We start from the raw sequence: 142,806 nt of genomic DNA on the forward strand, positions 1-142,806 counted from the left end.
TTTCTTCCCCTTCCCTCTCTCATATCCCCAGGCAGGGACTGCATTGCAAGCAAGGAAGTCCTTCAGAAAACACAAGAGGGTTGAAATGCCTGACCAGACACAAGCAAACAGATTTGTGTGAAATACTCCTAAGACTCAGAAACTGATTTTCCATGCAAGCAGAGCAAGCTGATAATATTCCTAGCAGAGATCCAGGATCCACTGCACTGCTCTATTCCCTACTATCTTCCACTGGGCTCTTCACATTATTTTGATTTTTCTATATGCAACAATAAGGTGCAGAGATGGAAGAGCTCTCAGTTACCATTTGTTGAAGAGCTCTTAGCACAAAGGCAGCAAAACAAAGTTATCTGAATTTTAAAAACCTGCAAATCTCTCTGGCCTTTTCAAAGCCCTTTTCAGAGCTTTTGTAACAGCACTTCTGCATCTCTACTTTATGGTATCAAACAAAATTAAATTCTACTATAAAAAATTTCAGAAGCCAAGTTCCTCCCTTCATATACAGATAAGAACCTCACTGAAGGTCAGGACATTCTGAAGTTTTCTGCCATCACCAAATTTGAGACCACACAGGAATATTACATACATGTTGCTTTTGAGTTCTGAAGACGGTACACTTTTTTTGTTTGTTCCTGTTCCACCTGCTTTGTTCATGCATAAATCCAGTTTATGATATTCCTGATAGTACCAAGCACTATGGCAAGATAACTTTTCAAGCAACATCTTGAGTTATTTTATCATCACAAATTAAAGTTTTGCAAAAAATAAATGCCTGTTTGCATTCCTCTTTCAGGATCTAAAAGAATCTGCTCAACAGTCAAGTAGAAATGGTAATATCCTCTTTTGATTCTCAGAAAACAAAACTCACCAGCTGCAAAAATATTTGCATTCTGGCACAAACTTAGCACATACATCCAGGATTTTAACAGATGTTCTTGTGGGAAAGAAGTGCCAATGAAGTTGTAATCAAAGAATTACAGGAAATAAATGCAAAAGCTCTCCATTAACAGCAAGCACTTTTATTGAACATCTTACCATTCAACACTCATTTCATTCAATCTCCTAAATTGCTCAACTACAGTCCAGTTTAGCCTTTAAATGAAAGAAAAAGATATTTCAATCTGACTTATATAAAAAGTGTTATACCTGGGTGGCACAGAATTAAAATACTATTTTAAAAAGCCATAGACATCACTACCTCTGATTTTGAAAATTAAGCCCCATACATTTCAAATTCCAAATTAACACATATCCTCCATATCATGTTATGCTTGTAAAAACACCTACAAAAATCTGTTTGTTCAGAAGGCAGAGTGGCTGGAAAGTATTTTCTATTTCACCATTTAACAAATGAAGTCACTTCACAAAGACTACTAGGCAGCAAATATTTCAAATAAATTTCACACATTAAAAAACCCCCAACACCATACAGCGTCCCAACAATTTCAGTAGGCCAACAGAGTTCAGCACAGCAAGAAATGTTTGGAGTACAGACCAAAATTCAGCTACACATCATTTGTTATGATATTTAAGTCAATGCTCAGGACATTTAAAAATCAAATACACCTAGGAATCTGGTAGTCACATACTGCTTATTGCCATGCATTTATTTTCCTTGCTGTTTTCAGACTATGTCTTCTTGTGTCTATGTTAGGAAGGGTATGCTACTTTCTTGTGTTTAGCGCCTCTTCAAAATTTATCAGTAAACTTCTTGAGAAGAAAGAAAATCTTTTATAAAGAAGACTTAAAATAATTTTTTTTTTGCTATCTTCTTCTGACCTTAGTATTAAAATTCTACTCACTCCAATAAGAATAAAATTAACCAGAGCTGTTTTACTTTAAGGACACCAATTTCTATGCCAACATGAGTATTTAGGCAAAGTCTAACTTATCAAGTTCACACTTCAGTGTAAATTTTTTCTGAAAGCCCTATGCCCTATTCAAGGTAAGTTTTTCAACAGTATCCAGGAAGAAATAAAACTCTATCTCAGCAAATAGGAAAAAAGTTATTGAAGTCCTTCATAACACATGTAAAATGATATTTCCTGAAAAGGCAAAAATAATGCAAATTTTTTTCCTTTAAATTTCCGTTCTGCACAATAGAAAGTTATTCCAATAAGCAAAAAATCACTATTACACACTAGCGTTGTCTCCTCACGTCAGTTAGACTTCAGTTCTTTATCAGCATAAAGCACCTGTATGAAAGCTGAGAAAGGGAATTCAGTTTGTAGCAGAAATTCATGGATATCCATGCAACGTGGGAAATAATCCTTTAAAACAAGCCCATTAAGAAAAAAAAACAAAACAAAAATAACAAATAAAGCAGGAAAGCCTAAGCAAACACAGACATTCATTACTAAGACAGTGAATGGGATTGCTAGAAGAGATGAGAAGTTAGACCTCTGCAAAACTTCCACACAGCTGAGATCCTGGTTTTCTAGACTGTTTGGATCACGAGGTTCTCAAAACAGAAATAGGGATTTGTATTTTTTTATTCCCCTTCCCTGCCTCTGTTTTTAAAGGCATCAGAGATATCCAGCATGCAGTAAACATTTCATAAGACTAACACAACTAAAAAATTGGCCAAAAACTTAAGCTCATATTGTGAAACAATTTAGGCTAAAAAAATGGATGGATGTTTACATCAGAAAGGCAATACATTTCACTCTTAAATCAACCAAAATTGTTGCTTGGATTTGAGCTCTGCACTTCTTGCACACAACACAGCTAGATCCCCCAGCTACATTTTCCCTCCATTAACTGTAAGTTAGTGGAGAAAGTCTCAGCGTGCAGCCTAGTTACCAAAGTCTTACTTGGGAAAAAACGTAGCTGTGAAGTGGTTGCATACAGGTGAAGGCAGATTTCACACTAGAAGTAGTGTTATTAATTACTATGCAATTTTCTAGTATTCTCTCACAGAATTTACAAATCCTTTTCAAGATGCAAATGTTTCTGTTAACCAGCATTGGTATAAGAAAAAAATACAATTCTTTTCACCCTTTTTATTAAAAGGGGAAAGTTAAATAAGAAACTAAACCAGTAAAATCAAAACTTCATTCTTCCTTCACTGAGGTACTCAACATTTTGAAAAACTAATGATGGGTATCATTTACTAAATAAATATATCAACCACCTTGAGACATCAAATCATATAATTCATAAATATTCTAACAGAGTAAGAGAGAATTAACCATGGTATACACCCAAAAAGTTAGATGATACATTGATATTAATAAAGTTTCTCAAGGTTCCATAAATGACAAAGTGAAAAATAAAAAGCAATTAAAGGTACTCAATTGCTATTGAAATTATGTCACTGTGAATTGCATCTTCTTGAGGGACTGAAATCAATGACATCAGTAACCTAAGGGGAAACAGAGGCTCACCTTAAATCTAATTCACAACTCTACCTTGCTAGCAATCCCAGGAATAATATTTTTTCTGTAACATTATGCCCAAGAAGTGTAGCTTTTTTTGGTGATTTGTTTTTCTACAAGTGAACTTTCAAGGAGACACAGTAAAACAAGACAGGCTGAAGTTTTCTTTTATCCGTAACAATCAGGTCCACTTTGTAGCAAGTGAGCTCAAGGTAACAAATCCCTTGCAAAAAAAAAAAAAGGGGAGGGTGTGAATGCGGTGTTCATGAAGGACACAAGCTTGATAGCACGAAACACCAAGGTCTTCCTTTAATTCGTAACATAACGTGGCACCAGCTCAAAAAAGTAACTATCTCTTCTCAGCTACTCCTTGGCGTTCGCGACAGCGAGTGCTGCAATACTAACACAGGTCCCTTGGCCTCTCCAAACCAAAATAACTTACTTGTTTTCAAGACAGACTGCAAGTTCTCACTGTCATGTCTTCAAGCTGGAGCAGAATTGTAATTATTTTGTTCTACAGTGATACTTACAAAAGAATAAAACAAATTGGAAGGCCTAGCTTGTGTCCGGAAGACTCAAAAATGTTTTTGATCTTTTCTTCATTTGCAGTACGTGAACTGTGGCTGAGCTTCTTAAAAACCAGTCACATTGCCTAGGAAAACACAGCATCTGCTCAATCCCTAATCGCATTTGAAATAAATATTAAAGAACGCTCTCCTATGATCTCTTTGTGCAGTATCAGACCAACTCTCCATTTCTAAAATGGAAGCTGTTTTTCAAATAATCACCTAACTAAGCTGAGAAACAGCAGAAAATAAAAAAGCAGATGCTGACAATTCCCATAAAAGAATCTTTAAGAGTACATATGTTTAAATCCTGATTTTCTTACCCAAACTTTTTGGGTCACTGTCAATCAACATTTCTTGCAGATTATAAGACAACCTTAAGAGATCTTTACTGAACATACTGTAAAGGTGATAGCATATAGTGACCCAAACATAAACACCACAGTTTGTGGATCCATTTGGGAAAAGTCATCTTAGGAAAGGGAACATGCACAGGATATTATCATTACTGCATGATACCCTTGATATTTTACAACTTCCACAGAACAGTTCGTTCCTTAAGCCCCAGAAATGCCAGAGAACAGTCACTTAGAATTATTTTTACAGCTGGAAATCAGCATTTTTTCAGAATTTAAAATAGCTGTAGGTAAACAGAATTAGCAACATTTGTTCTGAACAAAGCAGCACACTCTGTTCCTCCTGCCCCCTCCCCAAGACAGAGGCAAAATGCAGTTACTTTTCTCATCACAGCTCCCAGGCCAAGGACACTGAAGCTTTGTAGATTGCAAATTCCTCCACGCACGTGACACCCAGTCATACAATTGAGCAGGGTACCCAGCACAAAAGCATTTACCAAGTGCTGACAGATTTTACTCAACGTGCGCTTTTCCCATGTACATTAAGAAGAAACTTAAGGTATTATGCTGCACTTAAGATTATGCAATTTTAATGACAACAAAATCAATAACATATCAGAAAAAAAGACAAACAGATGTTGTCCAAGATCTTTCAACAGATTGGTTGAGATACGACATCCAAGAAGAATTGACGCTGGGCAAAAAGGTTTGTAAAAATCCTTTAAAGTTGTCGTACTTTTTTATCAGTGCTTTTAATATTGACATCCAGTGTCTCTACTTTTTTTGTTAGCCGATCCAGCATATCATCTTGCTCATCTATTTCTGACTGCAGACCAAGAGCTAGGTTTTTCAGACGACTCAAGCCAGAAGACATCTCATCTGTCAACGAAGAGAAGGACCATAAGGAATCAAAGCAGCACACAGCATACTGTCTAAGTGGACACTATCAGGATTCCCTCTTCTCCAAAACCTTTGGTTAGAAAGTGTTACTTTAAACTGCTCAGGTCTGAGTGTTCTCCAATAGCAGAAGCACGGCTATTTTAACACTTCTACTGCATTACTACCAGAAATAATTACTTCCTTCTTTTTTCCATCACAAGGTAACTACAAATGCTTAACACCAAATTGGATCTTCATAAACTGACATACCCTGTAATGTAGCTTTCACTTTTTTTCTATTTAAAAATGTATTTTATAGACAATTGGGTACATCTTTTCTCAGCTCAGTATACACAATACGCTCACTACCTCAGCTGGTTTTCTTTAAACTTCATGCAAATATATCAATAATACACCAAAGATTTAAGCACTTAGTTATTTAACATAAATGGAAAAAATCACATCTCCAGATTTCTTAATTTGGCTACAAGGAAACTATTTTATTGCATGATTGATTGCTATAAATGCTTCTGAGGCTAGTAAGTTTTGCACAGCTTGCGAGTAGAACAAATGCGCTTCCCCTAACTCTTATGCTTGACTATTTCTCTTTGATGCATTCCTTTCTGATTTCTTTCCCATCTCATCTTTCTAGGTCAGCTAAACAATGACACATGTAAGCAAAGAGGCACTTTGTCTACATGCTACAGAACAAAGGAAAAGTCAGTCAGCTGAATGGTTTTGGGAAGCAATAAAAAACCGCTGCAAATTCACAAATTATAGTGCCTTTCGATTCTTCTCTTTTCTGCAAAACACGCTTATTTCGAAAGCTGTGCACCACTGTCAATTCTTTGGGTCCAAACTGATGTACAATTTAATATCTGAGTTTAACTGTCAGGTAAGTCGAATGCGTCTTTCAATGTAAGTGGTAGACTTTAGAAAAAGAGGTAGTAAGTATCCATACTGGTATCATCGGGATGTCAGTTTGAAGCAGTATTTTCTTATTAATATGACTACTACCTGCTTTGTAGATTTTTCAGAAGGATGGATAAGCCTGCTTGTCCCAGTGATATTCCAGTCAACTAACACAATGATTCAAAGAAACACTTTCACATCCTCAATGCAAGTGTTATTCACTTCAGCACCGTTTCCTAACTCGGATGACAGAGATTTGCTAACATATTCACATTTGGCAAGAGTGTTCCTCTTATTGACAATATATGACAAGAGGACTCCTGCTTTTGGTGTGGGGATTTTTCCCCTGGTCTCTTTGCTCAGGGACAGTTCAAAATCTAACTGTTTATAAAGCACAAGCATGGTGCAGAACAGTTGAAGTACTGATGCCAATAGCATCTCAGTTTCCGCAGTAGATTTATACTACTCCAGGCATCCTAGTCAATTTGTGTCTAGCTGGTTTCAGGTGAAATGCATTTCTAACTCAGATTTGTTACTAATATTTGCAAGTAGCTGACCCACAGACAACCCACAGCATTCTACCATTCAAATAATGTATGTTTCAAACAAACTTCGGATTCTGCCATGTAGACAGTTTTGAAACGCAGAATACAAGAAAATTATTTTTTTATTATCAAATTTGACATGTTAGCCAAACAATAAAAAGTGTTTGTTGGCTATATATTACTTAGTGATCTTTTCTGGCTTAAGAACCAAAAATTGAAAATTGTATTACATCAACAGCTTCCATTTTCTCACTCACCTAAGTTGTTATCAATTTTCTGGTGGTAAGCTCGCAGTTGTTGGTTCTTCGGATAGGAATCCCTTTGCACTGAAGAAACTAAATCTGCTTTGTTGAAATCATTGTCTGTTAAGAGTATAAAATACAGAATATTATATAATAAAAAAGCTAGCAAGAAAAGGCTTTAAAATTTAAGAAGCGCTATTTAGTCTGACCACAGCCACCATGCAATCACAGAACCTGCTAGCAGGAGTATCAAAAGCAGTCCAACACCGCTATTTACAGGGCACCCCTCACGATGAACAGTTATTAAGCTACAATTATTATCTTTTGGGCTGCCTTTTGCAGTTCTACGAGGCAGCTGAGAGAAAAAAGAGCCACAAACCTACCAGCTAACACAGCAGGTAGGTTGGTAACTTCTACCCGAAGTTAGTGCTCCCCCAGGTCGAGCCACCAGAGAGTCACTTCTGCCCTCTATTGGACAGACTTTTAGCATTATGTGGAGCGGAATGGAGAGCAATGTTGCCAAAAAGCATTTCTTTAGCTACAGAGCTACAACTATAAAGTTAACTCTGCTGCTTTGCACTGTTACTAAACTAAATACCTGCACCTCACTTTAAAAAGGAACAGTCACTTTGTACATAAAAGCCATCACAGAAGTTAATGCATTGTGAAAATGAGAAACAAGACCAAACTCCGTACGCTTCCTTGTGTGAACCAAGTAATGACTTGGTATGAAGGGTTGTAGTCCATGTTTGAAACAACAAGGAAAACATTTCTGAAAACAATGGTTAAAAAGGAGGACCTCTGAATGTACAAGTTAACATTTTGTCAAACATAGGACACGACTGCCTACACATTGTGTGAATTCTTGGCTATAGTCTCCTCTGTGCAAATACAAGCACTGGATGCTTTTAAAGTCTTTAGTGGATATAGCATACATCCCCCACAGAAAGGGCTAAAAATCTGTATCCAAGTAAGAATTTCACACCTTTGGTATGGGTATGAAGAGTTTTAGGGGAAACAATTCCCTAGAATTCAAAGCCATGAAGGCTGGGATACAAATCTCCAGACACTAGGCAGCAATGTAAGTCAGCAGCTGGGCAGGCTGAAGGGTCTCTGCCTTCACCACTGTGTAAATTTACCCCACACTGATGACAGACGTTCAGTATAAAATAAAGTTAACAAACCTGAATTATCTAGCTTCCGTAAATTTGGATGACTTTCCTGGTATTTTGACTCTTGTTCTTTACTAGACATCATTGCTTCTTTTAATCTGGTAATGAAGAGAATAAAAAGAAAACATTCCTATGAACCACAGGCTTCATTCGGAATATGTTAAATAAGAACAGGTATCGAATTTATACAAGAAGAGCAAATTCTTTAGACTGGGAACGTTCCTTTAAAATTAACTACCAGCATTTCTCTTCACTGAAAGTAAAACTTCAGTGCTGAAAATAGCATATCGAAACTTTGATATCAAAACCAAAACTGCATCTTCCGTCTCGGAAGCAAGCTATTCCTTTCCTCTATTGGAGGACAGAGGGGGGAGGGAAGGAGGAAATCAATCCATGCAGCATTCCCAGGCTTCACATAAATTTCTCAGCTATAGAGAGACAAGTACTGTAAGACACAGTAATTTCACAGCAATTAGTTTTTATTTCCAGCGTTTAATAAAATCTAGCGAAATACACATAATATTTAACTGGAAGCATGTCAATGCTATAAATTGTGATTTCCTGTTAAGGCTGAAGTAAGCATGATAATTGAATAGACTCTGAAGAATCACTGGTGGAATTTTGTGTAATTGTTTGAATTAATTTCCCACAAACACAAAGTTATTCTTACCACTACATCTATAAATAAAAGTAAAAATATTTTTCTCAGAGTTAAAAGAAAAATGGAGCTAGACACCATCTCAGGAGTCTATTTGACAGAATCAACAGATCTTTCAAGTTCTGATTTTCTGGTGACATTTCAGAGATGCTGTGGGAGATAAGTCCCAAGTAAAACATTTATTTTACTTACCTACTGTTTGCATAATATTCAGGGGTTCCATTCTGCTCTGGCTTGTTCTCTGGAGGTTTGGCTTTGAAGTAGTTTACTAAGCCCCCCCAAACACTCTTAATGCTATTTATGTGCCTTTGACTTGTCTTCAGGTCCTGGTCCATTTTATCGACCATCTGTTCTGCGCGCTTCAGTGCCTCTCCTTGACGTACAAGCTCCTAACAGATATTGACAGATAAAAGAGAAGCTGGCTGAAAATTGAAATATCAAATGTTTTTAACAGACACTCTAAATAAAAAAGCAAAGTTCCTTCATCTGCACAGATTATTTCTAGAGGCATACCGCTTTTTCACTCGCTCCTCTTCCTTCAGGGCATTTCAACCAGGAGTTGCTAGTCAGCCATAGCATTAACCAGCCATAAAATCCTCATCAGTACGCAATGCCAGGTTCCTGATACCTACTACAAACAGCATCCAGGAATTGTCCATTATTGGCCTTTTGTCAGGCTGACATTTATATCTGTTCTTGATGGACCAAGTGTGGCACCAGATGGGTGACGTAGTGAAAATACAAAGGTTTGTGGCAGGGAAACGAGCAAGCAGACCTATTTCTAGTTGTGAATAACACCTTCTTTGAGAAGGGATACTATTTTCACATTAATAGGATGTTCCTGGTAATTTAGAAAGAGAATAACCAAAGGAAATAAACACAATTAGACTTTTCCCCATACTGCAGGAGTAATATTTTAGCTAATATTAACAGTGCAGGATTTAGAAATTCTGACACAGTTATTTTCTAATTCAGCAGCACAAACACTATCCCAAAGTAATCCAAAGATTTATTCCATCAAGAAAGTTGCCTGCAGCTAACACTAGTGCAAAACAAAGGCCTTGTGTTCGTATCCCCTCTAAAGTTGGGGGAACTCTAGTCGAATGTTCTTTTTTTTTCCCCCCTCAATAAAGCAGCAAACACATACAATTCGAGTTTTACCACAAGTCCTGTGCTAAGCCTAAATTCTTAATTCCTCATTTCTGCCTTTCTGGACAAACAAATCACAAGGCCGCGAGTTTCCACATGTGGCACCGAGAACCCTCTTCAGCGTGAGCACCCACCGCAGCGTGCGGATGCTCTTGGGTTCCTTTAGGTGACCACGTTGCTCCGGCTCAGGGAAACATCCCATCAGCAGGTGACACAACGGAGCAATGTCCCTGAGCGCACACTCCCTTCTGAAGCAAGGCCAGAAGAACGAAGGAAGTGATTAAGCGGGATGAAGCGAGCACATCACAACCAACCAACAGGGCAGGCTCCTCACTAATCAAGAGAGCTGCCAAACACTTTTTAGTCAGATAAAAATAGGCACAAATGTCGTTAGCAAGACTTAGTAAGAACTGCCAACAGCAGCTACAGCCACAGCCGAGCCCCAGCCTCAGCATTAAGCCGACGGGGAGGCTGTAACCGGGATGCTTCCCTCCAAGCACCAGCCGCCTCCCCCCGCGGAGCCAGCCCGCGCTGAGGCGGGGGGACCGGCAGTCCCGACGCACCGCGCCACCCTCGGAAGAGGCGCTTCGGGAAGCGGTCAGGGGACAGGGGGGAAACGAGACATCCCTCCCCCGGAGGTCTAAGCCGGAGGGAGGCAGCAGGCGCGGGGCAGCCCCTCGCCGGTTCGGCGCGGCCGCCCCGGGGGCGGACGGCTCCGCTCTCGGTTCGTCCGGCCGGCCAGCGCTGCGCTGCCCGCGGGGCCGGGACCCACCTCGGAGGCGGCCACGCCGACCCGCTCCGACTCGTAGAGCAGCGAGAGGGAGCGGGCGGTGCTGTCGGCTGTGGCGGCGGAGCGGCGCAGCACCTCCCGCTGCAGGGACCGCTGCCGCTCGGCGCCGCCCGCCGCCCCGCCGCCCCACGACGCCGCCGCTTCCTCCTCCTCCTCCTCGGCGAAGGGGTTGTAGCTCCGCGGGAGGGCCGACATGGTGCCGCCGACAACGAGGAAGCGTCCGCGGTGAGCGCCCCAGGGAGGCGGCGCCCTCAGCCCCCGCTCCCCACTGAAATCGGGCCGGGCCGGGCCGGGCCTGCCCCGCCGCTGGCTGCCGAGCACCCGCCTCAGCCCGCGGCCCTTCCACCCACAGGCCGCCGCGCGCCGGGCGGAACCACTGCACGCGCCGGGCGGAACCACTGCACGCGCCGCGCCGCGCCGCGCCACGCCCCTCCCCTCCCCCCCGGGGCGGAGCGAGCGCACCGCGGCGCCGCTGAAAGAGAGGCGGCTAGGGGGAGGGGCCACCGCGGCGCGCCCGTTTGTAGAGCGGGGCCCGTGGGTGGGCGGGGCGGCAGGGAGGGGCACTGGCCAGGGGCGGGCAGTCAGCCCGATGGCAGTGAGGCCGCCGTGGACGCCGCCATTATTGCGGCGCGATTGGCGTTCCGAGATTCCACGGGAGGCGGAGGTCTCACGAGAGGGGGCGGGCTGGCCGCCGGGCAAGCGGCTGGTTGCCTTCCGCGGCAACATGGCGGCCGCGGCGGTGGCGGCGGCCGCGGCGGCTGCTGCGACGGCGGCTGCTGCGGCCGCGGCGACCACCGCCGCCACCACCACCACGGCGGCCGCAGCCCCTTCGGCGGGCGCGGGGCGGGGGAGCGGCGCGGGCACCGCGCGCGGGTTCTACTTCAACACGGTGCTGTCGCTGGCGCGGTCGCTGGCGGGGCAGAGCCCGGCGCCGCTGGAGAAGGTGGGGGCGTCCCGCGCCGCTGCGCCTCTGGGGAGGGGCTGTCCCTCGTGGGAGCCGCGGGTCCCCGTGGGGGTTACGCGTGTGCGCGCGCGTCGCGCGGGCGGAGTCAGCGTAGAGGGGTCGGCGTCACGAGTGCCGTGCTGGGGGGGCGGGGGCCCTCCCTGCGGAGAACGTTTGTGCCGCGTGGGTGGGGAGGGTGGCGGCTCGTAGCCGTGGGGGAGGTGGGGGTGCCCGGGCCGTCTCGCGTGGCCCTGCCACGCGCGGGAGGGTCAGCGCCAGCGCGCGTGCCCGCGGGCGGGGTGGTGCCCTGGCCCCGCGGGAGGCCGGGCCCGGGGGGTGCTGCCCGCCTCGGGGGGGGCTGTCCGTGGCGGTGGGGGTTGTGGGGTGGTGCCCCAGAGCCCCCGCCGCCGCGGAGCAGCCCCCGTGTCCCGCCTCGCAGCACCCGCGCGACCCGTGGGTCTGTGGGACGTGGGCTTGTATGCGTAATTAGTCTCAGCCTCATTAGGGCTGGTTGCTTTACTCCACCTATCTGGTGAGGTCACGGCGATGCAGTCAGCCCAAGGTGACACCTGCCTGGTTGAGCTGAACCTCGACCGAGCGTGAAGCCAGGCGGGGATCTTCGCCCGGGCGGTTGCCCCGTGGGCGAGCGCCGTGCTGCCGCGGCGGCCAGGTGGGCAGCTCGGGGCTGGCTTCTCCGAGCACCACGGGACTGAGCTGCTGAATTGCCTCACGCAGCAGTGAAGGAAAGTTGGCCAAATGGTTGAAAAGCACAGCTCTGCGCTGACGAGAACTCCAGCGCGTGGCTTGTTCGTGGCAGCTGTTGCAGGCTTCTTTTCTTGGTTCTTGTCAGAGCAATCTACCATTGGCCTGACAGCCAGCTGTGAAGAATATTTTAAGCCTTGCTGTTGGTTCACAGCATTGGATTTGGACTGGTTGGATTTATTTTGTTTTGTTTTAGTTTGAGAGACTACAGTAGGAGTTAAATGATATTAAGACTTCATAGCTAGCTAAAGTTAGTCACTCATCTCATTGCAAATATTAACCTGATGTGGGACACATGCATTGGAAGTTATTTTCTGAAACTCGTATTTCCTCTGCTGTACTTTATGTTGAGCAAGAAGATTATTTGTGTTGTGTTACAGGTCTTACAATTATGAGGTCTGGCAGTTTAAGGACTGGAATCTTAAATTCCACTGAGCATGCAGTAAATTCTTCTGATGCTCTAGGGCAGTGGCTTCTTGGTTTAGAAATTTCAAGGCAGGGTGTTTAAAGAGTTATCTAAATAGGAAGTAACTTGACATCCAAACACAGGTCATTCAAACATAGGTATTTATTATGACAGTGCTTTTTAGGTAATAGATATTAACACCAAGGATATTTAGAAGAAGTCAATATGCTTGTTGTATTTTCCCTTTTTTAACAGTTCCATAGGAAAACAAAGTATTTGGGAGATTTGCTATATTCTTTAGGTGTGTATTTGCTGGGTATGGAGTGGAGTCGTAGGTAAGTAGTGAGAAAATAATAGTTCTGCAAACTCTGTCTGTTATGTTAAAAGGATTTGAGCAAAAGCCCTGCTCAGCTACCTAACAGTTTATCATTCAGTGCTGTATCTGAAGATGGCATTGGTGCAGCTGTAACCAAAGCTCCATCCACTCAGTTTTTGTTTACAGGAATTGAGTATGATATACGTGCCTGCTGCATATTTCTTGCACATCCAAAAGGCCTGATAAATTAGTGGAAGGGAGGCTTTGTTGTACCAGGGATGCAGGAATGAGCTCTGTAAATGTGATGCTGTGTAAAGTTTCAGATATTCTCTTGAGTTGTGGAAAAAAACCCAACCAAACAGCTTGGTCAGGTATTGAAGAAACCTTTTAAATCGCCCCATGTTGCGCTAAGAATGTTTGACTGCTGTCCACTTCAAACACAGGAGGTCTGAGTGAGCCTTGAAAACCACACCCTGTCAGCTGTGAAAATATCTGCAATTGTATTTGCAAAAGTTTCTCTGCTGTGAAAGCATTTGCAATCGTATTCGTGCTACGCAGGCCAGTTGCTCGACATGCTCTAGGGCATGGACGTGACGGCTGACGGCTGGCTCGGCTCTGTAAAAGAGAAGCTGGGAGCTATTTGAATTACTTTCCTGAGGTCTGCTGATGGATTTTTGAAAGACAGGTTTAACACATGTACTGTTGTTCCCTTGGATTGTTTTGACACTTTCAGTTGTGTTCTACTGTTCTTTCTCTCTGCTGTTTTTCAGGTACAAAAACTGCTCTGTATGTGTCCAGTGGATTTCCATGGGATTTTCCAGTTAGATGAACGTCGCAGAGACGCTGTCATTGCTTTGGGAATCTTTCTAATTGAATCTGACCTTCAGGTAGTTTTCCTGCTTGGGCTAACTCTGTTTAACTTGAAAGATTTTGGATTAATTCAACTTTAGTTGCTCAGTGAATGAAAAGTTGGTATTTACTCTTCATAAAAATAAATAAAAAGATTGGAGATAACGGATGCAGGCAGGAGAGCACAAGGAAACAAGGACAGTACTGTGGAATGTGATAGACAGTAGTCATGGCATTGCCACAGCCAAATTGCTGTTGTGTCTTTTGGTCATCATAGCTTAGGGAGAGAAAGGAAAGGCTCGTCGGGAGGATTTGCTCAAACCAAATATGTCATTGCATGTTCTTCCCAACAGGTACGTTCCATCATACTCCTGAACATCAGGTTTGTAATAGGCCTTTTCATGCCTGGCACTAGCCAGGATAAAAAGACAGACTGCACACAAGCTGCATTGTGTGGGAACATCCCTTTTGTGTCTGCCAGCCTGTTGATGACAAGCTGGTTCTCTTCTCTTCGAACTCTGGGCGTGGTAGTGTTCCGCTAGCCATTAGGCCTCACTTGAAGTTGCATACTGTTGCAAGAGTCTGCATCAGGCCTGAATTGCCTCCTATTTAGTATCTCTTTGCTGTGATACAGCTTGCTTGCATGCAAATTATTAATGTTTTTGCATTTTTGTAGTATGAAGTTTAGGTAAGACAGCTGTATTCACGTTTCTTATCATTTTTATGATGTTTTCAAAGCTAGCAGTTAGTGTTAATTAATCCAGCTCTACGAGGAAGGAAAGTGTTGTCCTTTGATTTGCAGATCAGGAGGCTGAAGTGTTACGCAGATGCGTTAAGTGACTTGAATAAGGCCATGGCATGGATCACATGCACTGAATTGGGACTGGCACTCTGAATTTCTAGCTGCCTTAAAGTTATTTTGTGACCTTGCTGTAAACCAAGAAGTTGTTTGGGGTTAATCACTGTTCTGGAACTTTTTTCTCCAACTTCTACGGAGAATGAACTGTTGCCAAGACTGAAAGGATTGGATTTATAGCGCTGAATTGGTTTACTTTCATTTGCCTGTGTTGACATCAATTTTGCAACATTCAAGATGTCTGTGCCGTAATCATTAGAAGCAAGTTCTGTGTGTGGTTAATGTAGTCTTTCCATATCTCTAAAATATCTTGAAATGATACGGTTCAACTTTTCTTCTCCATTTAAAATAGAGTATTTTCCTCTTTAGCACAAAGATAATGTGGTTCCTTACCTCCTCCGACTTCTGAAGGGTCTTCCCAAAGTCCAATGGATAGAAGAAAGCAATGCACGGAAAGGCAGAGGTGATGTTTGGGTTTTCTGGTCATTCTCGTGGAACGCCAGCCAGGAAATAGAAATAACAAAGGTTATTCGCAACGGGGAAGGGAAAGTGGTGGATCCTGCTAGGTGTTTAGCTCCTGACTCAACAGCCTTTAATGCTGATTTTCTTTAGAAGCAAAGAGGAAGTTGAATAGCTCCCAGCTTTCTTGCTTGACTGCTTTGTGATTAATTGCACTTTCCAAATTGTATGCTCAATATATTTTGTGAGTAAATTGTAGAAGATTGTGTAATAGTTGGAGCAGGGGAGTGGAACCTGAGATTCATACGCTCTACTTTTAGCTTTGATGTTTACTTGCTATTTAAACCACTTCATTTCTTGCTCCCTCAATAGCTCTCAAGATTAGTAGAAGAATATTTTTATATAATATTATGTAATTTTTTTCAATTACTTGAAATCCTGGAAAGTTTTTACTTATTAAAATTGTTCTTTTAACATTTCATGCTGAAATTATGATAGTTAGAGTGTACATCTAAATCTTGTATGTAATACCATTTTTTTCTAAAGTCTATCTCAGAACTGTAGGACATGGGAATAGCTTATATCTTCTTGCTTTGTAATTATTTGCTTTTTGGTTCTCTCTAAGAATGCTAAAGTGGCTTATTTTCTGTGGGTTACTTTGTAGGCTTGCTTCCAGTGGCAGAAAACTTCAGCTTCTGCTTGGTAACATTGTTATCAGACGTTGCTTACAGGGATGCCTCTCTCAGAGAGCAGGTAGAGTTTATTTTAAGTTTGTGCTGGTGTAGTACCAGGTTCTCCAGTGCTGCAATACAGACAAACGTCTAGAGAAGAGTACACCACAGCTGCTTCCTTTCTTGAAAAGGGATTGATTGCTTTAACATGTGTACTGTTGCATTGTCTTGCTTGTGTTAATTAATTGTCAAGTAACTAGAAGATATTCGTAAGTCTGTTGTTACTTCTGGGTGTCAGAGGATGTCAGTCGATGAGCCCAGAGTTTTAGAATCCAAGTTTTGATACTGAGATGAGGACTGCTGCAATTTTATTCTGGTACTATGTACCAGCTAACTGCAGACTTTACAAAAGAAGTTCTGTAAGCTGAGTGAGGGCAATATAATTTTTTAGTCACACAACATTAAAAAAATCTTGTTTACAGAGGTGCTTACGTTAATATTTGCAAGTTACATTTGTTGTTGTAGTGATCTAGTAGAAGATTATGATACCTTTTTACCAAAAGATATTTTTGTATGTCTGTCTTGATTACTTTAGATTTTGGATGCAATTCTACAAGTAATGCAGTTCCTGTTGGGAATGTGCCAGACCCCACAAATGCATGATAAAGGTACTATTAAAGTTGTTACAATTTTTGTAACTCCTGTCGTCTGAACTTCTCTTGTGTTTTCTAATTATCAGGATCACTCCTGAGAAGTGTGCAGCTTTTTCTTTTGACTTCCCTTAGCACATATTTACTCTGTTTGTTGCTGACTGGTAAATACGGAAGCAGAAGTGTATTAATTTGTGATACCTTCGTGATTTTTCCTCTGCTTGCACTGATAAGTCTTTGTAAAGCACATTTGGCTAAATCAGTCGAGTGAAGTGGTAGCAAAACCGTGAAGAGGAAGTTCTAAGTTGCTGTTAATATACTCTTATATGTGGTTTTCTTTTCTAGAATATTTATGCAAGTATGCAGTGCCTTGCCTGATAGGAATTTCTCGAGCCTTTGGTCGCTACAGCAATTCAGAGGAAGCTCTCCTTTCAAAGCTTTTTCCAAAAATTCCCCCACATTCTTTGAGAGTTCCGGAAGAGCTTGAAGGAATTCGCCGACGATCCTTTAATGATTTCAGATCAATTCTTCCCAGTTCTCTACTCACTGTTTGCCAAGAAGGAACACTAAAGAGAAAAGCTAGCAGCGTATCTAGCATCTCACAGGTCTGTATGACTTGCTCTGTGTTGGAGTCAGTACTTAGATGACTTTGTGGTCTTGGAGTTAAGACAGCATTAAGCCTGGATATGCACACAGTCTCTTAACATGTTGTTTGACCAGATACAGAGATCTTTATTTTGGTTCTGCAGCTCAGTTTCAAAATAATTTTGTAGTTTCTGAGCTACAGCACAATCAGTGACAGTTAAACTAACAACTGAACTAATAAGTCTTCATATGGAAACATTGGCAAATCCTATTTCTTGTGTTATTCTCATGAAAAAGCATGGTAACACATGTCTGTGAATTTGGGAAGCTGGCACTTAATGGCTAAAGTTTTCAGAAGTGCTGAGGATACATGAGCTCTCACTGGTTTCACCAGGAGCTGTGGATATTTTTTGTCTTGGGAAGAATGGATTCAGGTGCTGGTTTTGAAACCACAGATTGTTATTAGCATAGTTTTGTGCAGTACAGGAGTCATCATTCTGATCTATTCCCTTTAGTCAAAGGCACTTGAACTAGCTTTATTTAACTTCCCATTTTTGGTTGGAATTGAGCTGTTAGGCCTGGCAATACGTAGTTCCTGTTAGTTTTGCTTGAAACCGTGTTTCATTATAAAGTGTATGAGCCATTCTCTGGAAGATTTTTCAATGTTTTATAAGTAGTTTTTAAATTATTGGTTTTTTGTGATGTTTTAGGTTAGTCCTGAACGTGGAGTTCCCCCTCCCAGCTCTCCTGGAGGATCTGCAATTCATTACTTTGAAGGTAAATTATTTTGCAAGATAACAGTGTGCGATTTGGGGGTTTTGTTGGTATTTATGGAAAATTGAAAACCAAAATCCTTTTGACCCCTTTCTCTGCCCTCTAGAATTCATACAGTAATTCTCTGGCACATGCCTGCTAGGATTCTGAAAAATTTGGGGGTATAAAGACAGTAGGAAGTTATTAACACCAATAGTTTCCAGGCTCAGTTGTTTCTGGCAGGCTTCCGAGATGTGATTTCCTTACTGCTAGGCTCTTCTTAGTACTGACGAGCTGAATTCAACTAGGCCAAAAATATTTCAGGAGATTAGGCGAAGAACTTTGAGAAACAAGTGTTAATATTGTGCTTCTCTAGACAAACAGATGGTTGGACTAAGGTCTGGAATTTTGAGACCTTCGTGGCACATTATATAAATCTGAAACAGCTGCTCCAATTGAAGTAAATGTAATATGGGTCATTGTGTAAGTCCTAGTAATTTGCTGAAGTGAGAAATGACAAAGGAGTCACTGAAGTCAAGTGCTCATTAATGTGTGTTAATTACTGTGTCATAAAAGGCAGAAATGTGAAAAAAATTCGTGAATTAATATACAAACTCTTAACCACTGAGTTTTGGTAGAGCTCTAGCTTTGAGTTCTATGTCAAAGCAGGGCTTAAAAATAAACTGTCTTTCATGAATCAAGTGGAGGACTAGCTCTGCATCTAAGGTGTTTTGGGTATCACAGAATCACATAATGGTGGGGGTTGGAAGGGACCTCTGTGGGTCATCTAGTCCAGCCCTCCTGCCGAAGCAGGGTCACCTACATCAGGCTGCACAGGACCTTGTCCAGGCGGGTCTTGAATATCTTCAGAGAAGGAGACTCCACAGCCTCCTTGGGCAGCCTGGGCCAGGGCTCCATCACCCTCAGAGGGAAGAAGTTCTTCCTCATGTTCAGCTGGAGCTTCCTGTGCCTCAGTTTGTGCCCATTGCCCCTTGTCCTGTCGCTGGGCACCACTGAAAAGAGTCTGGCCCCGTCCTCCTGACACCAACCCTTCAGATATTTGTAGGCATTTCTGAGGTCCCCTCTCAGCCTTCTCTTCTCCAGGCTGAACAAGCCCAGCTCCCTCAGCCTCTCCTCGTAGGAGAGATGTTCCAGTCCCCTAATTCGCTTTATAGCCCTCCGCTGGACTCTCTTCCAGTAGCTCCTCATCTTTCTTGAACTGGGGAGCCCAGAACTGGACACAGTACTCCAGATGGGGCCTCGCGAGGGCAGAGTAGAGGGGAAGGACTGGTTTTGTCTGGCCCTTTGAGGTTTTTAACAGTTTGGGCAGTGTTTCTTTCTGGGTTGTTCTCCTCTTTGGAGCCCTGGCTTAAATTAATTTTTCTTCCACATTACTTTTCTTTTTCCTTGATGTTAGTATTTGTAGAGGCACCCGTCTTCCTCAGTGATACCATGGGACTGCAGGGATTTTAAAATACCATTCTTAAATTGCCAAGTAAGAAGAGACCTGTTTGTCTTCTGTTGAACCAGCCTATACTTCTTTAATTTTATGGTCTTTATGCTTTGAATTTTACAAAAACAACAAAAAAAAAAAGAGGTTGCAGGTTAGAGAGAGGCTATGGTATGAGAACAAAAATAATCTTAATTAAAACTCTAGCTAAAAATTTCAGAATCGTTTTAATTGTGTCTGTAACAGAGTTACGATTATTCTAATCAGGATTTTATTTTCAATACTAACTTCTACCAGATAGTTCAGATACAGCCTTTGTATTATTTCTGATAATATAGTTTGTGATATTGTTACTTTCTGAACAAGATGAGTAATGACCTTGTTTTTATTCTGGCCAAGGCTAATGGTTTTGAAAAAAGGACTGAAAAAGTTGTTGTTTTGTCAGTGAATAGTGTTATTAATCACGAGAACATTACTTTAGCACAGGCAGCTGCATACTTTAAAAAGGCAGAAACGTAATTTCTGAAGTGGAAACAGTGGCAAAGCAGTATGTTTAGCAAGTTGTTTACTTAATAGAATACTTGAATCTGAAAAATAATTTTATTTCTCTTTGCCTTCAAACTGCATTAGTGAATTGTTCCCTCTTCTAAGATGAAAGCGGCGCCACGTGTTTGTTTGATCTAGTATAGGGGAAAACCTTGCAAGATAGTTTTGACTTAACCTGTTCTTTGCACCTCTATGCTTTTGAACAAAATGGCATTTACAAGTGTTTTCAGTTAAATGTACATCAGTAGTATGGGAAGACTTCTCAGCAGTGTCTCTGACATGGACACAAGTCGTTGAAATGAATTCTTCCATTGTGATTGTAAACTTCTAATGAACAAATGTATTTTTGCAGCATGGTTTTCTGTCTTGATTTACTAGCAGATTAGCTGAAATGCGCCTCTGGATACGCTGCAAGTTAAAGACTGTACCGGTGTTGGAAATAATGCTTTAGTAGTGACTAAATATTAACATTAAACAAAGTTTATGTGTCCTCTTTCTCCCTAAACTTTTATCTCTATTTTTTTTTCTGGTCAGGTTCATATCTTCCTGATGGGAGTGCACTGGATCCTGATTATTATTTCTCTACAATCAGCTCCAGCTTTTCAGTTTCTCCTCTGTTCAATGGCATTAACAATAAAGAGTTCAACATCCCACTGGAAATGCTCCGTCAGCTGTTGAACATGGTATGTGATGGGTTCTTATGAAGGCTGCGGTGAGATTGCATTCTAGATATTCATTCTAGAAGTAGATGCAGTTTAAGCTTTTAGAACTGCAAATAAAAAGATGGTGTTTGTTTCTCAAGCTTTGTGTAATGTTGTTTTTGTGGTATTTAATGTCATGCTTCAATACTGTTTGTAAAGAGCTCTCATATGAACCATGAAGAATTTGGAAAATCAAAGAAGTTTCTGTCAAGTTTTACCTGTTTGAGTCTTGCAGACCACTTGATCTGACCATAACTCACATACTTCTAGTTACTGAAATAGAAGATTGTTTTTTGTTGTGAGAATGAGACCCTTTTCTAGATGGGTTTAGTTGCTGGGAATTCATATAAATTACGGAAACTGCTGGCCCTGTCTGCTTCCTGCACCAGCTATGTTGAGACAGCACAGGGAGGCTCAAATGTATTCATTCACATTGCAGCCATAAATTCTTGTAACCCTAATTTCATCTGAGACTTTGTAGTCAAGTGACTTGTGTTTTCTGTGCACGGGCAAAATTGTGTTGTCTTCCTATCTAGTCATCAACAGGGAACATACTTTTTTAAATTTTATGTATTTTTTTCGTCCGTAGGTAAAACAGATTGTTGGGGATTCTCTGCTAAAGACCTTAGATACAGTTGTAGCTGAAGTTGCAGAGGTAGGTTTTTAAATTCCTTTTCTAATGACTTCAATACTTCCCTTTTTTGTATTAGTAATTAATACGTGGAAAATTAGTCTTTCACCTTTGTAAGGTATGCCTTCTCTTTGCAGAATGATACTAATTTCCCGTTTGAACTGTTCTTTCAGTTGTTTAAATCTAGACTTGGACTGTGTAAAAATGAGGGGGGACGTGGATGGGGGAATGTTTTTCACTAACATAGAAGGAAATTGTTATTCTCTTAAAAAAGAAGAAAAGAACCATTTTCTGACTTAGCTGTGTTGTCCTACTAAATTAAAGCATTTGTTGCCCCAAACTGGTTTACTGTGAACGAAGATCTTTATTGCGTGTTACAGTAACATTACCTTTTTTCATGTAGGCACAATGTGTTGGTTGTTTTCTTTTTCTGGGTTGGAAATCAGTGCTGCTCTTTTAGGTGTCATTTCTACAAGTTTAGCAGCGTCACAGTTTGTGGACCTTTACTTTTAGGGGCGGCATACTGGTTTCTGTGGGTCTGAGTCCTTGTTCTCCCCTTCCCTGGGAGCAGTTCTGTAACAGCCTCCACCACATCTTACGGAGTTAGCTTCACCTCCTCGGGGGCTTAAAGCCGTGCTAAAGAGAGTGTGTGTTTGATTGTGTGGGGAAATGAGTTTGCTGTTCTCTCCAGCCTTCCTTCCAGGACTGCCATGTTTGAAATGTAGGCCTAAGTGGAGACAGGTTCAGTTTCTCTTGTTGCCATCTACGTAAAATGAGAGACTTGAATTCTCCTCTTTTTTTTTTTCTTTTTCTTTTTTTTGTTAACAACACTGTTAGAAGGTATATTTGCTCTTCAAATTGAGAGAGAAACTGAATCTTAATTAAGGCTCTGAATGGCTATACTTTACTTTTGATAATAGTAGGGGGGAAAAGCTGTGAGGTTACTTCTGGTACTTTTTTTAAATGCTTGTTTTCATTGTGGAGGAAAACAATTATGTGACTGGAATAAGAAGATTTATTGAAAATACTTGAATCTAGCAGTTTGCTTCTTTTCTCTTGCAGACGGGTGCTAGTACAGATCTCTATTACAAAACATTCAGTGACCCTCTTTATCTTGCTCAGTTTAAAATGCTGAGAGACACATTGTACTATATGAAAGGTATAGTATTTGTATTGTTTTAAATTTATCTTATTATGTTTAGGATCCAAAACGTTGTCTGTGTTGTATTGAGGGCTTGAACATAGGGGTTTGCGTTTCCTGGGAACTCTGTGAATGCTGTAAAATTTGTATTCTGAAATGTTTCCATATAAAAAAGGTGCTCTGGAAATAGAAAAAAAAATACGTTGAGCACTACTAGAAGGATTAATAGATGGCATTCCAATTGCTTGCCGGCTAGTGGACTTTGCTATGAAAAATATCTTTTAGGTAGGGGATAAGCTTTATGAAACCATTTTATTTATAATGTAGCAATAGATTTTATATATGCTGTTATTCTGATATATTGACTCCCATCCTTATAGTATAATACTATTTCCTTTTATTTCTTTAGACCTGCCCAACTCATTTGTGAAGGAAATCCATGATTTTGTGCTAGAGCAATTCAACAGCAGTCAATCAGAACTTCAGAAAATCCTTCATGATGTGGATCGGCTGCACAATGAACTGAGTCCTTTAAAACTGCGTTGTCAGGCTAATGCTGCCTGTGTGGATCTCATGGTGTGGGCTGTGAAAGATGAGCAAGGTGAAAAATGCTGTTCGGTCTCTGGAATGTCTGTTTTGTTTTGTTTGTTTTTTTTTAAGTTGTAGAAATACTTACAAGTTCTCAGAGTAGAGGATGCTTAGAGGAATTTAAAATGAATTTCAGTGGAATGCTTTTTGCTATTAGAATACAAGAGTAAAACTTTCATCCAAAAGTTGTCAAATTAGTTTGCTAGGTAGACAGACATGTCTTCATAGAAATGGAAACAGAAACATCCTATTGGCTTATCTACAAGAGACGGTAGAATTGCTGCATTACATGCTTATTTTCTATTTTATTTTATGTTTTTATTATTGCTTTTAGCGTCTTAAATGATTCTCCATCATTCTTTTAAAGAAAATGGTTTTTCTTCATTGCTAACCGGACTGGGCAGCTCTTCCTCACGTTTTCTCTTTTTTTTTTCTTGTTGTGTAATAGTTACACATCTTTTGTCAAATTTGAAGTATGCTCAAAATTCACTTTTAAGTACTGTCATCGTTTCAAATCAGTGTTCGACAGAGCTGTTTGGTACTGATGCCGTGAAAATCAGTGCACATCCTAAGTTTTCAAAACTATTTTTGCAGAAGAAGCACTAAATCTCTTTGAGGAATTCTAGTATGAGGAGAGTGAAGCTGATAAATTTTCTGCGTTGTTTTTGAAATTCCAGTAAGGATTAGCTTGCGTGTGGCCTGATAATAAATCTGATAAATATAGATTTTTCTGTTGTTTTTTTCGCTTAAGGTGCAGAAAACCTGTGCATCAAGTTATCAGAGAAGCTGCAGTCGAAAACCTCAAGCAAAGTCATCATTGCTCACTTGCCACTGCTAATTTGCTGTTTGCAGGTCTGTCTTTACAGTATTTGACATTACTGTGTCAGTGAGTGAGAGTTTGGGGAGTTCTACAGGTTGCTAGAATAACACTTTTTATCTGCTGTTTCTATTACTTTCCATCAATGTATTCTATTTTTGGATTTTAGAGGTCTGCTGTGGAAATAAGAACTGCAGGAAAGTAGTGCTTTCGGAGTTTTCTTAGCTTAACTGCTTCTGGAAGAATGATATTAATGAGGGTTTTTTTTAACCAGTATTTAATTTCTGAAATATTTAGCTGCTTAGTCCATTACATAAACAGTTAAAATACTGGGACTGGCAGATCACTGAGTTTTAAGACTAAGACTTCGTTATTCTAATTTTTATGTCGTATGGGGCACTTTTCCTAGTCTTACAGATGTGGTGTCTTCCACCACGTAGTAAACAGTAAATTATCAGGACTCTCCAAATGTTGCAACTTGGCCAGTAACTTTCTTTTTAGAGGGTGCATTTCATTTCATGTAACTCCTGTGAAATCACAGAGCAGCAAGGCTTGACTGGCATGATGCACTCTAGGATAACCTAAAAAAATTAGAGACTTGAAATGTCTAAATCTTCCTATTCGCTAAAAAGTGAATCTCTTGGAACTAGGTATAGTTTGTTTTGCTTTGGGGTTTTTTTGTATTGAGCTAAAGTTGCAAACTTACAGTTAAAATAAAATTTGTGCTGTGATATTCTAAAGCTACGTCCTTTTTTTTTTTCTTTTTTTTTTTTCTTTTTTAGGGTCTAGGTCGTTTGTGTGAGAGGTTCCCTGTTGTGGTTCATTCTGTCAATCCATCCTTGAGAGACTTCCTTGTGATACCTTCCCCAGTGCTTGTGAAACTTTACAAGTATCATAGCCAGTATCACACAGGTAAAGGAGGAAAAGGGCGTATTCTGAAGGATATGCTAGTGATTGTTTTCCAAATTGTATGGCTTTTTGATGCTTTTGGGTATTTTGTGGTGCTATAGCTTTAGGGGGAAATGGAGACGCACTTGTGATTTTTTTGGAGGTGGAAAGCAAGTGAAATTCTGGTAGAAGCGTATCTAAGGGCCAGCAGTATATGTAGAACTACATTTTATCCTAGCAGCAATATTGCTGTGCCTATTCTACTGAAACCGAGATAAGACTATCTCGGGCACTTCAGTCCTGAGTGAGATCACCCAACAACTGTAGAGTGATGCTGCGATATTGAGGGTTGTATTATGTAGCAACGAGCACAAACTGAAGGTTCCATCTCAACATGAGGAAGAACTTCTTGACTTTGAGGGTGACGGAGCACTGGCACAGGCTGCCCAGAGGGGTTGTGGAGTCTCCTTCACTGGAGATATTCAAGACCCGCCTGGACAAGGTCCTGTGCAGCCTGCTGTAGGTGACGCTGCTTTGGCAGGGGGGTTGGACGAGGTGATCCCCAGAAGTCCCTTCCAACCCCTCCCATTCTGTGATTCTATAGGGCTACGAAGATGTATGTTAGCTTCCTGCATTCAATTCAGAGCAGTTTGCTTAGGGTTTTGTCCACGTGGGCCTTCAAAAACCTCTGTCCTCCAAGGACAGAGTTTCTACAACCTGAGCCGATGCATAAATATCCTCATAGTGGGGGAAGGGGTGATCACATAACCAGGAGGAACCTCCCTCATTTCAAGTTATGGCTGTTGTGTCTCATTCACCCACGAAGCCTGCTTCTGCCTTCTCGGTAACCTACTTTATGCTATGGAAGGCAGCTGTTAGGTCTGTCCAAAGCTGCCTCTTCTCCAGGCCAAACAGGGTCATGTTCCTCAGACTCTCCATGCAGGTCCTGTGCTCCAGCCCCATGACCATCTTGATGGCATTTTGGCAGGTTTTTAGTTGTTTTAAAATTATAATATCAAGTTATGATTTCCAAAAAGATGATGTTTAATTTACTTTATAGTGCAAAAGTGGTATTGTAATGCTAGAGTTGAACAGGTAAAATGAGAACTGAAGGTGGCTAAATTTAGGAATAATTGTTTAGGACTAGTTAAATGCAGTACTGTCTTACATAGCAAGTAACAACACATACACTTCCAAAGTTCTTCAGCTCAACTCTCTTGAGATGTAAAGTAGGCTGTTTTGCACTTACTTACCAGATACTGCTCTGTCTATGTGCTCTCATCTTGGGGGAAAAAATGTGTTTCAAATGGTATTGATTTCCGTACTCTGTGTTCTTAGTAGGTGGCAATGACATCAAGATCAGTGTAACCAATGAGCATTCAGAGTCAACTCTAAATGTAATGCCTGGCAAGAAAAGTCAGCCATCCATGTATGAGCAGCTGCGTGACATTGCCATAGACAACATCTGCAGGTGAGAGACAGATGTGCACCATGTCAGAACACATGTTCTGTTTCCCTAGTAGAGAAGTATTGTGACCATTCAGAAGGTGCTGCTTTGTGCTGCTGTAAAGGCTTTTTGCCTTTTTTGATTGTGACTTTGTCTTTCTTCAAATATCTCTTGGTTCTGTTTGTCCTAATTGTAAAATAATAATTCAGTCTCATTGTTTTGCTTCCCACGTATGCAATTCATGCTGGTCACCATTTTGATACCCAGCAGAGGTTTTGTTTTCTGCCTAGATTATCGTGTTGAGTGAGCCTCCAGTAACAGAAGGATCGTTATGCACTCAAATGTGGGCAATGTAATGATTATTCTTCCCCTCTGGATGCCTACAGAGAGCTGGAGGAAAGACAAATAGTTGATGACTAGAGACGAGGGATTAAATTTTCTAAAGCAGTGGATTCTGAACTTACCTTGTTGCATATCGCCATCTTTATTATTGTTGGAGAAAGCAGCAGCAGAAGCTCTGCTCATATTTTAAAATACATCTGCAGCATTCCTAGGCGATCAGTTCTTCAGCGTAAACTTTTTTCACCTATGCCTGGTGTGCATTTACAGTAGTAAAAAGTGAAATGTTTAATTCACGCTTACCCCCCCCGGCTGTTCTAGCAAGTTTTCTGTTCATTGTTATTCCAGGTGCCTGAAAGCAGGCTTGACTATAGATTCGGTGATCGTTGAGGCCTTTCTTGCCAGTTTATCAAACCGTCTGTACATCTCTCAAGAGAGTGACAAGTAAGTTGTCAGTCATCAAACCAATTTTTCCTTCGTGCAATGAACCTGAAGCTTATTCTAAGATACAGGTATAGGCAGTATTATTTTAGAATTAAGTGTCTCTGAGATGAGTGAGCTTGTGTGTAGGGTCAGGATTTTCCCATGCAAGTCTTTGCAGATCTGAGCTGACTTTTTCATACTGAGAGGTATGGATTAATTTTTATCTGATTGAATCAGAAAACCTTTGTGAGGATTAGCCATTTTTGAGTCCTAGATTGAGTGATACTCTCTCTGCTGTATCCTTCAGGCTTCAGCTATCTTCAATGGCTTGACACAGCTTGCCACCTGTGGCATTTGACTTGCTTCACTTCTAAGTGACTAACCAACCAAGAAACCTCCAAGGGGAGGTTCTGTAGTAGCTGGTCTGACTGTCATGTCTTAAAGTTTTGAAGATCACTTTTACCTCTTTTCACTGTTGTTTCTAGAATAGTTTGTTCATGAATTAGTGTGGGTTTCTTGGATGGTGCATTTGTGGGTTGCTCTTTTTTGTTTTGAAAACCAACTTGTGCAAGTATATATCTAATGTTAATGTTGGAAGTAGAGGGGTGTATAGAGTGGCAATATTAAAGCTGTTAGTGATGTTTAAGTTTAGTGTTTCTTACATAACATGTAACCGTGCTTGGAGGTCTTTAACTGTTGAACACATACGATTTTGCGGTGTTTTATTTTTTGTAACAGGGAAGCTCATTTGATTCCTGACCACACAATTCGTGCTCTAGGGCACATTGCAGTGGCACTGAGGGACACCCCAAAAATGATGGAGCCCATACTACAGATCTTACAGCAGAAGTTTTGTCAGCCACCTTCTCATCTTGATGTACTCATCATTGATCAGCTGGGGTGCTTGGTCATCACTGGAAATGTAAGGAAAGAACTGGCCAAGAGAGTTCCAGTTCATGATTCCTTTCATTTAGTTAAAAGGAAATCTGTCTTAGAAACCACATTTGCAGAAGCTTTTTAAAAAAGGCTTTGCTTTTCTTTACCGCAGATACGAGTTTGTACAATCCTCATGTCTCTGTGTCATCAGAAAATAAAAGCTAGTTAATAATGCGTAAAATGCTGTCCCTGTAAAGAAAATTAGTCCCCACAGAAAATAATAAAAGTGTTTTCTTAAAAAAAACAAGCTCTAAAAAACCCACCAACCTCAATGTTTTCAAAAGTTATTGAACAGTCTATAAACTTGGCCTATGTCCCAAACAGGTGTACAGTGTCTTTTTTCACATCAGTAATTAGCTTTCAAAGCCTTGTAGGTGCATACATCTAGAAGTATAGAATGCATTCTTTAGTCATATAGGGATTAACTGACTTACCTTTTGTGAATGTAATTTGTGTCTCTGAGCGAACAATTAATTGCCAGAACTCAGAGGCTTGGATAAAAGTTTTCTGTCAGGAACTTAAATTTTGTAAAATTTGAGCAATTAAAAACACTAATGAAAACACTTCCACAGTGTTCTTTATGGAAGCTGAAACTGTTGCTCAGGCTATGACTAGATACCTGTCTCAAGAACTTCCTGGTACTTCGCATATTTCACAGGGTTGTTCTCTAGAGAGATTGTATTCAATGAGCTCTACTTAGTGATTTTTTTTTTTATTTTTTTTTAAAGCAATATATTTACCAGGAGGTGTGGAATCTGTTTCAGCAAATCAGTGTTAAAGCAAGCTCAGTTGTTTACTCTGCCACAAAAGACTATAAGGATCATGGATACAGGTAACACTTGGATGTGTCCCTTAAATGTATGAATAATATTATCGAATATCCTTTATGCTGCATGAGGGATTTTCACTTTTTCCCAGTGTAAGTTTTATAACGAGGTTATAAATAGTACTGTTCTTTTTTCTTTGAAGTTAACAAGTAATATATTAGTTTAAAAAAAGCAGCACTTCGTAATGTAGAGATTCCTAAAACTGTTTTTCACTACAGGTAGTATTGATTTTTTTTTTTTTTTTTTTAATTTCCTCTGTAAGGAGCTGATGTTTGTAAATGATAATTGACATCAGTGACTTAATTTATCTGTAACTAATTAATCTCTTAGCCTAGAAAAGTTAATGGAGTTCCATTGGGTTTTGTGTGTGTGTTTTGGTTTGGTTTTTTAAATGTGTTCCTAGTATTTGTTAGGGATTAAATGCAAACCATTAACAATTTAATTCTTAGTATGTAAGTATGCGTTTTAATCCCTGTTATAATTAAAGATTATCACTGATTTTGTTGATAGTCGGGGTAGACTGGATATCTTTTATTGTAGTATGTGAGTAACTGAGAGGACTGTTCCTGTCAGTATATCTTAACATACTGTCTGACCCAATGCAACCTCAGCTTTAACAACAACTGATACGAGTTCTGATTATTCTGCTCAAGACCTCTCCCAATCCAGAAACACAACCCTTTGCTGCTTTCTGTCTGTAACCATGTCTGCTACAGGAAAGTAATTTCCTTTTGGCCATGACAGCATCATAAATGAAAGTTTACAAATAGTTTTTTGCTTAAATACTGACTGGATTTTAATTATCAGTAGATGTGCCACTATTCATTAAAACAAAAAACAACCCCCTCCAAAAAAAAAAAGAGTGAAAAAATGTCAGCAGTCTTATTACAAGAGTTACTATATCAGCATTATAAAGTACTGAAAATATGAAACTTTGAAGAATCACTTGTTCATAACTGTTCTTTCTTCTCAGACACTGTTCTTTAGCAGTCATTAATGCTCTAGCTAACATCGCTGCTAACATCCAAGGAGAGCACCTGGTGGATGAACTGCTGATGAACTTGCTGGAACTGTTTGTTCAGCTTGGGCTAGAAGGAAAGAGAGCTAGTGAGAGAGCAAGTGAAAAAGGACCGGCGCTGAAGGTAAGATATCCACTGTTTTCTAATTGTATGCAGTCTGCATTTATATGGATGGCACTACTAAACAGTCTTCTGTATGTTTTTTGAACCAAACCCACACCCTGAACAAACACAGTGGAAAAATATCACACTTTCTTAAACCTAAAAATGTGTTCTGGTAATGGAATATGAGTGCACATCTATAATGCCTTTCAAACTCCTAATGAATCTGTGTATATTATCTGAGGTAAAGCAGTGGTGTACCTGTTGTTCAACTGAGCCTGATTTTGTGTGAGGCTGAGTAAACTGTCTGGAGTGTTGAGCTGTTAGAGGCAGAGCTGCAAAGAGAAATACAGAACACTGACTACTGAACTCCTCTTGCTAATTCATAAAGTGTCTTTACATATGACAGGATTCTACTTCTAATTTAGCAGTGTCATAGGATCATTGAAAAGTTAGGTTGGAAGGGACCTCAGGAAGTCATCTAGTCCAACCTCCAGCTTGAAGTAGTCAGCTTATGTCATTGTGATTAAGCCTGAATTGCTGTTATGAGTGGGTGCGTCTTGATTTTTTTTTCCAAGATCCAAGTTGATGCAGGCCTATCTGTCTAGGCTTATAATGGAAATAGTCAAGTGAAAATCAGAGATTTAATAAAAATCTCTGGTGATTTTTAGGGGTGCTTTATTTAGAGAGCAAGCTTATTCAGAAAGCTTGCCTAAGAAAGAGGAAACTTGTCCCTCAAATTAATTTGTGTGATAGGAATACTTGCAGAATAGTATGTTTGAGTGGTTTTGCTTTAAAATAGAGTTCTTTTTAAATGCAATTTTCAATTATGAATTGTAAAACTTAATACATACTGACCTTTAAAAGTCAGTAGAAAGGTTTGGAAGAGGAGTGTCTTTAAATCCTAACTAAATTTCTACAGGAGCAGTTGATATGCAGTTACTTTATTCACTTGGAGTTCTCTGCTTTTTTTTATGGTGTGAAGACTTTTTCACCTCACTTCATACTAGCTTTTCTTTCCATTTCAATAAAATATCCAGAGTGCTCGATGTGCCTGTTCTATTCCAGAAGCAAACAAAAATCTCAGCCTTTCCCACAATACCTTTGTTTCATCTTTGCTCTAAAATATAGTCATAAACAAGCTGTTAACCTTGACTTTTGCTCTTGAGATACATGTTATCGTTTGAAAAGCAAAATGTGGTTGCTTCCTACTCATCAAAAATCAGAGCCTTCTTCTGGTTATGTTCCTCCCTGGTGTTCAAATGCTTTAACCTTTTGGCATTCATGCACTTCCTTGGGATAACTTGTAAAAACTCATGGTGTTTGATAGTGATTTTCTATACAAAAATACACTTTTAAGTTTTAATAATTCAAATGTGGTCATGCTGGAAAGTTAACGTTTTCTTGGAGGTGCGGTTTGACAGCTGTTCCCTGCTTGCTACGGCAGATGGGTAACAATTCCTTCTGAAACAGGCACATTTTTGTAGTAGTAAGGGGAGCAATGTGGGTTTTTTTCTTTTTTGACCTCTTTTTTTCCTCTCTGCTGTGCGTGCTACATTTTAATAGTACTAAGTACTTTCTCTGTCCTTGTATGGGGTGGGTGAACTCTTGTGGTAAATCCCTCTGAAATGAATCTGTTTGCTTTGTAGATGGACTGCATTTAATCAGGGATGCCAACTCTTCTCTTAAAAGGGAGCCTAGGACATGTCTAGAATCTGCTTTTCGTGAAGCCTGTGGTGGAAAAATTTCTCTCCACGGGTTCCATAAATTCTTTTAACCACAGATAAGTGAGCTGAAATGGTGAAAAAGAGATTGTAAACATTGCTGTAAAATGGCACTTCTAAATTAGGTTCCACCCTCCTCCTTTCAGGGATATTTTTCCACTGTTTCAGTCTTGAAATCACTATGGGAGACAAACTGTTGCACTGACTTAAAGCCGCCTGCAAACAGAACAATATGTGATTGATTTAATGTGGATTTGAGCTAGGAGGCAGTGTTTCTTTATTGTGGAGATACTGATGGCAGTTTTTGCTAGAACACACTTTACTCAGGGTAGAGTAAAGTTATGAAAGGTTTTCTGAAGACTGGGTTACTTCATTTTCAGGAAGAGATAAAGTAGGTAAAACACTGCACATCCTGTGCTCCCAAACAAAAGCAGTTTTTATCTTTGATAGTTGTCAGATAGTTTGCCTAGGCGTAACTCAGCATAACTTTTTATGGACTTAAAATTGCTTACTAGCTGTTAAATGCTGCTGTGGCTTGTTTGTTCTGTTTTAAACCAGATTTTTCAACCATGCAAAAGAGGCTTCTGTGAAGGGAAGAAAAATAACTTTTTTTTTTTTTCTGTTGCTGATAGTTACCATGAATGTCTTCTGAGTATGGAATGGAAACCGTTGCATCTGCTTCATCCTCAGTGCCATATATTATCATGAAGAGGCTGATACTCCATTTTTGTAACAGAAATGCTAGTAGAAAAGTGGATTTTGTACAGTTTTGGCTGTTAGTGTCACATGCTGGATTCTGGCTATCTTAGCTTGCATCCCTACTCTGAGTCTGCAACAGTTTGTTACATGCAATGGACTGTCCCGATGCTCACAGAACAAAAAGAAGTTATTTTTCCCAGTCATTCCTACCCCTTAGAGTGACTTGAGTGGTGTTCTTTTATTCCCTTCAAAAGTATTTAAGGATACATCTTTTGTTTTGCTTTGTCTTGGACACTACAGGAAAGATAACTAAAACGTGTTTTAGTTGGGTTGTGTCATTATTGTTTCATCTGAAGACTATTTCGCTTTGTTTCTCTCTCCCTTGCCGTCCCCTTTTCTTCTTTCTTTTTTTTTCTTTTTTTTTTTTTAATTGCTTGCTTTTGGTTTATTCCACTTCATGCAAAGCTGTACTCTGTTAGCGTGTCTGCCATGCCTCCTACCTGTGGGAGCAGCAGTCCCTGTACCTGGTCTCTCTTGTAAGGAGGAAGGTGGAGAGTTCTCTCCTTCCCAAATCCAGTGCGGGGGAACATGGGAGGTAGGGAAAGACTTTAAAGAGGAGATGTTTCTGAGCATGGTGTCTGTGCTGTCACTGTTTGCCTTGTCAGAGAAGGTGAGAGGCAGCGTGCTGTGTGCGGTGAATGTTTTCGGTTTTTAAGCGCTGTATTTGGGTGCAAGAGCAAACACACTTATTCTATAGAGTGCAATTTAAAAAGTCCTAATGAGTCAAAGGAAATACATATTTTCCTTTCACTTCTTATATTACAATGGAAAAGGCTGCTTACCCTGCTTGAGTAAGTTCTTGAAAACAGTGGTTTTTTACAGACTTATCATTTTTGGCTTCATCTGGTAGTAAAATTAGACTTGCAATAAACATTTGACACTTGTCTGTGGCCATCCATTTCATGTGAGCGTTTTTCTTGCAGTTGTTGGACGTCAGATTAGACATGGTATCAGTGAATATTTCCCCCTCCCCTTTAGCTCAAGGCATAATACCTGACTTCCAAATATAGAAGATCCTGTGCTGAAAGGGGAAAAGGTCCCTTCGACAGCCTGTGAGGAGCCACCTGAGAGGCTTTATTGAAAGACTGCTGGGTGTGCCCAGTCCTGGGGATTTCTGGGGTGCTGTCTTGGCCACCTCCTGCACATCTGTTTGCAAGATAGCAGAGTTGTAATTGGCAATGTATGTTTTCAGTTGCATAGATGGTAAGAATGATTGATGCTTGAAGTATATTTTATAGCAGGTATTTTAGATATGTTTTTGTACATGTTTTGATAACTTCCTTTTTCTTTTCTAGGCCTCCAGTAGCGCAGGGAATCTGGGTGTGCTTATTCCTGTTATTGCTGTGGTGAGTGTCTGATGATTGGGTTGTTGCAAACAGAATCATTTTTCTCATGTATATCAAATAGCGGTGCTATTTCATGGTCAAATGGTTTGATTAACAACTAGTGCAGAAGTAAGCATCCAAGAGAAATATAGTAGTATTGTAAAATATTATTTCTTGCTGTAAAACGGGGGGAAACAGTTGTTTAATAATGACATATCTCTTAAAATAATTAATCTTTTGTGATTGAGAGTTAGATTGTAGCTAGTCGTGAATTCAAGAGATTCATGAGCTAAATAATACCACAGGAGATATTTCTTTGAATAGCGTTTGGCATGCAGTATAATACACGGCACATATCTGTGGCCTGAGGAAAAAGTTAAAAATGAAAGTAAGCAGAAACAGAGTTAAAAATAAATCTTAGTTTGGCGGCACAGTGAATTCTGCTTCTTAAAAGGAAAAAAAAAAAATCTTTGAGAAAGGAGGGAGGAAGTGTCCTGTATCTTCTGAAACTAGAATTGGCTGTCATACTGAAAGCATTTTGAGAAATGTGCAAGGACGCTGATGTCAATTCCAGACTTATATGTTTTGATGTATATCTGGTTTTGGTCTTGGATGACAACTTTTTCTGAGGGGAAAAACATATTTTAACAAAGTGTAACTACTAATTCCATCAAAAATAGGTGTGCAACCATTCTATATCTCCAACAGAAAATTTGATACATCCAAGCTGGGTTTCCAAGTCACCAGCATTGGTTGCCTAACTGCTGTAGCCTCTACAAAAAGCATCACATCTGAAAGATCCATAGACAAACTTATACTTGCTGGAGGGCAAAAAGCATCGTGTTGCTTTCTCCCCTGCTGAAGCTGAATTCTTCTGCAGAACTTTTCCTGCACAGCTAGTGGGACAAAAGGGGAAAATGTATTACATACTTGTAGTAGGCATGCCTATTTATAACTTGCTCATACTGCACATCTATTAAGAAGCAGAAAAAGATAATTCATTTCATGCTCTGCCCTCGGAAACCTTTTTACTGAAACTTTTCAAAGAGAAGAGCCTATAATTAGCACCAGTTAAAGATCAGAGAACTGTTCCTTTCCTTCCCCTGTCTCTTCCAGTAGTTGCCAACATAAGCTCTTCCTGAATTCACCAGTGCTCACAAGGGCCAGATCATAGCTTTATAGAAATGTGCTTGTAAATGTTTTGCATGGCTGTTATTCAATAGCTTCTCCATTTTTGCATGAACTAGCTAGTCCCACGTTCAGAGGTGTGTTCTAGTGAGTGGTATTTTTCAGCTGTCATTAATGCCAGCACTGATTGAAAGCAGGATCATTTGTTGGATATTGAGGAAAGATCAGTGCTTGTTAAGAGACTTAATGTAAAAGCTGTGGAAGTACTTTTCTGTTTTGGATTTTTATTGAGGAGATATTTGTTCTGAACAGCAGGTGATAACTGCACTTTTCTTAACCAATGTGACCTTTAAATGGAGTCAGATAGTGCCCGAATCTGAAGCAAAAGTTAATGGTTACATTATGGTTGTTGAAGCAAATATTTGACTTTCTTGCACAATGTATGAAGATCATGAGTTTTGAGTAGTCGCTGATTTGCTTTTCTGCTTGACCTCTTTCACTTGAATAATTCCTGTTACTTAGGTCTCCAAACCCCCATATTTCAGATGCTCCAGCTCATTTAATCATTGATAAACTAATTAAATCTCGGACATGAATATTTAATCTTTTGACTATGCTTTCCTTTTTGAGTATAGATAAAACAATAAAATGTGTGTGTAAATGTTAATTATTTCTCTGGAGAAGAGAAGACTGCAGGGAGACTGTATTGCAGCCCTTCAGTAGTTAAAGGGGGCCTGTAGGAAAGATGAAGACAATCTTTTTAGCAAGGCCTGTTGTGACAGGACAAGGGGTAATGGTTTTAGCCTAAAGGAGGGTAGATTTAGACTGGATATAAGGAAGAAATTTTTTACCATAAGGGTGATGAAACACTGGAGCACATTGCCCAGAGAAGTAGTGGAGGCCCCATCCCTGGAAGCATTCAAGGTCAGGTTGGATGGAGCTCTGAGCAACCTGATCTGGTTAAAGATGTCCCTGCTCACTGCAGGGGGGGTGGGCTAGATGACCTCTAAAGGTCCCTTCCAACCCAAAGCATTCTATGATTCCATGATCTTTATATAGATTACCTGGTTGGCCTAACTGTGATACCAATTGTATTGATGGAGATGAGAGAACTGTATTTTAACCATACAAGTTAGGTTGGGGAGAAGTAGTGGATTCATCAGTATCTCATTCCTCCAAGACATTTTTGTTTTCTCTTACACGGCACACAGGTTCATAAGGTTCATGGTATGTAAGGTTGCTGAATGTTAAATGATGCCAGCAAAGAAAGAATGTAGACACCTACTCTTTTTCAAGTTAGATTATGTAAAATACCCAGGAGGGACTTAGGCTTCTAAGACTGGTCAGGTATTCAGGATTCCCTTATTCCTATTTATTGTAAATAAGCATCCTAGCATACATTTAGAGCTGAACTTCAAGAATCCAGATAGTCTAAATATTTTATTGATTACATTTTATACACTGAAGCAGAACACAAAGTGTAAGTTACTTTGTGATTTATTTTTTTAATACACTTGTATGAATACATGCCACTAACCATTTTAAATTGCAGTCAAATTATCTACTGTCCATTCATGTGAAACTACCTGTAGATAATATATTTTCTTTTGATACCAGTGGCTTTTATATTAGCTAATATGACAAAAAAATTTCCTTTATGATACTAGTATATTAACGTATAATTATACAGCCTGTGTATAACAGCGTATTGGAGGTCTTCTCTGCTTTTAAGACTTGGCTGGGTTGACAACTCTACCCATGAACAGAAGGCAACTGGTACGATGTTCATAGATCAGAAACAAAAAGGGACGGTCAATAACAAAGCGAATCTGAGTAGAAAGAGGCATGAACCCGACGTTGGTTATTGCTCCAGCCTCTGTGCCTTCCTCATTCACAGTTATTGTGCCTTGATGATTGAACTGTTTAAACAAACAAAAAAGAAATTGAGGATCTCATAAGAATGCTCAAATGATGTGCTCTGAGCCTTCCCCCCCTCCATGTCCCACACGTGGCTCCCTCATGGCACTCTTGCTGGTAACTCCTATGCAGCAGCAGTCCTTTGGGTTTTGTTTCTGAATAAGCCTGTTCCTGACCGACCGCAACACTTTCAGTGCCTTTGACATCTGATTACACATCTTACTCGTTATAGGAATAGACAAGGACATGCAGAGAAACCCACATCCCTCCTATGTCCTCCAGGAAAGATGAGAAAAAATATTGGTTTAGCTTAATGGGAATTATTTTTACTGTGTTGTCATGTTTTGATATAGGTGATGTAGTTTAAGCAGAAAGGAAATGAGGAGTGCATACCCTGTCAATGGTGACTTTCTCATCTGATATACCAGAGTAGTCGCCTTTTTCATTGAACAGTTCTTCTATTCCCATGGATCTCAGATAACCAATCAAGTTATAACTCTTCTCCAGCTTAAATTTAGGCAGAACCACTTCTCTTGTTCTAGTAAAAATAAAAACAAAAATGAAAAATCATTGACGAGATACATATTTTTGCATGACTTCTTTGCTTTACATATCTGTTGGGGTTTGAATTTTTCGCTGTCTTCAGTAAGCAGGACAGAAATATACAGGACTATTTACTGTACTTTTACTTTCAAAACTTGGGCACCATTACTTTTAAGCTGTGTTTTAAAAAAAATTAATTCACTTCCCAAAACTGTTAGTTTGTCAATTTAATATTTCACTTATGATGATTTACAGTATTTATGTGTATGAGTCATATGGCTTTGAGCAGTTCAGTACATGGTTGGATATGCTTGTAATAAATATTGAACTGTCAGATTTTCTGTAGTACTAAACTGGAGATTTGTCACTTACTGTGTGCAGTAGAAATAGGCTGGCTTCCTGAACAGCACATCAGATCAGCTCTCTTTACCTTTTTATCGAGTCAGAAGACAGATCCCACCTAGTCTGTCATCTTGCACAAGAGGGCTATATAGTTTTTTCTCTCCCGTAAATGTGATGTCCATTGTTGATTACTGAATGTGTGCCTTTACACAACAGGTATGTTGAAATGCATAGTGCAAAATGAGCATAGGCTGCTTTCCATGAGACTATTCTGCACAAATAACCTGTTATTATCATACCCCTGCTTTTCCTCCTCGTTGTAAACTTTGTCAGTAAGAACTTTTTCTTTAAATCTGAAACATTAAATATTTAATAGAATTTTGGAAGTCTATTAGAATTTTCCACCTCAGTCATCCTTCATTTCTTGACAGCATTTAAGTTTTGAGAGATCACTAGTCCTGATTTTTAATTTAATAAATCCATCTTTTTTGGGTTTTTGTTTAAGGTTTAAAGTTTTTAATCAAAATGTCGTATGTTATCTTCTGTGCTCTTTACTTACCCTTGTCAATCTCATCAAGAAAATACATGAAGACTTTAACAATATGTACTTTTCAGCAAATACCTGTTAGTCATGCTTTTCTGCCATTTTTCTACCACGTGAGGTGTTATCTGCTTTTCTAGTGCTTTCATGCCAGAGAGTTTGTGTGGAAGTACAATCAGCATACTGATGTTCCCCACGAACGGGAGCTGGATCACACCACAATCTAGCTCAGGGTCTGCGGCAGCGAGGAAGTTCCCTTTGGTCTGCATCATAGGAACCTTTATTGTTTGCTTCTCATTCAGTCGGAAACTTCTCTTCATTGTCATTTCCACTGGAAACTTATTCTCCCAAGTTCCTGTTAATACAATGCAGAAGACAGATAAACAAAAAAACCCAAGATCTTTGTTTAATAAAATATTCCCAGGATAACAGTTTACATTAAACTTTAATTCATGTGAATAAAGAATACTGTAGGAGACTGTTGATTTCAGTTAAGCCTGAATAAGAAGACAAGTTTTAAAGTGACTTTAAAATTCCTGGCTTTCTAACTTAACATTTATCAGATTTGGGTGCTCTGAATTACACAAGCCGGTAAACACAAACTGGAGATCTGAAAGAGTTTGGTGTGTACTATTTTTTCTGCAAGGAACTTAGAAATTACAAAGTTTAAACAGATGCAAAATACTTGACAGGGCTTGTGCGTAGTGGAACAACTGACAGAGCTGTACTTTCCGAGACATTTGATACTTGAAACCAGTACTGAAGCAGACTGCTTCAAGCATGTTATTGGTACATCAAGCTAAGTAATGGCAGTTTTAATTCTGCATAAAGTTTTAAGAGATATTACGCTGAAGGCATTACCTTCACTTAATCCCTTCAAGGCAATTAACTATCATAACACATCCTGAAAAGTTTGTGTGTTGGCTGATTAGTTCTATGACCCAAACTGATGTGATTTCAGCAGACTTAAAAGAGCCTGTCATCTGACAGGTTTATGCCCAAAGAATGCAATTCAACATGTTTTGCAGCCCAGAAAGCTTTGCCATCAGGGTCTCAGTCTTTCTATGTGAAGATTCTTTGGGTACTCCAAATATTTATTCACTGTGTAAAAGAAGGTGCTTTTTTAGAGTGGTGTTCCTATTGATCTCTTCAGAACCGTGGCTCTGGAAAAAACATTATTTCTTTCTTAATGGGCAGACAAAGCTAGAATCTGATAGTGGAAATAGGGTTACTGGTATTTCCTGTTAAAACTATGGATTTTAGGTCACCATTGGCAAGCAAGTACATGGGAAGTGTGACTGCAACTGTGTGGAGAGTTAATTGATAACCTTTTTTTAAAAGGTTGCAAGTGATTCTGAGATCCTCAGTCTGACTGCCAAGCTGACTGTGAAGTAACAGAAAAAGCCTTAGGTCCAACTTTCATTCATATGTCGGCTGATGGGGAGCAGTTTGACAAGTGATCAGACTGGTTAATATTCTGAAGGGAATGGGACAGAAAATGGATTATGCTGTTCCCAAACAAATTGTCTCACTTCTCAGGAAAACCCAACATCTGGCTGTTCTTCGGGGAGCAGAATAGGTCTCCAGCTAGCTAATGACATGAAGCTGCTGTGGGCCAGCGCAGCTTCAGCAGCACAGTCGTCACCTGAGGAATGGGGAACATTTATTAGTTCTTCCTAGTAACAGAGGAGCCGGAGAACTTTTTTCTTGACTTCAGCTTTGCAAATGTCTTTTTTTTTTGTCTTGGAGTAAAATACTGTTCTGCAGCAGGAGGCATGTGGTCTTCTGGGTCAGCTGAAACCCATTGGCACTTTGTGACTTTTGTGACTTCTTGTTTGGAATATTCCACCAAGATGTCTTTTGAATCCATCTGTGGTGGCTTATTTTGTCTCCGCTGATTGACTTCTCTCTTGCATTCATGACTAGAATCTCAGACAAGTAATTTCGGACCTGTCAAAATTTGTCAGTTATCAAAAGCTGCTGTGATCTACCGTGGCTAAAATAACCAACTCCTACTTGTTAGGAAGCTCATAAATGATTGTTCAGACCTCTGCAGAATGGAGGGTAGATCTCAGCTGGAAGTAGATTGGACACCTATACAAGGTATAATTTGCTTCTTACAATAGTGAATAGTTTCCAATAGTTTCTTGATGGTTTTTAATATAAAAGGAGCTTGAGACTTCATGGTGTTTGGCAAGTGTCCCACCACTCAGTATTGCTTGTACTGAGCATCTCTGTGTACCTGAGAATACTCATAGGTTTCTTAGCTCTGAGGGCTTAACCAGAGCTTGACTGCAATGGTGCAGACAGTGTAAATGTTGTAAATGGAAAGATGTGGACAGAAGTTAGCACATCTGGAAGGACTAGTGGGGAAACTAGGAAACCCAGGAGCAGAACTTGCTTTTAAACAGTTAGGTTCCACTAGAAATATAATTACCAGGAGACTGTCAGTATAAGCTGAAAGAATGGGAGACAGCAATATAGAATTGATCTTTTTGGTTTCGAGGGTTAGAAATTACAGCCTTCAGCAGACAGCACTACGGCAATTTGGACTAACAGGACTCCATGGGGAGAAGAAAAAGCCAAAAGTCTTCTTGGTCTTGATGACTGAAGAGTTCCAGTACTAAAGTTATTTAATTTTTTATGGCATTCTTGTTATTTTGAGATAGCACAGGTATTTCATAACTTCACAGTAAAACAAAAAGGTATTTTGAATTTAACCAAATTGTGGAGAAAAAAAAAAGTATCTGTTTCACTTTGCATAGTCCTTTTCTTGGGATGATCTGATGGACAGTACAGCCATGTATACAATAGTCAGAGATGTACTTAAGGATACAAGTAAGCCCCTTTTGGATAATACTTCAGAATTAGGGGATTATTTGGATTTTATGCTGGTGACTGCTTCAGATCTTTTAAAGAGACGTGGCATTATTCAAGGAAGTAAGTGAGAAAAGGTACCTTCATCTGATTTTCATCTTAGTCAGTAACAGATCTCCTTTTTTTTCCTTAGTTCCTCTTTCATTGGCATCTCCCACCTTTTGCTCATTTAATACCTTTTTAGAATTACCAAACTTTCAACCTGAGGCAGATAACCAATGTTGAAAATCTCACCACAGACTCTTATTTTAAATGTAAAGAAATTGAAAATAAGGATTTGTAATAAGAGTATATTGTACAGTCTTTACTTCAAGCCTCTTGAACTGTTCAGCCTATAGTGAAACATGTAGAATCCCATATCAGCAGACAGTTCATGCTGAATTAATAGAAATATCTCACTTAGTGAATGCATTTGTTTTTAGTTTTAGAAGAATACTGCTTTGGTTATTCTCATCAGTCCTCTGCATAGGCTTGTTGACAAGGATCATGCTCTGATCATATATAAAAAAAGATAGTTTAAGCTGAAATTCTGTACAGTAATTCCTGTGAACCCTGAATGGGTAAGTGTTTTAACGGAAATGAGTCTGTACAATTTCATTGAAGCCAATAACTTGAAGCAGGACTGAATGTGACTAAGAACTTGCACATGAATTAATATCTCACCATCTAAGACTCCTACAAAGCTTATGCTTTCTGAGGATATTCTGCATTCATAGATTGTTTTTTAATCTCACTTCTAGACTACAAGGTGTTGGATGTAATCAGCATTTGATGTATTTGTACAACACCCACTAACTTCAGGGCATGACAGGAACATCAGTGTGCTACAGAACATACCAAAATGGACTAATAACACAGATTGTTCTTAACTGAGGGAGTAAAAAGGCTTTTTTGAACTGTAGACTAGATTTAAGTTCAGTCTGGGATTTCTAATGAAGTATGTGGTGAACTGCCAAATGAGAAAATCCATTCCAAGATGGAAATAACAGATCCTTACCTTTAAAGTAAAGACAGTTAAGAATCATCATCAGTGCTGTAGGGTTTACATTCACAAGAGCTTCCTTTATTAATCCTTTGGTCAGCTTCAAGATGCGTTCATTGGTTTTAGTTATGAAGTTAGGATCCGAAAAATCAGCTGGTTGGGCATCAGCAAAGTAGTATGTTTTCATATTGTTTCTGAAATCATTCAGAATAGAAAAGTCCTTCTGAATATAAAGGTCATTGACAGACCTCAGTGTATAACCAAAATTGCGCCTAAAGAGCCGATGAGTGAGTTTGCGGAAGAGATTATGAACAGTCATGAGCTCGTACTTGGTGCTGGCGTTAACGAAATCTTGAAAGCCAAGAACAGATAATACTTCCTGGTGAGTTTCACCCTTCAGACCCAGAGAAATCATAGCCATTGCAGTGGAAATGCCAACAGGAGCCATGAGAATATTCTCTGAAGAGTTGGCTTTGTCCGCCACACTGCGGTAAAGGTTGAAGCCAAAGTTTGCATTCAGGATATTGAGGCGCTGGATTCTGGTTTTGCCTTGGAATAATTCAAGAATATTTCCTTGTTGAATTTCAGAAACCATGTATGGGCCAGCATCAATAATATCACTGTAGTCGTCGTCACCCAGTATCTTGTCAAGATCTAGATAGTCCTCTTCCTCCTCCTCTTCAGGAATCAAGTCATTAGTGATAGTGTTTTCTCTGTGGAACTCCGGCGGTAAATCTGGCATATCATACGTCCCATTTTCCTGTGGCTGTGCATCCTTAAGACTTTCAAAATGCTCAGTGAAGTCCTTGACTCCACAAAACGTGGAGGTTATGGTGAGAGCCAGGGCAAGCAGATGAAATAGGAACCTCATTCTGACAGGTCAAAACCTGGAAGGCAACAGAACAGAGTTGAGAGAGCATAGGGTAATTGAATTTTAGTTATCTTTACCCTGATTTTGGGTCCGCGCTGAATTCTGTCACAGCAGAAAGTCTATAGTTACCTTATTCAACAGTTCCCCCCCCCGCCATGGAACAGAGCTTAATTAGATGGATAAATCTGTTTTATTGGTAATCAGTTTTGCTTAGATAATGCCTCCAGCCTGACAAAGAATTTGTTGACCTCCTCCCGTATAGGTCATCATTGTTGGTGTATTTCAGCATCCACTAAAGGAGCACACCAGAAGACTGAGAGGTACTTAAGAATTTGAAAAACAGACATTCTGTAGCTACAGCAAAAAGTGGGAGTTTTTTCGGAGTATCTTTGAAAGAGCAAAGCTGAGATTTGATGGAATAAAGGCGATACAGGGATTTAGCAACAAACGTAGAGAAAGATGTGCATTTGCACTAAATGTCATTAGTGGGACTGCACTGTTAAAACAAAAATCTTACTCTGATGCTGATTAGAATGTTTTTTAAATTAGCAACTGGTCCAAAGAGCTGTTCTGTAGAAGTAAAATATATAGATATACATACCTGTACGTCTGTGAATAAAACCAGTGCTTGAAGGAAAATATTTTCAAACTTGTTGTAGCAGGACTGAAGTAACTGAACTAATTTTCAAAACTCTCCTCTTGAACTAATTAGCCTGAAATCCTGAAGGCATCTAAGGTGTTTATCCCATACAAAAAATGAATTCTTTTGCAACAACGAATGATCCACAGAAGGTCCTTTTTAAATGATTTTTACACTGTGACTAAACAACTCGAGTCAGTCTTTTTCTTGTGGTTTCTTCATGAATTCGTGACTTTTCTTCCCCACCCCCAGAAGTCAGGCCCTTAGGGCTGAGATACTCAGTCCAGTAACTGTTGATAAATGTCTTCTGCTTTTGGCCTAGAAGAATTTGCTGGCTGTAGTTCCCAAATTTACATTCTGTTCTTCACCGATGTTCAGTTATTGCTTAGCTGCACTTAAACCGACAAAACATTCCCCTACTCTGCAATATATCTATGTCTTTGGTCAGATCTGCCTAAAATAACAGGAGATGTAAATGATGCTTACCTTTAAGCCACTGTATGGAAAGGATGTGTTGAATAGCTCAAGTGAGGGGAATGGCAGGGTTTAAATCTGAACTTTGATGCTAGTTTTTTGTGTATCTCCCAAAGTAAACATTCTCTAAACCAAACACTGCTGAACTTACTTTGTCAGCCAAAATCCCTCCCTTGCCTAGTGATCTCTGCTGAACTGTGTGTTGTTTGTTGAACTACTTTTATGGCTTTGCAGGTACTTGTTCACTTTTGAGGAAGATCTTTGAGCAAAAATTGGGGTGTATGTGAAGTTTCAAAGTCAAGCACGCACATAAACTTGACTGTTAGTGACTAGTAAAAGCCACGTTGCTGCTATTTCGTGCTGAAATGGGGAGCATCTCACTGCGAATACAGCTGAGGGCTCGATGGCTGGGATGGTCAGGCTTCTTCAGTCCACGTTGTATTCGTGCAAAATTTTCTGTTGCACAAGCAACTTTTTACTGTAGTCCCATTCACCAGCTTAAACTCAGGTTAATTTTACTATAATAGAGGAATTTTTTTCTTTTTTTTTTTTTTTTAAATGAACAGTCTGCCTCGTGATTGACAAATATATCCAAAGCTGGCTTTGTATAAGGTTTCACTGAAGCACTGCTGGCTTTCATACCTCAAGGGAATTATTGTACAGTTAGAGAAAATTTCTTCAAGCTAGATTAGGATCTAACATTTTCTTAATGAAGTTTACAGTAATGATATGCAGTCATATCGAATAAAACTCGCCGTTTAATGGGCCATTTCTTTCACTTTTTAAACACTGCCTGTGCTCCTAACACTTTTTAGGATAACACACTATGAGCTATGTTATACAAATTTATCTAAAATTGCTTATCATGTTGGCTGTAAGTATAAACTGTGCTCCTCCAGTGGTAGCAACTGTTGGTGCAAAAAGTGTCAGAGAATTTTAGTAAATGGGTTGAAAATAATACTCTTTTACTTGCTTGTTTAGATAGTAAATTCTCCAGAACTGATGTCATGTGTGCGTGGGTGCAAACAATGAAAGATCCCCAATTGGTGCCTCAATGTGTTTCCACAAAGCCAATAAACAATAGCAACCAGAAATATCTTGGACTAATATTTATTTGGTTTTGAGTTCCTTTGCAGTGAAGCAAAGCTGCATGGCATTGTCTTCAACACAGCTTAAAGGACCATGTGGTGTCTTCCTCTCTGCAGTTGATAGTATACTAATATTATGTATTCTCTTAGAGATTACTGTGTCAGTGTGGTATTAATTGCTGTGTAAAACAAGGGAAATTCTTACTTCAGGCATCTCAAATGTTAGCATTTCAGATATTGTAACAAGATCTAATTTTCTTCAGTATAACAATAGCAGCAACATACTAATTTTCGTAGGTGACAAAGAATATTACCTTTGTAAATCATAGTAAAGAAGGTACATGAATTAATTCCTTAGCATGGAATGAAGTTATTGTAACTCTCACCATTTTCTGATGTTAATTTTTCTTTCTTTGATAGCTCACTAGACGCTTGCCACCCATCAAGGAGGCCAAGCCCAGGTTGCAAAAGCTGTTCCGTGACTTCTGGTTGTATTCAGTGCTGATGGGATTTGCTGTGGAAGGATCAGGTAGAGTAAATTCTAAGAGAGCAGTATTGCTGCTCGCATTTAAACTCTTGATGAATCTAAATGTAAGTGCCAGCTGTTCACAGTAGGCTGAAGAAAAGTTACAGGCATAAAGATATTAAAAAGCCAACAGCTTACACGACAGCTCTCTGATAGGATTTCTTTACATCTTTGATCTGTTTTGCTAGGAGATTGAGCACAGTACAACTTGTTCTTGTACTTAGGTTTTCTTTTTCTAAGCTGATACAGCAGTTAGCCTTAGTTAAGTATGAGTTTTGATAGCTAAGTTCCTGAAATGGAAGATCAGACGTGTAGTACAATGGTAGTCAGGTAGAACTTCTTATCTATTGAGAAACTTCACTTGGAATTACCTGAGCATGTTTATTATGTTTGGAACCTGGATCACTTCTGTTGAGTGTTTGTGCTTAAATGCATGAAAAATTGGCCCTAGGAAGTAGTACAAAGCTTGATAATGCCTGTTAACTTTGTGAATCTCGACATTGTTTTTCTCCCCCACCCTGCCTTCCTATTTTTACTTGTGCTTCAGGTCTCTGGCCAGAAGAATGGTATGAGGGTGTATGTGAAATTGCCACCAAGTCTCCATTACTCACATTTCCCAGCAAAGAACCACTTCGATCTGTTCTTCAGTACAATTCTGCTATGAAGAATGATACCGTGACTTCTGTAAGAATTAATTTCTTCTATTATCTCCTTCCACATAATGTCGGACACTATTAAATGATATAGTAACCGTGATATATTGAAATAGCACAATATCTATTCAACCTGCCTCTTATTAGTGAAAAACAGCTGTTTTAAGTACACTGCTGTTGTAAGAGTAATGTAAATAGCTTGGGTTTAGTTTTATTGTACGTTAATACAAGTGTTTAGGGTGGCAGCTACACTGTTTTGATTATGTGTGGAAACCAAGTCTTTGTGGAGGTGGAAGCCTTTTAATAGTTTTTCATCCATTTTGTATCAGACAGACAAAGCCTGCGCTGTTAAAAACAAACAAACAACAATAAACTTTGGAAGGAAACAACACGTTTGGTCTTTCAAAGAAATACTGAGTGAGGTTTTCCCCTTTTCATCCTCTGGCTTGATACTGATGTAGTTCTCTCTCCCTGGTGTTTGCAGGATAGATTTTGCCTGAGGACTATTTGTGGTAGCAGTATAAAGTGGAGATGTTGCAGCTTATGAAATGTCTTTGTCTGGCTCCCAAGTAATACAGAAATCTGCATTGTGCCTAGGTATTTAATGCTGTGACATCAAAAATTGGCAGAACAGACCCGTGAAGTTTCAGAAGCTGGACGAGGTTGATGTTGATCAAAATTACATGTATTTAGTGTAGGAGTCGTATTTCTTAATTGGTAGAACTGCATGGAAATGAGCAGTTATTTCAGCAGGGAGCTGGACTCCAATATTGCATTCTCTTTAATTCTGTATCTGAAGAATCGTGACTTGTGGAGTCAAAGCAGGTTGGTCTTAGTCTGCAGACAGAAGCATTCTGGCGTATTGTTTGTGAAGGTTAAAAAGTAAAGAGAGCAATAATTGAAGGCTAATGTTTTCAGAACACAAACTAATACAGTACTTCCACTTCAGATAACTTCATGTATTCATCTCTAGGCTGAATTAAATGAATTGCGGAGTACCATAATAAATCTCTTGGATCCTCCTCCAGAAGTGTCAGCATTGATCAATAAATTGGACTTTGCCATGTCTACCTATCTCCTTTCTGTTTACCGCCTAGAGTATATGAGGTATATATATTTAGTTATTTTCTCTGATCAATTAAAAAAAAAAAAAATTTAAAACTGTGTATGTTCCAGGTCAAAATTGCCAGACACTAAGATAAATGAGAATCAGTATTTTGAGTCACGTTAGCTCTATTGAAGATTCCGAGACTGGGAATTCATCTGTGCAAAAATGCCTTTAGAGTGGATAAAAAGGGTGGAGTAATATAGTAGGGCCCAAAAAGTGGGATCTCCTCTGTATAAGAACTGATAAAAGATGGACAAAAGGGTGCTTTAAAGGAATGTCTTGCAAGCAGAGTGTTGTGCTTGCGCCTCTGAAGGACAGTGTAAACACTCGCCTGTTCAGCGAGATCAGTGTAATCTGGGAGCTGAGAAAATTTCTTCGTAGTGTACTTTTTTTCCCCTCAGGAGTGTGTATGGTTGTACTAATCAAACATACTGAATTCACAGACTTTTTTTTGTTTTCTTTAAAAGTCTGTTTAAAGAAGTAGGCAGCTGAAAGCTGAGGTGGAAGTCTAGCAGTGAGGAAAGTAGAAAGAAACTTCTCCATCACGTTTTACTGTGGCAGTAACTGACAACAGGGAAAACCATTCCCAGAAACGTCTTGGTTGTATTTTAGAAACAATTTTTTTATAAGTGGTATTTCCATCATATGCAAATTCAACAGATGCAAAGCCTGTAGAAATACCAAAGACTGTACCATGTTTATATGTTTGTGGTGATTGTGTAAGTGCATCATCATCAGGTTTCCCACTCCTGAGGTGTGAAGCTTACCCTCTCAGTGACAAACCAGCTTTTTATGATCTGAGCCTTGTTAGTTGAATGTAGAAACAAATAGCAATATCACAGTTACTTGTGTGTAGATTTAAAATTATCATGAAATGAACAATTGCCGTATGTGTGTGGTTTGTACTGTGTCATTAAAATAAGTAGGTTTCTGTTGAAGTTTTTTTAAAGAAAAAAAAGTACTAAAACAAAAAGCCAAAACCACTCAAACCGTGAAACTCTGCTTTTCCTAGGGTGTTGCGTTCAACTGACCAAGATCGCTTCCAGGTTATGTTTTGCTATTTTGAGGATAAAGCAATTCAAAAAGACAAATCTGGTAAGATTACTTGTCTAGGTTATTTTGCAACTTGAGATAGTAGGAGGTTATCCCCAGGCATGCAAAACTAAAACAAGTCAAGCAACTGTAGAACGACATGAATCACATTCACTAGATCGCTGTTGCTTTATTCTGGCCAAGAAGACTGGTTTTGTTTTGAAAAGGCTTGGTTCAATGTTGTCTGAGTAAGCAAAAACACTTTTTAACTGTTAAGCATGGTTTATAAAGCAAATGTAATTCTGATAATCAAACCTGTCACCTCTCTCAATTCCTCAGGCATGATGCAGTGTGTGATAGCTGTTGCTGATAAGGTGTTTGAAGCTTTCCTGACAATGATGGCTGATAAAGTAGGTTATGTGGAAACTAAAGTTTAAATTTGCATATATGCTCTTATTTCAGTTTATCAAAGTGAGCTTGTGTGTTTTCTTAAGAGCCTCATACTTCTCTTTGGCCTGCTTTTTAGCCTAAAACTAAGGAGAACGAAGAAGAGTTGGAGAGACATGCTCAGTTCTTGCTGGTGAATTTTAACCACATTCACAAGAGAATCAGGAGAGTTGCAGACAAATACTTATCTGGTCTGGTAGACAAGTGAGTATAGGTTTAATTTTCCTGTTCTTTTTTCACATTGACTGCTGAGTGATTACTTACACAATTGATGATGTCAGTTGAAGGGATTGCTTGGCTGATAATTCTGCTGAAACATGCGCTTGAAAAATAACATTCAGTAGTATTTTTAACTGGGCTCTGAAACTCCTGCTTACAGTGTCTGTGTCTGCTTAGTATTGCCATGGATGGAGCAAAGCCCGTGACATAAGTGCAATCTGAACTCCTATGAAATAGCTCTACTGAGCTTGCTCTTGGAGAGCTTTTCACTCTGTGTTGAGCTAGGCTGTTGTGAGGCATGACAAGCTTTGTGACTTCTGCTGAGTGTGAGCTTACCTGGTGATGAATATAGCTAGCTCTGTGAGCAGCTCCGTTTCTTGATAAAATAATTTGCTTCCTCAGCTCTCCATGGTTATTGTGTTTCTGAATCCTGTCTTGCTCTAGATTTCCTCATTTGCTGTGGAGTGGAACTGTGCTGAAGACCATGCTAGATATTCTGCAGACACTGTCACTGTCTCTTAGTGCAGTAAGTTCCTTTTTTTAGTAATGCTGTTAGGGAAATAAAATGTTTATTTCCATTTTCCTGTAGTACAACTGAATTTTTTTGCTTTGTTTTTCATTTGTTTGATACTTCTTTGAGTTCTGAATTTGTTTTTGCTGCCATCACCAAGACTGATAAAAAAATCTTAAGTTCTGTGAAGTAAGGATTGCATTTGAACTTCTGTTTCAGAGTAGTAAAACTAGTGCTAGAGATTTGTTGTCGAATGTCGTTCAGAAAGTCAAATTTAGCATCAAGAATAAAATACAGCGTTACCTATTATGGGTTGTAACTGTTGAACCCTCTCATTTGAAATAAAAGTTTCGTGGTGGGTTTTTTTGGTTTGTGGGTTTTTTTATGAATTACAGTTGTCAGATTATATTCTTTACAGTCTGTGTATGTGTATCCATGTTCCTTGGATTTATGACGTAGTCATATTTTTTAAGATGGAAATGCTTTACAGAGTTTGATTTTTGTAGTATATGTTGAGGAAAGGGCTTTGGGTTTTTAAAATTATTTATACTGAAAACCAAACTTAGAGCTGTTCAGATTGACTTTGAGAGCAAGTATTAGCAAAAAGGTTTGGTAAATCAGACTTCTTGTTTGAGGGGAGTGCTACCTGTAGTATTCAAGTTAAGTGATGGTGCATTTTATCTTATTGAAAATTGGTAATTGGTTTTGTTTAGGACATTCACAAGGACCAGCCATACTATGACATTCCTGATGCTCCATATAGAATAACTGTCCCTGACACGCATGAAGCCAGAGAGGTAGGTGGTCCTCCTTGATTTATCAAACAACAAGGAGATAAATTAGTGAGCTACTCTGAATTGTCCTTTCCTTAATAATAATTCTCTTGGTAAGGTTTTTCTAATGCAATATGACACTTGGTATTTATGTTTTGCTGAATCTTACTATTTTACTTGACTTGAAGAATGACAGTTCTTTGCTTACCAAGGGTTCATTTAATAGTTACAGAAAATATTAACCGTATCATGTTGCTGCAGCCTGCCTTATTCCCTGTTACTTACTACATCATTAAAACCAGTGCCTCTTGTTAAATGCCCTGTATTTTACCGATTGTATCAATGCTTTCTAATTCTAGAGCATAGTCAAGGATTTTGCTGCACGCTGTGGGATGATTCTGCAAGAAGCAATGAAGTGGGCTCCCTCAGTTACAAAATCTCATCTGCAGGTAATGAGCCTGCTTCTGTGAAAGAATTTGATCTTTGTAGATCTTCAAAATTAGAATTGTGGATGGGGTTTTTTTTCAGGCTATCCAGGCATCATTTTAATTTTTTCTATTGTTCTAAGATTTCCTTTACAGCATTTACAGAGAATAATTAGAATTTTTGATTTGATGTGATTTTTGATGTAGTCCAAACCTGAGTATCTTGAAAATAACAGGTTTGTGCACAGTTGATCATGCTGGATTTGCTTTAGAAGCAGAATTTGGTGTAATAGAATCATCTTGGGTTTTGTTTTGTCATCAGGAGTACTTAAACAAACATCAGAACTGGGTCTCAGGTTTGTCCCAGCACACGGGACTGGCTATGGCTACAGAAAGCGTGTTGCACTTCGCAGGCTACAACAGACAGAACACCACCCTGGGCGTGAGTACTGAGCACAATTCTTGTTTGTTTGTTTGTGCACCTGTATAGCTATGACTGTTGATTTTGTAACATTCAGTGTAGCCACATAATACAGATTTTCTAAATCACCTTTGTCATAGCACTTCAACATTACTCAGAAAGATAACTTATTGTTTTCCACTTCATATCAAGGTATCTTCCAATCATGTTGTTGTGTTAAATACTGGGAAGTAAGATGGTAGCAAGCAAGATGATTTTTAATGATTTGAAAGTAGTATCTTTGTGTAAGACTGCAATGAGCTGCTTTCTAGAGTAATGTAGGTGAGTTTCGGGTGACACCCATTTGCTCAGAGTTTTACGTAAGTTCATTCTAGACGTGCTTTGCATTGAACGTTTCATGCAGTTATATGGAGTTTTTTACAGTTGGGGTTTTTTCATTTATGATTGTAATTTCTGATCTCCTGGAGAAACTTCCAGTGTAATCTATTGTTTCATCAGCTGGCTTGTTTTCTAGCAGCAGCTCTGAAGCTGCCTCCACACCCAGCTTTACAGGATGTCCTTTTGGTTCTCTGTTACAGTTATCCTTGTAGACAGCGCTAGTCACTGAATGTAAATAGGATAAAGAACTCCCAGGACTCAGGAGTGCAGTCACATAGTTCCTTAAAGGGGCATGGTGAAAATAATTGATAGAATAAAGGCTGTGCTGGAAGAAACTAGAAACCTTACAACTAGAAAGGAAATAAGAGAAACAACTTTCTCATTTTCTTAATATGTTAACAGTATTTGTTTTGATTAGGGCCCTCCTGCCTGTTAATCAAGTGACAAAAGGTCTTTCAGAAACCTTTCCGATTGCTAGCAGTTTTTCCTCCTGCTTTATTCCCATGGACTGGACATCACTGATGCAAAGATTATAGTATGCAAATTTTATATCCAAGACATGTAGTAAGACTAGTTCTCAAACGTTTATCCACTGCTGAGTCACGCTAGCCATTAGCGGTACTGAAGCAAAACATTGCTGGAGTGTTGAATTTTTGTTGGCCTTGTATTTTAGTATTAAATCGTCAATATACAAATTAATTTTACAGTATAAAGAGTCATTCTTTTGTTTGTTTTTAAGGAGAAACCTCTGAGTCACAAATTCCTGAGTGCTTCTGCAAAGGGAAGCATGGATTGCTAGTGCACTTTTTAAAGACAGGAACAAAATATTTTCACTGCATTACTGTCAATTCGGCAAGCTGTTGCGTGGAGAGGGCAGAACCAAGGTCACATCTGCTCTTCTGTCTTCTTTACCTGTTCATGAAAAGGGAGCAGCAGTCCCAGAGATTCTAGCCTTTTTATGCCTTTTTTTGGTCTTTCAAAAAGTACATACAAACACGTATATATTTCAAACTGTATATATGGAATTCATGCATGTGTTCCTTATTTCATTTTTATCAGTGTCGGTACTGTTATACCAAATAGTCATGATACAATTCTGTTTATTAGCATAAAGAAAACTGAACTTAAAACATAAGTGAATGTATAAATAGAAAAAAAGACAAATAGTTGGATATGAACAGTATAAAGAGCTATATGTGGTCTGATCATAGGCAACCCAGCTAACTGAAAGACCAACTTGCGTGAAGAAGGACTACTCCAACTTCATGGCTTCTCTTAATTTGCGCAACCGCTATGCTGGAGAGGTAAGTACAGGATTTCTTGTGAGGGTTGAGTTTTCATGATCTGTGGCTTGGTTTCTAACCTAATTTACTGTCCCTTCCAACCTAAATTACTGTATGGTTCTGTGTTATTTTAAGTGCAAACTCGAAAGTTAAATTCCTTCAAGATAAAGGGTATAATCTGCGTAAGGTTATTATACAGAACATTTTACTGTTGGTCTTGCAGCAAGTTCTTAGATTGCAGATAAAGCTAAAGATTTAGCAAAGTAGTAACAAAAGGTGTCTCTGTCTGTGGAGTTCCTTAATTAGCACACAACCAATACCAAACTAGATTCCAAAAAATGCTGTTCTCTGTTGAAAAACCCATTGTATTTTACAGGTTTCTGGAATGATTCAGTTCTCAAATGCTACAGGACGAACATCTGACCTGAATAAACTGATGGTCAAAGAGCTGAATGATGCTCTTGAATCAGGCCACACTGAATTCTACACCCAGGCTATGTTTAAGTTGACTGCACTGCTAATAAGCAGCAAAGGTAATGAAAAGCAAAAGGAGTTCTGCCTTCTGGATGTGAATGCCAAGAGTAATAAACTAGAAAAAACATCTGTATACAAACCCAGTACGCATCAACTTGAAGCAAAACTGTGTTTTGAGTTTTTTCAATTAGGCTTATATTGGGGAGAAACCTTCTTAAACTAGAAGCTATTTATTAGGAACTGATTCTTACATACTGTGCATGCCAATTTAATGCTGATGTGAAAAGCACTTACTTATTCTGTTGGAGAAATCTGAGTGAATGTTTGTTTTCAGACTGTGATCCCCAGCTCCTTCATCATCTGTGTTGGGGACCCTTGCGAATGTTCAATGAACATGGCATGGAAACAGCAATTGCTTGCTGGGAGTGGCTGCTTGCTGCCAAGAATGGAATAGAAGTGCCGGTAAGAAGCTATTTAACAACTCTTTCTCTGCCCCTGCAAGGGAGGAAGAGAGAAAATTTTGAGAGATTCACAGCTGTTGTGATCTGTGTCAAGTAAGGATGTTAAATGCGTTGTTAATCACTTTAGCCTGCCAGGAGATCTCTGTTCGTGTATTGTTGGAAGTCTGAGCACCCTCACGAGGCGGACTGTGGGAAACTGATCTTTCTCAGCAGCAGGAATGATACAGCAAAGGAAATCTGTTAGGATCTCAGCTGTACAATTTACTTTGCTGCCGAGATGCCCGAGCTGCTCATGAATCAGCTTCGAAACTCCCACAATTTGTAGAATGGTGTTTCAAAACAAAGAAATCAATGTCCCTGCTCATCAGTCGAAGCCTCTGGTATCTGGCAATGCACCCTTGCATAAAAAATAGACTTGCAAATGTCCTGATCCTGTAACAGGCCAGACCAGGTGTATTTTGTGATGTGGGGATGAACCTAGTAGTAATAAAGCAAATCAGCATGGTGTAGTGACAGCCCATACATGGTGAGAAAGCTGCCTCAGGTAGTTGCTCCAGTTACTGAGCACTGAGTGTTTCACTTGCTGGAGATAATTATCAATCTAAATGTACTTTCTCAGTTTACATGCACATTTTAGTGTTCAACTTCTTAAGCATCAGTTTAATTCTTTTCTCTTATGCTTCTGGGAAATGTCTTGTATCTTGTTGAGGAGATCAGATAAGCACCCTTGGTTGCTGGGCCTGCTTTCTACCAGAGGATGCCGCTCCCTAGAGTGGGTTCAGCAAAAGTGAATTATCTGCCATCTTGGTGTTGCGCGCTTCGTCAGTTGTGTGTGCTCATGGGCCGAACTGTGTCCTGCAGTACATGAGAACCTGGCATACGCTTGTCTCTGCTGTCCTGGAGTTGGAGGCAGTAACCTTTAGCAGAGCAGGAGGGTAGATGGTACCAGCTGATCTAACAGTGCTGTCTCCTCAACAAAATTACAGCGTTTGTCTGCTGTTGCTCTTAGTCTTTCTGTTACTAGCTGAATTTCATGGGGGAGTCTTTCTTCCTTTCGTAATTTAGGATGTGAAAGAAACATTTTATATCGGGTGGGATGTAGAGACCTGTTTCTGCCTCTCCGTTAACATTGCAGTGAATTTTAATTGATATATTAGATTGTTGTGTGTGCTGTGGAGAGTGCTTGTGCTTTCCATGTAAGAAGATGCTCTTGAAACAAGAAATGCTGTTATCTTCCTTTTTTCAGTTCATGCGGGAAATGGCAGGAGCCTGGCAAATGACAGTGGAGCAGAAAGTTGGCCTATTTTCTGCTGAGCAGAAAGAAGCAGATCCATTAGCAGCCTCAGAAGAGAGCCAGCCGAGGCCTTGTCCACCAGAGGTGACTCCGCATTACATCTGGATAGAGGTGTGTATTTCTTCTGAACATCCCACGTATGGTGGTGTTGCAGTGACACTGGTATTAAGCTACTCTGCACCATTTGTTCTCATGATTCAGGAGGGGAGTAGAGCCATGATGATAGTCCTTCTGCCTCAAAGCTATGAGACACTCTTTTTAGATGAGCATGATAATAGAGGGGGAGAAAGGTGTTTGAAACAGAGGAGACTGGGGGGTTTTGAGATGAAAAAAGGTCAAACAAAGCACGGCATGTCCTTCTCTCTTTCTCAGTTTTTGGTACAGAGATTTGAAATAGCCAAATACTGCAGTTCTGACCAAATAGAGATCTTCTCCAGCCTGCTCCAGCGGTCTCTTTCGTTGAACATTGGAGGAGCAAAAGGCAATTTGAATCGGCATGTGGCAGCAATTGGACCCCGATTTAAGTGAGTAGGTTTTTTATTTTTCCTCGGTAGAAGAAATAAGGTTATAGAGGTGGAAGAAAAAACTTAACACACTCAGTAAATGTATAACTTGTCCTTGGCTTCCAGTGGTGAAAATTCCTTTAAAAGCCTGGAATGATGTAGAGTCTAAGCTCTGTTTTCAAAGCAGAAGCAGCTAACTTGAGCTTGAAAGTCATTTTTGGTGCTTCAGAAAACTTCATGGTATAATTTCATACAGTGAAATGCCCACACCATGGATCCAGTCAATGTATCAGTTGGAGATAATTTTGCTCCAACAGTTGTTTTCACTTTTTGTGACTTGAAGACTTCGATTTTCTGTGGTTCATTAGTCACAGCTTTAGGAACAGACTGATGATAATGAAAACGGTTTGCCAGGAGCTCTGAAACAGACGCTTTTCAATGAGTTGAATTGAGTTACAGCTGTAGCTGTAGTTCGTATGGTGTTGCATGTGTCGCTGTTTTGGGAATGCCAGAATTTTAATTCTGTAACTATTTTGCTTGTTAGGTTACTGACTCTGGGGTTGTCTTTGCTGCATGCTGATGTGGTTCCAAACGCAACTATTCGAAATGTTTTGAGAGAAAAGATTTATTCAACTGCCTTTGATTATTTCAGGTACTTTTTTATTTGTAACTACTCAGTGAAAGGGTGTATGTGATTTCCTGAACCTTCCATGATACTTCAAAGCAGCAGCTGTCTTTCTCTTCTAGTGATTTAACTTATCTCTTTCCTGTTTCACCCATTTTAACAGAAACGTTTATTTTCCTTGTGCTTTTGTGTAGTTCATAAACCATTGCAAAGAGTCTTAGATATAAGTTCCAGGTTTTATGTGTGGTTTATAAAGTAGTACCTTCAGGAATGTTTCTGTTCTTTTCTTTCTTTCCTTATTTTGGAGTTTATTCAGTATGCAAAATTGTACCTAGATTTATAAGATTTAAAGAATTGCTGTTACAGACTGTGTGGCTGAAATACAGTTTCACTGTCTTAAAAATACACCCACACAGATTCTGCTGATTTCAACACTTGACATGGGCACAACAGAAAATAATATAATTGATGGGAATGTCTGAATGTGAGGTCGTCAGTCACGATATTAGATTTCAGATGAATCCAAGATGCTGACAGACTGCTGCTGAATTTTCAGTTATAATAGGATTTATTAAAGTCATTTAAATATGACTTTATTCAGTCAGACAGAATATAGCCATGAGGATAAAATGTAGTGATGTGTAGTCTCATCCTTGTAGATTCTGGTCAGAATAAGAAATATGACTTGATTATATTTGTGTGGCTTTTGGTTTTTTCCTAGTACATTAAACTTCACATTATTTGTGTGATTTCTTTAAGTTGTCCCTCAAAGTTCCCTACACAAGGGGATAAGAGGCTTCGTGAGGATATCAGCATATTGATCAAGTTTTGGACAGCGATGTTCTCAGACAAGAAGTATCTGACTGCCAGCCAACTCGTGCCGCCTGGTGAGTTCCGTTATGAGCCATTTCGAAAGCCTGTTGTTTCTTTGGTTGGGTTCTACATCAGATCTGTGCTCTCTTGTTAGATAATCAAGACACCAGGAGCAACCTGGATATCAACGTTGGATCTCGGCAACAGGCTACACAAGGATGGATAAATACTTACCCTTTATCCAGCGGCATGTCAACCATATCTAAAAAATCAGGTATCTTCTTGATTGTAACTAGTGCATTGCAGCCAACTTTACAGCATATTTTATATGCAGATATTGCTTAAAGTCAATATTAAACTTTACCATTGGGCTCTTGTTCTTCTGGCAAGGTGTTTAATTACCAGTGCCAAACTTTGGAGACGGGCTGGAAAAAATCTCACTGGTAGCAAGCAGCAAAGTTTTGAAATTACCTGGGTTTTTTTGATAGAATGTTCAGTTCTGTAGTGGAGAAGAAACAAGACTGGAGGTCAAGATGTATTGAAATCCTGTAAGGAAATTGCTTTGTTTGTGCAAACATGCCCCGAGTGCTTTTTGGGGGCAGCAGAGAGATATTAGATTGTGGGCTGTGTTTTTGTAGTTGTAAACTATATGCTCTTTCTTTTTAGTAGGCTGTCGTGTTTCTAAAGTGAGTGCAATATGGGCTAAATTGATAACCCCATAGCCTGTTGTACTCTGTATGTTCAGAGAGCGACTGTACGACAAGTAACTGCAGTGCTGACTTTCTGAAGTCATTCTGATCTAAATTAAGAAGTGTCCTATGGTTATTCAGTTCTTCTGTGTTAATGTTGCCAGGTGTGGACAGTTTGAAAGCATCGTTTAACATACTGAACAAAAGCCGCTGAAAACTTTTTTATCCTTTTCTCAAGGAATGTCTAAGAAGACCAACAGAGGTACGCAGCTACACAAGTACTACATGAAGCGAAGAACATTACTGCTCTCATTGCTGGTGGGTCATCAGAAGAATGGGGAAACTGCATGAATTTCTAAGACCCTGTTGTTGTTGCATGATACATAAAATGAAGTATGAAATGGGGAGTGTTTTTTCTTCTTCCAGAAAATACTTTTTTTTTTTTTTCTTTTCTGTTTCCCTCAGGCTACTGAGATTGAATGCTTAATCACATGGTACAATCCACTGTCTTCTCCTGAGCTAGAGTTGGATCAAACTGGAGAAAACAGTGTAGCGAACTGGAGGTCTAAGTATATCAGTCTTAGTGAGAAGCAGTGGAAGGATAATGTAAATCTGGCTTGGAGCATTTCTCCTCATCTTGCTGTGCAGCTGCCTTCCAGGTGAGATACTTCAAAAGAAAGAACTGATGCAATTCTTGCTGCCTGAGAAGTTGAGTGAGTACTTACACTGTAAGTACTGATGGCACTTGCTGCTGTCTACAGCCCGCTTACATTCTTTCACAGCTGGTTGAGACCTTTGAAATGGAAAGCACTAGATTACTTAATATACTCATTTGGCTCAGGCTCTAGTGGAGTCCAGCTTCCTTTCCTGCCACCCGTTCTTCGCTAACACTTAGTGTTTTGTTCAGAAGAAATCATGGAGGTTTTTAATAGTGTTTAACCCATTAGCAGGCATAGCGTTTAAACAGTGCTAAGATTACCTTTGAATGAAGTGTTCTAGCTATGTATTGGCTTACACTTCAAAAAGTATTACAGGAGAATTAGCATAGCTGGCTCCGGAAGGGAAAGGAAATTCTTTCCCCCTTACAACAGTGATAGTTTTTGGCAAGTAGAGTTCTGCACACTGGTGTCTGTAGAATCCCAGACAATATATTTCAGCCAAGAATCCAACAGTGGGCTAAAATACTAGTGGTTTATACAAAAGCATTGGATGACAACCAGTTGTTCCTGGATCCTCTTTTCACAGCATATTGGTCCCGCAGTGTGCATTATTTCGTAGTTGCACTATTTGTTTATTAAGCATATAGTTTTGCTGTCCTCATCTTCACATAAATAGAAGAGACTGTCAAAATTTTCTAATAATGTTACTGTATTCCTGGTTTTACTTAGATTTAAGAACACTGACGCTATTGGAACAGAAGTGACCCGTCTGGTTCGGCTGGACCCAGGAGCTGTTAGTGATGTTCCTGAAGCAATAAAGGTACTTGTGGATATTTGTACTATTACAGGGCCCCAGTATGCAAATTTCATCCAGATATATTGGAAAATACAGTCTTTACTTAACACAGTGCATGTTCTAGTGCTAACCATAGCTCTGTAGGAGAGAGTGACAAAAGAGCCGTGGGAATAGGGTGCTGAGGCAAGAACCACAGTAATAAGAGTACGTGGCTAGTTAGCTAATGGTACATCTCGCTCCTGGGTATATTCTCACCATACACAAAATGTCTCAAAACTCATCACTTGCAGTACAGCCATCACTTCTGTTCCTCTTGCATAATATGTAAAAAGACCACTGGTGAGTGCTGCTGCTGCAATTTTTCAAGCTTAACCCATTCTGTGTGTCAAGAAGCCAAGCCTCTTAAAATGGAGGAGACTCTTCATGCTGATCTGCAGTGAAGCACTCTAGTCACATGAGGGACAGTCTTGTAAGAGCTGCATTCTCTACATCACCTGTAAAATAGATGACAGGAAAACTGAACCTTTTTTGACTTTTACAAAAAGGCTCATCTGTTCTTCTTTCTCCCTATGCTAGAACTCCTGTATTTTGCTTTTAGTAACTTGACTTCACTAACTTCATCTGATGATCTGGGAGGTGAGACGATTCCGATAGATTTCCATGGGAAAAAAAATGCTTTAGATAAAACAGCTGTGGTTTTGTAAAATAAAATGTAGCATGTTTCACTTCTCCTCCTGTAGGAAGATAGATTGTAGCATTACTATCTGATGTGTATTACTAAGACATTGCTGGGTGCTGTAAACTCCTAACATGTCTGACCTGCTTTTTCAGTACCTGGTTACGTGGCATACAATTGATGCTGATGCACCTGAGCTCAGCCATGTTCTGTGCTGGGCACCAACAGATCCACCAACTGGGCTTTCATATTTTTCAAGCATGTATCCGCCTCATCCTCTAACAGCTCAATATGGAGTTAAAGTCCTGCGATCTTTTCCTCCGGTAAGATGAGTTCCAAGAGAGACTTAACACCCCAAGTAGAGTTATGGCCTTAGTTGTTGTGCCCACAGGCTTCATTTTAATACCGTGGAGAGACATGTATGCTAAATGGGCACATGACATTGCAGAATATGAATATATTGGGATGAAAAGTTAAAGTCACGCATAATACTGATGTGTGTACTTGCGGCTTTTTTGTCATAAATCACACTAAGCTGAATTCTTAAGGCTGCTCTTCTCAAATTGTTCCTTTTGAATCTTCTCTCAGTGGAAAGGTATTTCTTCTCAAGCAGCAGAAGGCTGGATTTTTAACACTTGTCAGACTTGTATTAAGACTGTAAAATACATGGTTATTGATATTTTTGAAAGGAGTAAATGGACAGAAAAATAATTTGAGGGGGTGGCATATATGTAGTTAAAAACAAAGAGGCAATGATATTTTGTTCATCACCTAACTGAAGGGAGCTTTTCTCTGTGCATATGACCTGTCTTCCCTTTCAGCTACTAAAACAATAACAATACAAACCCTGCCATCTTTTCTCTTTCAGGATGCCATTTTATTCTACATTCCACAGATTGTGCAGGCACTTCGGTATGACAAGGTGAGGATATGAAACAGCTGCATATGAACAAAACAGATTTTTAAAGATTTTTTTAGACTTAAAACTGCAAATTAGACAAAATATAAGCTTAAACTAATGATGCTTATTATTGTCCTATATCTCTGATTCATACAAGAAAAATTACTGTCTCTAGAGGCTGGCTTGCTTTGGATATACCGCTTTTATGAACAGATAAACTTAAGAAACAGAGGCTATGTAGCTCATCTCTTAGGAAACAGATTTTGTTACGAGAAGCCTGAGGTTCGGGACCACCTGAGGAACCTGAATGTGCATTAGTCTATGGGACCTGACGAGATGCATCCCAGAGTCCTGAGGGAACTGGCTGATGTCATTGCCAAGCCACTCTCCATGGTATTTGAAAGGTCATGGCAGTCAGGTGAAGTCTCTGGTGACTGGAGGAAGGGAAACATTGTGCCCATTTTTAAAAGGGTGGGAAGGAGGACACTGGGAACTACCAACCTGTCAGTCTTAGCTCTGTGCCTGGGAAGATCGTGGAACAGATCCTCCTAGAAGATATGCTAAGGCACATGGAGGGTAGGGAGGGGTGATTCGAGACAGCCAGCATGGCTTCACCAAGGGCAAGTCCTGCCTGACCCAACCTAGTGGCTTTCTATGATGGCGTGGCTAGATCAGTGGACAAGGGGAAAGCTGTGGATGTGATCTATCTGGACTTCTGTAAAGCCTTCGACGCAGTCCCTCACAACATCCTTCTCTCTAAATTGGAGAAATATGGATTTGATGGGTGGACTGTTCAGTGGCTAAGGAATTGGTTGGAAGGTAGCAGCCAGAGGGTAGTGGTCAAAGGCTTGATGTCCGAATGGATGCCGGTGACAAGTGGTGTCCCTCAGGGGTCTGTACTGGGGCCAATGCTGTTTAACATTTTTGTCAATGATTTAGCAAGATCAAGTGCACCCTCAAGCAAGTTTGCAGGTGTCACCAAGCTGAGTGGTGCAGCTGACACAGCAGAAGGACGGGATGCCATCCAGAGGGATGTGGACAAGCTTGAGAAGTGGGCCTGTGTGAACCTCATGAGGTTCAACAAGGTGAAGTGCAAGGTCCTGCATCTGGGTCAGGGTAACCCCCACTATCAATATGGGCTGGGGGACGAAGGGATTGAGAGCAGCCCTGCCAAGAAGGACTTGGGGGTGGTGGTGGATTAAAAGCTAGACATGAGCCACCAATGTGCACTCGCAGCTCAGAAGGCCCACCATATCCTGGGCTGCATCAAGAGGTGTGGGCAGCAGGGCGAGGGAGGTGATTCTGCCCCTCTACTCTGCACTAGTGACACCCCACCTGGAGTCCTACGTCCAGCTCTGGAGCCCCCAGCACAAGAAGGACGTGGAGCTGTTGGAGTGGGTCCAGAGGAGGTCACAAAAACAATCAGAGGGATGGGAGACCGCTGCTGTGAGGACAGGCTGAGAGAGTTGGGGTTGTTCAGCCTGCAGAAGACAAGGCTGTGGGGAGACCTTAGAGCAGCCTGTCAGTACCTGAAGGGGGCTTATAGGAAAGATGGGGAAAAGATCTTCAGCAGGGCTTGTTGCGATAGGACAAGGAGCAATGCTTTAAACTAAGAAAGGGTAGATTTAGACTGGATATAAGGAAGAATTTTTTTATGATAAGGGTGGTGAAACACTGGAACGGACTGCCCAGAGAGGTAGTGGAGGCCCCATCCCTGGAAACATTCAGGCTTTGGAATAGGCTGCCCAGGGAGGTGGTTGAGCCCCCATCCCTGGAGGTGTTTAAAAAACATGTAGAAGTGGCACTTCAGGATATGGTTTAGTAGGAATCATGGTGTTGGGTGGATGGTTGGACTTGATGATCTTAGAGGTCTTTTCCAACCTATGATGCTATGATTCTATGAACATTCAAGGCCAGGTTGGATGGCGCGCTGAGCAACCTGATCTAGTTGAAGATGTCCCTGCTCGCTGCAGGGGGGGTGGGCAAGATGACCTTTAAAAGGTCACTTCCAACCCAAAGCATTCTATGATTCATTCTATGAGGACTCTGAGTAAAGCTCGTGAAGGTCTGCATGAGACAAACAGCAAGGAAATTAAATCACTGTCCTTAATCATTTTGCTGTGTAGTGAACGAGAGGAGACAATCTAGGGATATATTGTGCTCCATCATATATATGAAATCATATGTTAGGTTCATATTGCGGAAGCCAGAAGTAAAGCTTGATGACAAAGTTCAGAGTTCATTAATGCGAGATCATTGTTATCTCCCCACAAGGTATGTGAATTCTGGTCATCTGGTGCGTTTTCAGGCGAAAACATCCCCAGCCAGTAGCGTAGGTGACTGTATTTAGTTACTCTTTGAGAACTTTGCATAGAAAAGTATCCTCTGCAATGCAGAGCATGAACATCAGACATCTTGTCTGTTGATATCAGTCAAACATAGAAACATCTAGAGACTACGGAAGTAACTGCAAGTAGAGGAAAGGGAATGCAACTTCTTGAATGAATAGGATTCTCTTGTACACTTCAACTTCTTTCGTAAGTTTGTTCTTACTTTCTAGAATTTCTGTGGAACTGTGCCAGCATGTGCAGTTCTTGCCACCAAAATGTGCAGTCCATGTGACACTGTCTAGATTTCTGGTGTTACAGGAGCATTTAGTGTTGCCAAGCATAACCAGTGTCTCTATTGCACTGTGCATTGTACATATACTAGGAGATGCCTTAAGCTCAGAGAGATCTGAAATCCAAATAGAACAGATACAAAATGGCACAGGGGTGGGAAGGAGGTTGGTTAGAATAACGGAATAGGTCAGTTATAAAGGTGAAAACAGTTTCGGGTCAATTCACTACCTGTTAAAATACACTGCCATTCTTCAAAGGTCTTTTTAGCAACGTGAACGAGAGTGCAGAGGTCTTGTTTCAATCCACTAAATATTTTTGAGTTTGAAGAATAGCTGTTAGAAGCAGTAGTATTGAGTCTGCTAGAGTTGTAATGATCTTTGATCCTTACTGAACTCGATATGGTTGCAGATGGGTTACGTTAGAGAATACATCCTGTGGGCAGCTGCCAAATCCCAGCTCTTGGCTCACCAATTCATCTGGAACATGAAAACTAATATCTACCTGGACGAAGAAGGACACCAAAAAGATCGTGAGTGCTTTAAAATACGTTCTAGCTTGACTCCTTTCCATGCCTCAGTTCAGACTAAATCTCCTTCCTGCTTCTCTTGGCAGGAGGGATCCTTTTAGCTGGGAACTTGTCTTTCATTGTAGAGAAAGGGCCCATTCTGTAGAAGTATTCTACCTGACAGTGCATCAAAAGAGATGTGGCAATGTTTGCATCAGTACCTTTTTTGAATGCTATCTAAAGGTGGCTATTTTCATCACGCATATCATTGAGCTTTCTGAAATCAGCTTCTGACACAAATGCTTCCTTTTTCACGTGCAGCCGACATCGGGGAACTTTTGGAGCAGCTAGTGGAGGAGATAACTGGCTCATTATCTGGCCCAGCCAAGGAGTTCTACCAACGGGAATTTGATTTCTTTAATAAAATCACCAATGTTTCAGCCATTATCAAGTAAGTGCTGTGCTTCAGAATTGTGCTTTTTGGGGGGTCGCTGTTCTGTTAATTACCAGTGTCCTGATTAAGAGGCTAAGTTGCTTTTAGGGGTGTTGGGATAATATTTTTGGGGAAAAAAGAATTAACTAGTTATATGATAAGAAGTGAATTTTTTTCTTAAATGTAATTTAAGAGTTGTAGTAGGATGCAAAGGCTCATTTTAGTTTGTCTTTTAGGGATAATTCATATCTGCCCTGATCTCAGTGCTTGTGCTTTGAGCTAGCAGTCTGTCCTAAGCAGCTATGACTGTAGAAGCAGATGATTCTAAACTTGAACTTTAGTTTTTAATCTGATTTTATTAAATATGTTGTGGTTGGTAGTAGTGGAATGAGTTTGTTTTGCTTTAGCCTAGATAAATGCCAGGTGTCCACCAAAGCAGCTCTGTCACTCCCCCTCCTCAGCTGGACAGGGGAGAAGAAATAGGATGAAAGGCTCGTGGGTCGAGATAAGGACAGGGAGAGATCACTCACCAGTTACCGTCATGGGCAAAACAGACTGAACGGGGGGAGAAAAGGAAGTTTAATTTATCACCAATCAAATCAGAGTAGGATAATGAGACATAAAATAAATCTTAAAACACCTTCCCCCCACCCCTCCCTTCTCGGTCTCAACTTCACTTCCATTTTTCTACCTCTTCCCCCCGAGCGGCACAGGGGGACGGGGAATGGGGGTTGCGGGCAGTTCATCACACGTTGTCTCGGCCACTCCTTCCTCCTCAGGAGGAGGACTCCTCACACTCTGCCCCTGCTCCAGCGTGAGATCCCTCTCAGGGGAGACAGTTCTCCACAAACTTCCCCAAAGAGAGTCCTTCCCACGGGGTGCCGTTCTTCACAGACTGCGCCAGCGTGGGTCTCTTCCTTGGGGTGCAGTCCTTCAGGAACAGGCTGCTCCAGCATCGGTCCCTCATGGGGTCACAAGCCCTGCCAGCAAACCTGCTCCAGCATGGGCTCTTCTCTCCACGGGTCCACAGGTCCTGACAGAAGCCTGCTCCAGCATGGGCTACCCACAGGGTCACAGCCCACTTCAGGCATACATCTGCTCCAGTGTGGGGTCTTCCATGGGCTGTGGGTAGAGATCTGCTCCAACTGGAGCTCCATGGGCTGCAAGGGGACAGCCTACCTCCCCATGGTCTTCATCATGGGCTGCAGGGGAAAAATCTCTGCTCCAGCTTCTGGAGCACCTCTTCCCCCTGCTTCTGCACTGACCTTGGTGTCGGCAGAGTTGTTTCTCTCACGTAGTCTCACACCTCTCTCTCGACTGCCATTTTCACTGCAGTTTTTTTTTTTCTCCCTTCTTAAAGATGTTATCACAGAGGCGCTGATTGGCTTGGCCTTGGCCGGCGATGGGTCCAGCATAGAGCCAGCTGGCATTGGCTCTATCAGACATACGGGAAGCTTCTAGCAACTTCTCACAGAAGCCACCCCTATACCCCCCGCTACCAAAACCTTGCCACACAAACCCACAACAGGTTCCCTAGAAAAATGCACTGATACAGGAATGGAATTGGTAAAGCAATCGGTGCTCATGTTCTAGTTGAAATCCCATCAGTCTAGTTGTCACCTGCATCCTTAATTTGGGTTTTTTTGGATACGCTGCCAGTGTTCTCCTGAAAAGTAATCAGAGGTTGGTTCAGACAGGAAACACAGCAGTTCTCTGTTTAGGTCTGCCAAATTGACTGTCTTTTTTTTTCTTCTTTTTTTGCATATTATAATTTGTTATTGTTTTGGTTTCGGCTGCCGCCGGCAACAAAAGCGCCATGCGGCCGCCCCTCCCCCCGCCGGTGTGCGGAGGAGAATGAAAAGAAAGAGGCAGAAACTGGTGGGTTGGGATAAGGGCAGTTTAACAGAACAGCAAACAGAGGGAAACAGGAACAAGAATGATACAAATAAGGAGAAAAACACAACAACGAACCGTACGACCCAGACAGCCGCTCTCCCGAACAGCACTGGTGCTGCGCCCCCCCCCCCCCCCCCCCGCCCACCGGAACCCAGCGTGATGTCACATGGTATGGAATACCGGGCTCTGTTTGGCCAGGTGGGGTCAGCCCCCACCCCCTGGCTGTGCCCCTTCCTGGAGTCCGGTGAAAATTAACCCTGTCCTGGCCAAACCCAGGACATTATCCACCCCTTATTCCATACTGTCTACGTCATGCCCAGGTCCCCCATTGTCCAGTTGATCACCACCACTTCTCCTGTCTCCAGATATCATTCCCTTAGTCTATGGATCATCACTCTAAAGTGTCCATTGAGTTCATTTAATCCATGACTTCAGGCTCCATCTGTCGTAATGGTCTTCCGTGGCAGGAGAGGTGATGTGTGGTGATGGGCGGTCACTTGCTGCATCCGGAGCTTACGGCTGATGTATCTGGTGCAGCCTGTGCCCACAGTCTGCAGGAGATGTTGATCTTGATGAAGTTGCTGGATGCCAGTTGTTGAAAACCAGGTCCAGTTCCATCATCGCTGTGCTCTGCTAGGTTTTCTTTGAAAAAGTCCATCCTTCTTTAATCTGGACGATTCTTACTATGCTACTACTGGTACAAAATATAACAATTATAACAGTGATAACAGACAGTGACAGGGTTATTTAACAATTAACTTTATACAATTTATTTATGGACTATTCTTGCCCAAAATTAAATCCCCATGAGGTACACATCGGACTTCCCCATCCTTCCACATTACCCACCGGGTACACCCAGGTCCTTGAGCAAAAGCAATCCCCCGGACGGGCTTGCCTTTGTCCGAGGCAGGACTAACCCAAACCGTCTTCCCTAACATGTTCCGCATGTGCACTACAGGGACTTTATCCCCTTCTACGGGGCGCTGAGGTTTTGACTGGGCAGGACCAGCCCTGTTGGTGGACCCTCTGGTGTTCACCAACCAGGTGGCCTTTGCTAAATGAGTATCCCAATTTTTGAAAGTCCCACCCCCCATTGCCCTCAAAGTGGTTTTTAGCAGCCCATTGTAACGTTCGATCTTTCCAGAGGCTGGTGCATGGTAGGGGATGTGATACACCCACTTGATATCGTGTTCTTTGGCCCAGGTGTCTATGAGGCTGTTGCGAAAATGAGTCCCGTTGTCCGACTCAATTCTTTCAGGAGTGCCATGTCGCCACAGGACTTGTTTTTTCAAGGCCCAGGATGGTATTCCGGGCAGTGGCATGGGGCACAGGGTAGGTTTCCAGCCATCCGGTGGTGGCCTCCACCATTGTGAGCACATAGCGCTTGCCTTGGCGGGTTTGTGGCAGTGTGATGTAGTCAATCTGCCAAGCCTCCCCGTATTTATATTTTAGCATTCGTCCTCCATACCACTGAGGCTTTACCCGCTTGGCTTGCTTGATTGCAGCACGTGTTTCACATTCATGGATAACCTGTGCGATGGTATCCATGGTCAAGTCCACCCCTCGGTCACGAGCCCATCGGTATGTCGCGTCTCTTCCTTGGTGGCCCAAGGTGTCGTGGGCCCACTGAGCTATAAACAGTTCACCCTTATGTTGCCAGTCCAGATCCACCTGAGCCACTTCAATCTTAGCAGCCTGATCTACCTGGTGGTTGTTTTGATGTTCTTCAGTGGCCCGACTCTTAGGGACGTGGGCGTCCATGTGACGGACTTTTACAGCCAACTGCTCCAGCCGGGCAGCAATATCTTGCCACAATGGGGCAGCCCAGATAGGTTTGCCTCTGCGCTGCCAGTTGTTCTTCTTCCATTGCTGCAGCCACCCCCACAAGGCATTGGCCACCACTCTAGAGTCAGTGTAAAGATAGAGCACTGGCCACTTCTCTCGACTGGCAATGTCTAAAGCCAGCTGGATGGCTTTCACCTCTGCAAACTGGCTGGACTCACCTTCTCCCTCGGCAGTTTCCGCGACTTGTCGTGTAGGGCTCCATACAGCAGCCTTCCACCTCCGCTGCTTCCCCACAATGCGACAGGACCCATCCGTGAACAGGGCATACTGTTTCTTATCTTCTGGCAGCTGGTTATACAGTGGGGCCTCTTCAGCACATGTCACCTCCTCCTCTGGCGATGCTCCAAAATCTTTGCCTTCTGGCCAGTCCATGATTAACTCCAGAATTCCTGGGCGACTGGGGTTTCCCATTCGGGCGCGCTGGGTGATCAGCGTGACCCACTTACTCCACGTAGCATCGGTGGCATGATGCGTAGAGGGGACCCTCTCTTTGAACATCCAGCCCAGGACCGGCAATTGTGGAGCTAGGAGGAGCTGTGCTTCAGTGCCGACCACTTCTGAAGCAGCTCGAACGCCTTCATATGCTGCCAGAATCTCTTTTTCAGTGGGAGTATAGCGGGCCTCGGATCCTTTGTATCCCCGGCTCCAGAACCCCAGGGGTCAACCTCGAGTCTCCCCTGGTGCTTTCTGCCAGAGACTCCAGGTTGGGCCATTCTCCCCGGCTGCGGTGTAGAGCACGTTTTTAACATCTTGCCCTGACCGGACTGGACCAAGGGCTACGGCATGAACTATCTCCCGTTTAATCTGTTCAAATGCCTGTCGTTGCCTAGGGCCCCATTCAAAATCATTCTTCTTCCGGGTCACGTGGTACAGAGGATTTACAATCTGGCTGTAATTTGGGATGTGCATCCTCCAAAAGCCCACAACACCCAGGAAGGCCTGTGCTTCCTTTTTGCTGGTTGGTGGAGACATAGCTGCTATTTTGTTGATGACATCCATTGGGATCTGACGGCGCCCATCCTGCCATTTTATTCCCAAAAACTGGATCTCTTGCGCAGGTCCCTTGACTTTACTTCGCTTAATGGCGAAACCGGCTTTCAGAAGGATCTGAACTATTTTCTCCCCTTTCTCAAAAACTTCCTCCGCTGTGTCGCCCCATACAATGATGTCATTGATGTACTACACATGTTCTGGAGCTTCACGCTTTTCCAGTGCAGTCTGGATTAGTCCATGGCAAATGGTGGGACTGTGTTTCCACCCGTGGGGCAGTCGATTCCAGGTGTACTGGATGCCCCTCCAGGTGAAAGCAAACTGTGGCCTGCACTCTGCTGCCAAAGGGATGGAGAAGAATACATTAGCGATGTCAATTGTAGCATACCACTTGGCTGCCTTTGACTCCAGCTGATATTGAAGTTCTAGCATGTCTGGCACAGCAGCACTCAGCGGTGGTGTGACTTCATTCAGGCCACGGTAGTCTATTGTCAGTCTCCACTCTCCAGTAGATTTTCTCACTGGCCATATGGGACTATTAAAGGGTGAGCGAGTTTTGCTGATCACTCCTTGACTCTGCAGCTGGCGGATCAGCTGATGAATGGGGACAAGGGAGTCTTGGTTACTGCGATATTGTCACCGGTGCACCGTTGTGGTCGCGATTGGCACCTGTTGTTCTTCAACCCTCAGCAACCCCACAACGGAAGGATCCTCCGAGAGACCAGGCAAAATGGACAGCTGTTTAATTTCTTCCGTCTCCACAGCAGCTATGCCAAAAGCCCACCGATACCCCTTTGGGTCCTTGAAATAGCCTCTCCTAAGATAGTCTATCCCAAGGATGCACGGAGCCTCGGGGCCAGTTACAATAGGGTGCTTCTGCCAGTCCTGCCCAGTGAGGCTCACTTCAGCCTCCAGTACACTCAGCTCTTGAGACCCCGCTGTCACTCCTGAAATGCAAATGGACTCTGACCCTTTGAACTCTGATGGCATTAAAGTACACTGTGCACCAGTGTCCACTAGAGCTTTATACTCTTGTGGATCTGACGTGCCAGGCCACCGAATCCACACCATCCAATAAACGTGGTTGTCCCTTTCCTCCACCTGGCTGGAGGCAGGGCCCCTCTAATCCTCGTCAGAGAATTTGCTGCTCACCTGCTGTAAAAATGACTTGGAGGTCCCCTCCAGAGGATCAGAATCAAGGTCAAACTGTCTACCTGGTCTGGAGAGCTGGCTTCTGGAAACTGGAGCGGCATTTTTCCTAACAGAGTCCCCTTTTGTGATTGTTTTACCTCGCAACTCACGCACTCGTGCCTCTAGACTTGAGGTGGGTTTTCCATCCCACTTCCTCATGTCCTCTCTGTGGTCACACAGGTAAAACCATAGGGTGCCCCATGGTGTGTAGCCTCTGTATTCCCTCTCCTGAGCAGGAAACGCTTGCCCCTAATAGCTGAGACACTGGCCCGTACAGGTGGGGAGTAGGACCTACGCTTTTTCATTTGTCAGACCTCCCGGGCCAGTTTCTCCACAGCTGAGACAAGGGAGGAAGAGAGACTTTCCTTATATTGGCGGAGTCTGACAGCCACCTCATCCACTGTTGGTGCGTCTTTACCTTTCCAGTTTACAACTGCCAGTGAGTTGGCATATGAGGAGGGTGCGCTCCGCACAAACTTCCTCCACATGGATTGTGAGCACTGGAGTTCATCTGGGTCTGTGGGTACCTGCTCATCGTCTGTGTCACAGTAAACCAGCTCCCGCACAGCTAATTCCCTCAAGTACTGAATACCCCTTTCCATATTGGTCCACTTGCCAGGATAGCATACAAAATCGTCACTGAAGGGGTACCTCTCCCTCACACCTGACAGAAGTCTCCTCCAGAGGCTGAGGATTTGTTCCTTTTTCCCAATGGCCTTGTCAATGCCCCCATCCCTGGCCAGGGATCCCAGCTGCTTGGCTTCCTTGCCCTCTAATTCCAAGCTGCTGGCCCCGTTATCCCAGCACCACAGCAGCCAGGTGGCAATGTGTTCGCCTGGGTGGCGGCTGAAATCTTTCCGCATGTCTCGCAGCTCGCCCAGGGACAGGGACCGGGTGATGATCTCTGTCTCTATCTCCCGCGATGACCCTGGCTCATTGTCATCCCTCCCGGAGCGATCTGCTCTCTTTGCGTCTTTCTTTAGTTTTACAGGGGCAACTGCTACTGGCACAGGTTGGTCATTGGGCTCAGCCGCGATTCCTGCAGCTGGAGCTGGGGCTGGAGCTGCTGATGTGCCTGCTGGGGAAACCGAGGCAGACCCTGCAGCTGTGGCAGCAGTAGTGCCAGTCGGGGGGACTGTGACTGCCTGCTGGGCTGGAGGGGCTTCAGGGCCAGCTGGGGGGGCAGCGCCAGTCGCAGTGCCTGCCACTTCACTTCCCCCCCTTTCCCCTTTAAGGCACTGAACAGTGTTGAACATGGCTCGGTAGGCATGGGCCAGACCCCAGCACATTGTGGTGATCTGTGTCTCTCTGGAGTTCCCAGGGTGGCAGCACACTTTTTTCAGATATTTTACCAGATTGTCCGGATTCTGTATTTGTTCAGGGGTGAGTTTAAAACACACCGCAGGTGCCCACTGCGCTAGACATCTGCCCATGCTGTCCCACACACCCAGCCACTCAAAGCTATCCAGCCCCGGGGCAGGTCTCTGCACGATGTTCTTAACGACTTGCTTAACCCTAAACAAAACCTGCAACCCATTCAGGAGGCGTAACAGAAGGAGAGTGCTGCCCTGAGCATCCCACGGGTACTCGAAATTCTCAAAAGCAGTTAGGACCAGCCTGAGGGAGAGAGGGGGGGCGAAAGAGTGGGGGAAGGTCTCCCCTTCGGTTTTCCCCACAGACTAGGTTTGATTATTAACAAAATCTAAGACATAGGATCCAAGGTACGGAAATGACTGCAGTGCCGCATGCAAATACAAGACTAATTTCATGCACAGTGATGTTATCATATCATAAGTCGATATCATACAGTACAGCAAAATCATCATCTTAATCCTTTTTCCAGTGATGATGAACAGCATGGCAGTAAACACATACTGCAAATAAGGGTTCAAAAACCACAGCCATCTGAACAAAGTCAGCAACATTTTTACCGGCGACTATTTAACTAACACAGAAAAATGCCTATAACAAAATGTAACAAAATCTAAGAAAGCAGTTTTTACACCCGCTGCTCAGCCCTGCCGTTATCCCTGCCCCACGCTTGGGCGCCAAATTAATGTTTTGGTTTCGGCTGCCGCCGGCAACAAAAGCGCCACGCGGCCGCCCCTCCCCCCGCCGGCGTGCGGAGGAGAATGAAAAGAAAGAGGCAGAAACTGGTGGGTCGGGATAAGGGCAGTTTAACAGAACAGCAAACAGAGGGAAACAGGAACAAGAACGATACAAATAAAGAGAAAAACACAACAACGAACCGTACGACCCAGACAGCCGCTCTCCCGAACAGCACTGGTGCCGTGCCCCCCCCCCCCCCTCGCCCACCGGAACCCAGTGTGATGTCACATGGTATGGAATACCGGGCTCTGTTTGGCCAGGTGGGGTCAGCCCCCACCCCCTGGCTGTGCCCCTTCCTGGAGTCCGGTGAAAATTAACCCTGTCCTGGCCAAACCCAGGACAGTTATCAACATTTTGTGTGGAGTTTAAAAACAAACAAAGAAAACAAAACAAAAAAAACACCACAAAACCAAAAAAACTCAAGCACAGGTAAATGGTTTACCTTCTGCTGAAGCTCCATGAAATTGTCTTTTCCTGCTCTCACAGAGATTTCATTGTGCAGTGTAATACAAAGATGATTGTACTTTTTGCATATGTAAGTCTCTTTCCTTCATTCCTAAATTGTGGTTATGGAGAGAGATTTGATGGCATAAACATTGGATTGTTGATCTCTTAAAACTGGAAGTCCTGCTCATAGAGACGTTCTCCCTGTTGTCTGTAAAGACTACAGTAAGATATGTAATTTCACTTTTATAAAACTTGCCAGTGGATGGCAGCAACTCAGCACACAAGCTCAAAGTCTGTAAGTGTGGTTTCATTGCATATTTTTAAAACATTGTCTGGTATATGAAAGTATTTGAAAGTCATATAAAATGTATGTTCTGGACCTCCTTTCAAATGAAGCTTTGCAGACCACTGGTATAAGGGCGTGAGGCTAAAGGACCCTTACATCACAGAAACAATCAAATTCTAGGTGCCTTCTATGTGCATGTTAAGATGTTTTCACCCAGTAGGATGAGTTAAAAGGGGTGATTAGGATCTGAGTATCTTGATATTTAAAATTAAATCAATCCACTGTTTGTTAGTATGAAGTCATAATTAAGCAACAGATAATAATTGTGCTTTGCAAGCATTGCATTTTGCACCCCAGCTTTAAGATGAGTCTCGTTTTTGTGCCTCTCCACTGTAAAGACAACATAGAGGAGATGCTGTTTGCTTTGTAGATGGCAAAAATGAATGAATGTAGCATCTGTGCTGATTTCACTAAGTGTTATGTTGCTGCTTCAGTGATCTGCTGTACTGCTTAAAACGAGAGCGTAAGTAATACTTTTCAGTTGTGTGCTGCTACACTAGGTGAGCATGCAACTGTGTGGCTGACTTCAATAGGTGGTTAACACAAGTGCCTGTGCAAACTGGGTAATTGTACATACTAATTGTTAACCATGTTACCAATTATCCAGTTAACACCTGCAGTCATGCTATGTGAACAAATTAGGTGTGTAATTGCACAGGCATTTTGCTGGCTTGTCCTTTTCCAGTTAGCAGCATTCTTATTCTAGAATACGTTCCACAAGGGAAAATTGTATTGGTATAACTATAGCGGTGCTTACAACAGCATAATTATACTCAGCGCTCTGTATAAGGAAGAGCCTTTATATATGACATTTGTGTCTCTGATGCTGTTTGGCTTTGTCAACAACCTGTATGTCAAATCAATGTTAAATCTACAAAGCAAAGACTATAACCTTCATTAAGACAGAAAATGTTCTGGTTAGATGTCGAGCCTGTAAGTTCCGTAGAAATGGTGTGTTAAGAGATCTTTGTTGTTACAGGAAGAAACATTTTTAGTGAAGTTCGTATAAAGATGAAACAAATTTGAGGCTAGTGCATAATATATAGTATGCAGATAAATAAAATATCATTCATCTTTCTAGGCCATTCCCTAAGGGAGATGAAAGGAAAAAAGCTTGTTTGAGTGCTCTGTCTGAGGTGAAAGTGCAGCCTGGTAAGAAGTGATTTAATCATATAATATAGTGGGCTTTTTGTATTCAATAGGAGTACTGTGTTTTCTGCAAGCAAATCTTGAAATCTTACAGGTGGCAGCTCTGAATTTTGGTGCTGGTGGCTGTTCTTCTGTTACAGTTGGATTGCTTCTCTCTTGAAAATTCAAAATTCAAATATTTTTATCCACCCAATAATTCCTGTATGGTGCATCAAAACTTGCCCAAAAGCAAGTTAGATAGTGCACATCATGGATAAAAGTAGAAGCGTATGTCTGAAGAGGGAAGATAAATAAGCTCTATTTTTTTGGACCACTTTCTTTTTTTAAAAAGATGAGGCACATTTGAGAAGTTATGTTATCTCGAGAATGAAGCGTGTCCAGTTCCTTTCATTCTCCTTTTTCTCCCGTCAGGCTTTCCCTTGAAACATTGTTGCCTGAAGGTCCTTACAGATCCTGAACACGTTTTCCTAGTCTGAATCTTCTCTTTAAAATGGAGTTTGATGAAAACTTTTCCTGATCTCTGTCTTAACAGGTCTCGGTTCTCCTACCATGCGCTGGTTGCTAAGGGCCCTCCCTAGTGCACTGGGGCTTGCTGCTACATCTTATTAGGGACTACTGTTAGAGAAGTCCTGTCTGTATGTTTCTGTGGTACAGATTCTGAAGTATTAGTTCAAAACTGTATTCTGTTAGTTTCTGGCAACCACTCACTAATGGAAAGGATACTGCATCCTTCATGGCTCAGACTGTAATCTCCAGTTCATCTCTAACATTTATTTAATTCAAAACTATGTACTGAATTTATAGACCCTAACTTCAGTTATTCTTCAACTTTCATTGTCACACGAGCAAATGGATTTGTTCTCAGCTGTCTGCTCCGTTTTGCAGGCTGTTACTTGCCCAGCAATCCTGAAGCTATTGTTCTGGACATTGATTACAAATCAGGAACTCCTATGCAGAGGTAACATGCTCTTGTTGTCTTCTCCTGTTAAGTTAATCCGTGATATTTAGGTATTCTTCTAGAGATTCTTGTCTGACTAACTTGCACTCATCATCTTTGTTTTTATTACAATTTAGTGCAGCAAAAGCGCCCTACCTGGCCAAATTTAAAGTGAAACGATGTGGAGTTAGCGAACTTGAAAAAGAAGGTTAGTAACTGTGTCTTAATCATTGACACTACTAATGAAGAGTCAGCAATTCCTTTAAAATTGCCTGCCTTCAGTGACCTGTACTGCTGCAGTAAAATTAGTTCAGTGTTGAACTTTATCTGCAGTGGTTCAGCTCAGAAATGAAACAGAATCAAAAGAAGAGAGAATAAATTCTGAAAAAAAAAAATTGCAAAAAAATGGATTTAAGTCCCAGGAGCAAGCCACATAGGTATCTTGAAGAAATGTTAAGAGTTACTTTAGACTAACACATAAATTGGTTGCCTTTCCCTGGTTTTTAGACTGTAACAAACTCCAGGTTTTGGCAGTTTTTTCTCATAATAACTTTTATGGGATGATCTAGCTGACAAGCTTAATGCAATCCAGGCATTTATCAGGTAAATCATGAACACTATTTTGATATGTTCCAGTATACAAAAGGAACTATCTTATGGCATTCACTTTGCAGGGCAGAAATATCTGTAGTGCACCTGCAGTGAAATGTTGTGGTTTTGAGTCCAGAGGGCTTGTCATGATAGATAGTTACTAATTAAGCTCTGCGTCTGGGTTTTTGCTTTATGTTCTTCTTGCAGGTCTGCGTTGTCGTTCTGATTCCATAGATGAAAGTGCAGAAGAAAGGGTGGACAGTAAGAAAATCTGTTGGCAGGCAGCTATCTTTAAAGTGGGCGATGACTGCAGACAGGTACAAAGCTATCAGGCTTTGCGGTTATGGAAGACAGATTTGTAGGTGACAATAATGAAGAAGAAAATAACTTTAGTATAGAATTTTTTATTTTTTTTTTAATATTTTGAGAATTGCCAGTAGGTATGGACTGAAGGAGAGAACTGTGTTGTACCCTAGAGAAATTCTGGTTTGGAAGCAAAGGCCATTTTTTCAAGACAGTTTACCATAACTTAAAATTCTTTTTCAGAGTTTGTGTTTCAATTGAACTATTGGTAACATAGCAGTGGTTTCTGAGGTGATATCTTGTACATGAAGCTTGATTGTTTTGGATTTAGGGGGAATGCTAGCTATTATCCCTGGAGTTATTAGTAGCCTCCTTATCAAAGAATGATGGAAAAATTTGTTCTTCATAGGTCAGCAGTTAAATCTTCAGTATTGCTTGCTACCCACTTAAACAGCGTTTATCTTTCCCCTTTTTGATTTCCCCCAGAGCCACAGTGCATGCACAAGCACACATCTGCAGGCCTGCTGGGGTAACATAATGTTCGCTTCAGAGTTCTTCAGAGCATATTTGTAATCTAACTTATGATCTGTAACCCCCGTAATGCTTGTGCAATTTTTTTCTTGTATAACAGGACATGTTAGCTTTACAAATCATCGATCTGTTCAAGAATATATTTCAGCTGGTAGGCCTGGATCTTTTTGTGTTTCCGTACAGAGTGGTGGCCACAGCGCCTGGGGTAAGTGGGCAATTAACTGTATTGCTGTAGAAAATTGTTCCTAATTAAAAGACTTTCTCTTCCAGCACATACAAAAATTCCATACTGCAGGGAAATACTGCCCACATCACTTATGCCAAATATTTGGAGTAGCAGTGACAAAAAGAGTCTTTCCTCTCCTGCTTCCTGCTTTTCTAAAGCTTTTGCCTCTGAAATTTTGCTGCCTGTGGTTATTTATGTCTTCTGTTTGATTTTTGGGACTACATTGTTCAAGTCAGTGGAAAGTCACAGAGCTTGTTTTATGTTGCATAGAAATCCTAAAAACATGGATATACTTTTTTTATTAATAAACTAGAAATTCTGTATTTGGTGATCTATAGGCTTCCCCACATTTCCCAGGGGATCTGTATGACTGCCAAGATCTATGAGCAAAATGTATGTTGGGAGCATGCCTCACAGACCTGTTTCTCTTCTTCCCCTTCAGTGCGGTGTTATTGAATGCATTCCTGACTGCACATCCCGTGACCAGCTGGGCAGGCAGACAGACTTCGGGATGTATGATTACTTTACAAGGCAATATGGAGATGAGTCTACCCTTGCATTCCAGAAGGTAAAATATCAGTTGGCAAGCACAGCAAAATCTCAACTGCGAAACTTTCTAGCTATAAGGAATACTGACAAATAATTGGATAATGACTACCATAATGCTGTATCTGGTTTCTGATGCTGATAATCCATTTTTAGCTATGAGCAAGTTAGCTAAAGAAGTTACTGCAGCTGTAGATGTATGGAGAATGTCATTGAACATTGCTTCAAACTAATCTTGAATGGCAAAAAAAAACCAAACTTTCTTCAGCTGTATCTGCTCCTTGGATGGAGAGTTATTAAATTCTCTGTGTTCTTCTAATTTGTTTTAACTTTTTCTTTGTACAGGCTCGCTATAATTTCATCCGCAGTATGGCTGCATATAGTCTTCTCCTGTTTCTGCTCCAGATTAAAGACAGGCATAATGGCAACATCATGCTGGACAAAAAGGGACACATCATCCATATTGGTCAGTCATACCCACATTCTAATTTCAGTAGTTACCTTTTCTTTCTGCTGTAAAGCGTTGCTTCTAGACGACAACAAGCTATTTCCGTTCTGAGATCAATCTGTATACTGATTTCACAGTTTGTAAATATACGTGGGATTTTTTCATGCCTGTTTAGTACTCTATGTATATTTGTGTTGGCTGCTTCTGTGTAAATTTAGCTTTGCAAAGTTTTACCAGCTTCAGGAAAGTATATACACATATGTATGGTTTATGCATGCATATGTACTTATATATGTGTAAATATATAAATGTATCTTTATGGTCCTTTCATCACTCTATGGGCATTAATAAAATTTGACAAGTAAATTTATATGATTGTGTGAAGCTGTTAGCCTCTGCTTTAGCTTTGCTGGAACTGTACAGATGTTTCAGCAAGAAGTTTATTTGATGTCATCATTTGTAAGCCTTGTCTAATGTCATAGTGATGATTCTTTTGTTGGTGTTCTTACACTTCACCAAAGCTTTTCTCCAGCTGGGGTTGACATGTTGGTAGAAAAAGTAGGTATTAATACGTGAAATCCATCTCTCCTTTTGTGTGTCAGGTTTGACAGTGCGCAATTAACCAACAAAATTTGTGAGGCATCTTATCTTTTGTGCACAGATTTTGGATTCATGTTTGAAAGCTCACCTGGTGGAAACCTGGGCTGGGAGCCTGACATTAAGCTGACTGATGAGATGGTGATGATAATGGGAGGAAAAATGGAGGCAACTCCATTCAAATGGTTTATGGAGATGTGTGTCAGAGGCTATCTGGCAGTCAGGTAAGGTGTTCTTAACTGCTCAAAAGTGGAAGTGCTTGCATGCCTAAAACCAGATGAGAAGAGAAGTAATAATAAATGTTTGTCTATAGGGGGTCTGAGCCTCTCAGACTGTCCTGGTACATCTTGCAAACTTTGAAACAACTTAATAATCCTGCAGTTTTAAAGCCTAACTTTGTGGGCTTTTTTCTGTTCTTATGTTGTATTTGAAAATTTTCTGTATTATACTTAATTTATAAATATGATGTTACACGCATTTCCTCACATGTTTTAGTATGCAGTTAAAACTCTGCAGTAAGAAATTACAGGAGAATTAAAATCTTTCTTGTTTTCCCAAATAGGACAATCACAGTAATCGCCATTTCAGCTAGAGTTAATTAGGTAACAGATGTGAAAAGTGCTACGATTTTCTGTTGTAAAACATGCAGGCGTTTGGGTAGCTCAGCTTTTCAGCTGTGATTGCCAGCCAGTCACTGTAAAGATTTGCAGCTTTACCTTGCACCATACCAAGCAAACAAGGTTTGCTTTAACACGCAGGAGCACTAATAAATCTATATGAAGAGGATGTTGCATGTGGGTAGGAGGAGGACAGTGCAGTAGAGTCTAGATAAAAGCTCATTCTATCACGAGTATGAAGTATTATTGATGTTATCTTACAGAATCAAAGTTTCTTCAGCTAGTAGCCCCAGAAGGGGCTGTCTTGGAGTCACAATCAATTTGGTTCTTTGCAGGAGAGCAGTCTGGAGAAAGTTTTGTGTCAAGGCAAAAATGTCACCCAAGTAGAGTACTAGCTTGGTAGGTAATAGAAGTTCTAAATGAGAGGAGAGGAAGGAGAAGGAAAGCTGGGCTGATATAGGAAAGAATTATGTGGAGTAATTAGGTATTAGAAGATATCCGTTACATTGGTACTGATGGTTTCAGCCTTGTGTACTGTTTTGATGCACTGATTCACCTTTCTGATGCCAAAGAAGTGTTTACTAAAGCATTGCTTTGTATAATCCTCCTTGAGACTGTTCATCTTTGCAGCATTCTGAGTATCTGGTAGTCCAACATCAAGGAGTGAAATTTAATTAAAGTGACAGCAAGGGTGTAGCTCCACCAGCAAATGTAAGAGGATTATATGTGTTGATTTAATTACAGAAAAAGGTGTGATCCAGCTCATTGAACTCCTCAGCTTGCCTGCTTTACCTGCTGAGGCTGCAGAAGTTTGAGTGCTGTAACATTTTTGTCCTCTTTTTCTCTAGGCCTTACATGGATGCTGTAGTCTCCCTGGTTACGTTAATGTTGGATACAGGGCTGCCCTGTTTCCGAGGGCAGACAATCAAGCTGTTGAAGTAAGTCAGCATGTGTATGAACTGGAAAATGTTCGTGTGTTCTTCACAGAATGTATACTGTCACAACTTGTGCAGCGAGTATAGGCGTCATGCTACTCGCATATCTTCAGTGTCTTAATGTTGTAAAAATGGTAACTTTTTCTTATCGAGTATCTCAGAAAGTAGGAATTCCAGGGGCCTTTTCATAGAATTAAGTTCAAACTGTTCAATGACTGTGCAAGTCATGTGGACTATCTTAAAGTCTGTAGGACTAGCAAAATAAGACTGGAAAGAAAAGATCTGTTTTAACTGAGAGGTAATGTGTTACAGAGTCTGATACCCTCTGAAATAGTGTGGGACTCTGAAGAGCAGCCACTTAAAATTTGTTCCACAGATAATGCAGTCCTGAATGGGACATGTTGTGACACCCAGCAGCTTAGGCAAATAGAAATTCTAATGTGACACTTTAAACAGCCCTTCAGGCTTATGCCTCAAGAGTTAGCTCAGCATTCCTGCATAGAACTTCCTACAATTTCCTAAAGATAAGCACAGATTCATAAAGTATGATGGGCTGGAATTCAAGGGCACTACTAGGTACAAAGATATTTTGAAAGCAGCAGCTGCCTAGAAAGAGGGGTCTGCTGTTCCTAGAGTTACCACTAGACTGATGAAAAGTTCACAGTCTCTGTCTCCACTAGAAGACTAACGGCAAGTGCTTAATTACAGAAAATTACATACAAATTACATAATTTGTATGAGGTAGTCTCACAGGAAGTAGGTACTTGCAGCAAGTGGTATCAACACCTGGCTAAGCTTCTGCAAAGACACTTTTGTGTCATGCTCAAAGGAAACCTCACTAATTTTATTCTTGCTTTTTGTGATTTTCTGCATATAGACATAGGTTCAACCCCAACATGACTGAACGGGAGGCTGCAACTTTCATCATCAAGATCATCCAGAATTGTTTCCTCAGCAACAGGTGTGGCCTTTATGCATGTCTTCTCTCTATGGCTAAAGAAACGTCATCAAGCTTTGAGCAGAGCTAAAAAGTAGAGTTTTCAGTCAGATACCAAACATTTTTGAGTTGATATTTAGATAATGCAGGATAGCAGCTTTGCTTCTGAACATGCTGCATTCTTCCTTTTACGCTGGGAAGGAAGGCTTAAGCCCAGGCTGGTCAAATAACAAGGCTGGCTAGTTTAAAGAGTAGAAGATTTTCTGTCAGAGTGTAAAGAGTAAAGAATGGTATTGAATGGCAACAGGAATAGCATGCCTTCTGGTTAGAATGAAGAGAGATTGATCTTGAAGCTTGTTACCTTTTGTTTTTAAGGAGAAGGTTCCTTAAAAATCAGTATGCATGGTCCATTGGTCTGAGTAAGAATGAAGCTGAAACAGGAGTGACTTTGAATTCAAAGTCCTTTTTATAATTGCTTGTAGGCATTAAGTTGCCTGAATATCCTCCTGAAATTCGAAGCTGCTATTCTGTACAAAATTGTATTTGACTCTTCTCTAGCAATGCGTTCTAATCTTTCTACTAATTTTTTCTTCATGACTTGATACTACATTAACATATGAATCATTTTGCTAGACCAGATGTTACTTATTATATAATATTGGCTAGGGAAAATGCCTCAAGTAGAGAGCACTGGCAGTGCGGTTTCTTAATGTCTTTGTAGCTGGGCCATGTTTATTTGTCATCTACTATAAAGTGTATTGAATGGAATAATCAGGCCTGTCAGATAATTAGCAATGTAAAAATCAATATAATCACCAGCTGTGGGTTTTTTCCCTTCAAGTACTTGAATAGTTTGGTATCTTGTGCAAAACTTTTGAAAGGAAATGACACATAAAATGTAATTTTAATACTTCTAATACTTTAAACACAATAATTTAATACTTAAACATCTTAAATGCATGTTTTATTATTATCCCAGATCATACGGACTTTGTGGGATATATTGGAGAGTCAGCTTGAGACCAGTAAGGCTGACTGGCTCAGGTATAGCCCTGCTAGAACTGGATTGGATTTTCTAGTGCCTGCTGGTGCATCTGCTCAGGATGTTAGATTAATATGGGGGGTTACGACGGCAGTCACACTGCTGTGGGAACGCCCAGAACCAGCTTAGTTCTGACAAGCGTGAGCTTCTCTACCTGTGGCATGGTTGGTCTGTGACCTGAATGAGCTCTGCCCATGGGTGACCGAGTTACAGATTTGTTTGTTCAGTCACGCATCAGAGATGCTGCTATTAATGCTGTTATTTCCCCTGTGCTTTTATTTTCATTATTAGTGTTCTCCTTAATTAAGATTACTTCTATTTCCGTATATTCCTGCCTCCATGCAGCTGTGATGATCTTGCTTCATTCATTATGCATTTCCTTCTTGTAAAACAAGCTGCCAACGTAATGTGAGGTGCTTCTGGCTTATCCAAACACAGGATCCAAGCTGCTGTTGCTTTTGCCGCACTAAGAAGCATGGAAATACTTTTTTTTACCTAGTTTAAACAAGAGCAGGATGTTTTGTGCTGTTCATAACAGTAACTGGGCCTTCACAATGCCTTCAAAGAGTGTAGGGCTATTTTTATTAGCAGCTAATTTCCTTCACCTGTGTTTTGTGTCTGTGGGGTCTGGATGTTTGTTTCTGTGGCGATGGGCGCAGTGTTTTTTTAAACTTTTACTTGCCTCTGGCTTTGTTTTTCTTCTCTAGGAGCAGGACGTATGACATGATCCAGTACTACCAGAATGACATCCCATACTGAGAGCCGCTACAGATTCACTGACAGAGTGAAATGTGCAACCCTGTGCCCTCGCTCCAAACTTGTAATAAATAGGAGATGCTCAATCACACCGTGCTACCTTCCATCTTTTGTGTATGTGTGTGTACACGTGGGTACCTATTTCCTGGACATTGCAATAATCAGTCAGATTCATTCCTTTCATTCCTTTACCAGGTTATATATATTTCTGGTTTTCCCTGCATTTTTGGAGCTGGGCTGCAATCACAGTATAAGTTGTACTACAGTTATGAATGTGTGAAAGAGGTCAGGCTTGTGGAGTTTGATCATTTTTCATGCAATGCAAGGATTTGATAATACCTTTAAAAAGTTGGGAAAAAAAACCCTTTCCTGCACAATCACACAAATGCCATGGAAGGGAAGGGTATGAATTTCTCTTTGGAAGCAGAAATGTTGACTTGTCCTAATTTTACTGCAGAAGAAGCCTGATAATCATCCAAGGTGGTGATGTCTGTGTAGCTGTGTTCATACTTTGCACTGTACATAGTCCCTGCTATGTGGTCAGTATTTCATATGTACATGAAGAATGTATTTTTTCCTTCTGTGTGTTTTAAAAAAGAGACTCTACTGAAGATATATTTAATCTATAAAATGTAATAAAAGACCTTAGACTTTGTGTCTGTTGCAAATCTTTTGCCATGCGCTGTTTTAGTTTATACACTACATCATTCTGCACGTTTGTGTACTGTTCGTTATACTGTGACCTTTCTTTCTACTGGAGAAATCAGATTTCTTCTTCAGCTTCTCATCCATCCAAAATGATATTGTTTATTCATAAATGTATTGTGCAAGACTCGTACGGAGGAGCTGAGCCATACCACTGCGGCCGAGCTGCCCCCCCGTGCCGCTCCCAGCGTAGCCCCCCGGCTGGGCCACAGGCCTTGGCCACACGTCTTTCGTTTTCTGCACGCTTGTCGTTCTCGCATGGGCTTTTGGAAATTTACACAGCCCCTTCCGCAGGGGCTTTCTCCCCCGCCGTCCAGCGCGTCCCCGCAGGGGGAAGGGGCTGCCGGGGCTGGGCGCTGAGGGCAGCCCGCGCCTGGAGGGGCTCAGCCCGCAGGAGGCCGCGGGCCTGGGACCGACGGTGCTAAGGCGACGGCGCAGCCCCGGGCAGGGCTCGGCGCAGCCCCGGGGAGGGCTCGGCGCTGCGGGGCGGAGGTGTCGTGAGGGAGGCCCAGCCCTGAGGCGGGTTCAGCGCTGAGGCGGGGAGGTGGCTCTGAGGGGTGGGTGTGTCGCGAGGGGTGTCGCTGACACGAGGGCCCTGGGCTCTGCGGGGCGGCTGCGGCCTGAGGGGAAGGGCCCCGGGCTGCAGCTGCCCGGCTTGGGCTGCTGCGCTCGCCCGGGCGCTGGGCTGTGGTGGCAGCCGAGCCTTGCGGGGCGGTCTGGTGCGTGTGTGAGGGGGCGGTCGGGCACCTGCCCTGCAGGGCCGATGGTGCGGCTGCGCCCAGGTCTGCTCCGTGGTAGCGTGCTCTGAGCGCCTCGGAGTCAGCACTTGACTCTGCCTGGGTGAGTTTCTGCTGTGCTGTGAACTCCCAGCACGTCCCTTGGCCCGGGGCAGCCGGGGGAGCAGCCGGGCAGCCCAGAGCCAGGCTGGGTGAGGAGGTCGCCGCCCGAGGAGGTGGCGGGGAGCTGCGCTGCTGGGCTGGCAGGGGCGGGGGTCGGGGCAGCGAGGCAGCGCGCTGTGGCTCTGCCTGCGAGCTGGGGCCTGGGTGTGTGGTGCAGTGCAGGGCCTGGCCCCTTCCCCGGGCGGGAGGGCTGCAGCTTGCCCGTTTCATTGAGAAACGGCTCGGCTTTAACAGGTGTTAAAAGGGGTCTTGTGCTGCTGTCTGTTCCCTGTGCAGGGGGTGGCCCATAACAAGGTGGACTCTGAGCCCCTTTTCTCCTCAGCGAAGTGGGGAGGTCCTAGTGGCTTTCTACAAGCGTTTGGAGGTTCACTGGGGAGAAGTGGTGTGCAAGAACTGCTTTAATTATTGATTTAATTCAGCTTTATTACATAAACAACTGGGACATGGAGTAAGTGTTGCAGCTGATTGTACCTATTCACACTCCATCGGAAAAGGAGCTGGTTGATGCTACAAATGCAGTATACTTACAGCTTTCGTGTAAGAGGGAGCAGGTGGAGTGATGAGATGAAAAGACTGAGAGAGTTGGGGCTGTTCAGCCTGGAGAAGAGAAGGCTCTGGGGAGACCTTCTAGCAGCCTTTCAGTACCTGAAGGGGCCTGCGAGAGAGCTGGAGGGGACGTTTCACAAGGGCATGTAGTGATAGGACAAGGGGTAGTGGCTTTAAACTGAAAGAGGGTAGATTTAGATTAGGTATAAGAATCAAATTCTTTACTATGAGGGTGGTGAGGCCCTGGAACAGGTTGCCCAGAGAAGCTGTGGCTGCCCCCTCCCTGGCAGTGTTCAAGGCCAGGCTGGACGGGGCTTTGAGCAACCTGGTCTGGTGGTAGATGTCCCTGCCCATGGCAGGGGTGGTTGGAACTGGTTGGTCTATAAGGTCCCTTCCAACCCAAACCATTCTGTGATTCTTCTCAGCGGAGCTGGTGAGTTCTAATATTTTGCTAATTCAAATTAATGCTTATGTGCATATATTTTCCTTTCCTGCACCTCAAAGTAAATGAGCCGTTTAAAATGAAAACCCAAAAGAGTGTCTCAAGCAGCCTTATGATAAGAAGATCAATTAAGAGCTAGCATAAATAGAGATGGCATGAGAAGTTGCTCTCTTGAATGAGTACAGGATAGATGAACGCTATTAGGTGTAAACTTCCTAACAAATAGTTGTAGTAGTGTTGTTAGAAATATGTGGGGCTAGAAGTGACTATCAGCTGTTGAATAATATTATTAGGAATCATAAATGGAGTTCTGCTGATGCTGGACTTCAGAAAGTCACTCCCAGCTGCAAATCTCGACCCACATAGCAATTTCTGTGTGTTCTAGCATAGGATGCCTAGAATTTGCTCGAGTGCAATTAAAGCATGCAGGGTTTTGTGTCAGCAAGTGAATGAGTTTGAGTGTTCTTCACTGTGCTTGCTTATTTTGCGTATTTCAGTCAGGCTGTCTGGAGAGCTGACATGTTCTTGGCTGCTTCTGTCAAGTTGGTCCTGAGAGATGAGAGCAACTGGAGCAAATTGCATGCAGAGGTCAACTGGAGTTAGCACAAAAGCAAGGTGGTTTGCAGTACGCTGGAAACAACTGTAAGATGACTGCAATTGAGGTCTCCTGGTTGTTAGCGTTTTTTCCGCTATCAAGCTTGTGGAAATGTGAATGTGTTAAAACTCCGTGTTAGTAGGAAAGACGAGCTCTTGCGACTTCTTTTCTCACTGTGGTTTCCGGTGATGGTGTGTGCCAAAGCTCACCGGCTGACATCTGCAGATTTTATTTTCACAAGCTGGTTATGCCTTCTTCCCCTCCCCTCAGGGTTCCTGCCTATAGCACAGAGGTGGGAGAAAACTCTCCTATAATCGAACATCCATTGGGATACGGAGGGGATTAGGTAGTTTACATTTAATCGTGCAAGACAGTACCCTGAAGATTATTCTTCCTAAATGGGATGTGTTCTGTATTTTCCTCTGGGGAGACTGAGGAGGTGAGAATACTAAGATGCTCCAGAATATTGCAAACACTTTGGAGATGCTGAATCAATGTAGCTGGAGATGGTGTAGACTTATTTCACCTTCATCCTCCGACCAGGGAAGGATACGTCGTTTATGCAAGGAGACTGACTGGACTTTCAGAAGTCGCTCAGGTAATTAAGAATAGATAGAATTAAGACCTACACGAAGGCATTCTGAAGGTTTTTGTCCCTGAATCTTATGCCAGAACATGTCCTGATGCCTCTGCAGCCCTGGGAGAAAAAAAGAGGGGAAAGAAATGCTCTTAAAAAATATTATCTAGGCAAAGATGCTCCCATGGTTTTTCCCCTCTCAGAAATCCCAGGTCACGGTGAGAGACAGACTTCCCTTGCAGTCCCCACTGCAGTTCTTTCTGTGTTGGCCATGCATTTAAAGAGCCATAACGAAAGGAGCAAAGTTTATGGCGATTCATTTGCATGTGATGGACCCAGAGTGCAGTGCTACTAGTCACTTGATCAGCACTATTCAAATGCTGATCTCATTATGTGTGTTAGAGACTGAAGGCAGCAGTCCGTCTCCGTTAGCGCAGTGTGCCTGTGCGATGTGCTGGCTGGTGCGCAGGGCCGCGGTACCCCCGCAGCCACCCGGCACATGGTGCGGAGCATCGGCGCTGGTCCTGGCAGAGAGTGGGAGCTCGGTGGAGGAGCCGGTGAAATGGGCAAACATGGGAAGAGGAGCTCGAGTCCTCTCTGGAAAGTGCTGGGGAGGGGGGAGGGGGGAGGGGATTGTGGCCAACACAACAGTTTAGATGAGATCCATCCTTTCCCCTTGCTTCCACATAAACTCTGTCAAAAAAAGCGGTAAACAAAAGACTTTATCCTGAATGTAGATACAGCTTAAAAGCATGATTAATAATTGTTTAACCTTATGAAAAATATTATGCCTATGCTGTTTTGTGTTAAGACATGGCATTTTTACCTGTCACATGTAACAAGAACTAAAATCTGCTGGGCAGCACATGGTACACTCAAAGACAGCATGCACAGGGGTTATTTCTACATAAAGGCTTTCTGACAGACCCTTGTTACTGAAAGCACCTTGACATAATGTTTGGAGGTGCTGCTGCAGTTTCCAGGTGTGGTGCGAAGGAGGCCTATGTGAGGCTGTTACCTACCCTATGTCAGTGGTGGGTTGGTTGGTTTGGGGTTTTTGTGCCTCATCTGCTTTTGTAAGGATTCTACATCTGGGAGGTCACAGAAGTTACAATCCCGAAGAAGCAAGATTTGTAAGGTCACATAGTGTATTTATTAGATAAGCTACTTAGCTGGAAAAAGCCGATCAGCTCTGATAACACACAGTCCTGGCGTCAGCTGGTTCATTAAATAGCACAACCTCCCCAAAAGGACTGTTTTTCTGATAGGCTGTTGCAACTGCAGCAGCCCTATTACTAGATCTCTGTAGCTCCAGATGATGCCTTTGAGTTTATTTCTGGTACAGTACCTGTTGCCTGATAGCAGTGATGGTGTTGCTGTGAGTCTTGTTATTCTACCACGTCACTCTCCAGGGTCAGCACAGCCATGGTTAGCCTCGGTGCTTACTGTAGCAGCAGCAAACTATGAACATGCTTGTGCTAAGGTTTACGAACATGCGTGGCTCTGCTTGCTGCCTGCCTGGGGAGAGCAGAACGGGGAGGATGACACAGTGACATAGATAAGCAACTGGAGTAATCACGCAGGCAGACGATGATGGCTGGCAGTTCACTGAAGGGGGAAGTTACTAACCTGACTGCATTCAGGTGTCTCTTCCCAAGGGAAGCAAGGCAGCCAAAACGGGAAGGGAATTGGGAGTGATTGTTGGGAGTGTGGGTGTAAGTGCCCACACAAAGACTGTGTTACATACCCTGACACCCCCCCACCTTTGGGAATTAAACCCTCCTCACTGGCGACAGGTACGAAGCTAGGAATGTGTCTTGGTCTGCTCTTAAGCAAGTAGTCTCGGCTTTGCAGTGACAAGCCTGACAAAACAAATTGTGCATTGCTGTGGGAGGGAAAAAATGTCTGAATTGTAGCAAATCTAGGAGACAGTCCCAGCTCTGTGTATTCATTAGGAGTGAACATGTGGGGTGGTAACTGATCCTGACATGAGAAGGGGTGACTCAGGGAATTCCATCCTTGTAGAGGTGTAGGAGTGATACCTCACAGAGAGGAGCATGCCTCTGGATAACAAAAAGATATGAGATAAAATCATTTATTGCTATCATGTAGTAATCTTCCTCAGTGCAAGACCTGGTGAGTTGTATTTTGACTGCTGCATCTAAGATTTTTGAAGATGCTAGCTGTTAGCGTACAGACAAACCAGTTCCTTGCTGAGAACTTCACCTTACTCTTTGGAGCAGAGACCTATCAGCTTCGCAGTGCCTGACCTTGTTGCACAGAGAATCCTGTACATATTTGTCCTGGGTTTGGCCAGGACAGGGTTAATTTTCACCGAAGCCAGGAAGGACACAGCCGGGCAGACTGACCCAAACTGGCCAGACAGAACAGGGTATTCGATACCATGTGCCGCCATGCTGGGTGCTGGGGGGGGAGCTGGGCAGGGTGAAGGGGGTCCTGGCTTGGGGGCACGCAGGGCACAGGGCAGTGAGAGTTGCTCTGTGCATTTCGCTGTTTGTTTTGTATATTCTTCTTATCAGTATTGCTGTTACTGTTCGCTTCATTTGCTATTGCTGTTAAACTGCCCTGATCCCGACCCTCGCGTTTTTGCCTTTTTTTTTCCATTCTCCTCCCCACCCCAGCAGGGGGAGGGGGGACAGAGGGACTGCACTGCAGCTGCGTTGGCCCTGCGTTGCCGGCCATGGCCAGACTGCAGCAATATTACAGAGCTGTTTCTTGTGCAGGACAGTGAGTGATCTAATAAAGCAACTTATAGGTGTTGTGCTTGAAAGAACTTTATTAACGAAGAACTTTATTAACCTCGGTAAGTAAAAAATTGCAGCAACATGTTATATTCTGGGATTGAGAGTCAGAAACTTGAATCTTGGTGTCAGGCCTGGCTGCCTATACCAGCTTGAACAGAAAGTGTGTTGGTAAGGGTAGGGTGAAGATTCTTGGAGCTGTGAGGAAAACCAACTGACTGAACAGTTTTGCCAAATACTAGAGGTTGTAAGTTAGCAGAATCTTCCAGAATATCTGATCTCAGGAACTGTTCCTGTGCAGTTTTCAGAGGTCCCTTGACCCTCAGAGGGATTCCTGGTTCCGGGTCTTGGGCTAAGGTGTTAAGACATGGCATTTTTGCTTGTCCTATGTAACAAGGACCAAAATCTGCTGGGAAACACATGGCACACTCAAAGACAGCATGAAAGTCAGCTTTCCTGTTTTCCTGTGGAGACAGGAGTTACCCTTCACTCAGATGACTTGGGCTGGGCGGAAGCGAAGGGTGAAGCTGCCTCCCATGGCTGCAAAGGAGGGATCCCAGCTGCGCCAGTGCAAGGGGCATCTGCTGCCTTTTCTGCCCTGGATCCCAGGTGAGAAGAACTGGGCAAGCACTTTGTGAGGTGTGGGAGATGAGCTGAGGTACAGTTGCCCCAGAAAACAGACCTGAAAATCCGTGGTCTGTGTGGCCCTGGGAGGTGGCAGTGCTTTCCAGACCTGTTGCCTTCAGAGCTCTGGTAATTAGAGCCGGAGCCTGAGCTCAGGTCTGGGCTCTCGCCTCTGAGCTGCGCGTGAGGCTGCAGGGTGCTGTCTGTCCCTAACGAAGCTGCCGCTGATTTTCCGGGCCTCGCCAGCTGCACGGCCGCAGCTCCGGGTCCGGGCGGCGGAGGGCACTCCGAGACAAGCTGTGGTGCCTGGGACACGGGCTGAGCAAGGAGACACAAATCTGCTGTCAGGCGAGCGAGTCTGGCAGGGAAAACCTTGCCGTGACCTTTAGCTGTGACATATCTGTCACGGCAGGCACAGAGTGGTAGAGCTAGCGAGTACCTGAATATCAGATATGAAATTGCTCAAGAGCCTGGCAGTTTGTTTTCTGGCAGATTCTGGTGGGGAGGTTTTTGATGTTCCCAGGGACATAAAGGACATGTGTTTTGCTGATTCTGCATTGTTGTCTCAGGTGAAGCTTTTAAATATATGGATCTCCTCTGGTATAGCAAGCGTGCAGAAATCCATACAGCATTTACCAAAAAAGCAGGTTTGTCATGGGCAGTGCAGTAGTTCCCCTTGTTATCGCGATGTGTTGCATGAGCAGCAGCTGTATTCAGGTTCGTAGGTGGCTACGTTTCTATGGTTCTGTGCATGTACATTTTTGGAAAGCTGCTTTGGGGTGAAAGCTACTCTATATGCGGGCTCTGGTGTAAGTTGTCCATTATTTTAAGGTTCATGAGCAAGTACGAAAAACAAAAAACCTCCCCACATAACAGTAGTTTAACATTCTCTCTTACCTTTGAGCAATTTGCCTTGGGCTTCACCTTCACAGCAGACATAGTGGGTAGATGGCACTGTGAAGTCTTTAAGCCTCACAGAATAAGCAGAACACAGGTGGTAGGATGGGGGAAGAAAACAGTTCCAAGAGAAGACGACACTTTAAATTGGTGCAGCTATAAAGATCTTATTGATTATGAATAATTCCTGTAGTCATTCTGAGTCCAGGTAAGTAGTAGTGAATAGTCTTCCCCATGCTGTCTGTGACAAAGGTGGGATCAGGTGTTTGGAACCCTCTGCCATGAAGATAGTCCCGGTCTGTGCTGTTACCAGGCTGAAAAAGCACTGTCTAGGGAGGGATCCCAGCAGAAACCTGGGCTCTAAAAAGTGCATTCTCCCTCTTACCCCACGAGTAAACTGGGATTTGAATGTCAATGTTTTTAGCATCAAGTCTGGCCTTTAGGCTGCAACCCCAGGCAATAAAGAAAGAAGCAAGTCCAGCTACAGCTGTGATTCTGTCACAGATCAGAGCTGAAACAGAGGGCAAACAAATATACAGTAATTTCAAGCTCATTAGCTTGCAGACAGGATGACTAGATCAGAGGGAGGGATTAAGCTCTAGGTAAGAAGACAAACCTGCCAAGGAAACACCTCAGCTGGATCCCTGATGAAACCTCAGAAAGACATCAGGAACCTGCAAACCCAGTTGGTTTCCAGGACAATGCTGGAATTAGTTTTTTCCCTGCCCCTCTGCTGACACTGTGATCCTTCTTCCAATTTCAAGAGAGTTTTCTTTCCTTTGAGATGCAGCTCTTATCAGCTTGTGGGACAAGTGACTCACTGCAGTGCCTGAGGCTATGGGAACAGGGCTGATGGTAACTGAGTTCCTACCCATCAGCTGAGCCTGGAAAACCAATCGTGTTTGTGTTCCTGCTTCGTCTCAGCTGAAAGGTAAAAATCCTAAGCTTAAATCTCACCAAAGGTTCCTTAAAACCAGAGCGGGCTTAAGAGCAGGTACATCAGTTCCCAGCTTCACTGAGGAGCAGGAATTTGTGTTGCCATAACCCTGCTGCGTGGGATATATGGAGGGGGTGGGGTGGGGATGGTACAAATCCCTTTAGAAATGCTTGAAGTAAGATGTAGGGAGCTTGATTTCTTGCAAAAGATGTGCTCTGAATTTGGGAGCTGCTTTGGCTGCTCAAGTCTTAGGGAACGTGAATCCATTAGGATGTGAACTAGGAATCCAAAAGTCAGCTGCCGTTTCTTGAGAACAGAGCACGTTTTATGTGCCTGTGCAAGGGAGCTCTCAAAGTCCAAACTGATATTGGAGTCCTTTTTCTTCTAGTATCTATGACTAGGATTATTGGTAACAGTATAGGTAGAAGTGACATTTCAGCAGATGCAACTTTTATGCCTAGAATTACTCTCTAGTTTAAAACTTGTTTATGACTGAGCCTGCTGCTGATTGCTATCCCTCAAAATTATTGTGGTTTGGTCTTTTCCCGGGAGATTGTGTCTACTAATTGTGTAAAGTGATAGGAAAAGCAAAGCTTGCCTTTCACTTTATTAGGGAGCCTTTGCAAAAAGCTCTTCTCGAGGTGTGAATGGCTTTTTGCTCAAATGATGGGGCTGTTCTGCCTCTCAAAATGTTGATGTACTTTGGGAGAAAGTTACTCACTGGACCTGCAATTGCACTGCACTCTGAGGAGAAGTGGAGGTGGAGGTTGGTACTGTGTGTGTGCCCATACAAGCTGTCACCACTAGATGACACCATGACTCTAGCAACAAGGTCTAGATGAACCCTAAAACCAAGGGCATTTTGCGTGTTTCAGAGGGTTTGTTACAAACCCAGAACACAGGCTGGATTTGCAAACCTTTCGGTGAACGGGGGTCAAGTTTCCCCCAAATGCAGGCTGAGGTTTGAGCAGAATGGGCTCAGTTCCAGGTGACAGGGTGGGATTTACGATTTGGGGTGGAAACCATCTGAACGTTTGACTTGCAACCAGGCTGATCTTGGCTGTGCTTACGCTTGGAGGGCCTGTGTGTATGTGAAACAAAATCTCAGACCAAGGTTTAGGGAATATGAGCCTGCCCAAGCCAAAACCAGAAGGGGTTTGCACGACCCTGCTGTGAACAGCTGTAAGAAGGTTTCACGTGACTTCATTGCTCACCCGAGGTGGGTCAAGGCACAAACCCAAAAGCCGTATCCAGACCTGGTCAGCAGTAGCTCTGCTTCCCTTTTAACCCATTGTCACTGTGGGTGGTAGGTGACTAAACTCTTGACGGGAAGTTAGTGAGCGTGCCCTGCCAGGCTGCCAGCACAGGCACACTTCGCTTGCAGCTCGCCATAGCGTAATGGTGGCTCAGCCTTGTCTCTGGGAGCACTTTGCTTTCTGATCAACTGGCTGACTCGTTACCCACCAGCAGAAGGTATCTGTTTCTCGTGGAGTGTCTTTCTGGGCTGTCACTTTTTAAATTGCACAAGGTCTAGCAGGTACAACTCTGCAGCTGTTCATGGAGCAGCAGCTGTTGCTTGCTACTTCTTTCTCTTTTTTTGGCAGAGGAAATGCTTAGTTATTCCCTAGCCTGAAAAAGCTTCTTTCTCCTGTAATTACTGTGTATTTACACCTATTTAAGTCACCCTTCCATTGCTTTTTTTGTCCCTTTCAAAGAGACTCAGAGGATGCTCACATGAAGCATGTCAATAAACCAACCCACATGTCTTGGGATTTGCAAAGGGTATTTCTGCATCCCGAAGTTTGGCAACTATCATGTAATTATGTGGCTCCAAGGGTAGATTCCGGGAATTGATAATCTAAGAGATGTTTGTACAATGCTTTGTCACCTCCTTTGAAATTCATGTCTTTCCACTACCACCTCAGCAACAATCCTCACATGCAAACTGGTTGAATGTCGTGTAGCAAGGAGTCAGCACAGAGCAAGGGTGTTCCCCTAATGAGCACATTGTGTGTAAGCTCCCCCCAGCGCCTGCTGTCCTGTGTCCCGCCTAGTCGTGGCCTAGAGGGATCCCGGCAGTTTGACAGGTCTTTTTGGTAGCGCTGTGACTCTCAGTAGTGCTTGGAGATTTGGATTTTATTTTGACAAACGAGCGCATGAGAGTTTCCCGAGTTACTAACTTCATACATTGGTATTTTCCTAGGATGCTCAGATGGCTAGCTAAAACAAACTAGCTGTATTAGTATGGTTATCTTACGCTAATTTGTTTTTATGTGTGTAGAAAACTCTTTCAAAATAACATTAATAATAGTTTTATTACTATTGTAAGGTTAAGCATCACAGAAAACCCCACTACAAATGTTTTGGTTTATTGTTTGTTTTTGTAGACAAAATAGTGGAGTGTTTACCTTGAATCACCCTGAAGCTGGTTGGAATATGTTTTTGTGGAAGTCAGCTTTTATGTAAAGCTGAAATTTATATTTCTGGTGCTTGACAATACTATGTCTTTTGCTGTAGTCACTGATGCAGTTGGAGAATTCTAAAGGATTAGTTTTACAAAAACTCTGTTCATAGCGTAGCACGGAACAGCAGTATCACTATTCCTATTTTTAATTAACATCTAAATGAATTTACTAGCATACAGCACTTGAGTCTGTAGCTCTCCAGAAAACCCTGAGGGCCTTTTTGAAATACAGGTACACTTCTTACCTTGCAAGGCTGCAACACTGTAGCTGATCTTAATAAGACATGGCATATTTTTATTCGCGGTTTGGACACTTGGTTCTTATGACCCTTCACATGATTAGGCGTTGTTTGCTGGGAGGGGCAGGACTCTAGGCAGGAGAAATAAGAAGCAAACTCCTTCGTTTTGACACTGTGATAGTTCAGCCCAACATACTGTGCCACAAGTGTGTAAAACTGACACCAGGACAGATCAGGGGAGGCAACAGATACGGGTAGGTAATAGAAGTAAAACAAATGGGTACTCGTGGCCTGGAATGCCGATTGTAGTCTGGATGTGTTGTCTGTATCAGCTTGTTCCTGTCCAAGTCTGGAACAGCAGGAGTGGTATTCAGGTGTGTTCTCTGGATTATCACAAGGGGAAGAAAGTAGGAGCTCAGTCAGTCTCACGTGATGCTGCTTCTGGCAGAGTGTCAGGTAACTTTCATCCCTGATAAGCCTTCCAAAATTCATTGCAAAATTTTTTTGCATTGAAAGCCTTTATTGCTGAAAGAAAATTACTACTTTCTGAGCACTATATCATACTGCAGAGATTTCTTGCTGTGTCCAAAGACATAAGATAGAACTATATCCAGCACTCAGCACTATGTCGTCTAACTTATGCTACTCTTAGTGTTTTCCTGAAGTCCTGTGTGAGCTTATGTTGTTCCAAAGGGCCAGTATACTACAGGCGCGACTTCTTTCCTGCATCTGCAAAGTACCCCTGGAGCAGATGTGTGAGGGAGCCGAGTGGAGCTGCCACAAGCACCCTCCAGGGCTCTGTGCAGCTCTGACTACTCCAGAATTAATGGGCCATCGTCTCTGTGGATGTTGAGACCATTCTGCAAGTGTTCCTTCTAACCCTTAACCTTCCTTTCTTCACTGCCATTTGCAGAGTATGGATGGGGGGAAGGGGGAAAGAATAATTTCTGTATCTCTTAGCACCTCCCTGCCCCTGATCTGCCAGGCTTACAGTGCTCAAGGTAGCTTTGCCCAGTGGTGGAGGATTGACAGCCTTCAGCACAGACACTGGAGTGGGGGAACTCCAAACCTCTGTGCTGAGAGCACTGTACACCTTGAATTATGAAGAACCTTACGCCTTGCAGGAGACAGACAGCAATGTTTCTGAACCATCATCAGTGCTTGTAAATGTGGATTTCTGATTTATTCTGTGACTGAATTTTACTTAGCAGCCTGGACACCTTCTGGAAAGCCGACTCTGCTGCAGAATGTCTGGAAGGCAGAATGGTACTGTTCAACAGGCTGAAATGTCACTGCAGCGAGCCTCTTTGGTGCAGATTCCTGTAATGCTTGCAGCTTTCTTTTTGGCTGGGGGTAGGGAAACTCTTGCCGGAGAACTGATACCCTGCAAGTTAGTGCTTGCTGTCTGCTCGTGTTCTGCATGCTGATGTGATAGGGAGGCAACCCAGGAACCTGATGGAGAGTGAGAGAACTGCTGTAGTTTGGAGAAGAGGGGAGACTCTTGTGAGAATCAACGTGGTCATCCTTCTGTTCTGCTGCTTGTGCCTTATCATTTGTGCCCACATCTACTGGCAGGATAGCAAAGTGGGTAACAGGTTGGCCTTACTCTGGGTCCTCCAGCTAAAATCAGGAATTTGTGTCTTTGCTAGCCAAATTTCGCTGGAGCTGTTTTAGCACCATACTGCATCCACTCTCCAACAGGCTGCTGCAAAGTTAGCTTCCTGCATGGATACGAGAGTTGCACAAATTGCTCATGCAGATAACCTAAATGGTGTCAGTGGTGCACAGAGCTGCCAGAATGAGAAGCTCTTCTCAGCTGTGTCACTCGACAGACTGCATTACGTTGGGAAGGACAGCAAAACAGCCTGGGTCTGTTTGCCTGTCTGTAACACAGGGTAATGTGAAGAGCCTCATGTTGATACTGCTCTGAGACCCCTGGACTGGAAGTGCCAAGGCTTGGCGTTTCACCAGAAGAACTGTCGGGCTCCCAGCGTTGTTCCTGTTTGTTGGGCCTACTGAGACCCCAGTGGGGAAGGATTTTCATCTTTACAGCTGGGAAAACAGAGGCCTAAACAGACTCAAGTGAATGATGCAGAGTCCCACGTGCCCAGCTGTAGCCCAAGAGCTGCTGATGCCCATCACGGAGAGATTTCAAAGCTGAAGAGCTTAAGTAGGGCACTGAAACTCTCCCTGAAAGTGAAGCAGAAGTCTGGGGGACCATTCTTTGGGGCCCCAAACAGTGAGCTGTCAGTAGATCATGGCAGCATCACAGACAGATGCCCTGCTTCTTTAGGGGCTGAGAGTGTAACTGCAGGGAATGAAGAAGTAAGCATAGTCTTGCTTGAAGTCCTGCCTGTAGAAGAGGAACTCCAGCAAAGGCGGTCACTCTCGTGTTTGGTTTTTCTTTCTCTCTTTCAGTCTTCCATCTCCCTGTCTGGCCATTTGTGCTGCCTGCCTGTTTGTTTGTTGGCTGAGTGCCTGCTGAATTATTTACCAGCTTGACTGAATTAAGCAGCAGTGAAAGCAGGGGAGTGAATCCCACCTGGGACTCTTCCATGGAGAGGGGAGTGGAGAATTGGGGTGTGCATGGGGAGTGTTGATACATAATGCTTAATTAAATGTACCAGCCCATTCCAGGCAAAACCTTGTGGGAGAAGAAACTCCTCTATTGCCCTGAGACAGAGCTGAAGAAAGCTGAGCGCATGGCTAACACACCAGCTCGGGTGGCAACATGCCCCATCTCCAAGCTGGGTGGGGGTCCTGCTGCTGGGAGTTGCCTTCAGCCCTTGCAAGTGTCATGTCAGCGTTCTGGGATGTGGCAGGGCTGTCAAGCGGCCATTCCCCTCCACCACATCAGTTGTGTTGTTTGTGGTAGTTGTTGTGCTGTGTGGGGTTAATTGGGTTAATGAACGCATTGTACATTATTAGGGGCTGAATTGGAAATTATGCTAATTATTGTGTCTCCCAAAGTGCCACAGTTACTGAGGCTGTTTGAAAGGACAGAGGTTCTTGTACCACACGCTAAAACAGAGCTGAGTGTCTGCACACCAAAAGACCTCTCTTTATCAAATGGTGGTGCACTGGGTGTTTGATGTGAGCAAATGTCTGGACCATACCAGAAAGAATGTCCAAGCTTAGCACACAGTCCTTAACAGGTCCTTAACAGGTCCTCTCCTGTCTGTGTGTCTCTTGGCTATAAAGTCTTACAGATGGGGAAAATGAGACACAGGTCATTCTGTGGTAGATCTGGTCTGACTACTCGTTCCCTAGCGCACACGTGCTCCAATTTGGTTGCTTTCTCCAAGCTAGTGCTCCCTACCCTGTGGTGGACACAGCCTTGTGACTCTGGAATGTGCCCTTATCACGGTTCTTCAGATCATAGCAGTTGGTTGAAATGCCAAAGACTCCCAAGACTCTATTCTCCTTCCCATCACGTTCTGCCTGTGCTGAAAAGCAGCAGTCTTCCCACAGGTCTCTATTTGCCATGATGCGGAAAGCAGATTCTGATTTGTAGATACACCAGTTTGGGGTGCTCTCTAGGTTGCATCACTTTTGTTTGTGATTGATTGTTACTGTCATGCCACTGTAATAATGCCATCCTGGCTCTTCCTACTATGTAGGTCTCCCAATGAAGATAACCCAGGGATGCCTTTGTCCCCTAAAACTGCCTTTGTAACATTGTTTCTGGGTACTGAGCAGTACTATAAAGCAGTAGGGAGCTTGAGAGATGTTCTCTTCCCTGCTTCCATGGGCTCACATGGAACGCTCACGAAGATTACTGCTTGGTGTCAGTGAGAGCAGAACTGAGGTTGAGAACTGGGAAATGCCACGATGTGCTCAAAGTGATCCTTAACGGTGATCTGAAAGGTGCCTGTTCGAAGCAGTGTAGTACCAGTGTGTGGGCTGCACCACCTTTCTGAAAGGCCGGTTGGGTATCTGGTGGTTAACCTGTGCTGGGCGCCATGCTGGTTGCAGTGTCTCCAGTTACTCCTTAGGTGTAGCCATGCTCATGCAGTATAGGTAAAAAATGGGTGTTAGGTCAGACTGCAGAATTTGATGTCTGAGGCCTAAACCAGGAATTGAGGCACCTTTTAAGTCTCTAGACTGTTTCTCTCATATTGCCTTTTCACTGAAACAGTTTTCATCTCGCCCAGTTTAGCAGGGAAAGCCATCTGTCCACTGAGTGACGTGTGAACCTGGGAGTGCTTTAGTTGCCCATGTGCAGTACAGAGCATCTTTCTCTTAGGCCAGCTGACTGAGAACTGGGCCCTGTCAGCCCTTTCTCCCCCATAGGGATATACATGCTTGGGTATATTAGGGGAGACTTAACCGCTCCAGTCAGCCTGCTTGCACTGCTGTCTCCCAGACTTCTGGCTTCTTAAGGCATCTCTCCCCTTCTAGAATGTGGCATGTCAGAAGAGGCAACCAAAGCAGACTAGTCCTTATTGTCTATAGCATTGCTTTACCATGTGAGGTAGAATACTGTCTTCAGAAGGTAGTTAAAGAGGGAGCTGGAAACGTCAAGACATGAGCAGAGCACTGTGCGATCAAAAGCACATGCCTCATGAATTTATCATGAACTAACTCTGTGGGACTTTTGCTACATAAATCAACTGATAACTCACCATGTAAAAGATCATATACAACATTTCACCATTTCCTTTCCATTTCTGCTATATCCCTCTTTCTGAAATTTGCTGTACAATTGATGTGCTCAGGCACACTGCTCTGTTGCAGAACTATGTATATGGCACATTGAGATAACGGATTTTTCTTGAATAACCTATGCAAGTACTCTCATGTTTTGCATCAACACTAAGTGATTTTTTATTGCATAAAGCAAGGAGTTTAAAAGAGTTAATGACCCTTTCTGGTTTTATTCCAGATGGGGGTCGTGTCTGGGTTACTGCCCTACCTTTTCCAATAAGTTAATTCCCACTCTTAGAATTGTAATGGCTGCATTGAGCTGTGCTCCCCTCTATGATGATTACTTACAGAAAAGAAAAAGTGCTTTTTTACTGGACTCCAGCATTCCTCCTCATGCCTTGCCAGCGTTTTGTGCGGGTGCCTATACTTTGCACTTGCTGTGAAAACTGAGGCATCATGTCTGAAACTGCTGCTGGCATGAGCCTACATGTCACATTCTAAGGCTCTGCAGCAACATTTGAGTCAACCGGTTCTATACTGTCCTCGTGTCTACAACTAATTTAATGTATTTCTTTAATAAGAAAACTGAACTGTCTTGGATCGTCAGCAGATGTTATCTACCTAGATTTAAGCAAAGCACTTTATAAGGTATCTCATGGGAATATTACACTCTCAGAGAAAACAGGGATTAGCACATGGCTTGTACAGTAGAAGAGGGGCTAGCCATGGGAGACTGGACAGGAAGGAATGTCATAAGGGTGGAATTCTGCCAGTGCAAGGTTGCTGTATTTACAAATGTTAATTCTACTACTTATGTACAGAATCACTGGACAATATTAGGATTCTGCAGAAGCATCTGTATATACAAACGTATCAGAGGAACTGAGGGCCCCTCTTCCTTTGCCTTTGTACCCATTGGACCGTACTTGCCTGTTCTAGTCTCTGCAAGAGGAAGTGACCCTTTCTGGTGCTGCCATCCCCTGCTGTGTTTCAGAGAGATTTACTGCTCTGTGCTCACTGGCTGTATTTGGGAGCTGGTATAAAAGCAAATACTGAAGGGATGCATACGTCAGCAAAATTTGTTCTCCCTGATTACTCAAGTTAGGCCAGGGATGGGCTTTCTGTCAAAGGAAGGATTGTATGTCTGGATCTGTCTTCCTCAGGAGAGGTCAGAATTTCCCCTAAGTCTGCCCCTGTCCACATATCTGAGCTTGGAAGGAGCAGGGGATACTCCTACCTAGCGAGTCAAAGGAGAGACAACATTCCTGGCTGATACCAATGTTGAAGGAAGATCTTCTTTCTATGGCAGGTATAACCACGCAGATAGCTGTGTGTGAGCATCAGGGTCATACTGCCTCAGACTTGTAATACCCAGTGCAGCTGCCACTGCTCTACAATGGCAAAGTAAAGGTCATTTCCCTGCTTGGCAGAGAGGTAATGAAAGAGACACACCTGAGGGAGCAGGTACTTGGGCAGAATGACTGAGAGCCCCAGACAGTACAAGAGGGAGAGATTCAGAGATGACAAGGGAGAAGAGATCATACGGGACTGGAAGAGAGGAAGGAAGGTATCCAGAATAAAATGAAAACAAGGGGTGGAGTACTGTGGGAGGGTACAGAGAGGGACTTACCTTGGCAGCAGTCTGGGGAGGATGTTTTTCTTTTCCCTTTTTCTTTCCCAACCTCTACCCTATCTCGTCTTTCACACGTAGATATCTTAACCAGCTTCCTCCACGGCAAGTCAGTCCAGCACACATTCTGCACTGCTCAGCTCTTGGCATCTGGTCAATCTGTGCTGTTTCTTTTTGTTGAGATGCTCTTCTCCCTTTTCTGTTTTCCCGTGTCAGAGTTTGATATCAAGAACAAACCTTTGGATCTGTCCCACCAGCAGGAGGTGGTGTGTTAACAGAAGAAGTGAAGGGAGCCATCCATGCCTAGCACTGCGGAGTCCATTCCTCTCCCGCCTGTTTGCTAAAGAGGTGTTTTGGTTTAACTGTAGCTTATTGGATTATGTGATTATGGCATTTGAATTCTTTATTAGATCTTTTCTATCTTGGTCCCTGGAGTTGAGAGGGACTTGTTTTCTGGCCTTTGATGTGTTTGAAAAGTCAGGCTATTTGTATCACTGCTCCTTTGCTTTGATGCTCTGACTCCTTCTCTGGGGAGCATTCTGACGTGCAGAGCTCAGCTTTGTGTGTGTCTGCTACACGGGATGTCTTTGTGGTTTCTTTTTGTACCAGGCACAAATCACCCCTCCTGCCCCCTTCTTTGCAAATTGTCATGAAAGCAGGCTATTGCTGATCAGTTATTTTGGAAAACTTCTGTTTGCTGAAAGCTGTACAGAAAATTCAGTGTTTTACAGGAGAGACAGTACCTTTGCTTGGAGGGGATGGGTGGCATGGCAGGGTGGCATTGTAGCAATGCTCTCATTTCCCCTCAGCTGCTTTCTCCTGTGTCTAGAAAAAATCTTATTGTTATAGTTCACTTGTCAAAAGAATATTCCTCACATTCTTCTGTATCTGCTCTTTCCTGATGATTTTGACTAAGCTGCCAGGAGAGGACTCCTCCTAACCCCATAGCTGGAAGTGAGAAGCTTCTACTCCAGTGCTTTGCCACAAAGCAGCACCCTGTGAGCAGAATATCAGAGAAGAGAAATTTGCTTAGCCTGCAAGAAAAGGTCAGGCCCAGCCCGGTAAACCCTGCCAAGAAGGGTCAGTGTGGTGAACCAACTTACGCTTCATTTGTCACCTGTCAGTGCTGGGCGCAATACACTTAATAGCACGGTAGTGGAAAGGACAAAGGGGATTTCTGATGGGGAGAAGTGAGGTAAGCCGTAATTAACTAGAATGCTCAAGGAAAAACTCCATCTTGGAGCTGCTGAGTTTCTCTTGTGAGCTCAGATGTTTTCACACACACTCCTAACACACAGCGCAGCCCCCCCCGCAAGCCCTAACACCCGTCCATGGTTGCAGTCTCCACGGTGTGCTGTAGTGGGAAATGGGACCAAATAAAGGCATGGCTGAACCTTTGTGGACATCGGCAGCGAATGCAGTATGAAGATCTGTGAGGCTGAGCATTCCTGCTGGTGCAGAGCACAGGAGAAGTCTGAGGTGTTGACTGAGAGAGCAGAGAAGAGTCTCTCATGCTTATGTTAATTCTGTAATTAACCTCCCCACCCAGCGTGGGTGAAAAAGGGTCTCGTTGGCCCCGAGGAGGGCAGTGGTGGTGTTAATGGTCACTTCAGCAACAAGAAACAAGGGGTTCTCCCCCCACCCCGCCTTTCCCTGTGCAATGAGCTAGTGCCTGTGTCTGTAGTGGCTGGTTTGTGTGTAACCTCTCCTGCATGAATGGCTACTGCCACGTTCCTGCTTTTCCCAACACAGAACATGCATGTTTTCTCCTTTTCTTCCTGAGCAGTTTCCAGCCAGTGCCATGTCCCTGTATAACATACCCGCTTGCACTCCATGGCACAGGCTGCTTCAATGTTGAAGCATATGCTAGTTGGAAACAAGCAATTCGGTGACCTCCTTTTCTCCCGAGGCATAGTTTGGAAATAGCTTTGCAGGGGCTGCCAGTGCCCAAGCAGTGATTCGGTTCCCACATCCTGCTCGTCCTATGTGAGAGTCGAGTCACTCTTGTTTTGCACGGCAACAACTGGCAGAGCAGGCTGTGAGCACTGAGCCTGCGTTCTACCTCACTCCCAAGACTTGTAGCTTAAGTGAGCCTGAACTAGTTTTAAAGGAAACTTTCCAAGTGTCATTAACAACAAAGTCATAATGGCAGCCTCTGACACAGCTGGAAAACATCTGCAAACATTTGGAACAGGTAACAGTTTGATGAGGGCAGTGTTGTATCAGGCTGCACATGGCTCTTGGGGATAAAAAGCCATAGCTGGTGGGGTTAGCACGACCTCTGGTTTGGCTTGGCAGCAGGTTGTCTTCAGGAAATATTGGTAAATCATGGTAGCTCCTTGCTTCTCGAGAGTGTCAGGATGTAGGATACCAAATGAAAAGATAATTTACTTGGGAAATGTGGCACTACTTTTCATGGAATTTTCTTCTTGAATTTGCTCATTATTCAGAAGTTGTAGTTTTGTGCCATTTTGGACAGTGGGGAAAGGGCTTTTGGGTTATCATAGGCTATCTTTTAAATAGCTGCCTGCACTTGGAAACTGTGGTCACAGTTTGTGGTTAAATGACTAATGTTTTACATTCCCTAACCTGGAAAATAGTTGTGGTTCAGATTTTGCTGGAATTAGTTTTGTTGTTCTGTTTCTGTAAGGGCTTAGGCAAGTGTCTTTCTGCTGATGCAGACAGTCATGGAAAGCATCTTTTGAAGCTTCATTCACAGAAATTATGGCAAGAGCACAGCAATGATGAAAAGAGTGGTTCCCGTATCCAAATAAATATTTGTGATGTTTCTTTTGCTACATTTGCTCTGAGAAATGTGTGTATGCTTAGGATATCACGTTTTTATGTTCCTGCTATTTTGGCTTGATATCTGTGTGGTGAGAGGGAGACTCTAAGTGAGGATCACAGAGTGTTGTGAATGCAGCAAAAAGACTGTGTTGTGTTCAGCATCCTCTCCACCTACCACCCCAGGACTGCCATTATCTCAACAACAATTTAATTTATTATTTATCATTTTAATTGAAATGCCAGATGAAGTAGGTTTTACAGATCAAGCTATTTTTCTGATCGCTGTGGAGCCGTTGAACAACACTGCAGTTGCCCCGTACATGATGCTATTATTTTTGATAGCCACAGGTCATCTTTTATCTCCTCTCCTAATAAGGCACACTTCTCACTTGAAGCAGGCACACTCAGAGCATGGAGCACCTCCTAAATACAAAAAAACAAAGCAGAGCTTCAGTGCTGCAGCTATGGCTCACGGTGTCCTCTGGACCTCTGTGGTGTGGTTTGGCAGAGCAGTCCAAACTGCTTCTAGGCAAGACGTCCACCGGACAGACTCTGGTTTTATGGGCCTCTCATTTTAATTTTATCAGATACACTTTATGCAGAGTAAATAATGTCGAAAGACCTTGGTGGAACGACCATGGCAGAAGTTCTGTATCTGCACAGTAAGCCTATGTGTCGGAGATGCTGAGTCAGGGTTTACCAAGAAGACTTTTCAGGGTTTGCAAAGAGGGGGAGGGGGCTTGCTTTTTCACGTTTAGTTAAAGGGGCGAACTCGGTTTACATATTTTCTTCTAGTTTCAAATCTGACTTAAGGCTACCTAAGAAAACAGCAAATATTCTTCCTCTTCCCCACCATCACCTTTAAGTTTACTGTAAGTACCTGGTAATACTTCAGGCAACCACTTTGTGACTCAGTATATCAATCATCATGGACTGATCCATGAGGAGGCTTGTCTGTGGGATGTCCAATGGACCTCAATTTGAGCATGCTTGGGATTGGAGCAAGGAGATGTGTGTCTACCAGCAAAACAGGGGAATACCAGGATTCAAAACTTGGTCTGTATGCCACTTTAGTATCTGCATAAATTATATTGGCAAGGAGTAGGGTTCTTTGTCAGCAGCACTGGGACAGCCTCTAGGCTATATAAAATTATGCGGGTATGAGGTCATATTAACAAATGCAGGTGTTAATTTATTAACATTATTCTCTTCCCCTAAAGAAAATGCTTGCATCACAGTTAGATTAGAGGCAAACATTGTCTTCCAGATTCAGCTGTGCTAGTAAAAGATGTTACTGTCACCAGCTGACGTTACACTGATCACTGGAAGAGCCCCAGGCAAAGCTGAGTGTCAGTCTTAAGCAGTTCTAGTTGTTGGCCACAGCAAACCTGTTGGCTCTGCCTGAAGAAAATCAGGGAGTGCTCACGAGAAGTGTTCCTTTGGCAAATCGGTAGAAACGCGACCTCTGTAAGGAGAACTGAAGAGATGGGAGGAGTAAGCAAGCAGCTGTGGGAGGTAAGCGCTGTTTCTGGAGGGTGATAACTGGCCTTGTCCTTAAACACCTTTGCACCACTGGAGTGACAGCAGAAAACCGTCTGCACGTAGACACATCTTTTGTTATTGCCTATAGAGGAAAGTTTCAGCAAATCTTAGATGACTTCTTCAGCAGTCATAAAGAAGCAACCTAGGGTAGGTACCACTTTTATATAATTGTGAAGGTGCCTGCCCAAGGTTATGTGAAATCAGTGGCAGTGACAGACCTAAAAACAACATAGGAGTCCTGGCTTTTTAGCTGTCTTCACTAACCATTAGATGATACTTCCTCCAGATGTTTCAATAAGGCATGCTATAAAAAGTTCTTGACGTTGCTGTTGCAATTCCTCATTTCTAAAGGGCTGCCTGCCTTTATGTTTTTAATATCATTGCTTTGAAGCACTATAGCTAGAAGTGACAGTGCCAGAAATAATAATAACAATAATAATCTGCATAGCACAACAGGCGTTTTACCAGCGTGTAGGAAGACAAAGGTCTCTGTGTGTTTTGTATTAGCACACTGAAAAAGTCTTATTGAGCCTATCTGGAATGCATAGGTGGAAACCTTAACCCCTCATATGCTGAGAAGAAAATTGTATGCAGACCTGAGAACTGAATTAAATGAATTAAAGGCACATAAGCTTCATTCCTTTGGCAGTGGGAGGTCTTTCTAGACCATGTGCCTTGACAGCATTGTTCAAGCTTATGTATTTAATATCCATGTGACACCAGAGTAGTTAATTTCAAGTATTTTTCCAGTTTCTTCAGTCATATTTAATTATTCTTTACCATAGACCAGAAAGACAGAGGAAAGGCAAAAGCTAACCCAAACCTTAAATTTTTTTTTTCCTCCATCCTTATTTCTGCCATGGCCCATGTTCAAAACCTGAACAATAAAGCAGCTGTGACATAGGGGAATTGTCCAACAAGGACGATGTCTGAAGGTTTATGATTAGGTTTTATATTCCTTCTGTCTACAGAGCAGCACTTCCTGAATGTTTCTGTGGTGGGAAAAGCATCCCAGCCATTTCCCCTTGTGGATGATGGTGTAATTAGAGCTGTAAAGAAAGAACCCATGACACTAAAAGGCTATAAGTGCTGCAGATTTAGGACAACAGGTTTCTATGGAAACTGAAGTGAAAATAGGACCTTAAATGGGTGAATAACAATAATATAGAGTTCTCAGTTTGGATCGGTCTGTAAGCTGCACTGAAATACAGCCTGCCTTTCTGGCAGTTATTTGCATAACCTTTTCCGTGGTGCTCTCAATGAAACCTTGCCCCTCAGTCTCTTAATTTCTATACAGGAACATTCTTTCCTTAAAAAAGAAAGGTGAGGAATTTCCAATGGATGGCATGCACCGATTTATAGATGTTATCAAAACAGTTTGAGCTTAACATAGAGAAATATGCAACATAATAATGGCATCCATTGTCATCACTGGTACTACTGTGTTGGAGTCCTTGGTAGTAGCTGAAAACTTTCCTGCATCAGATGGAATATGAAGTCTTTTTATATTCTGGTTCAGTGATGGTGCACTGGAAAGACGGGGCAATGCCAGTGATACCTTTGCGATACCTCTGTGTAATTCACTGCGTGCTGTGCTTGCCAGTTCTTGATAGGTAATAGTCTCCTGAAATGCTGCTGGAATGTTTTGAGGTCTGAGACTAGTTCTCATGTCTGCTGTGGGAGATCCTTTCCTTCGACTCTCCAGTTTCTGAGGAAATTGGGAACGGTCTCTTACTGGCAGCAAACCTTTCCAGGATTTTCAGTAGAATGTGGTGTCTTGCGTTGGCTGTGCCATGCTTTGAGCAACATCTGAAAATGCCACTGCTAGAAATGCTCCAGGAAAGAACAAAGGGGGGCTTGGCATTCTTTGCACTGTGATTTTTTGTATTGAGCATTTAACAACAGTGGAAGAAATGAAACTGCAGCGAGGGAAAATTGAACTGCTAGTGAGAGAAATACCCATATGGCTCCTGTTTGCCTCTGTAGAAACAGCCCTGCAAACTTTGTAGTAATAAATATACTAACTCAGGGATATTTAGGAGAAAATTATTGTTGATGACAGGCTTCTCTGCAACTAACCTGTATAGGCTAAATATGTAGAAATATATATGTGGAATTATTACTGAAATCTGCAGCAACCGAACTGGGACACATCTGTACAGTAATTGACCCTAAGAGCCTATCATCCCCCTGGCACTCTGAATGGTTCACATTCTCTACAGCCTGAAACATGAATTAATTTTGCAAGCAGTGGGCTAAAAGTCGCCTAGGCTGCAATTTAACTCTTTGCAAACCATCCCAGAAGAATAGCCAGCCTCATAGCATGCTGGGTCTCTGTCCCTGCCTCCACTGGTGCAGAAACACTGTTCCAAATGGGAACCGCTTAAACCAGTTGGTTGCCAGTCACAGAGTCTGAGTCAAGATCCTGGTTTTTGGGAGTGTAGTCTACAGCAACACTGTGTGTCCAAATGCTGATGTGTCCTACTATTTGAGTTTTAGTGAAATAATACAGGCTCCCCTGACTCTCCAGGTTTACATTGCTGTAAATGAGAGAGAAACCGCTTCTCAGTGCGTGTGTGCAGAATCTCGCATTGCATGGCAAGCCAGGCAGATTCATGATTCTGGCTGCTCTGCTTGTGCAGACTCAGGGCAACATCCAGATGCTGACGCGCTGGCTCCAGACAGCCTCCCCACAGAATAAATGCTGTTAAATTCTTGATCTGATTGGCAGCCCTGGGAATTCAATTCAAGTCCCTGGGGAGAGGCAGGAGAGCGTTTCTTTTCTCTGTGGCTATTGTCATGAAAATGAATAAATCCCCCTCCCTCCCCCCTCCCCATCCTCAGGTTGTCACTGGCCTGGATTAATTCTGTGTACGTGTTTCGTATTTCTACCCTAGCTGCTTCTGGAGGAGGGCATTGCCCAATTCTGTGTTCGAATGCCAAGCAAATCCAACCAACTTGGTAGGTGTAAATGGAGGAAGGGAAGACAAGTGACCTGGCTGAGGCTGCTCCAGCCTGGCGGCTCGGCTCTGGGAGTGCCTGGTGCCCCGGCTGTGGGTCCCCAGTAAAGAGAGGCTCATTGGGGCCCGGGGGAGCGAGGCCAGTCGCACTGTCCGCTTCCTTCTGCACATCTCATCGTCACTGTTTCTTGATGATTTGCCCATAGATTCGCCCATTCTTCTAGGCAAATGTCAGTTACTCACGGCTGGGCTGGGGCCTAGGGTGCTTCCCTTGTCTGCCTCCTGTTCATCTGTGGGACATCCAACCTGGGACGTTAGCTCACGGCACTGACCGGTGAAGAGCGCAAGCCCCCGTGCCGCAGCGTGCGTTAGGTCAGGCACAGCTGAACTGGCGGTGCAGAGCAGCCGGGACCCAGCGCAGGGGCTGGGCTGCAGCGTTCGCCGGGTGCCGTGGGGATGCTGCGCTGCGGCTGCTGCGCTGCGGCCGGGGAGCCAGCCTGCAGCGAGGGGAGCAGGGGCTGCAGGGGCCAGCCCTGACGCGCCCGGCCGAGGAGAGCCGGCACAGCCTTGGTTTGGGCAGAGCCTTTGAGCGCAGTTAAACTTCAGGCTCAAGGAAGAGCTTGCAGGGGAAAAATAGAAAATGGAAAAAAAGATTTTTGCATTGAATTTTTATTCACTGAAACTTTCTGCTCTGTCGCTTCTGTTTTGAAGGGAGAAACGAAAATAGAAATGTAGTTTTTTGGGAAGAAACTTTTTAGTTTTGCAAATGCTTTTTTTAAAGATCTGGTTTATGGTTTGTGAAATAAAATATTTTAACAGAAATTTAAGTCCCCCAGAATTTTATTTAAACAGCCAATATTTCTTAACCAGCTTTATTTATGTGTTTAATATTACTTACATGCTTAAGCATCTTGCTGAATCTGAACTTTAAAAGATAAACCTTTTCTTATCGTAGCTATAATACTGGCAAATTTTAAGTTATGTGGGATATTAACTTTAACAGGTATATGCTCTCTCTTTTATCTCATAATTATAGGTCTTTAAAGACCTTTTTTTAAAAAGTATGTGTAATTATTATATAGATCAGAGTTTCTACCTTTAAATGTCAGGTATTTGCATAAAAATTTACATATATTAATGCTAATCAGGGCCATAGGAAGAGAAACAGAATTTCACTAAACTCATTGCTCTGAATTAGGACTCCCAGTATCAAGAGGTCGGGCTGAAAAATACAGATCTTGGCACCAGCTGTATTCCCCAAATTGTTGCACAACTGCAAAACAGTCTGATGTTTCTGTTGGTCATCATCCTGCCAGGCTGGTCAGGGGTGCTGACACGCATGTTGCTGTTGCTGTGCTGGAGTGTTAACACCTTGTTGAGCTGAATCAGAAACTTGCACCTCTTTTTAGTGCAATTGATTTAGTGCTTTATGATCTGCGGTGTGGAGGCTCCCAGAGGCTCTTCTGAGAGCGCTGGAGGAAAGTGACCCTGTTGTCAGTGTAGTTAGATTTGCTATACAAAGCCTAGGACAGCCACTGGGAAATTTTTAGGATCTGCAGCCTGGAAAAGTTTGGCAACTGTTGATTTAGACTGTCAGCAGCCTCAGCAGCCAGTGCTGCTCCTAGTTAAGATCTGGACATTTCTTCTCCAGTCTTTGCCTAGGGTTCTGGGTTCATTCTGTGTCGTTCTGTGTTCAAAAAAGCATTATAAAAGTGTTCTGAGAGAAGTGATTATTGTTAGAAATATGAGGCAGCTTCCACACGAAAAGAGATTGTTTAGGTTGAGAGGGGGGTAATAATCGATAGTTATTCTAGAGCCATGTGAAGTGAGCACTAGTACAATGATGGTTAGGAACTTCCCTTTCTGCATTTTACAGTAGAAGAGGAAGGAGATGTTTAATAACTTTGAAAAGCAACATATTAAAAACGGCTAAAGAAAATGTTCTGTCACATGCTGCAGAACGTCTTGCCAAAAGGTAGCAGTGGGCCAGGAGTTCAGCAGGATCCAAAGAGGAGATTTTTTGAAGAGGAGAATTTTCCAAGGCAGAAGAAACAAGCTGGGCATTGAACTTCTTGTGGAAATTAATTGAATACTAAACCCGCATTCATGATCTTGAGACCACCTACTCAACAGCTGAATTAAAAAGGATGAAGTAAAATAAGGTGGTAAAGCTGCAGGAACCCTGTATGTCAAGGCATAAACCTCTGGCTTGTGCCCTGTAGGAAGGAGCTTTCCCTCTGGGCAGATTGTTCTGTAATTTGCCTGCTGTGAAGCTCCCCACATTTACATCTTTGCAAGGGATTGTTTGACAAAAAGGAAAACAAGCTAAAAAAATCCGGTTTAGGAAGCACTGAAGTCCCAGAGTGGATGAAATCCTGAGCCACTGGACAGAATTTCCGTCATTCCGAAGCGGGAGAAGGTGCTGCCGTTCACGCGGGCAGAGCTGTGTTGCCTGCTGCCGTCCCACCTGGTGCTCTCCTGAGCTGGATTTGGAAAGGGGAAGGAAAACTGAGGTGCTTGAAGGGGAAAGTACTGTTCTGAACTTGTTTGGATGTTGACGTTAATTTGCCTTGTTTTGTGATGAATACTTGAGTATCTGGAAGGTTTTCTTCTCCAATAGTAAGTGCAACAAATCTGCACTGGCCCAGAGCAGCCTTCCCCAGCACCTATATCTCTTACAGAAGAATTTATTTCAAAGCACAAGCCTCCTGCATACAAGCTAAATGATCATATTGTCATTTAGGAAGTAATTAATTTATGATAAGCAAGGGCTGAAAAGGAGACAGTTACAATGGAGGCACTGTAGCCATGTGGTATCAGCGTTTAGGTGCAGCGCTTGTATCTGTAGATAAACAGTGATGCTAGAAGAGTATTGTTCTGTCTGTATAACGTGAGAATGGCACATATACAGGCGAGTATATGGAAGGAAACTGTGCTGTTTTCTTTGGGATCTGTCTTTGTGCTATTTTAAGATGGCATCATTTTCCAATAGTGATAGTGGCACGCTTGCTGTGGTTTATAGACCTTTAACTCAGCAGTGGTCCAGGATGGAAAAAGAGCCCACCTACCTGCATGAAAATCATCCCCCTGCATCTTGCTTGCAGTTTGAATACTAGAAAAGCAGGGCTTTTAAAGCCAAATTAATATGCAAAAGCTAAGCTATATCCAGTTGTGAGACATCTAAGGCAATTTTAGTGTCAGTCTGTGGGATTATCATTTGACCGTGGCATAGAATAGCTTTAAAGTATGTTCTGATTGAACACGTGCTGCTGCCATCTTTGTACTGGTATGGCCACAGTCAGGATCCACAGGCATCTAGAGTAGAGCTTAGTGTTCCTTTTTTTTTATGGCTTTGATTTTTTTCCCTCTGAGTCATAGTGGAAAAAAGACTAGAATTTTTTGATAAATTATTTTTTTGTGGAAAAGGGCAGGAAAGCGTTAGCTTTTGCAATCTATAGTCATTTAAAAAAAAAAAGTGTTTTGGTACAGATGAGACCTATGTATGTTCAAGGAACATTTCAGAAAGCTCAGTGCATAATATTACTGGAAAGGGGCACGAGAGGTAGAAGAATGCATTCCACAACTTCCATTCATATTAGCAGATCTGATTCTCCAGCTGTGGGTACCAGTATAATCTGGAACAACCCTGACTGTTCAGCAAGGCAGAAGAAGAGAGCGTGCCATCATGCTCATACCTTAGATGAGAAGGGCAGAATTGGGCCCAGCGAATGCTGAGAGTCAGGCAGAATAAAGCTGGTGGTATATTGCAGGGACGGTATCTTGAGTTTGCTGCTTCTGTTGACGCGTCTGGCTCGTTTGTGCAATATAGTGCAGAGGTTCTGTGCATGTTTTATTGCTAGAGAGGACAGTGCATGCCTTGGATATAAGCATTAATTGTTTTTACTGCCCAGTGTTTGATCGTTATAGTAATTCACTAGATGCAGAGCAGTTAGTGCAGGTTACACTGGTGGCATCTGAACAGATTACTAGGACCTGCGGTTTGCTGCAGGGCAGTAACCCATGTGATGGAGATTAGGGGTCAAATTCTGCTCTCCTTTGTACTGCTGTAAATGTCAATAATCCAACTGATTTTATCAAAGTAACTCTGGATTTAAACTGGTGTGATTAAGGGCATCTGACCTTATTGTTTTGTTAAGTTTTTTTAATACATGCAGTACTGTACAGCAGCAGTCTTTGTAATGGGTAGGAGAGGAATCAATAGAAGAGATTCCAATATGTTGCTGAGATTTTTGAAGGTTTCTGCTGTAATGTGAGCCTTCCATTAACTTCAGTGGTCCCATGTTTAAGTGTCTGAAAATCTCAGCCATACAGTGTAAAATAGAAATGATGTTATAATGCAGTTTTGTGCAACATCCTCCAAAGAAAATGCCCTCATTTCAGACTGAGCTGGGAGGAAGAGCAGTGTGCTGCAGGATGGTGCAGAGACAACATGATGCACAAGATGAGTAACACTGATTATGCAAGATGAACAGGCAAATGAACGCAAGTAACGTAAGTGCTTACTCATGGATTTAGTACTTGATCTTATTACCACCAAAGCCTGTAACAAAACTTCCCCGGCTGTAGGGAGAGGAGAATCGCACCTTGCCGTTACACCACTGCAGCACAGCTGTCTCGTATGTGCTGCAGAGAGAACAGCGCATCGTAATACAGATTGCATTGGTTTGCTGCAGCGTCGGGGAGTCTCCAGGTGCTGTGTGCTCTGTGATAGAAATGTCACTTAGCCTGCCTGCTTTTATAAATATGCATAGTTGTTTTAACACTACTTTTGTTAAATTCACAGCTGCTAAAACAGCTCTGAGTAGCAGGGGCAAGCCAGCTTCACCTGCAGCCACCCTGACAGGCTGCCGGGTTTTGATGCTTGTTCCTCCGAGGAAGACCAGCAACTTTGTTCTCGCACCTCCCGCCTGGCCATGTGGTTCCCTTGCCCAGTAGCTGTTGCAGGGAGGCTCATGGTAGGGGTGTGGGACAGACAGATTTTTTCTGCCAGTGCAAGGGCAAGCAACCTTTGCCCACTGTTGCCCTGCAGCACTGCTACGTGCTTTGCCTCACTGAGTGGAAGGAGCCAGGGGCTAATGCCTCTCTTGGCCCTGTAAATGGGCACCATCGCTGTCAGTGTGGGTGGCTGCGCGCGAGGCTGGGGCTCAGAGGAAAGAGCAAAGCCCTCTGCTAAACCTGGGTGCAGGGTCTTGTCACCTGCCTAGAGCCAATTCTGCACGTGGGTTGTGCGTGTCTGGCTGCATCCTGCTTGGGGTCTGTTTGCAGTGTGGGTAGGCCAGGGTGGTCAGCAGCCATTGACTTACCAATGATCCCATAAATAAAGCATCTGCCAGAGTTTAAATGGATGGCTACTGGGCCCTGTCTCTGACCGCTTCAGGGCAGAGTCTTTGTTTGAGCCTTGTGATCTTTTGGTCTTTGGATTCCAGGGTTGGATCAGCTGCTGATTCTTCCTGGCAACCTGGTACTCCCATAGGTAACCAGCTATCGAAACGACAGGCACAAACCTGATAACTGATGCTTATTTTCTCCTGTTGCCTCGTACAGGAGATCTTGCCCCCTTTTCTCATTTGCTAGAGGCACTACTGGACAAAACACAGGCTGAACTGGTTGGAGAAAACAGTGCAGGCAAGCAGTGACGGTACAGTCTTACCCTTGTGCTCTGCAAGGCAAAACATGGATAAGGCAGTGGCAGTGTGGTGTCTTGGTGAAACCCTGAGCTAGTACACAAGAGGCTCGAGCTCTTTCCCAGCCCTGTTTCTGGTCTGTTCTATTGCCTTCAGCTCCTCAACTGCATGCCTTGTCCCCCACCTGGCTGGTGAAATTTTAAGATTTCAGATCCAAGGACTGTTGTATCTTAGTGTGGCACCTAACAAGATAGGCAGGACTTTAGGCTTTGGCTGGAGTTTTTAAGCTATGTGCAAATGTGATCCGTGTTTGGTGCCCTGTCCGGTTTGGTTTATACAACACCATAGCCTGTCTGGTTAGGAGTCCAAATGTCTTGCAGTGCCAAGCGTGGCAGCAGGTGGTTCTTGAACATGGCTGTGGGTGTCATCATACAAGCAGTGAGCAGGTCCCACAGATGAACACTGCAGAAAGGGTCCCTTCACTCTTGGGGTGTAGAGAAATGTAGTAAATGCTTAAAATGAAAAATGTTCTTATTTTTTTTTCATTGCATTGTCTCCTTTTCTGTCTCCTCCTTCTGTTCCACTCATCTTTTGTGCCTGTCATTAACTGAGAGTATAATCAGTTCAGAGCAGTTGTTGCTTAAATATGAGTAGACATAAATGTTTGTAGAATTTCTATCATAATGGACAAGACATTGCTACTTTTATAGACAATATTAGTTAATCGAAAGAAGAAAAATAACCTTTTACTCTTTTGTCTCATCTCTGCATTATCTCTGAATCTGGACTGTGGTCTGCTTAAAAATTATCAGCAGATAGATTACAGGATCTGTCCTTTCTGGTCTGTGTCCCTCTGAGAGTGATGGGGTCGCAGTCTTGTAGTACTTAGACTGGAGGATCTTTTATTAATGGAATTGATGGCACGAGTAGTAAAGAGTCAGAGTTGAACAAGTGGCTGAATTTGCCTCACTGGCTTGTCATCTTTTTGGTCTGAAAACTGATTGTGTTTACACTGTGATTTCTGAAAGACAGCTACGTGGAGCCCGTATTATTGATTTTAATTAACTGTCTCAGCAGAAGCAGCCTCCAAGGGAAGAGTTGAGGCTGTAACTTCATTGAGAAGAAGCTGTTGTGTTGTGCAATGGCAGTGGTGAGTGTGCCAAGGCTGACTTAGCTTGAAGGTCTGAGAAGTTTCTGTTACCAGTTCCCCCATCCATGAAAAGAAAATCTCATTCATCGTTCTAGTACTCAGTTCTACCCTCTGTACGTTAAAGGGATTTAACTTACAACATTCAGAGTAGGAATTCTGAAAGAGTCGGACTGATTTACTTCCTTGACTGTCCATCATACCAACCTGACTAGCAGCTGTGTACTGACCTACTACTAGGACTGCTAGCCCTGAGTGCATTAGTTTATTTCCCAGTTTTCTGCCCTCAAGAACTAGACTCTGTATTAGGCATGGGAGGTTAGAAGATCTGTGTGAGTGTTAAATGGATTTAAGTAGCTTTGACACAGCCAGAATCACTGCTTCTCAGCTGTCATTATTACTGTAACAACTTAATTATTTGATTTCCAGTTACTATTGTATTCTTGTTGTAGGCTCTGTGTAAATATACAAAAAATGATGGCCTCTGCCCTGAAGCTGTAGCAGTCTTGAGTACAAAACAAGAGCCAGCAGACTGATGCAATGAACGCCTATTACCAAACAATTAAAAGTACTAAGCAACAGCTGGGTTTTAGCCTCAGGTCCTCATGACTGTCAGGTGCTGGTCTTGTGGTTATGCCTGGATGCGATGGGGCAGGCTTGCTTGTGTATGATTTATGCAAGTATATATACTTTGTTTTGTGTTTAAACAATGTAAAACATTGTTTTAGTGCACAGCTTGAATGAGACAAGAAGCCTGAGCTGACTGTTTTGGGGACTGTCCTGTGCCAGGTAGAGCTGAACGGCTGCTGACAAAAGCCGCTGATGGATAGTTGGCGGTTTTCATTGCCCCGTCCCAGTTTTGCTGCAGAATCTGATACGAGTTATCAAATTATCATCCCCAGGATATCTCTGCCTTCCTCTGTTGGCTTCCCCTGGGTACTGCGACCAACACAGTTTAGTTCATAGAAGTGCTGGGAAAAGGAGACTTTGTAGATACTTACATTAGCTATGGGCATATGCAAGTATTCATATTGAAATAGTCAATAGCTACTATGAAGGCTGGTTTTCGTTCTGGGAGGTATGTAGTCAAGCAGCAAATCCAGAAACAGAATCTAGACAATTAGTCACACTGGACAGATAATGAACTCCAACAAAGAACACTCAAAGTCAACAGTTGTGGCAAGTTTTTAGCAAATATTGCAGATAAGTAAGGTATTCCAGGAAGTATTGCAAGTATTGTGGTGTGTAGTATGTTTGCTTAAACCATCAGATAAGTCTGTGTTACACTGTTAAAACAGTGTTTCGAAGTATCTATTGCTGGGGTTTTTTTTAAGATAGCTTGACTGAGGCTTGGCTTGAAATTTTAATGATTTAATAAATTGTGGTTAGGCAATATAACTTTTTGCTGGTATGGTTGCAGTGGTAAAAAGTCATGGCACAAAGGCAGGTATAGTGGTATATAGGTTATTAGGAGGCCGTATCCCGAGCCAGGCAGGAGGAGGTGAAGGTACTGTCTGAGCTCAGGAGGAGCCGGGAGGCATTGCCTTGTGGGGAGGCACGACTTGCCCATCAGCTGCTCCCAGCGGGCTCGGCTCCAGCCCCTGGCTCTGACTTCTGCAGCTCCTGGGTGGTGTTCTGCTTGGGGGTGAAACAGCAGCCCCTGCGAGGTCCTTCCAGGCATTTACCCTGTGGCTCTCTGCCTAAAAAGGAGAGATGCAGCATGGTGGTGTTGCAGAGGAGGAGAAAAGAAGGGTAACATGCCTCTGCGTATCACTGCGCTCTGGGCAGTGCTGCAAGAGGTGACTGGCCCATTTTCCCTATAGGAATAGCGAAATCTGCAGAGAGTGACTTTAAGACAAAGTCTGCCTGGCTGAGGGGGTTTGTAGGTATCTCGGTATAATAAAGCCATGCAGCTTTCTAGTGTAGACCGAGCCCCAGACAGGCACAAGGGATGTGACCGAGCCCCAGAAAGGCGCAGTCGAGTTCCTGTTTGACATTGTGTGACTTGCTTTTGGAGATGTGGGGAACCACAAGCAGTATGGGCATTATGCTTCCTCAATAAAACCCTGATGTGCTCTATGTGACACTAATGAAGAGGGTTAATAATTTCTGGGAGGTAGCTCTGTCAGTACGTCAAGGCACTGAAATCTGATGTGAAGTTGCTCTGATATTTGTCTGCTAGTGTCAGTGCTGGAGTCTGAAAGGTCACAGCTTTATAAACCTGGCCTCTCTTGTTTTCATGTCTTCTTGAAAAATCAGTTGTTCTTCCCTTTCTCACTTTGTTTCATTGCTCATCAAAGCATGGTCTCTTCAAATGCATCATCCTGCATTCACATCCAGTCTTTTCAGCTGTTCCTGATTTCAGCAAATTTTGCAGATGATGTTATTTATATCACTGAAGTTTGCAGAATCTGACTTGTCTTCATCCATATTTAGCTAGTAACTCTTTGAGAAATTAACATTCTACCCAAGTAAGCATGTAGAATCCCATCATCTTTGAAGTAAGTGTTCTAACTCCCTAGTTTTGGGAGAACATCAGCAAGAAACAGGTTTCTTTTGGTGCTTTATTTAACAGACAAAACAAACAAGCCATACCACAAATCTCTGATTTAATTCAGCCATAAGAGCCAGTGTTTGTGGGGTTTGTGTTTGTGGTGTGGAGTTTGAAACAATTACAAAAATAGTTTTTTTCCCACATTAGAGATCTTTCCTGACACACTAGCCTTTTTGTCTTATCAGACCTTTTTTTGTGGTCTTGCTGCTTTCATGTTATTTTCTTAAGCCCTCTTTGCTGAAACAAAACTTTTTGATACATTCTGCTTTTGAAGTACTAGTTATTATTGCTCATTTTGTTCTGGCTTCTGTGCTGTTGTTTTCTTCTTATTGATGGCCTTGCAGACTGCTATCCACTTGCTTTTAATGAACCTTCTCTCTTTCTCAAGCTCCTTCAGAAATGATGCCTTATATACTGTGATATTACACGTAATGTGGAATCGTTGCCTGTTCAGAGATTTCTCTCTACGTGGGGCAGATTTGTGGCTGCGCTTTGTGGGAATGCCATGGATAAGGAGATGGTTGAGAATCCTGGATTTCTGTGCTGTAGTGGCAGGCTTTGGTGGGGAAAACATGGAAGTTAAGCACCATAGCAGAGGAGCGTGTGTGAAATTAGTAAGCCTTTTCTTGTCCTCAGTTACACATAACTGTGTTTTTAGTTGAAATCAGCACAGTAGCTAGTGTACTTATGCATGACATGGAAAAGATGGCAGAACTGGGACCATGATTTTTACGGGAATGGGCTTGAAAAATACGACAGTGAAGTAAGCAACCCCTTTACAAATGGCCTTCTCAGGTGAGCCTGTGCTTCTCAGAAAACCTAATTAGTCCAGGCAGAATGCCTATTAACACAGCTGTATTGCTTCTAATTCCTCACTAGTCCTAAGCAAGCTTAACTGGAATTATCTGCCTAGCTCTGTGGCAGAGATTCATCCTCCTCCCTTCACACTGCTTTGGTTACTTCACCACGGTTCGGGAAGGAGCTGAAATGAGTGTTGCTCTTTCTGTACCAACACAGGCTGCTGGGACGTCCATACTGTCCTGTGTTGCTGATCCACCCGTCCTCGTGAGCCTGGTGAGAATGATGGTTGTCAGCAGAGCCTGGAGACTGCTGTCATTGGGAAAGCTGCTGCTTAGACTCTAAGGGAGGAGTACAAAGTGGCCTTTCTATGCTGCGGTTAAAAAGTAGTAGGAGTAACTAGATTTCTTTCTCCTTGCTTTTCATGGTGGCACAAAGAGTTTTCATTTTTAAAAGGAGGCATTTTGAATCTGGAGCACATACCTCATCAGTCTGCTAGAAAGATGCAACTTGGGGTCTGAAAACTTGGGTGGAGTCTTAAGAAACACCCTAGCAAATAAATGGTTAACCAATAAGGCAGAGCATAGAAATAGGATGGAGGAGTGTAATTATCATGGGATAAGCAGATGATTAGAGTGTTATGATGCTCAAAGTATAGCCCTAGAGTCAGGCACTTAATTATTAATATTATTATTCATGGATGGGTCTTTATGATGTGGGAAATGAATATTTCTGGCACTGGAAGGAGATGTAAGACACCAGTTTAATATGCCAAGCAGGGCTTATGAGAGAGCAGTGTGCTTCATATAAATTAGATCTACCCGTTAGCCACGTGCTCTCCACTGGGGATGGAGTCTTCATCCACTTGCTTCCTAAAGCTGTTCATACAATGTGAAATTAAAAAAAAAAAGCTCCTTTTAATACTTTTGCAGGTACATCAAAATGTTCAAAATGGGAGAGAAAGATAGGTGAAGGAAGACATGGGTGAAGGCTCTGGGCTCAGGGGAGGGAGGGCTGAGAGCCTGGCATTGGTGATGAGCTCAGGTTTGTTTTTCAGGTAGCGCTGGCTGCATTCTTTCATTTAGGTACCTCATAACCTCACAAATCCACAGTATGCGTGTGGTTTGCAGTGCATGTCGGAGCAGACACCAAACACTGACACAGCTTTTGTGCTGACATCAGCATCGGCTGCAGTGTCCCCAAGGCCAGGCACCCTAATCTTTGTTTTGGAACTGTTGTTGAATCGGATGTTTTGGTGTGTGTTTGTTGCATTCCCCTGCTGAACTCCTTCATAGCAAAGGCTTGTTTGTTTGGGACTTAGCTGTACATAGTGGTGATTTGGCTGACATATCTGTGGAGCAGTTTGGAGGCCACTGTGTGAAGGGCTGGGTTAGTTCTTATTTGTATAACAGTATAGGCTTGATTCAAATGGGCATCCAAAGCACATCCAGGAAAAACAGCAAATGAGGTTGCTGTAGTGAAATAAAGGGAGAAGATTGCTTCATTTGGCCTCCAGTCACTGAGGGCCAGCATCAGCCTTTGCAAACTCTGGCTTATGAGCTGCTCCCTCTTGAGCAGAGGTGGACAATATGAATAACCATACTGCTTAGGCATTAGCTGTCCGTAGAGCAAAGGAGTTGTGTATGTGTGGGTAAGGGGGTGCTAGGTAAAGCCTTGTCTCTAGGCAAATAGCACATAATTTAGCAGAGGGAGAAGAAGTGGTGTATAAAGAGTTCCAGGGAATGGAGGCTGCGTGCACACTGAGCGTGCTGCCCTGCTTCTAAATGAATGATGCCTGTTTTCTTCCCTGTGGGTAATCTGATTTTTTGGCAGCGTGGCTGTTGAAACTGTGTTCATCTTTCACTCCAGTCCTAAAACAATGTGCTCTTGCAAAAAGTGCCTCTCTGTGTGGTGGGGCAGAAGAAGAGTGGGAGAGATGCCTTTCCTCCTATTCTTTACCTCTTTCTCTCTCTCTCTCTGTTGATCTTTTTTTTTTTATTATAATCCTGCTTTTTTGATCTTGCTTCCTGCAATATTATGAGGACTGCAGTGGATTGCTATGGCAACTGGCCAGCCAGGCCTGCATACTAAATGGAGACACCTCCGTGAGGTCTCACAGAGGAAGGAGATAAAAGTGTAAATGGTGCAAACAAACAGAACAAACTCCCAATAACAGCAGTAGCACCACTTGGATGCGTTACCCTGTGGGATGGGATGGGGAAACAGAAAGAATGAAGCCCAGTATTGCTGGCAGCCTCGGCGCCAGAACTTTTTGTCAGTCACCAGCAGGATAGAAACATCACACTCTTACGCTCCCCCCTGCCTCTGCAGCCTTCACCACAAGCAGGTATCTAGCAGACATGCTGGTCTGTAAATACAGGTGGAGCTAATTTACAGAGAGTTGCTGGGATGGCTGTGTGAAATCGTGGATGCAAATGTTCAATTATTGCAGCTTGACAGTGATGAATGGAGAGGGGAAGGGGGTCTTCATGGCTGGGTTCCTTCTCTGGGTGCTTCTGTTCTGGTTGCTGTGAGCTGCATCCCTGTGCCGGTGACTCTGGGGAGTGCTGGGCGGGAGTGGGGAGCATAACAGAGCAAAACTGCCTCTCTGGCGTGGGGCAGGGACAGCTGACAATAGGGTAGGTCTGCTCTGTGTAGTGAAACAGGGTAGAGATGTTAGTTCCTAAATATCTGGCAGAGGTAGCAAGGAGGTGGGGAGGGTGTGTGTTTTTCCCTGGCTTCATCTCCACCTTCATCTGTCTGCCGTACTGGATGTCTCTCTGGCCTCCCAGCCCCAAGCCCATATGGCAGTTGCTCCTCCCCACGAGTGGAAGGAGCCAGCCTTTTCGCTAGAGAAGGAGGGGGGAGTGTGGTGGGAGGGAGGGGGAGGTCGGTGCTGCTGTTAGGGCCAGCTGGCCCTGAAGGGCCTCCAGCAGCCTGGCGTGGCTCCTTGTAGCAGCCCTCTGGCTCGGACCTTTTCAGCTCCTTTATCTCTGCTTTGCTCCTCCCAGCTCGATGGGCAATATCTGGTGTGACAGGGACCGCTTGAACCTGGTACTGCCATTAAAAACTCATGGCCACTTTCATCCTGCTGGGCTGTGAGATGGACTGGGTGAGCAGGTGCCTGCGGCCAGGGGTGTGGAGAGCGTTTGGCCCTGTGCTGCAGTAGGGCAGCCTGGCTCAGTGTGCTGTGGCCAAGGAAGACATGCCAGGTGCAGAGGAGTTCCAACAGATGTGCATATCTAGCTCTGGTCCCAGGCTGAGGCCTCTCAGACCTTGGCACAGAGTATGACAGCTAGCGCCTTGGTCATGCTTTTCTTCCAGAGAGCTCCGTGAGCCTTTCCCAGCTTGCCTGTCTTTACTATCCGTGATTTACTGAGAGCAAACTCCTGCTTGTCTTCCACAGGGTTGCACTGGTGCACAGAGGATGAGAATTCTGCCCTTTACCCAGAAGGAAAGCTACTGTCTGTTAAAACAACACATTTTTACAGGCAGGGCAAAGAGCTTATGCAGTCACCAGGCAGCTGCTTGAAATCAGGTGCAGGGACAAACCTCTGTGCAAGACTCCGCAGAGCGGAACAGGTGACAGCAAATGCTAGGGAAAGAGGCAGACCTGCTCTTCCATAAAGCATAGCTATCTTTGTAAATTAATGAACCCTGCTGAAAGACAGTGTGCAGCGAACAAAATGTGCATTTAGTGGTACTTTCACCCTGTTTTAATGATCTGGAGCCCAGCACAGAAAATCAAGCAGTGTTGTTGTTCTGGGGCTCCAATTCTGGCAGTGGTATTAGCAGGCGCTTACCAAACTGACAGCCAGCAGAGGGGCCGTCCTGTTCTGCAGAGCACTGCTGTGACCGTGACAGGGCCAGCACGTTTGTGGCATGATTCTGCATACAGTGCTCCGTACAGATCAGCCTGCCTTTACGCTATGTCTTTGCTGCAGAATTAATGGCTTTTTTTTTTTCGCTTAGCATCCTGCTTGGCCTTTTCTAGATAGCCACGCTGCAAAACTGCAGGTGAGCTGACTGTGCTGCTTTATTCACTGCCAGCTACGCAGTGAAGTCGACTGGGTTCCCATCCCTTAGCTCTCTGTGCTGCGGTAAGGTGAACCACTCCTGAATACATTTTTTAATGAGTTTGTCCTGTTGTGTATGAAAGTGTTAGAGAGCTATTGGAACTGGAGCAATTCAGTGGATTTGAGTTACCAAAATTAGAAAGCATCACATACCCTACTGGGCTCCACAGTAGCATGTTGCTGAGGTCGTTGTGGGGCTGCTCATGTACTGTGTGCATGTCACAAGGAAATCTCATCCCACTGCTATGTGCACAACATTAACAGACTTGATAAATCTGAGATGCTGAGTGGAAGATTTGCACCACTGATTCTTTCCTCTGCTCCCTGCGGCTAGGGTATAGCTCACACATTTGCACTGTATCCCTGTGGCCTCCCTCCTGCTCTGTGATCTGTGCCCCAAATGTTTGTCACCATGGTCCTCCCATCGTCATGTAACCAGGTAGTCTTTTTTACACGTGAATGAAGACGACACTTCAAAGATTTGCAGAAATGGTTCCTACTGCATCAGTGGAGTGGCACATAGGGGCTAAAGCAGGCGATGGAGTCAGCCTGCTGTCTGTTTCAGTGGTGGTGTTGGTAATACTAAGATAGCGGGAAGCATCCCAAATACCATGACTGCTAACAACTACATAAATACATAGCTAGAGTTTCTAACTGTTTATAACGTTGGTTGAAGAAGGCAGAGCTATAACAAGTGTTCTGTATTAACCTTACTGCTGCACACAAGCCCCTTTCAGTGTGGTAGCAATGTAAAAATACTAGATCTGTCTTTGAATCTCCGCAGAGGCTGGGAATGCTGATCCCAAGGCAGGAGTCTGAGGAGCTCTGCAGGAGCCAGGCTTTGAATGCCGACATCGTGTTCCCATGAAATTCTGCATCCTTCCACAAGTGGGCTTCAACTCAGTGGCCCTTCCACAAAATATTTTCAGTTGATTTTCCTTTGCCAGTTTCAATATGTCGTTATTCCGTTTGTGGGGCTGTACCAGGCCTCCTGTGGTTGGTAATTAAACATTCTGGAAATTCTTGTGCTTTCATTTTTGACCAAAGGCCCTAGGCTGGCTGGCACAAAGGGATAAGGTTTGCTGACTTTGGTGTAGGAGGCCCTGGGTTCAGATTCTCTTCCCTTTCTCAGCACTTTTCTCTTTCTAATGAAAACATTAAAAAGAAGAGGGATGTGATCAGAAAGCACTTGACAAGTACGAAAATATTGGAAATGGGATGTTTGCTGCAAAAATGGGATGCAGTTAGAACAGGCTGAGCCTTGGAATGGGCCAAGTTAAATAAGCAGCAAGTCCTGATAACTTGGCCCCCTTTTTTTTTTTTTATGGATCGTACACCCACATGTGGGATCTGGAAGGGTGAGCCAATGTAACCCTAATTGTATCTTATTTATCTTGGCTGTTTAAACAGCTCACCATGCTGTAACTTGGCCCCTTCCACAGTGATTGCATCTTTATACAGTTGACCTTTTCTTTCCCCTCCAGTTTTTTCAGATGTGCTACAAGTTTTCATGTCAGATATAATTATCTGAACCCCCGTAGGCTGTAAGGATAAGGTTTCAGCCATTTTTGGCAATGGGGCTCTTTCCCAGGGCTGCAGATGGGTTAGGTGAACCAGATGTACTCAGATAAGTTTGTTGCAATTTCTCTCTGTTTTTTGGGTTGTGCTTCAAAGGATGGCCTCTGTGCTTAGGGGTTAGAATTGTAGCTTGTATTTTTGCCGTTGTGATGAGAACATTTTTCATTTCATTGAAACCTGGCTTAAACTATCATGTTCTTGCAGGTTCCTTTCTAGGACTTGGGATGTGACAGTTTTGTGCGTTCACTGGTGTATACATGCTTGAACTAAGTTTGAAAAGTAAAATAGCAAAAGATGTTTGGGAATCAGAGGCAACTCTGCTTCTGCTGTACTGTATCACCTGCAGCAAGCTCTGTGTAAGGGGCGGCTCTGCAATGTCGCCAGGTTTACTCGAGAGAGAAAGACACTGCCTGGGTGTCAGAGCTGTGTGTGTGCCACTGCACAGCCGGCCTTCTGCTGCCGTCGCCTCCTGCCCCCCACCCCACCCAGCCACTCCTGCAGCTGCGTCTTGTCTGATTCTTATGGATTACTGATGGGCTGGCAAGTAGACAGACTGGTGAGCTGGTTAATTAATTCTGGTTTATTATTATTATTATTTATACTGAGAGACTACAAAGAGCTGTCTCATGTCAGGCTGCCCCTTGCACTAGGCACTGGAAAAGCACACAGGCAGGGCACTTTCTGCTTTGATTTGGTTTCTGTCTCAGTAGACAAGGGTAGGGAAGAAGGACGTGTTGTGACCCTAATTTTGCAGAGGGGAAATCGGGGAGATGGTGGGTAAGGGATGTGGCTGAGGCTGTGCAGCGAGACTGGGTGAGCCAGGAAGTAACATCAGCTTTCCCCAACCCCGGTGCAGGGCTTGTCTCACAGGGCATCCTTGGTTCTCACTGAAGCTTTCTTTTTTAAAATTTCTCCATCTTAGTATTTCCATGCTGAGTTACGACCTCTTTTCTTCCCTCTCCCCCGTCTCTTCCTCTCTTGCCCCATCTCCCTGGACTCAGAGCCACAATACCAATATTTGCTAGGAACAGCATCATTTTGGAAGCAGAACCTAAGATGTGTTTCAAGTGACAGCCCTGATCAGCTGCACTGCTTGTAAGGGGTGGAAGGGAAGTGCAAAGACCTCACTGGCTTCTTTGTGTCAGTGAGTTGGTGGGATTTTTCTCCTTTCTGCAGATGCCCCTCAGGTGCACCTCTTGATTTCTCTTAGAGCCCCATTCCCTGACAGAGCCACGGGCCACGCACTGGATGCTGCTGAGCCCCAGCTGCACTGACTGAAGGCTGTCAGCGCCCATAGTGCTCAGACCCCTCAGGAACAGGCTCAAATTTTTGTTTTTTAATATTGTGTTTTTGTCTGTTTGGGAGTTGACCAGTGGCACTTGATGTGGGTCAAGCCTGGCAATCTGATCTCCATGGCAACCCTTAATGAATGCCATTGGCTCAGTGGTTCCATCCCTGCATCTCATTAAATTTCAATGACTTTCATGGGGCTCGGACATGTAATTAATATCAAACACATGGTATTCAGCAGGATAAGGTTTAACAGCAGGCAATGTGTGCAGGAGCAGGAGAGTGATGTGGGGGGGAATGTTTGGGCTCTGTCCCCAAACACCGCAGGAACAGACAGCCCATGAAACAGAAGCAGAAGGCAGAGCCTGGCGGTTGCTGCTCACGGCCCAGCAGAACCGTGGAGGGGCTCCTTAGCCCACTTTGCTTTGCAAACTGGGAAACAGTTCTGTGATGGAGGCTGATGCTGGCACGTTAGAGAGCAGTTCTCTGTTGCTTTGTGACCAGTGGCCATCTTGCTGAAGACAGCGTAATTCCGTTGTAGGAAATAGGATCATGTGTGCTGGTGAAAGCAAACTCCTCAACAGCCAGGGAGACTGGAGGAAGCGGCACAAAGCAGGAAGACAACTTCAGCTGTATTTCCCTGATTTCTTTTCGTTGTGTACAGGTGCAGCCTCTATGGCACACAGCAAACTCTCCCCATCCATGGCACAGCAGCATCACAGAATAGCTTCCAAAGCCCTCACAAGAAACCAGTGTGGACTGGGAAAAATCTTGTGCTTATCGTTAAGGTTGGGTGAATCATAAGACTCTTCAAAAGCAAGCAAGAGAAATTCAGGCCAGAGATGCAGCAGCAGGAGCAGTACCAGAGTGTCAGCACAGAGACCACCTGAGCCTCGCACCATGCAGCTGCACAGTAGTGCCAGGGGAGGCTCATTCTCTAGGGGAGGGCACAGATGCCAAAATACAGGGGGGGAAGTGGTGAGGAGTAATTTTTGGGTTTTGCCAAAATGAATTTGAATTTCCTGTGGTTTGCCTGCCTCTAGTGAAGATCTCGGTCATTTCAACTGTATTAAAATCTTGCAGCATCATATCTCCCACGGATTAATGTTATCAGACAAGAAATGAAACAAAAAGGTGGGGGGAATGGAGGAAATAACCTTGGCTAATTACTAATATGCAAAATGAGTAATGAGATGAAGAAATAATGTGCTATCAGATACAATCCTGGGGTTTTTAAAATGAACTATTTCATCTTCAGCTGCATTGCTGCTATTCCCTGGGGAATAATATACAATTCCCATAAGGATATGAGGGTATAATTCAGTGGCAGCTCTGGTGAAGTTATATTCAGTTTAATGAACGTCGGTGGGAAGCTAAGATTGAATTATTGCCTGAGTGCTCTGTCAGGTTGCCTCATGTTGTTATGCAGGATAGAAAGAAAATTATTATTGACAATACTAAGGAGATTCATTTTGTCTGAGTGAAGGAGGCAAAGGAGGTGTATTGAATATGTGATGTAGTGGGAGAAGGTTAATCATGACTGTAATGTGGGATGGGGCGATCGATCATGCGTGGATCATGGGGATGGGTATTTAATGTGTGTGTGACATGGCAGGAAAGTTTTACTGGCTGGGATGCGTGGAAGGGACAGGGTTGGAGGCCGTAACAGGGACTTACTGCGTGACCAGTGAATAACAGCGTGGGGCTACTGGATTCGGGGATCTGTGTGCCCCCTGGAAGGTGCAGCATTGGGCGGAGGCAGTGGGATTTCCGCCAGAGTTAGGCAACATTCAAGGCGTCCCTCGGGCCGCGGAGACAGCCCGGGCCCGTGCCGGCGCTGCGAATGGCAGCCGGCGACTGGCCCGGCCGCGCCACTAGGGGGCAGCAGCGGGGCGCGGCGGGCGCGGCGCCGGAAGCCTGCGGGTGCGGGGCGGGGGAGCTGGGAGAGCGCTTCGGAGTCTGCGGTGGGTGACGCTGGGGCGGTGACACGTCAGATGAAGGATGACAGAGGTTCTCAGGGTATCCCTGTAGTGTACAGATGGATGGACCCTGGAAGCTTTTGGTATAAAGCTGGAGGGCAACGAAGACCATGACAGCTAGGTTTCTGCACTGGCCTGGCACTTGCCGTGCGCTCCGTACCCCGCACTGGAGCAGGCTGGCTGGCCCGCAGCAGTGGCTGCGTGTGGCATGGGGGAGTGCCTTGTTCAGTTGTCTCTCCAGTGAACGAATGATGTTTAGACTCATTTAACGTATCTCATTTTCTAGTCCGCCTGCTGCTCCTTCTCTAAATGCCTTTACTATTCTATTTTTTTCTTCCCTTTCTTTCTTTTTCCCAACACTCTGCTGCTTCCAGAAGCATAGACAAATTGAGCTGGTGGGGAACTCAAAAGACAATCAGTTGTTCTTGTGACTCAGGCAGGCTCAGTTTTCCCAGTGCCTGTCCTGGGAGATGTCCAGCCTGGTCTTAGAACTCTCCAAGGATAGAGCTTCTGCAGCCTCCCAGACAGTCCAGTCCTATTGCTTCATTATTCCTTACCATAAGAAATGGCTTCTTGGTGTCTTACCTGGACTCTCCTTGGTTCATTTCACGTCCATTTTTATTACGTCCACCACAGACTTTGAGAATAGATTGCCTCCTTCCATTGCCACATCCTTTTCTGTGTTTGAGTACCTCTATTGTATTGAGTTTTATTATTCCTCGAGAATCTAAACTGAACAACTTCAATTCCTAGAATTTTTACTTGTTAAACAGATTTGGTTAAGCTCTCATCATTCTCACTGCTCTCTTCTGGGCTCATTAGCAGAGGAGGATGGGCATCAAAATTTTTGTTAGTTTGGTATGTTTGGTAAGAACTTAGCCTCCCTGGCTCAACAGAGAGTAGGAGGCTGACAGTCCCTTCAGTTCTAGGTATTTTCATAACAGTCTTGACTTTGAATCAGAAGAGAGAGATGTGTAAAATAATGCAGAGTAATTATGTGCAAAACTGTGTGCAGAAATAGCAAAACCAGTTTTGAGTATCTTTGAGATCTTTTTATCTGTCAAATTTGGTTGACATTGGCCAATGAGTTATAATTAATAAACAATATGTAGTGTATAATATTGTAATAAATATTAATAAATCACACAATTATTAGTGGAGACACTTGCACAAACATGTACTTAGACATAGAGCACGATTGTGTAAGACTTGTTTTCTCAGGAAACCAGCCGATAAGTAATGGATGTTTTGGAAAGAAAGATCTGAACATTTTCAAACTTCCAAGAAATGTTTACTTAAAAATAGACATTAGAAATGCTTTTTAAAAAAATTTATCAAATATCTTTCTTATCTTGCCTGTTCCTGCACAGCAAATTCATGATTTATTTTTCAGGATTCCAGTTCATGGAGTTCTAATCAAGATCTCATTGCACACACTCGGAAGGTAGAGGTCATTGATTTGAGGGGTTTGTTTGATTTATCAAGCTTTCCATGCTGAAAAATGTAACCTCCTATTTTGAGTACCATTAGCGTAAAGGGATGTTTGCATCTGGAGCACTGGACGAGTCCCATCTTCAGTATGCAATAGAGTCGACACCTATTAGAAGGACATAAATATATTGAAATCTAGTGCAAACTATTATAAGCAAAGCAGCTGGTGGTCTTGTTTCAGCAAATTCCATTAGCTTGCAAAATAGAAGGAGATCTGTCCAAAAATCCTTTTCACATTTTTTCTTGCCATCCACAAACAACTTCAAAAGCGGATTAAATTCAGTTTCCTTGGACCTGTCCACCACATTTCACTTTCATATTTTCTTGGAAAAAAAATTCGTGCAACAAAATATGGAGATGATTGTTTTATTTTTCTCAACCTGTCACTCACAGCGTTTGATCTTCTTGTTCGGAGTGCAGTCAGTTGCAGTCAGCATGTTTCCATTACAGACAGGAGGAGCACCCAGTCCAGACCATCTAGAACTTCTCCAGTGGCGGGATTCAGAGCAACATGGAACATTTGATTGGTTTCCATCTGCTGAAATGAGGAGAGTGATAAGCAGAGAAATAAATAGACAGAAACAAGTTCTCTAATGGCCAAAACAGAAGATATTCTCAAAAATCATAAAATACTTTGAGGTAGAGGAAACCACTGAAGGTTGTCTTGTCCAACCATCTACTCAAATTCCTCATCAAACATATCTGAATTTTGATATCCTAGACCTCACTGTCACATTCCTACACTGTTTGGAGGTTTTTTTAAGATTTACCAAAGTCCCGTGGGTAGCTTTCTTCTAAGTGCGTTTCTACTTAGAGCATCTTATGTTCTTGATATTTCTCTTTATTGTGGATAGCAAGAGACAGTCCTCAGAGGCAAGATTTGGATCTACATTCAGAATCATAATGGAAGGAAGAATCTGTGCTTAAATGGAGCTGAAGTTGAGACTATAAGTCAGTAATTTAAGAGTAAAACACTGCAATATGTATCATTCCAAAAGTGTGCATTAGGTACACAGGAAATTCAGAACTGAGATAAAAGTTTTAAGGAATCCAAAGGAGGAAATGAAAACCATCCAAAAATATGTAACTCTGCCTTGCAGAGATACAGATTTGTTACTATCCTAGAGATGTCATAGTGCTTGTGTTTGAAATTAAACAGATATTAAGGCACACTAGATTTTACATGTTCAGATTTTTTTTACTAGGATCATTTGGAACATGCTGATGATAGAGACAGATATCACATTTCTTAATGCACCTCAATCCTGTTTTTTCTTTGTGAGCCAAGTAATAAAACGTATTTGTAAATTCACCAGTAATTCCTACTGTAAAATCAGAATTTAAAATTTTTATTCAAAGAGGACACCAAACATTTTCTTATGAAACAAAGATGTCTGGGTTTTAGGAAAGTCGTTTAACAGTGACTCTGCTCTGAACCTGTGTGCCTGGCCCATGAATGAGGTGGATGTGGATTGATGTATGGAGAGAAAAGCAAAGTCTGTAATGAGATTTGTGGTTTTGCAAGTGTGGTGGTCACAGACATGATGAGAACCTGGCATTACTTTACTCATAACTGAGAATAGGCACAGAGTGATCACACTTTGATTATTTTATCTTTTTTTAGTGGCAAAATATGCGAGTCACAGGCAGGACATGTCCCCGGTGTTCAGGGGTTCACGGAATTGGCTCATGTGAGACTTTTTCTTACCTCATCCCAGTCTCCAGCTAGCCTTGCAGATCTTTTTATGTCCTATCAAAGTCAACAGTAAGGTTGTTCCTGAAAGCAGGCTTTTGCTTTTTCTTTTGTTTTGGGCTGTGGGGGAAGAGGAGGAGATCTGCAGAGGTGCTACTTCCAAGCTTTCTGGCATAGACAACAGTTGCTGCACCACACAAGACACTGTTTTGACTACTGCAAGGGAAAGGAGCTTGCTGGAATCTGTTGCTGCCTACTGGAGGCCAAATAAATGCTAGCGAAGACAGGTAGGTTAGAAATGCTACGACTGCATTCCCTGGCAAAAGGCTACTCTAGTTAGATACGCAGAAGCAGGGGGCTTGGGGACTGAAAAGGGGAACCATAAAGGGAAGATGCAACCTGTAAAGCTCCATTACCCTTGCTTCTAGCCACAGGTCTGCAGTGAATGAGACTTTAAATCTCCCACGGTTGCTGCAGCGTGCTTGTTCTTTGGCCACATTACCAACACATTGTGTTGTGCCTAGCACAGAAGCTGCTTCCTGACGCAGAGGACGCAGCACTTGTTCTTCATTTTCCCAGAGTACCAGTGGAGGCAAACTGTATCTCAAACCCACCCGTCCTAAATCCCATGCTTGGCACCCAGGGCATTTTTTGTTGGAGGGGAGTACCCTCTTTGACCTGGTAGAAAATCAAGCCTCAGGAAGGGGCACAGGTTAGCACAGCTTTGTCTTGGGCACAGATGGATGGAGAGGGAACCAGGTGGTGTGGAGCTGAGGGATGGGGAGACTTTCTTCAGCTAGAGCCCTCTGAGCACTAGTGCATGAGACCAGCACTGGCACCATCTGATCCAAACTCGCAGCAGAGAGTCTGTGTAGAGCCCCCAAGTCAGGTGTCTCTGCTATTGCCTTGGGCATGGCAGATCTTGTTTCCTGTTCAGGGGGCCAGAATTGCTAAGGACTTGGCATGGATGGGGAGTTGCAGTCACTGAAACAACTCAGGAGGTCTGGTTCCCAGCTTCTGCTTACAGCTCACCACCAGGGCCTCCAGCTGAGCCACTGGTAGCATGGAATGAAAAGCTGCAAACTCAGGGTTTCCCAAGGCTCCTGCCCAGTAGCTGTTCTGGCAAATGAAGCCTTGTCACTGAAATAACAGTTCCAGCCTCGTGTCTGGAAAGATGGCAAGGCCCTTTTGCTATATGTGAATATTATCCAGTCAGCGTGTTTGGGGGCTCTACGTATTAAATAGATTTAGGTGTTTAATAATTATTAGTTTCAAAGATTTACAGTGCCCTGCTGCTGTTTCTGAGACTCTGCCTCCCTGGAGGGTTGAGAAAGTGAAAATCCTTCATCAAGGCAAAGGAAAATATTAGAAACTTTAAATCTTCCGTCATTTGGAAAATAGGTTGTGGAGAGAATAAACACACGTTCTCTGAATGTCACTGTGCTAGGTGGGTGCATGCGTGTGTCTTGGGGCTGCACATTACACACGTGTTTAGGGAACATGTAAAGGTCTGGATATGTTTATTTCCTCTCTCCTGGCTTTAAAAGAGACATTTAGACAACTTAGGGGGCATAACCAGAGGAAACTTCACAGCTGTTCTGCCACTGTTTTGTTGTGCAGTGATGATTTCATAGGAAGAAGCAGCCCTGATTTATCAAGAAAAAAGGAGTAGGGTTTACCAACAAGAAGATACAGCTACTTCTAATACAGCCGCACTGTTCTGCATCATCTTCAAAGCTGTCTCATGGTCTGTGCTCATATCATCTCCAAAGTTGGCTCATGCCAGAACAAGTCCCATTGTGTGAACTGGCCATTTTAGTCTCCTTCTCATGTAGAGTGATTATAGTCACTATAGAAGCAAAGGGGAACACAAAGGGGAATCTGAGAACTGAAATGCTTATATGTGAAGCTTATTAACATATTCATATCTGGATTTGATGCAAAAACCAATGCAGATTCATTAGATAATAACATTAGAGGTATGAGGAGTTAGAAATGCAACTTACAGAAATTGAATTTAAATAACCCATTTTGAAATGAGAGTTACATTTGGAGAGGAAATGAAAAACACTTTGGATGACATAGTTATTTATAATAGTGAAAGCGTTAATGAATTTTGTGGTAATCCTGATTCGCTTAGGCTGTCGTACAAAACTCAGAGGTTGCACAATAGAGAGAAGTAGCGTGAAACGAGAAAGTCTGTGATGCTTCTGGCAAGAGAAAGTTTAGGGAAAACCTATGTTGTGAAAGATGAGAATTATACAGCAAAGAATTACGTGTCCAGAGTTTCCTGAGGCCTTGGCATTTCCAGGATCCCAGAAGGATGACAGACGTGTAGGAAGCACCAAAATTTGTGCCATAAAACAAGTCCTGAAATCACAGGAATAATGGGGTTGTATGGAAAACATTGTAAGTGAAAGCACAGGGCATATCTCTCTTCTGATAAAGGAAGGTCCTCATTATGCACAACACAAAGAAGTGCTCTTTCATTTGGAGCTAACATTGCCGAGTGCTGAGGACAGGAACTGTGTGGTGACACGGCAGAGTTCTGAGAGGCAAGCAAGCTTTATGTCATTTGAACATTGAACTCTGGGCACCTACTGAGCTCAGCATCACAGCCTCCATCAAATCACGAGAAGTCTCTGTCTTCTTCCCACCCCTGACCTGAGCAGTTCCAGTGGCCTTGATAGGAAGAACTGAGCTGTCTGAGGTGGTTTGCACACCTAGGCGTGCAGACTGCAGTCTTGCTACCAGGCTCAAACTGACATCAAGGGATCAGTGGGACAGAAGTTTATCTTGAAATTTGGCAGCACAGACAGGTAAATAATATTTGAGTGAAGCTGTTTGCCAAAGCACCCGCAGGGGCCTTAGCGATTGCAGCTTTTGAAGGACTAAGCTGCATTTTTTGCTTGTGATCTAATTTTAAGAAACCCTGTGGAAAAAACCCATTGTAATTGGGTTTGCAACCTTGGGTTGCTAATTCAGATTTGATCAGCATGGTCAAGACGGACTCCCAAACTTTGGTTCATGTTTTTGGTCTGGAGGAGCAGATAACCAACAGCCTGCAAAAGAGACCCTTTACATGCAGGGGACTGAATATGACACAAAAGAGCACGAGTGTCAGTAACGTAGCATCTCTGCCACCTTCTCCTGGAGTAGCAGCTTCTGGGCTGGCATGAACAAGGTGAGGAGTGGCCAGTGTCTGGGCCCTGGCTGGCAGCTGCAGGGGCTGGGCTGGCCCAGCCTGAGCACCGACAGGCAAAGAAATTTAACGCTTAGAGCAATCCCTGCTCCTGGTGTGGATGAAAAAAAACCCTTCATGGGCACTACAGTCTGATGAATTCGCTGTGTTGAGCAGGGTGCATACAGAGGTTTCATGTGGTGCAAGTGGTCTGCAGGGTTCAGGGCTTTGTATGCCCTAGTTATAGAAGAAAGCTGCTCTTACGTCTGATAGATGAAGAATCTGGAGGGCTATTTCTTAGCTTGGAGTAACCTGTAATCGGACTTCAGCTGGTTTGCTGTTCTACTGTGGTCATGTCAGTGGGGTCCTGCACTCGGATAACCAACTCAAAGCAAATTCACGCTGTTGTACTGCTAGTACCTGACCTATTCTGAGCATAATTACAGAGTGACAAGCTTTCCCACACTGCCAGCTGCTTGCTTGTAACTGGAGGGGTATGCAGGACTGGAAAGCCCCTTTTGCTCCTCACCAGTGTTGGCGAGTGTCCATGAGTGCCCTGTTCACACCTGAGCTGAACCCCTTGTTGTGTGTGTTACATTTTAACGCCGTTAAGGGGTTAAGCACCACACCGTAGGGGGGTGCTCTGGCCTGAAGTAGCCATTTGCCAAGCTATGTTTGCAATCCAGAGAAGAACAAGAGCAAGAAAAGGACAAACGGGGAAGAGAGGGTTTTCTGCTAATAGGAGGGTTGGTATGCTTGTGTGGCAGTGGAGGTGTATGTGTGTGTGCACAAAGATGCTTGAAGGTCTTCTTGTGTCTGTTTGAATATTTGTATTTATTATGCTGGAGCTAAACATTTGTTTTCTCCTGCGGCTGTTAGCTCTATTTGCTTTTTGTGCATGCTTCATGACATTAAACATGCTTGTTGGTGTAACTAGTACACAGATACCTTTATGTGCCTACAGCCTTCAAGGGGCATGTGAAGACACAAGACTTTTCAGTATCCTACATATGAAATGCTTGCTTCAGTCTTTATTTTTTCCTTTCTCTGAAGAAGAAATATTTTTATTTGGGCCCCAGCTCCCCCAGTGCTTATTGGCCAGAGGTGTCTCAGCCGTCTGTGGCTGTAATCTCTTTTACTCCTAGCAGATGCATTCAGGAGAGTGGAGAGGCAGATGAATCCTCTTACCATCATTGCAGCCAGAGTGCTGCAGTCTGTGTCCTTGCCCTGCTCCCAAATGAATAGTGGACAGACTGATTTTAATTTCCAAAAGCACCCTGCTCCTCAAAATGCTGGGAGCAGAGGAGAAGAGATGCTTCCCAGCACAGTATTACTTAGGAAAAACATATTTTTGAGTCAGCTCCTCCTCTTGTATTTTCATACCCTTTTTGACTTTGCTCCAGAGGTGCTTATAGCTGTGCCAGGCACTCAGTTCCCTGGGGACCCAAGGGTGGCTTGGATCAGCCTGTCTCAGTGACAGTCTCCTGACTGCCTGTCTTCTTGTACCTTGAGAACAGGAGGCAGGAGTCGTGTTTTCTCCTGTGGCGGCTCGAAGATGGCCAGGATTGTAGCTCTGGCTCAGCTGTGTGTGATGTGTACAGGACCCGATCTCAGAAAGACCTGGATTGAAAACTTGGCCATGTTGAAGTCAGTGGGATTGTTTCATTTGAGTTGCTTCATTACTTAAACCTGTCTCTGGCAAATGCTGAAGATTTATAGTTGTCTTTTCAGCATATTCTTAATGCATTTGCCACACACTTGTAATAGGACTACTGTTTTATTATCATCCTTCTGTAGTTAGTACAATTATTCTACTTTTAAAATAACAAAAAGCTATGATTTAATATTTTTTAATGGATTCAATTAAAAAGGGAGAGTTGCATTATAGGTATTATGTCAAGGTATGCTTGAAAGCATGTGGCTGCATTTATACATTTCTGCAGGTGAAATGCAATTTCTTTCAGTCCCAGATAGCAACATGTAACGACTATAAGGACAAACAATAATGTCTCCTCATAAGAATGGAGCTCTGTAACATGTTTTTCATCAGGCTGTGCTGACTTGAGAACAAGACAGTTGCTGTTTACACAGAAAGTTCATTCATAGACATGTAAAGGTACAATGAAAGCAAAGGAGGGGAACAGTGATAAACTGTCTGTGCCACTTAGGTGCCGCTGAATGAGTTTCTGCATCTTCAGCTTGTATGAGATCCTGGGATCTCTGGCACTTGCCATTTACAGCACCATCTTGTATGGTGACCTGGTGACTCCATGCTGGAACAGAGCACTCAGAGGATTAAAAAGGTCTTTCTTGGCAGCTTCTACCTTTCTTTGACAGCTTTGCATAGAAAAATGTAGCTATACCTGAAGAGGATTAGCCTGCTATGTTATGGGTTATTATTCTATCACTCTAGATAGAGAATTGCACGCCAGCAGTTTACTGAATTCCTCTGTCGGGCAGTTATGACAGTGTTAAAAAGTAGGTCATTTGAATGCATTGCTGATAACAGTAATGGATTCACACATCAGCTGGCTGCTCCATGCACATGTAACCCCTGCCCAATGTCACCTCCAGAGTGGTTCACTCCCACCCTGGTGGAATGTGCCATTTTGCTAATGCGCATATGCATACTTAGCATTTCAAACTAAGGAGGGCTGAGAGCTTAGAAAATGCTAGTAATAGCTATTCCCTACATGTTTGTCAAAATCTCAGACCTGTGCTCGGTCACCATCTGTTCGGAAAGGCTGCTTGGCTGGCATATATGAAGTGGTATCAGGATTAGAACTTGCTTAAAAAGTTACTTGTTGCAGGGAGGCTGTTTAAAAAAAAAAAAAAGTTAAGACGCCCTCTTGCTGTCTTTCTGGAATACACACACCAGAGGATGCGTGTTCAATAATGGCTGTGGGCTGCTCGGGCTGTGCACCATCCTTTGGAGCATCCTTTCTGCTTCCCCGGCTGTGCTGCAGCATGCGCTGGTGAAACGGGGTGCGTGGCTGACGCCGACCCAGCCCCGCGGTCAGCGTGCACCGCAAAGACTGGGGTGCTCAGTGCCAGGAAGGTGCTGACTCTGTAATCAACAGCTCTGCCTTGCTTTGCATGAGTAGTTTCTTCTTCCTATATTCAGGAGAGCTTGAAACTAACTTCTGAAGGTTGAAATCTTAAATGCTATATATACTTTCTTCTGCTGTCCCCCAAGCAGCCTAAAGCAATGGCAACAACCAGGAGCTGGGGGTACATTTGCATGCCCTGCTGTAGCTGCAGTTGAGCCACAGGAAGCGGCAATAAGCCTCTGCCCTCACCAGGCCAGCTCCTCGACAGGCAGCACTGAGGTACAGAGCAACTGCAAATGGCGTTATGGTAGCAGATCAGAAGGGCAGTGGCAGAGTTTGGGCTAGGGAATTAGCATCATCATTGGGCTGCTGCATCCAGAGCAAGAGGTGTGACCAGAGACATTTCTAGCCACTGTAACCATCCTCTGGTGAAGCAGGCTTTAGTTCCCACGGAAAGGATAGTTTGCTTGTGAAGCAAAATCCGTAACCTCTACTTGATCTCACCTAAGAGAGGCACAATAGTTTTGTGCTCGCTATCCAAAATGTGATTAACTATGGAAACATTGCAGAAATCGTTTGCTTTTAAACTGGAAGAAGCGAAACAAAAGAAAAACAAATCTAATCTCTCCTTAGAACCCACTTGTTGATGTAAAACACCAGGGCTGGGGTAGATGTACTTTGAAGTGCGAGTTAGGAAAGCCCAAGAGGTGAGCTAAAAAACTGCCAAAACACTGTAGAGGCACAAAACACCGAGTGAACTATTTGCTAACTGACTGTGCCGTGACAGGAAGAGGGCATTACTCGGACTGTAGAGTGTGTCTTTCAGTAGCAGTGCTGGACAGTACAAAAACTTCCTTGACAGGTGAAAGTAGCCTGGTTAAAGTCACACACAACCTTTGCCTTCCTCCCCTGGTTCTGCTACAATCAAGAATCATGTGTGTGTCTTAGCTACTACTTAAAAATATTTTATTGTTGGATTTGCTTTTCGTGTATAAAGATTCGGGAATTGCTGATGAGACCAAAACCTGCAGCTTTAGAGAGAATGTATCTGAAGAGTCAGCAGCGATGTGCTACCGCAGGCTGCTGCTGTGCGTGCCTGCAGTAGCAGGTTAGCTTTTCTAGCACAGCAGAACACAGCGAGTTGATGGAAAGCGGAGTGTGATGCAGGCTTGGCTAATTGGAGCACTCCTGGGAGGATGTGAATTGCACAGTTTCCATAATGAGTAGAGAGAAAAAGATAGTTTACATCCCCTAATGTAACAGCGTCAGGACAAGATTAGTAGCAGAACCACAGCAGCGGTGTCTATCAGACACTTCATTATTAAAGGGACTGCATTTCACTAATAGTAGTATGGCCAATAAACAGGAGGAGCTGGAAGCCATTATACAGCAGGACGGCTACGACTTGGTCGCCATCACAGAAACGTGGTGGGACAACTCGCATGACTGGCATGCTGTCATAGATGGCTACAGACTCTTTAGGAAAGACAGGTCAACAAGGAGAGGTGGGGGAGTTGCTCTATATGTGAGGGAGCAACTGGAATGCATTGAGCTTGGCCTGGGGGCAAGTGAAGAAGGAGTTGAAAGCTTGTGGGTTAGAATTAAGGGACAGGCTCACACGGGTGACATTACGGTGGGTGTATACTACAGGCCACCCGACCAGGAGGAGGAGGTTGATGAAGCCTTCTACAGGCAGCTGCAAGCAGCCTCACAGTCACAGGCTCTGGTTCTCATGGGGGACTTCAACCACCCTGACATCAGCTGGGAAGACCATACAGCTAGGCAGGCGCAATCCAGGAGGTTCCTACAGAGCATCGATGATAACTTTCTGATGCAAGTGGTGGAGGAACCAACAAGGAAAGGCGCGCTGCTGGACCTCGTGTTAACAAACAAGGAGGGACTGGTGGAGGACGTGAAGGTTGGAGGTAGACTCGGCTGCAGTGACCATGAAATGGTCGAGTTCAGGATCCTGCATGGAGGAAGCAGGGCGATAAGCAGGATCAAAACCCTGGACCTCAGGAGGGCTGACTTTGCCCTCTTCAAGGAGCTACTGGGAGGAATCCCGTGGGCCAGGGCTCTCGAAGGCAGGGGGGTCCATGAGTGCTGGTCGCTTTTTAAACAACACTTCTTCCATGCACAGGAGCAATGCATCCCCCTGAGAAAGAAATTTAGCAAAGGAGGCAGGAGACCTGCATGGTTAAACAAGGAGCTTCTAGCGGAGATCAGGCAGAAGAGAAAGGTGCATGGCATGTGGAAAGAGGGACAGGCCACTTGGGAAGAGTACAGAAACATAGTGAGAGCATGCAGGGATGCGACGAGGAAGGCCAAGGCTCACCTGGAATTGAATCTGGCAAGGGATGTCAAAAACAACAAGAAGGGCTTCTTCAACTACATCAGCAGCAAAAGGAAGGCTAGGGACAACGTGGGGCCGCTGCTGAATGAGGCGGGTGTCCTGGTGACGGAGGATGCGGAGAAGGCAGAGCTAATGAATGCCTTCTTTGCTTCAGTCTTCAGTGCTAAGACTGGCCCTCAGGAATCCCAGGCCCCGGAGGTAAGAGAAGAAGCCTACAGAGAGGACGACTTTCCCTTGGTCGAGGAGGACTGTGTGAGGGATCGCTTAAGCGATCTGGATGTCCACAAATCCATGGGCCCCGATGGAATGCACCCACGAGTGCTGAGGGAGCTGGCGGATGTCATTGCTGAGCCACTCTCCATCATCTTTGAGAGGTCCTGGAGGACAGGAGAGGTGCCCGAGGACTGGAGAAAGGCCAATGTCACTCCAATCTTCAAAAAGGGCAAGAAGGAGGACCCAGGGAACTACAGGCCGGTCAGCCTCACCTCCATCCCGGGAAAGGTGATGGAGCAGCTTATCCTGGAGGCCATCATCAAGCAAGTGGAAGAAAAGAAGGTTATCAGGAGTAGTCAGCATGGATTCACCAAGGGGAAATCATGCCTGACCAATCTGATAGCTTTCTACGATGACATGACTGGCTGGGTAGACGAAGGGAGAGCTGTGGATGTTATCTACCTTGACTTCAGCAAGGCTTTCGACACAGTCTCCCATGATATCCTCCTGGGGAAGCTGAGGAAGTGTGGGCTGGATGAGTGGTCGGTGAAGTGGATAGAGAACTGGCTGAATGGCAGAACTCAGAGGGTTGTCATCAGCGGCGCTGAGTCTAGTTGGAGGCTGGTGACAAGTGGTGTCCCTCAGGGGTCAGTACTGGGCCCAGTCTTGTTTAACTTCTTCATCAACGACCTGGATGAAGAGTTAGAATGTACCCTCAGCAAGTTTGCTGACGACACCAAACTGGGAGGTGTGGTAGATACACCAGAAGGCTGTGCTGCCATTCAGCGTGACCTGGATAGGCTGGAGAGCTGGGCAGAGAGGAACCTGATGAGGTTCAACAAGGGCAAGTGCAGGGTCCTGCACCTGGGGAGGAACAACCTCATGCACCAGTACAGGCTTGGGGTGGACCTGCTGGAGAGCAGCTCTGCGGAGAGGGACCTGGGTGTCCTGGTGGACGACAGGTTAACTATGAGCCAGCAGTGTGCCCTGGCTGCCAAGAAGGCCAATGGGATCCTGGGGTGCATCAAGAAGAGTGTGGCCAGCAGGACAAGGGAGGTTCTCCTTCCCCTCTACACTACCCTGGTGAGGCCTCATCTGGAGTACTGTGTCCAGTTCTGGGCTCCCCACTTCAAGAAGGATGAAGAGCTACTGGAGAGAGTCCAGCGGAGGGCTACAAGGATGGTGAGGGGACTGGAGCATCTCCCCTACGAGGAGAGGTTGAGGGAACTGGGCTTGTTCAGCCTGAAGAAGAGAAGGCTGCGAGGGGGCCTTATAAATGCCTACAAATATCTGAAGGGTGGGTGTCAGGAGGATGGGGCCAAGCTCTTTTCAGTGGTGCCCAGTGACAGGACAAGGGGCAATGGGCACAAACTGAGGCACAGGAAGTTCCGTCTGAACATGAGGAGGAACTTCTTCTCTCTGAGGGTGACGGAGCACTGGAACAGGCTGCCCAGGGAGGTTGTGGAGTCTCCTTCTCTGGAGATATTCAAGACCCGCCTGGACAAGGTCCTGTGCAGCCTGCTGTAGGTGACCCTGCTTCGGCGGGGGGGTTGGACTAGATGACCCACAGAGGTCCCTTCCAACCCCTACTATTCTGTGATTCTGTGATTCTGTGAATAGTATTTTGCTCATGGTGGGTGCTGTGAGTCAGTAGGCAAAATCCCTTCCCTGGGTCTTCCCCAACTTTCTGATCACCAAAGCCCAAGCTTATAATGGACCCAGGAACAGAGAGATTTTTCTGTTATGAGATGCAATTAAATTGTGGTTCAGCTTCCAAACTACACTGCAAATGTAGAATGCACGATTGTCCATGGATCTTTTATTCTGCTGCCCCTTTATACAGGGTCATCTCAGGGAAGTTAATGAAGAGTCATTAATTTGAGGTTAGGGAGATGGACTGGATTTGTGTAAACATGCCATTTTCCTTTGTGTTTTGAGCACACTGTACACTTTGGCCAGGTTCTCAGTGATATTAAGCTGTGTCTCAGCCTAGAGAATGCTTGTGCATACAACTCAGGCAGCACAAATTAGGAAAACCGTCATCTTTGTTGGCAGTTTTTGCCCTGGGATGGGATGGCAGGGAGTGTAACAAATCAGCATGTATGCCCCAGACTTGCCTGGGAGACCTTTGCTCTGAGAAGCATTGCAGGGTTGGAAAACAAAAGAGGTCATTTTCCTGTAATTTCGGATATTTATTGGAATATAAGCTGCAGTGTTGTTTACAGCCAGGGAGGGAAAAGACCTTTGAGTACCTGCTGCCCTAGGTAAGATGTATCCCTTTTTGCTGCTGGTTTTAGGGAAAATCACAATCAGCAATTTCTTATGATCTGTGCTGGCAAAAAGGCTGCACGTTTTTCAGATATCCTGTTTGCAGGAGGTGCCTTTTTCACACAAATATTACTTGAGTGGATACTAGATAAATGTCTCTAATCCAGCACGTGAAAGGTAAAACCTAATCCTGTACTGGTGAAGTGAAAGTTTTAGTGCAAATTTAGATCAAGTTTGTACATAAATATGTATCCCCTTCCTGGACAGGTTTGTGTGTCTGTCGGCATGTGCACCCTCAGCTCTTGCAAGACATTGTGCTGACTGCCCAGCCTCAAGACCCTCACTGGCACCAGAAGTTGTCTGCTGTTTCCAGTGTTTGATATGGTGATAGCTCTGATAAACTTGGAGGCCCCCTTTTGCTCTGTCCTGTGCTGTTGTAGAGGCTTGACAGGCTCCAGCCTTGGCTTGGAATGAAGCAGAAAGTGACTCCAAAATGCAGCTGTTTCTGGACGAATCCCTGTAAATACTCTGTCATTGCTCAGAGAGAGAGCAATGGCAGTTGTATGTTCTGTCCAGTAACGGAGAGGGGAAGCTTTCAAAGCCAAAGTTACAAAAAGCCCTGAGTCTGCCATAAACAATGTACATGCGCTCCTCTGAAGAATTTTTCTCTGCAGTTACCAGGATTACACACCTATGGAGCAAAGAAACTGTGAGTCTGGGGGTGCTCTGGGCATACAGACCTCTTTCCTCGTAGCAGTCCATGTGCGCATCCAAAGGTGGTCGCTTAACCACCTGCCTGGCCTGCTCTTCTGAGTTGATTTGTTTCTTACTGTGATTGCCCGGGTCATCTTAGAGTGCCTGTAAACAGAGCATGCTTCCTTCTCTCTCTCTCTCTTTTTTTTTTTTTTTTAAATGGAGTTAACCACAACTCAATATTTGTATCATTCAAGTTCAATTAAAAGCACACACAAAAAAGTTCATGAATAGTCTGCTTCTAATGAAAAGGCATACTTTCATAACAGCCAATGTTCAAAGATACTTTTAACAACAAGAGCAAAGGATTTACGATGTAAGTATTTTAGTCATTAGAAAATTGGAATTGTTTCTTTGGAGAAAACAAACAGGCTTTGGGCTCTTCCGAAGAGCAGTATGAACGCAGCGGCTGGCAGCTAGTTAGCCCCCCTGCAGCATGAATTAATGATAAAACTGCTCTCATTCAGAAGGGAATTTTATTGGGCAGGATGCCGGGTACAACACAATGAGGTCTCCAGGCATCCCTCCCTCTAGGGGTCTTCAATTACACTTCGTAATGAGCACTGTTTCATTAGTGAGGAAAGCAAAAGTCGGCACTAATTAAAATTAAATTAGGACACACTGAAGTTGTGTCACACAGTGTGCTGAGATATTAATAAAAAAGAAGCTGCCTCGAACAAGTGTGGACCAAAGGGTCAAGTGATAACAATTAAAATATTGGATGTGATGTCAATGCTGAATTTTTAACACTCCAGTTTTGGCTTTGTGTGTGGAAAGATGATGTCTGGACGGGTTTCTGTAAGTTGGAAGAGGCATTATGTCTGCATCTGTCAACATAATGTCTGACAGAACAT

At 43.1% G+C, this 142,806-nt stretch overlaps 3 protein-coding genes across 6 annotated transcripts; 1 reads left to right on the top strand and 2 right to left on the bottom strand.

Moving 5' to 3' along the window:
* Nucleotides 1–824: 824 nt before the first annotated feature.
* Nucleotides 825–11,008, bottom strand: SNAP29 (synaptosome associated protein 29). Its single transcript, XM_075434620.1, has 5 exons — nucleotides 10,629–11,008; nucleotides 8,900–9,096; nucleotides 8,062–8,147; nucleotides 6,893–6,997; nucleotides 825–5,178 (listed from the first exon to the last, which is right to left on the bottom strand). The coding sequence occupies exons 1-5, from the start codon at nucleotides 10,839–10,841 to the stop codon at nucleotides 5,021–5,023; spliced, it is 759 nt and encodes a 252-aa protein (XP_075290735.1). The 5' UTR covers nucleotides 10,842–11,008; the 3' UTR covers nucleotides 825–5,020.
* A 362-nt stretch (nucleotides 11,009–11,370) lies between these two features.
* On the top strand, nucleotides 11,371–83,298 carry PI4KA (phosphatidylinositol 4-kinase alpha). 4 transcript variants are annotated; one of them, XM_075434616.1, is made up of 56 exons: nucleotides 11,371–11,589; nucleotides 13,844–13,960; nucleotides 15,148–15,241; nucleotides 15,902–15,990; nucleotides 16,504–16,576; nucleotides 16,904–17,163; nucleotides 17,854–17,920; nucleotides 20,427–20,575; nucleotides 21,183–21,248; nucleotides 22,287–22,383; nucleotides 22,775–22,966; nucleotides 23,705–23,805; nucleotides 24,553–24,682; nucleotides 25,997–26,129; nucleotides 26,793–26,888; nucleotides 27,606–27,789; nucleotides 28,532–28,635; nucleotides 29,604–29,772; nucleotides 33,530–33,580; nucleotides 45,383–45,491; nucleotides 46,036–46,172; nucleotides 47,115–47,248; nucleotides 48,262–48,344; nucleotides 48,621–48,691; nucleotides 48,808–48,932; nucleotides 49,392–49,473; nucleotides 50,172–50,255; nucleotides 50,591–50,680; nucleotides 50,979–51,098; nucleotides 52,667–52,759; nucleotides 53,115–53,271; nucleotides 53,547–53,674; nucleotides 54,920–55,078; nucleotides 55,340–55,491; nucleotides 56,015–56,122; nucleotides 56,855–56,982; nucleotides 57,063–57,182; nucleotides 57,836–57,915; nucleotides 58,063–58,256; nucleotides 58,986–59,076; nucleotides 59,884–60,051; nucleotides 60,597–60,650; nucleotides 63,659–63,779; nucleotides 64,077–64,206; nucleotides 74,097–74,167; nucleotides 75,050–75,122; nucleotides 75,239–75,309; nucleotides 75,900–76,009; nucleotides 76,627–76,731; nucleotides 77,195–77,320; nucleotides 77,644–77,764; nucleotides 78,408–78,567; nucleotides 79,809–79,898; nucleotides 80,773–80,856; nucleotides 81,812–81,876; nucleotides 82,582–83,298. In XM_075434616.1, exons 1-56 carry the CDS (start codon nucleotides 11,371–11,373, stop codon nucleotides 82,599–82,601), a joined length of 6,405 nt encoding a protein of 2,134 aa, XP_075290731.1. In that variant the 3' UTR covers nucleotides 82,602–83,298. The 4 variants fall into 4 exon arrangements, with proteins under 4 accessions (XP_075290731.1, XP_075290732.1, XP_075290734.1 ...); XM_075434618.1 differs by having other exon boundaries at nucleotides 11,513–11,589; nucleotides 26,000–26,129; XM_075434617.1 differs by lacking the exon at nucleotides 81,812–81,876.
* On the bottom strand, nucleotides 36,109–43,970 carry SERPIND1 (serpin family D member 1). Its single transcript, XM_009940580.2, has 5 exons — nucleotides 43,887–43,970; nucleotides 41,905–42,776; nucleotides 38,112–38,385; nucleotides 36,998–37,142; nucleotides 36,109–36,606 (listed from the first exon to the last, which is right to left on the bottom strand). The coding sequence occupies exons 2-5, from the start codon at nucleotides 42,758–42,760 to the stop codon at nucleotides 36,415–36,417; spliced, it is 1,467 nt and encodes a 488-aa protein (XP_009938882.1). The 5' UTR covers nucleotides 42,761–42,776; nucleotides 43,887–43,970; the 3' UTR covers nucleotides 36,109–36,414.
* Nucleotides 83,299–142,806: the final 59,508 nt, after the last annotated feature.

Source organism: Opisthocomus hoazin, chromosome 13 (genome assembly GCF_030867145.1).
Source record: "Opisthocomus hoazin isolate bOpiHoa1 chromosome 13, bOpiHoa1.hap1, whole genome shotgun sequence".
Taxonomy (NCBI): Eukaryota; Metazoa; Chordata; class Aves; order Opisthocomiformes; family Opisthocomidae; genus Opisthocomus; species Opisthocomus hoazin.

Bases quoted from the DNA above. Each gene is read 5' to 3' on its own strand.
- PI4KA (XM_075434616.1), top strand. From the start codon at position 11,371: ATGGCGGCCGCGGCGGTGGCGGCGGCCGCGGCGGCTGCTGCGACGGCG. The intron at 27,790-28,531 runs GTAAGGAAAGAA...TTTTTTTTAAAG, and splicing joins GCTTGGTCATCACTGGAAAT to CAATATATTTACCAGGAGGT. The intron at 57,916-58,062 runs GTGGGTCATCAG...TGTTTCCCTCAG, and splicing joins CATTACTGCTCTCATTGCTG to GCTACTGAGATTGAATGCTT.
- SNAP29 (XM_075434620.1), bottom strand. From the start codon at position 10,841: ATGTCGGCCCTCCCGCGGAGCTACAACCCCTTCGCCGAGGAGGAGGAG. The intron at 9,097-10,628 runs GTGGGTCCCGGC...AATATCTGTTAG, and splicing joins TCGGCGTGGCCGCCTCCGAG to GAGCTTGTACGTCAAGGAGA. The intron at 8,148-8,899 runs GTAAGTAAAATA...CTTCATTACCAG, and splicing joins GAATATTATGCAAACAGTAG to ATTAAAAGAAGCAATGATGT.
- SERPIND1 (XM_009940580.2), bottom strand. From the start codon at position 42,760: ATGAGGTTCCTATTTCATCTGCTTGCCCTGGCTCTCACCATAACCTCC. The intron at 38,386-41,904 runs GTAAGGATCTGT...TTGTATTAACAG, and splicing joins TAACTGTCTTTACTTTAAAG to GAACTTGGGAGAATAAGTTT. The intron at 37,143-38,111 runs GTATTTGCTGAA...TATTTTTACTAG, and splicing joins CAGAAAAGCATGACTAACAG to AACAAGAGAAGTGGTTCTGC.